Genomic DNA, 144179 nt, shown 5'->3' on the forward strand with positions numbered 1-144179 from the left:
TGAAATAAATCCTTGGAATGTGTTTTATTAGCCTTGTGTCTTTCAGCTGAAGTAATGTCCGTTATGACAAACTGAATAAAAACCAATAACAGAGATAAACAGATGTAAATAAGAGGATATGCAACTATGAAATAAGTATAGGCTATAAACAATACTGACTGGATTCAACTAAGACCACAATTGTTCATCTCATTTAGATCACAGGGATAACTGTACTATTAATATTGGAAATGAAAAGAAGTCGGCCACGCCATATTCCCACACATTGCCAGGATTCAAAATGAAATCCAATACTTGGCACCTCTTTTCCCTCAAACCCCAAAGCACTATCCTGCCATGTCAAATCACCTTCTTATTTCATCTGTAAGAAATGCACAGAGTCACAAGCTCCAAATCCATCTAAAGACATGCTATCATTTGCGGTGGAAATAAGCTAACACTAGTAAAACACATAGAACGGGCTGCTTTCCTTCTCTATTTTACCGAAGCACTCAATCAAATAGGGTGGATGCCTAAAAAAATCTGGCAACCTACGGGACTGACCCTCGACAATTCACCACTAGCTTTCCAGTTACGATAATGACAGCTCTTAATCGTTAACTCAGCAGTTTTATTAATCAGTGCTATCTTGTCATTGTTTGACTCTTTTTTTTTTTTTTTTTTTTTGCTCTACAGTCTATAGCTAATCATGCCTGGGTTCAGAGTTCAGCAGCTGCAGCATGGAAGACAGAGGACTTCTGGGTAATGCCTGGTATGCTCTTCAAGGACAGTAATAGCAAGGCCTGCTAAAATGACCTGTATTTTTTTAAATAGCTCACAGTAATGCAACACTGTGTTAATGCACTGCAAAGAAATGAGCCATGCATACACACTATATGCCCCACAAAATGTGTCAGTGGCACACGCATACCATAGCTATTCCACATAGTGTGGTAGGCTAATGTAACGGATGTATACTGTATATTCAGTGGTGACACTGTAAATCGACTGGTTAAAAAGTTAAGTCGACATTTGCGGCTAAAGCTTTATGATTTCCATTTTTCATTTACCGTACATCTGCTTTGAACAAAACCAGTAGCACAACAGGTAGTCAGCCACCAGCCACCAATTGACACCAGCTGAACCGATACACCTGCTAGCATTGACATTTTTTTTTTTTTAAACAGGGCAAACGAAAACATGCCAATAAGGGTGCAACGATTAGTCGACATTGTCGACAAAAATCGATAACAGAATTAGTCACCGACAAATGTATTTGTCGACAATTGTCGGTTACGTCGTCACCGTTTTTTTCAAGCTGTGGACGGAGCAGAACATTGTTTTTCATGAGGAGTGGCTCATCTCACCTTCTATACATCTTTGCTCAGAGCTGTATGCACGTTATGAACGTGATTAGCGGGAGATATATCGTCAAGAACATTTCCACTGGAAAGAATATGTCGCTGCTACGGCGAGCTCAGCACTGTCGACGACGCTCACACACGCAGCTCCGCCCATCTCAGTCTACCTGAAGCTGTGACGAGCGGCGACAAGCATGCTCTACTAAAGCATGCTAAGCTAACACACCGACACATAAGACTGGGCTAAGAGCTAACGCTAACCACTGCGTTAAAGGAATAGACCAACCTAAAACTACACAGCTTACTGTCATTTAACCACAAAGGGCCACTGATTTATTAATGGTCAGATAAAAGCTAACATGTCACACGTCATGAGTAATAAATGTTAGCATAAATACTAACGTCACTATTCATCCGTCCCAATTTGCGAAATGCAATATATCTAATTATATTTCACGTGTTCACAGACAAAGCTGGTGCCATTAGACTACTGTAACTATTGAGATTATTACACCTACTGTAAATTACTGAATGATTAAATCATCAAGCTTGATCTGGTTTAATTATAGGAAATCAGAGAGATCATTATCAACCATAACTTTATGTAATTCCTTAGATATAAACTAAACTAAATTCAGCAGCAATGGTTTATATTAAACAGTAAAAACACTAATGTAGTTATTTTTGCTTTTCATGTGCTTTTTATTTATTTTTTTAGAAAATAATTCCATTATTAATGAGGAAATAAATTATATATTTACAATAACACTAATGGAATATGCATATGCACACACTTTTAAATGTGTAAATGCTATTACTGAAGCAGATTCTAGTGATGATTTATTACATTTATTTTGTGTTTGTAAGGAACCTGTGTACACCAAGTTGGGAATTGTTTTATTTATTTATTATTTTTATTTGTTGTAATTTTACCCAAGCCAAATTTATAAGATTGTAGCAACATAGAGCAAATAAATGTACATTTGTCATCTGATTAGTCGACTAATCGTTTCAATAATCGATGACTGGTCGTTAGTTGCAGCCCTACATGCCAATGTCCATTTTTGTGCATTGCATTGTGGGATGTGGAGTCCCGAAGACTATTAGAAGTGTTTTTACTTTATTCTTACTGTTATTTCTCGTTTCTTCCGCAAACAAGGAAGACCGTGATTCACTTGACTCCATCTTTTTTCTAGTTTGTTCCTGGTATTCCCTGTGACAACAATCGCCGACTGCGACCAGCCAACAGGCTTTGACTTCCTGTTTTTGAGACTGTCAATCAAAGTGAATGCAGAACTGTGCACGGAAACAAGGCCGCGCGTCACAACAGCAAACAGGTAAATATGATTTTGGCTCTTCCCTGACCCATAGACCTATATCAATGCGATCCGATGCGACCTTGTTATGTTCCATGATGCGCGTGCAGAAAAGTGGAGGCGTGGCTTGTGGTAGATTGAGAGAGACAGTGGGAGGTAGTGAGGCTGTTTAGGGCGGGACATTGAGGAGTTTCTCAGAAACTCCGGATAGCAGCTTTAATGTTTCCCCTCCTTCCTTGCATCTACGCCACTAGATTTCAAACATCATTTCAGGAACTTAGCTGTACATGCTAACAGGTGTATCTTTGCATTAGCCAACACAGTAGCATGACTGTAGCCTTGAGAGTTTATAGACTCACATGAATATTTTTTCATTTAAAAGAACAGAAAATGTTCTTATCCTCCTTATACAAGCCATCAATTTATTACCAAGCAGGCATGCTGAAGCGACAGAAAGGGTGACCACTGTTGGCCAACCCCCTCTCACTGTGCCGTCTAATCCTAAGAGAGCAGTTCATGCATCCATAATGCTCAATAAAATATGAAAAGCCATCAGAGTGCTGACGGCAGGGGAGGGTGCGCACAAATAAGTGTTAGTCTTCGCCTTTCCTTCATGCTTTGCCCTACACACTGAATCTTTTATTAATGTCACTCTCCTTGCCTCCTGGCACACGTGAACGTAGGGAGGATTTCTAGCAGACTGGAGACTAAGCTTTTAATGTGGTGGAAATGGATACCATCTTGTTCACAAAGCGCAATGACATCAAAGAAAACACACATGGCCCTTTGACTGTGAAAATGAGTTTTGCCTCTGGTTCATCAACCTTCAAATGAAAGCCACTCAATGGAAAGAACTGCCTGAATGTTGCGGGAATAATGTTTGTCTCCCTAGTTTTTTCAGTCTAGTATCTTTTACAGAAGCCTCTGGTGAAATGTTTTAAAAAGGCTTAAATCATCCTTTGTTGAATTATCTTATAAATACTGCTAGCCCGATGTAAACTCAGGAGCTTTGTCCCTTGAAGGTTATCAAGACAGTCTCCCAATTAGGGCTACAACCAGTGCTTAACTTGTAAATCATCAGGTCCCGGAGCAAACGCCGAGTGTTGTTCCGGCACTAAGAGAAAAGACAAAAATGTAACGGAATACAATTTTTAAAGCGCCTTTTGCTAAGTAAATGGGCCAATAACATCAAGTGAACACATCAACCAATCAGCGATAAAGAAGCACAAACAATCGCACGTGACAGAGCATTCATCTCTCACTCTCTGAGTGACAGCTGTCAAAATCTGCCATGTTTCAGCAAGAAGGACAGAAAAATCACCCTCGTAGCGGGGGGGCATAGCTTAACTTTCCTCTCTCTTCCTCACATTCGCACTGTGTGACTAAATTCAGTTTTGTGTTTACAATGAAATTTCCAGTCATTTCAACTAAAAAAAAAAAAAGACACAGCTGTCCAAATATAATACTTCAAAATTGAATTAAACACCTAAAAGTGGAAAAAGGGGTTGGATTTTTTTTTTTGTTTTTATTTAATGAGGTGCTGGATCCAATCAAATAAGTGCCGGTCAAAATCTGGGAGGTGCCGGATCCAGCTCCGGCAAGATCCGGCCCAAATTAAGCTCTGGCTACCACCAATTGGTTCTCCAGGAGTTGGGATAAGTAGTTTGGTAGGGGTGATGACCACATTTATCACAACACAGTAAAAAGATTGTCAAGTAATAATGGATGATGAGATTTCAGTGACTGGCAGGATGAAGTCTGACGTGATCCAAAATGTTTGAAGGATTCTCAAATCGTCATCATGGGAAATCGGTTTTTCCAGTTTCTCCGGTGCTCTTTGGGATGACTAATGGAATTTCTGGTTGCCAGGCCAACACTCTACACCAAAAAGCTGACTGTGTGATTAATGAACGTGTGTGATCTTCCCGCGTCTATGACAACAACTTGGCATGCTCTCATGACATGCAACCAGATATATTCTACTATTGTTGGAATGCCAAACATTTCCCTGAACTTCCCCATGTAACATTCAGGTTGGTTTAAATCCATCAAGAACATACATCTCTTGCACACAACTCCTGCACAAGCAAACAATCCTACACTGTTTTTCAAGACATAAGGCAAAAAAAATAAACTATGCTAAAAATAAATTTTGTACCAAAGCAATTTTAAGAATGTATGACTACGGAAAAAGCGTACAAGGACCCCATACATTGCTTAAATTAACTTGTGTCGCTATTCATGACCCATAAAACCACAAACATTGCTTTGACACTTCTCCTAAATCAACACAAAATGTGGAAATGCCATCTGCATGGTACAAGATCCCTGGTTGCCCACAAACTTTTCTGTGCATGGCTTTGAACAGAGGATCCAGACGTTCTTTTATTGGCTGCAGGAGCGAGTGTTTTACTGGCTAAAATAAGAAGCAGGATGCAGCCTACAGACTACCCGGGTTTACGCTTTACCATCTGTAGCCTTCTGATCATGTACAGCCTCCGACTGAGTGAACACTTTGATCATGTATCTATTTCTGACAAAGACCAAGAAAGTGTAAAGTATCAAGATCAAGTGTCTCCTTCTTACCCTTTTCAGAGTGGCAGCAGTATGAGATAAAATGTCCCCGTGTTATGTCTCTTCAAGCGATGGACAAATAAGAAATCCTCTCCACAAAGCAAGGTTAGAAGGGATATCGAGTGCAATCAAGAACCGACCGGCCAACTCTCTCCAGCGTTCGGTTGAAGAGATTCTCTGGAGAATTCCATGCGAGACGACCCAGCTGCATTTTATCTACTTTTCTTTCTGCGAGCGTCTGAGCCGAGCTGTGGATTTCAGCTGACTGTGCCGAGAGTAGAGCTGTTGACGTTGTCCTCACTCTCTCTCCCTTTCTCTCTCTACATCACTCATCTCTCTCCCTCCTCCCTCTTTCCTCTGTGGATTGTAGCTCCAGCATCTGACAGCATCCATGTGGATGTCAGGAAACTGGATGATGGATTTCCCAGTCAATGTAAATGCAGCCGTGTACAATCTGCACATGTCATGGACACATTGAATGGGTGTGTGTGTGTGTGTGTCCAATAGATGTAAGGAAATGACCCTGTGGGTGTGCTTCCTCCTTCAATCCGCAATCCAAGCTCCACCCAATCTATTCGCTCAAATGAAAAAAGTTGTGAATAGGATTATCGCAGACACAACGCCCAAAGGAAACCTCTATTCCTGTTACGTCACGTTGTTGTTAATACGTGCACTGAAAAGCAGACACCCTGACCAATAATCATCAAGAAACTCCCTCGAGTGACCCTTTAACAGATGGTCAGGAAAAGGATTTTCCCGACATCATTATACAACATTTATTTTCTGCTGTCCAAATTCCATCCACTAGCCTAGCGAAATGTGTCATGAGGCCTGGGTGGGGTGGTTGGGTTGGGAGGGATGGGGGTCACCTTGGGGGTCATTGCAGAGGTGATTTTATGAAGTGGAGTTCAAGTATGTGCCTGATTATGGCAAGTGCAAACTTTAACATCCCAAACTCGTGATAACCAATACTCCCAGAAGTCCCGTCAGCACCTGGAGACATTTCCACTCATCAGCTCTTTGCTTGCCTTCCCCACCTACAGAGTAAAGGACGAATCAATATTGTGTCCCACACTAAAGATGGGAATGACATCCATTGATCTCCAACCTTATTATTGTCTCTTCCCCACAAATCCTTATCTGCAGGCCAGTTGTGAAGAGTGATAGTTAGTCTATTGTATTGATTCTGAACCTGAGTTCCCAGTGTGCATATGGTTAAGATAAATGGAAGTTTTGATCAGGTTTTCAGGCAGGAATGTAACTTGGATACCAGCAGAAGATTGAAGAATTTAATGAGTGGTCTGGCATTCTTGCAGTAGCCATCTTCACCATTGAAGGAGACCAAATTAACTATGTGTTTTCAAGCAAGCTTAACCTTTCCCAGTAAAACTGTGGCATTTAAAATCAAAATGGCAGCACTGATGTGCGATGGAGTGAAAAACAGGAGTTTTACAACCATTTGTCATATTTCTCTGGGGACATAAGACAGATGATACAGAGCAGCTCGTGGTAATGCCATGGTGCATTCCTGAGCGAGCCCTGGGGATGCATCCATTAACCCTGCTCTTAGATGCAGCCAGCTTATCTCCATGAGGTCCCCTTTCCCTCCTGCCCATTTCTCTAGCTACTCGGCAAAACTGAGAGGTTACTTTTCTCTCCCTGGGGGGTAACGTCTCCATATCCCCAAACAAATGAAGGAAACTCAGAGGAAGCCCTGAGGAATAAGCTGGGCTTCAGTTTTGCTAAATGCACTTCAACAACCCTCAACCCATCCATCAACAATGTGTAATTAGGGTAATGGAGTGGAATGGCACAGCTGAGATACAGGGAGTATTTAAGAAATCCAATAAAACTAAACAAATTACTTCGTTTGGCGTTTGTTTTCTCTCATCATGGACAGCACTGATTCAGTCACAAACACAGAAAATGGTTAGATGTTCATCTGTGACTCGCTTTGGAAGCGCCAAATAAAAATCGACCTCAGGCTTCAAGAGAATTTGATTTTGGCTTTTTGGGGAGGCTGGTGATTTCCAATTAGGATCTCGTGATGATGCAATGACATGCAGCAAGAGTCACTTTGTTCGTTATTGATCAATTGGACAGAAAACGTTTGGCCTCCAGCTGCAGATCACATCTTTGACATATTGACAGGTTATTTTTAACCCATACCATTGAGCCTTTTGTTCAAGAAAACTACCTAGAGATTTATGTTAAAGATTATTTTAAAATTATGCATTGAAATATTGTATAATCCAACATAGGAGAGCGCAGTCCTTAGATAAGAATTCTGAAGGTTATCGACATCTAAAAAAAGCTAGACATTCTTTTGAGGACAGCTATGTACAGATCCTGGCAAATGAGGATAGATGGTATGAGAATAGTGTAAAAGTAGCCTTTTTCTTTTAACCAGGAAGGGCCAATTTTCAACAAAAAAGGGGGTTAAAAGTAAACACTACTTCTCCAATATCTATAATTCCATCATCTCTTTGCTCCCCAGACGCCTTAACACCAATCTACCTGAGTCAATCAATAGTAAGGACCCTTTATTATACCAATGAGCCACACATTGGGTCAAATCTAGCAAAGGAACTCCACAGTATGAATCCTAGACTCCCAACAGGCCAGATACAGAACTGAAGAAGCCTCTTGGATAAAAGAAGAAAAGTCTTCAAGCAAATCTGTAATTCCAGTTGCCCCAACTAACCTGGACTGGGAACCTTCAAAGACACAATGTATTGTATAGATTATAACACATCTGAAATAACCATGTTCTTGTATTCAAACTAGCCACTCGGCAGTCATGGTTGATGTGTAGTGAGTGAATGAATAACGGTAGACACTGAGGTTGCCATTACCATATATTTATAAAATGAACCTATGGCGTTTGTCATTATTCTTAGTCATAATCTGTTTATCATAGTCACTTTAGCATTCATCATGATTGCTGTGCGAAAGTCTCCACCGAAACCTCTCTGCTCTGCGCTGCACTGCACTCCCACGCTCTTAATATATTATCGTGTGGCTGAACTAATGACTGTCACAGAGAGCGTGGAGGAGACACAAGTGGGCCAGCTAAAAAAAATACATTTCTCTAAGGTTTTGAATACAGAATTTTATTTATGAAGTTGCTTGTGCGTTGCAAAAGCTTACATCCTGAAAGGACTGAACCAAAAGCATATACTGTATTTAAATTTTGAAGAAAAGACAAAGAACTGCCCGGAGAGGAAAAAGCAAACCTCTCAAGGTGGTCGCTGTGAGATGAACCAAACACTGCTGCAAACCCAGCAAACACCAGGATCTGCCAATACATATTACCATATGTGACAGTCGCCATCACTTTCATAAAGCACACATTCTCTCCCTGATCATTCCTGAAGAAGGCCAAAATCTGAGGCTGTAGAAAAGACCAAAAAAAAGCATTTTAAACCTGCAGATATTGGCATTTGTGAGAGCCTTCTAAAGAAGAGCCGTGAGAATCCTCCCTTGAGCCAGCGGCTTCCAAAACTAACATGGCAGGCAGTCATGTTTTACGACATGTTGTCTCTCCATGTATTATTTAGGGTTTCTTCAGACCAGGCAGCTCTTATTTAAGTTTGTTTTGTCTGAGCAAAGAATTTCTTGTGACAGCACTTTGCACACAACCGTTTCTTTTAACTTTTAGACAGAAATATATTGCCATAGAGAAACAAAATACAGCAGCCACACAAAGCCTGAACTCCTGACAGCATAAATATGAGGGCACATTTTTATTCATGGTCTAATTGTATGTTAGCAATAAATTATAATCATGGGGAATGCTTCACTATTCATATTTAAGTCTGAGCATAAAGGAGGCCAATCAAAGTCATTACTCCTCTTCTTTATATTTACACCCCTGCTATCTAAATGTCTAATTTCCACATCTGGAGTTAACAATAAACTTTTAAGTTTTTCCAAAGGACTTCCTGTCATTTGTAGCGAGCGCTGTTTTTGTTTTCCAGCAGGCATTTCAATGGCCTTCTTGTATGGGTGGCAGAGCGGGCGGAGTCAAAGGTCAACCAACGGCTGGCTCTGACAGTACCTTCAGTGTCTGCCTGGACATGTGCCAGCTAAATGCTGTCAGAATGAGACAATGGTGTGGCTTTCCACTGACTGACTCATGATAGCTTCATCATGTTCACCACTGATGTAACACCTATTGAACATGAAGCACCATAAAGACTTTGCTCAATATGAGCAAATCAGAGTCATTTGTCCCGTGTCTCAAAGAACAAAAAGCACCGAACAGCTTAGATACCCTTGTAGAATATTCTTAAATAAAATGATATTATTTGTTTCCTAACAAGAACGCAAAGTTAGTATGCCATTGATTTTGGTAAGAAATGATCGACTCAAATGAAAGACAAGTCTGCCATACACTGAGGAGGACTGACCTTGTGGTCAGTAGTTTTCATAACAGTTTTCCCAAATGCATTGCAAAAAATACAATTAGTAAAATAATGTACGTAATATAGAAATATTTTAAGTGCCATAAAACATTAAAATATATATGAATTTTTTGTTCTTTTCAGTGAAATGGTCCTAATCTTGTGAGACTTTAGGTTGGTTCTTCTTCTGTTGTGCAATTCCAATTCACAATGTAAATGGTGGAGTGACACTGCGCCCAGTAGTTAATGTAAATGAAGCAGAAAGTGGCTGCCGACCTGATTTTATCATGACTTTACAACATTAAACGACGCGTCGATGCACATTTTTGTTGTCAACATTATCAATTATGTTACCAATATTTTTTAGATTATTGTGTATGCTATACACATTGTGGTTAACGTGAATCTCGATCCGGTCTATATATTTATATATGCTAATCCTGTGCTGCCACAGGACTCAATTATTGCGCTGGGTTTGTAATAAGTTAAATAAAATGTCATACAGTATGTAGTGCTAAAAGTTAGCACATCATAAACAGTAAGAACACTTGCTTTCTCTCTCCTTCAGATAACATTATTTATCCAGTGAGTTTGTTCATTTGTCAGTCATGGCTTGCAGCATGTAGTAGTTAGCATTGTCCGAGTGTCCGTGCTAGCTGCTACAGTCAAGTGGCTGCAAAGCTCCGGTGATAAGGCAAACTTTTTCTTGCACAATTTGCACACAACTAGGCTTGTGTTTTCCATCAAAAATTAAAGCAAATGAAGCTGAGCAGCGGCGTTATTTTTTCCTGTAATTAATTATTCACAATTAACGCGATAAAGTGACAGCCCTAATTGTGATATATATAAAGTGTCTATTCGTACGGTTGCCGTACGAACAACCCCCAGTGCTATTGGTACGTTTACCGAAATACACGTACATAGTGTCACAGGGTTAGGGTTAGGTCATAACTCCATATCGCAAACAGTTTTTAGGGTTAGGTTTACGGTTAAGTTTGGTCTTTGTCACATGACCTAAACTGGCCAATAACTGAGCTATCACGTGACCTAAACTAGCCAATGAGGGGCGCTGCGTATGAATAGAATGTAGGTATATTGATACGGCAACCGTACAGATAGCCACTGCCTATATACAAACTATTTCATTTGGTTTTTTACGATTGAACATATTTTCTTCTGTTTTGAGGGTCTTAGACATTCAAATCTTTAATGTTTCCATCTTGGAATGACAAATGAAACATCTTGAATCCTTGGATCCATTATGTGGTGACATTTGATGAGGTACAAAGATGGAAAAATGCATGACATCATGACTCTAAAAATGGGCTTCCTGTCAGTTTTAAACTAAATCACAACCACTCTGTGTAAAGAAAACACAGCAAACCGCAGCAGTACATTACTCCAATTGGAATTTTAGTACGATCAAATGTAATGCGGCCACACTTACTTTTGGCTTTAATAGCAAGTGGGTACAAAGAGATCATATGAAAACCATACGTATGCCATCTTGGGTTTTTTTTATAACCTTTTTAAAATCAACTACAATAATTCCAGGTGTTTGAACATTAAAAAAGAGAAGGGAAATGGCAGATGCTAAAAATCTCCAGATGCCTTCATTAAAATGTGAGGTTTATTGTACTGTATATATAGGCAACATGGGGACACCGTCCACAGAGCGCCAACTCTAGCTGCACATTATAGTTTATCACAACTTCTTATCGTTCTAATAAAAACTTTTTTTTTTATTTTTCACGATTTAAAATGACTTCATCTTTCATTGACTGCACACTGAACCTGAGGCAGAGCACTTCCAGGCCCACTATGGTCCATTCATTCAAAAGCAGTCCAGGGTGTACAGTGAAAATGAGTGGAGGATGTTGTTTAGATGTTTAGTCCAGTCCTAGGATACCCCCACTCTGCTGTAACCATCAAAAAAACATCTGCTCGACTAACGAATACCCCCCCCCGTGAGCAGGTGCGTGTCTGGATCAATGACCCCAGTGCCTTTTCTCCTGACTCTTGACCCCTTGTTAAGGTGAGGAACTCTTTGAACCCAGTGGCACCATTGGACACACAGAGTATTGTCTGAGCCAGCAGGAGCCGTTTCAGTTTAAATACAGCTACACCTATAGTTATAGCTGTAACTAGTATAGTCATTACATAATTAAGCAAGCAAGGAATTTGTTGAAATCTTTAAACTGGATATGACTGTGCTGTATTATTAAATCTGTTGTGTATATCTGCATTGGAGCCCACCCATGGGGGACAGAACTAAATACTGACAAAGTTAACTTCAATTGTTATATTGCACTTCAAAGAACTTTTTTTTTTTTTTATTCATTTTGAGTTTAAGTATTCTTTTTCAGGGTCTTCGAATTAGTTTTTTTATTTATTCTGTTCTTTTGTTGGCTACTGTGATGGTTAGGTTAAGATAAAGGCTAATTTGCACTTTGATGCTATTTATCAGGGTCTTCTAATCATTTTTTTTTCATTCATTTTATTCAAATGTAGAATATTCTCATGTTTAGGATTAAAATGTATGTAATCCATTGGTTAATACTAAATGGGTCAGTTTTTTCATACTTACACTTGCTGACTTTTGTTTTCCGTTTGAGTAATATCACTTGATCAAGCCTTTTCTAACATGTCACACTAAAAATTGAGCAGTAAAAGTACGTGTAATTTGTGCTGATATTGGATCAGATTGGCCTGAGTAATCGGGAAAATTAATGAGTCCCAGATGACATGGTAAGTATCAAAGATGAATGGAGGAACAATTAGTGGAGGCCAAACTATTGATTCTGATAGTTTAGTTGAGGCAGTTCAGTAATGAAAGGGAACATCTTCCAGAATCAACATGGCCTGGATGACCTTCAGACATGCCCAAATAAGTATTACATAGACATTATTGAAAATTGCAAAACTAATTTTCATATAGAGACACACATAGATGTTTGCCAATCCCTTCCAAGTGTCTCGATAGAATGTTTTGTTAAATCACAAGTACACACGTATTCATTTTTGTTTGTATTTTTCATACAGAAATGGAAATGTGTTCTTTGTGTAGTTAAACTTTTTATTCTTATAGCCAAAGCAAAACCTGTTTCAAGCCTTTGAGCCAACAATCCACATCACAGCAAACATCTCTCGAGAGATTTTAATCACAAAAACAGAGGAAGTGCTGGCTCTAAGAATAGCTTGCTCATCCTTTTTCTACTCTTTGGTCTGGACTGTCTGTGATGAGCAATGTAGCTCAGCTTCAATTAGTTTCTCTATTTAAGTTTGAGGTTTCACTTTCTTGGTTCCTCTAATACTTGGAACGGAAATGAACATATTCTCTGGGTTTTGTACTATAGTGCAGTGATGGATGTATGAACGTGATTGGATTCCAGAATCATAACAAACACTTCCTGTTTATCAGTCCCCTAGGTTAGAACAGCCTGTTCTGAGCCCGTCTTCATCCCAACACGTATACAGCGCTAATCAGAACTTGATGTAGTGGACAAATACTACACAACATTTCCAACGATAAAACCGCTGCACCACAGAAGACACACAACTTGGCAGACTAAACACTAACTGACCTCCCCAACAACATCCCTCACACACTTGTGCCACATGCTCTACCCAGACACTCAGTCCGTTTGTCTGTCCAGCTGGCTTTTCCATGATAGGAGAGGTCAGACATGTGGTTGCACTGATTTATTATCCCTCCGAATGACGTAACCCTCATCGTGACATCCTGTTCTGCGGCTACGACGAAGACAGTCTTTCTGCAACGTGCCGTCACATGATCGCACCGAGACTAAAAATCAATGCATTGAGACGAATGCTCCTTAGGATGCAACGTTCCAGTTCTGGGCTAAGCTGTGTCAGCCAGAGTGCTTTAAGCTGATAAGCAACACTGAGCTCCCGTCTGCAGGAAGCTATCAAACATGCACAAGTACGCAAACCAAGTGAGGGAAGATTAAAGCTGAGCTAAAGAGCCCAATCCTAATTTGTCATCCATCCCTTCTCAGTTGTGTCTCAGGGCAAATAAAGAAGATATCAAGGCAAGGGAATAATCTACTCACCCTCAACATGTGTTACTACAACCCAATGAGCTCCATTTGGGTGAATGGAATATTGGCTGGAGTTTGAAACTCAGATAAGGAAAAGACTAATTAGGAGAACAAAAGACGTTTAACCAACTGAAAGATTGGTATCACCTATTGATGAAATCCTTCTTCCTACCGGGCAAGAGTAGGACCTCTCACGTTCCGTGATCACAGAAAACGAACGGAAATCAAGGTATCAACTTCCCAAAACGGAAATAGTTATACGACACAAATACCCTTATTTATATGTTTCAGGAGAATGTCACTCATTTTTACCATTTTCTCCATAAAAAAGGTGGTTAAATGTATAGGTGAGTGGTTTGGTAAGATAAGTAGGTAAGTGTTTAAAAAACATAACAAAATTTTCCTATTTACCCAAAATCTTGCACAACGGAAGATTTGGCAAGTTTTAAACAAAAAAAAAAAAAAAAAAAAATTACAAATGTTTACAAGATTTGGGACGTTTATTATAGGAATGTCCCGGTACAACTTTTTCACTTCCGATATAATACAGATGTTGCAGCCTTACATATCGGCTGATATCGATATTGATCCGATACGATATCAGCACGAATCATACATACTTTTATTACTTATTTTGTAGTGTGGAATGTTATAAAAGGCTTGATCAAGTGATGTTACTCAAACAGAGAACAATAGTCAGCAACAGTAGGGTAATTTGTTGGAGTGTGAACCACAGTCACCGATGGACAGAAGTGCTGGGGCGGAAAATGTTATCGGAGAGTTTATATCGGTTTATAAGGTGAAATCTGATATTCGTTTTCTGGCTGATATCGGACCAATATCCGATATCAATATCGGCTCGGGACACCTCTAGTTTATTATGTCAGTGGAACAGACAGGAAAAAACTGTCTTAATCTTATTTTTTTTTAGTGTAAATACAGACAGAGGAAGTGGTTCCTCACCACGCCCATGTATTTCTGTGTTATAGGCCAAAAAGTTACCAGATGGATGACTGGTTTGTGGCAGCCAAATGTATTCAAAAGTACATTGCAAGGTTTATTTTGATTTATTCACATTTTATTCTACCACTATTATTTTAGTCCTAGCATAACTTATCATAAATCACCATACCATGCTGTGTGTGTGTTCGGGGGATCCTATAATTTTGTAGGCTGTGGGCTGTGTGTGCACGTGAGTGGGTCGACGTGTCTCTTTTCAACACTGTGTGCACAGGAGAGACAATGTAAATATAAATTATGTCACCTCATACTGTGCTGTGGAGCCTGAGAGAGATCAGAAACAGACAGGCATGTTGCTGGCGGGGTCCATTGGCCACCTATTAGCCACAGGAGAGGTAAAATGATGGTCTTAATTAAAGCCAGCTGAGCCCCGGGGCAGGCTCCTGTAGCAGCAGACACGCGTCCAGCACCATGTGCTTCGGAAATCCATCCAATTTTTAGTGATACACGCTGCCAAAAAGTAGGGAAGGTCCACAAACAAACACTTAACACCAATAACGCTTTTGAAATTTCACAAAAAAGCTTCACTTTGTAAATGTCACTACAAGCTAGTGTTCGTCAACTGTGATCAGACCACTGCAGGCGGAAGAGAAATGTCCTTTGTCCGAGTGTATTCCTCCTTTATGTGAAATGGATCCACTGACAAAGTGAGGCCACTTTCAGTTCTGAACTACGGTATGCAGTCTATTCATTGTAATGAAAGGAACTAATCTGACACGGCAGCAAAAGCATTCAACCGCCATGGGTCACTTACCCCAACACTGTACACTTCTACTGTTTTTCCTTCCACTATGTAATGAAAAGCTGTTGACTTAAACTGTTTCAAATACTGTAAATCATGTAGTGTTCATCTGTTTGAAAACTATTACAGTCATTCATTCAGGGACACAAAAAAACACAAACGTGTTCGTGAACTCGGACCAAAAATAACTGCGCGTCAGTTCACTTTGCTTGTAAAGAAATGCTTTTAAACGTCATCGTAACTTAAAAGCACCAACCTGTCATTTCTGTGTGTATGTTTCCCAGCTTCCACTCCTTTTATGGTAAACATCTTTACTATTATTGAAAATAAAAAAAACACTTTCCAAAATGTACAGCTTTGCTATTTCTCTCGTGAGGTGTTTATAGTACTTTTTAACACTTTCACATTTCAACCACAATACAATGAAGGTGGAGACCCCATACAGCATGAATTGAGGCATGGCTCATTAATCATGGCCCTAACATATTAACAGCAGCTTAGAGTTTGACCATTATTATCATTATATGAAAAGACAAAGTCATTCAGCATTAGCATTTTAAGAGTTCACAGCTGCAGAGATAGACAACTTTTAATTAGTAATTTTCTGAACCAAGGGCCCAATTATCAATAATCATGTCAGCAATTCAAATGACTAATTTTTTTATTTTGTTTTTCAGCATTATTACAAGAACAAAAAACAAGGGTTTGTGAGTCATTGTGTGTGTTTTTGTTGTCATTTTTGTGGTTTGTGTATTCGTGTAATTTTGTGTATTAGTATATTTTTGGAGTCATGTTGGGTGGTTTTGTTGTTTGAATACGTGTTTCTCTCATTTTGTGTGTTTTTGGAGTCATTTCCACTGTCAAGGAGGTTAGGTATATAATAATATATATATATATATATATATATATATACAGTATATATATATATATAATTATAATATATTGTTTAACTGTAAACAGTCTAACTAAAAAACTAATGGACAGATTTTGAAGGCCTCTCCATCAATATACTGATTCTGGACCAGTTTCATGTTTAGCCCTTTGATTACAACACCTCCAGTGTCTGGCACTGATTGTTCAACTAAGTCAAAGCGGTTCATTGATATAAGTGGGAGCGATGGCTAAATTGCGTAATCTTATATAACTAAGTGCAGCCAATGGTAATTAATTTGTAATTATGCAATCAATGTTGCCCTCAACTTGTGTTAGGAATAAAGGAAGGAGTAATTCCCCCGACATGGTTGATAATGTGCTCCCATCAATCTATTTTAGAAGTTGCATTAGTGTTATTCTAGGTTATCTCAGGTTCAAAGCACAATTACATCATTCTATTAGGTAAAACAATTGCCTTGGTTTGTTTAGGTTTGTTACTAAGGAGTCTCTGAGAAGAGTTGAGAAACACTGGTCTACGTCATGTTTCAAGGGACTGTTACAAAAGAACTAAGTAAGTGACTTTACCGTTGCTTGGTGGAAAGATGTACAGACACAGTATTAGGAAAACTTAAAGGGGACATGTCATGCTAAATCCACTTTTTTAGCCCTTAAATGCATTTTGATGTATATTTAGATTGTTTAGAAGCACAGAAAAGTTCAAATTAATCTCTTCAGGTGCTCCGTTGATATCTTTATATTCTGTTTTGGTCATATTTTTCAATCTGTTTCGATTTTTTGATTCTCTATTACGTTTTTTGAACAATAACGTCAGTGGAACTGCCAAATTAGGACATCGACTCCAGGCCCAACACTTCGAGCAATCCGCCATTTTTATTTCTCGCTTTTATTTTGTAGTCCAAGCTCAAGGATGCCAAAGTTACGAGAGGAGAAATCAAAATGTTCGGTTGTTGGATGTAGTAACCCACACGCTTCATTACAATGTCTCCCAGCATCAGAACCTTTTCAAAGTGCCTGGTTGAGTTAAATTTTTTACGGAAATGTACCCACAAAGGTCATTTTTGTGTGCGCGCAGCACTTCAAGGATGACTGCTTCTGCAACCTCCGCCAGTATAAAGAAGGATTTGCCAAAAGACTTTGTCTGATTGAGGGTTCAATTCCTTCTGTCTTTGGAGACGACGAACAGAGCACTTCGGTAAGCTGTAAATAACGCTAAAAAGTGTGATGATAAGACGTCCCTGTCATTGTTTTGTTAGCATTAGCAGTTGCACTGTCTTCATATGTTAGCGCTGTGTGCTAATTTTAGATCCTTGATGATATGGCCTGCGTGATTTAATTTAAGTCTAAAGTTTTCATTAGTCATTTCATTTTGCCGTTTTTGTCTCCGAAAAGACTGTATTAAATTGCATTTTGTGACGTTAGCTTGGCGCTAGCGTTAGCTCGGTGCTTGTGTTAGCTCACTTGTTAGGGTTCTGCAGGTTCATCATCTTCATTTTCATCTCGCTCCGCCGGGTCCGACTCTGGCTGTAACATGTAAGGCTGGATGGACAAGTCTTCTGTTGTTGACATTTTGTAAATAACCTCTGAATAAAAAGTTTATGCACCGCTACATAGTCGTATCTCTTCTATCAAACTACAAAAATGGCCGAGCAGGGTGGAGTTGAACCTGGAGAGGGGGCGGGGTATGAAGTGTCTCATTTGCATTTAAAGAGACCGCACCAAAATGAGTTGCTCTTAGAAGCACATCAGAAAAGGGGTAGAAAAGGGGTCTGGGGAGCTATATTAATGAGGAATTCAGACCCAAGCAGTGCAGTTCCGCTTTATATAGACCACAACTGTATGATTTATATCTAAAAAGGAAGGATTTAAAACCATGATATGTCCCCTTTAAGAATGCAAATAGTTGTCAAATATGGGCCAACCGTTGGTTCTTCTTAGTTTGACTTCTACCAAACTCAAAACACAGTGTATTATATACAGTAAGCAGTGAGATTTAAATCTGAATAATTGCCTCCAGCATGACCAAAGACAAAATCGAAGGCATCAAAATTCATCGGATGCGTCATGAGCTGAACGTGGACCAGATGTTTTCTTACTCATGCATAAAAAAGTGTTCAAGTAACACAAGTGCAGGTTATAAACAAAGAAAAGCTTGGCAGGTCCCTTTCAGAATGGAAACCTGTTCCTGAAAAAAGCCTTGACCTTGTAGTAGAAATCTGTGGTTAATCACATGTGCGCTGGTGGACGTACAATCAACACAGATTGTTACGATTACATGCCGTTTAAGTTAAATGCTCATGTTGGGCTTTGGATTGTTGTGCCGCTGCATCTGAAATGTGGGTCAGCTTTTTTTTCCCCCTCCTACAGCTTTTCCTCTCCCGGTACCTTAGTTTCCTCCGTTAAACAATGAGTCTGGTGTTTTTTTTTCCCGCATGACAAGAGGGCTGTAGCAAGAGCTGGCATTATTCCGACCACAAAAATGTCTATAGCTCACACAGTGGTCCAGCCTCTGGAGATCCAAGACGTGACACAAGATCGAACTCTGTGACCTTTGAAACACAGCCGAAAGCAGCCATGTCAGTAGGCAGGAGCGTTGATCATCCAGAGTGAAGGAAGTGAAATCGATTGAGCAGCAGCTTTACTCTCTAAACCTAAAAACAGCTGCCAGGTTTAGCGTCACCATTTGAAGATGAAACGCTTACTCAGCATTGACCTTGTGTTCGTTTTTTCACAAAAAAATCGCAAAAGTGACGTCAAATATAGCTTCAAAATACACACCAGTGTATGACGTGCTGTTGTTTGTCAAACACTCAAAAACCATAGAAATCTGCAACAACACTGACCAAAAGCCAAATGCATTCAGAAGATTTATGAGCGAGTCCTGTTTTAATACTTTGTCAACGTCCAAGAAACAACACACAAAAGGGCTTTTTCCTCCTATTCAGTTTGCTGTGCCAGAACAACATAGCTCCGATCAACAATTCCCGTTCCCTTTTCTCAAAGTCTTGAATGGAATGTCAGGCAAGCTGGGTGTGTATACACACACAGCAGTGGCATGTTTCCTTTAAACGCCTGTTTTGATGTCCAAATAATGTAAAAGTAAGAGTTCACGACCACTGTTAGCATGCTCCTGATGAGCAATGTTATGGAACTGATCACTGTTGAAATGGCTGGTCATGGTGAATGACAAGACTAGCACAGAGAATCAGACAATAACACACATTCAATTTCTACGGCCTATTTTTAGATGTTTTTATGATGCCAATTCATTTGAGGGTGATTAGATTAACTGTTGGCCTTGGAAATAGAAATAGTGTTTAATCTGAAAGCTGCTCAGGATGATAATTTTTATTAGATATATCCATAGCGTTGGCCTTAAAGATGAATGAATTAAAGATTTGTTCAGAAAAGGTTAAAATATTCATCTCCACTGTAAATGACCTCTTATTGACATTGTCGGAAAAGTTTTGCGCATTGCATTGTGGGATTTGGAGTCCCGTAAACGGATGCAAGTGCTTTTACTTTAATCTTATTGTGATTTCTTGGGTTTCTTTGCCAGACAAGGAGGGCAGTGATTCGCTCGACTCCATTGTTGTTCTACTTTGTTCCCAGTATTCCCCGTGACATGACCTCATTCCGCCAGACATTCAGTTTCATCCAGATTCAAATTTTTCCATGTAAGCCCCAAAATAAACATTCGCCATTGATTTACCACAACTCTCAGCCTGTGAAAACATTAGAAAAGTGTTGAGAAGTCACTTTAGAAGTGCAAAACAAATCTCTGTAAGAATGAAGTAAAAATACTTCTTTGCATCAGTCAGGACTCTATATCCCAAAATGCAATGCAAGAAACATTTCCAAGAATGAAAAGAGTGTTTACAGATCAAAACAAACTTTTGAGAGGTAAATTTAACCTGTAACGTCTTTTTTCAAGCCGATTATCTTCATGGGTTACTCAATAATTTGGGACCTTTTTACTATTATTCCTGCTAGCGGTGGGACATTTAAATCATAATTGGTTAAAGTCTAAGTTAAAAGTAATAGATCTCGTGTTTAAAAAAAAAAATCCAGATTGCAATCTCAAAATGTAACTGGCCTTGTCCCCATGGTAGGCTGACATATAGAAAGCACTGTGAATGAGGAGAAAGGGGCAACTACACTTCGTTTTTGGCTGAAATCAATAAACATTAGTAATTGTTGCATGTGCAGTTAACTGATCAAGTTTAGGGTTGCACATACATAAATTCAATTAATAATCTTGCTAAATCATATCCAATAATGAGATTGAAGTATTCCCATTGGTCTCCAGTGTGATACACAAAACCAACTGTGCATTTAAGGGATTTGTGTGGAGGAAATGGATGAAGAGACACGTGAGGGCTCCAATGTGAGTATTCATGTCTGCACCGAGGGTCCAGTCCTCCTGCTTAATACCTTTAATCCGCCCGTCCCCTGCTGCCACCATCAAATCCCAGTAGATTTGGTCAAGGCCACCATTACAGTCCAGTAGCATCACTAAGACCAACATGAACCAACCCCTACCGTCCTACCATTTCACCTCCATCTCCCCCTCTGATGATCCCAATATATCTCTTCTTGGTCTCCCCATCCAATGACACTCCAGGAAGACGTGACAGCAGGAGGGTGGAGAAGGTGGGGGTTGATTATAGATGATGGAGATAGACTGGACTTTACAAAGCCATTCTTTTGATGGATGGCAGCCTGAGGAAATGTTACAGGCTGATACCATATAAAAATAGGTAGTGAGGCTGAGCTATTGGAGAAAGAGATTGAAAATACAACAGCCTACAGTAAAATGAAGGCTGATTCCTGCATCTAGTATGTGCCTGATCCAGTTTGGCACACTGGCCTCTTGCCATTTTATGACTTGTTTCTATACAAACACTAAATTTTACACCTTTGTTTTGTACTTTTGGCCAGCGTTAAACATTAACTACATTTTACCTACTTTGATTTTAAGACCACTACAATGTTTAAGTAAAAGAAACAAGTGCATATTTAGTCTAATATTCAATGTTTTAAACATAATTATTAATCTGAAAGATTTATGTAGCGGGACATATTTAAGGTTCTAAAGCAGACATAGGCAACTTTTATCACAGCAGGAGCCTCAAAGATGTGCTTGTTAGATCGGAGAGCCACATCATCATTAAATTCATGCCAGAATTTAGAAAAATTGACAATCTGAGCATTATTACAGGAAGAACAAAAGAGTTTTGTGTGTTTTTGTGGTCATTTTGTGTCTCCCTGTAATTAGTCTTCCGTTTTGGGTATATTTGTGTGTTTCTGGAGTCATTTTGTGTATTTTTGTTGCCGTCTTGTGTTGAGAAATTCCACTTCTTTTGCATGTTATGTTTTAATGCTTTATCCACCTATACCAACAGCAGGTTCTACTTTGTGTTCTTATACCCCATCTTGTTTTACATTGCATGATGGGTTGGGACTGCTGGTTCAGTTTAGCAAATTGCCATAAATATATACTTTTTTTGTTGCTGCAATTATTAATTTTCCTTTTTTTTGGCCTTTCTTAATATTGGTTAACCAACTAAACCTGATTGCACTACATGTACATCCCCGACTGTGTATTACTACTTTCCTCTACATTGTCTATTAAATTCAGGTCATAAAAAGGTGAATGTGAAGAAACTCTGGAGTGTTTGCATACAAGCCTATTTAAAAAAACAAAAAAATAAATAAATCCACATGCAATTAACCTGAGCTTCTGTTTACCTTTTTTTTTTAATTCTTAGATTACCCTGCTACCCTGTCAAACAGGAATAAATGGGTCTGAAAATGGATGGATGGATTAATTCTTAGATTAAAATTACCTTTGCTCCTTCAGGATTTTCACACAGACACACATTTTACTGCACTTTTTATTGAGCCGACATGTCAGTAAACTTCCCAACTTCGGGATGAATGAAGAATCTATCTATTATTTAAAACAAAGTATCATCAAGTTTATGGAGGAGACAAAGCCATGTAGCATGTGTTTGGGAGGAACCAGTTTCATGTTTCTAATTAATGCGATCTCAAAAACAGGGTGAGCAAGTTTCCCTGAACACATCAGCATATACATAAACAAGGCACCTAGATACAGACGCGACCCAAAAACAATATCTCCCCAGTAACTGGGGTCATTCCACTCTCTCCCACTGGCTCCTGTTATTGTTTACCCTCACACTTCCTGAATGCTGATGGTAGATACTCCGAGTTTATACAAGCACAAGGAGGAGTTAAAAATAGCGCAATGCAACGTTGCTGCTCCTGTACAGCAGCAAATTAGAGAGCAGTGCATAGATTGGCGATGTTTGGGGTCATCTGAAGTTCACATGTAATATTTACCACAAGGGAGCGATAGAGTGCACGTCAGGAGTTTGAACGGTAGAGCTGGGACGATACCCTTTTGTCCCAATTCGATTTAAATCCCTATTCTTGGATGCGGATTAGATTTAAATTGCAATTCTGATTTTACAAGTATTGCGATCCTACAGTGACAATTATCACGATTTTTTCCGTGTCCAATCACATAAGTTGAATCCTAAACTTCTAGAAATATGTCACTGTTCCAAAAAAACATTTAGTCATTTGCTCATTTATCATTATTTGTTCAGTGATTTATTATTATTTATACTGAAATAAATAAAATAAAACCTCCATCAGAAAGGAGGTAAACAACATGTACAAAAAAAAACAAACTCATTTGTACATAACTTTTTGAAGTTAGTCAACTGGAACTTTTAATGTTCATCAAGCTCGTGCTTTGGAGTGTCTAGGTTTTTGTGTAGGAACAAGAGCTGGTCAACATGCTGGTAGTTAGGCTTAGTCACAATACATTGCAGTGTGAAGATCAGCCTAATTTTTCTGTCCGAGCCACAGTTAAAATATCTCTTTTTGCCCTCATACTAACGACAGAATAAATGTTTGTGTGGAAAAGCCTGATTTTATTAACGTCTTACGTTCAGAAATGATCAACGCACATTAGTCGTCATCATCATCATCATCAATGTTACACTTATTTACTCTGTAGTGTGATCAAAATGTGGCTTTACGTTGGACACAGTGTTAAAATAGTTGACCAACGTGGACACCATTCTGACGTCTGTCAAAGTTCCTTTTCACAAGCTGCAGCTGACGTGCACACCACGGCATACAGCTGACGCAGCAGCCACTATCCTTCCGAGGAAAGGAGTGGACAATAAGGATAAAAATATTATTAAATGTAACACATTTTGTCCCGTCTAAAAGTGGTAAATTTGAAGTTATTAGAAATGCTGATGGTCAGTATTTTTGGCGTACATGTGTAGCTTGGAGGAGCTGTGCGTGTAGCGGGGCTATGATGAACAGGGCTGGGTCCGCTTCATCTGACATAACGCACGTAGCCACCTTAACTGGCTTAATTACCTGGGTAAGTTTATTCAATATCCCATCCAGGGTCCATTGGTCTGCTGCTGAGTGTCTTATCTTTCTCTAGCTTTATGTCCGAATGGTGACGGACAAGATGAGCAGTAATGTTCGTTGTTTTACGCAATACGCTACTTGTCCGGAGCAGAGTTTAACACAGCTTTGGTCATTTCTAAATCAGTTTGCCTGGAATAAATCAAAAGTATGTCCATACTTTTGATTTAAATCTTACAGGTGCAGGTTTAATCACAGTTGTTAATTTGTTTGCTAAAGGGAAATCTCAGCTGCTGCAATTCTTCTTCGTGCTGCAAGTCTTCCTCTGTTTGCACTCACTTGTTGGTGAATTACCGCCACCCAGTGGTCGTCCACGAAAATGTTTAAAAAACAAAAATCGATACTGGAAAGCAGAATTTATTTCCGACCCTTATTAAATGGCTTCCTCTACAACTGCACACCTATGACGAGGGAAGAAATCTACAGGAGTGCCTGAGTTTTGCATTTGAATTAAAGGAGGAGCTGCAATAATGTACCATTGGCACACACCGGGACTACCCTAAAGCAGAGGTACTCAATGTGTGGTTCAGGAACTAAAGGGAGGGTGGCAGACCAGTCTTCAGTGGGTTACGAAAGCCTAACCCGGGGTTTCCACTGGATACGTCTCCGCTGCGCCACGGCGCCGATCCGGTATTTCACCGCTGTCCGCCGTCCGGTAATTCACACCGGTTGCGTTTGGAGTGCGCCGCGGCGCGCTCCGGTTGAACGACTGTGACGTCACGAGACAGATCAGTTCTCACGATATTTATATAATTGCGTGAGAACGCAGTTAAATGTATATGTTATAAACGCAACAATAAACAGACAAACAGGTCAGTGTTCCTAACGAAGGAGAACAAGAAGGTTGGACTCTGGGTTTGTCACAGACACATTTTTTAGCAACATCCAACAGAGACGAGATAAAACTGCACCAGTAAAACATAAACTAAATCAAAGTTGCTGCAGTTTACAGTGTAGTTACAGTACGAAAGGAATCAATATAGTGGATGTGAATTTGTTTTTACACATTATGACGTTTTGGTGATGTATTTACTTGAAATATAATCTGAAGTGTTTGATTTTGAAACGTAACCCGATATTTTATTGCAGAGTACGTGCTTAATTTCCTGTTTAGCTTCATATGCTCCGTGCTGATTGATGCGTCGTGCTCCGGTGTCCGCCAGAAATAGAAGTCCTGTGTATATCTGGCGCAGGGCACCGGACTACCGCATCTGGGAAGGAGCTGACACGCACCGCAGCGGACCCGGTGGAAATTAAAATGGAAACCTATCAGCTCCGGTGACGTTCCGCAGCGGAGCCGCATCCAGTGGAAATTGGGGGTAAGGATGAAAATTAATGAAAAGAAAAAAAAAACTTTTAAATAAAATTCTGTATTCACAGCATTTTTTACATACCTTTTAATGTACCTAATTAAGATCATTACGATACCCAATTAAATTAGATTTGATCATCAGTATGAAAGTAACATTTTTAATAGTTTTTTGAATTAAAAGTCACAACTTGGTTGAAGGCAAGTCTTTTAGAGTGAGAGAATTTTTTTCGCATTTGACATTCTATTGTTCTCACATATCTTAGCTTGAACTATTGTTTTGGTTTGCGTGAAGGTGTAATAATAGGAATGGTTTGTCAAACGGAACCATTGCAGCCGATACAGTGGTTCTCAAACTTTTTCTGTTACTGTTCTTTTCAAAAGTTAAATATTTCAGGGCCCCCTGTTGCAACAAAATGCGTTAAAAGGTAGCTTTAATTGAAAAAGGTAAAAATAAAAATGAAAAAAAAATGGTGAATAATCTTCTTCAAAACTTGCAAAAGTAAAGTGAAATGTGCAATCACATATTTTACAACAGTAATAATAAATGTATCATTACTAAAAAAAAAATAAATAAAAAATAAGCCAGAGCACTAATAGACCGAACGACTTTCAACAGCTCATTTGAAGTGCACCGCCAGTACCAAACCTGTGTGAGATCAGACTGCTCTTCACATGGATAAAAGCCAAAGGCCCCATTTCAACAACCCTCTCCAAAAACAGTCCTCCATTCATTCCCCAACCCTCTGAATGCTTTGGTTGTGTTGGCAACCTCTGTTTGTCACAGAGTTTTTTTTAAAAGGATGAAGGATGTGTGGCTCAGGTCCACCACTCAGCTCCGCCTGTTTAGTTACTCAATAGCAAACACAGAAAGTTTTCTGAAGCATGACCCACATCTGATCATTCATCTCCAAGCTCAAACACGTCAACCCAACAGTTAGCTCAGATGATGCATCAGAGCCTGAGATAAGTTTAGCAGAATGTGGTAAAGGGCCTTCCACAATGAAGCATTCAGCTGAAAACCTTTGAAGAGAACTCTGAAGTCATCACATGTGTCTTAACAAATCCAACAGAAGAATAATGTACAATTTTGAGGGTCAAGGTTTCAAAATGTTCCGTCTTGTCAAAGCGTTTTGCGTCCCTGGGGAAAATTTGCCTGATGATGTATAAAACTCAACATTTACCATCTATAGCCAGATACCTTCTAAATAGGGATGCACATGAATGAAAATTTGAGGCCGAAGCTGAATAAAATATAAACGCTTGGCCGAATACCAAATATCGAATGCGGTTGTTAAGTTTTTCACTATTTTTTTTAATAGTGCATAAATAGCCTAGAATACATTTTTAGACGTGTTTTTTTTTTAAAGAAAGTAAATGTTTATTGAATATATGACATTTTTTAAATATTCCAGTAGCCTTTGCTTTTCAAAAAAGCACAACAAAGTTTTTCATTTATATTAGCCCTTCAAATAAAACAAAACATGCATTCCAAAAAAAAAGCTCAAGTACATTAAAGGGGAGGTATGATGAAAAAATAACTTTATAATGGTTTTGATATTGTGATATACATCCCTTTAGCCTCATTCAGAGGGACAAAGTTGAAAAAGTTCTGTTTCCTCCCTCCCATGTTATTCCACATTTTGTAAAAAGTCAGCTTTAAACGGGCGAGTTGGATTTTGCCCACGTTGGCAGGTGACGTCACCTAGCACGCCTCCTAGAATGTGAGCTCCTCCCTCTCCAACTATCTTACAGCTAAAACAAACACTGCGGTTCAATATAGAATATATATTATACTTTATTGCCATATATGTAAATGCAAACTGCACTACTGGACACCCAAACTGCACTACTTTTTCTGCTGCCAATAATGTTGGAAGTCACTGCTTGGAGCCACGAACCCATTGTTTACACACATCAGCTGTTAGCACTCTGTGCTAATGCTACACCAGTCTATGCAGCGAGACCCGGTGTAGTGTAAGGAGGAAACGAAAGGGATGTTTACGAATTCGTGGCTCACAGCGCTAACAACGGACTTTTGTGGAGTTGGACGGTTTCCAGCTTTTACGTGGTGACGGATGACGGAGAGCGGTAAAGAAAGAGTCTGGCTGTGTTTGTGTGCGGAAAAGAGGAGTTGCTGCTGATCTGGTTCTGCAGCAACTAGCACACACTTTTCTGACTCAAAATCACTGCACGTTGTTTGATTGCGTCATTGCGTCACACGCTACTATTCGGCCTTGCTTTTAACTCACTAAACCAAAGGCCAAATGTGGCTTTTTTTGCAATATTCGGCCACCGAATATATTCGGCCGAATATTCGTTGCATCCCTACTTCCAAACTCTGAAGGAAAATCTGGATACACCAGGCAAACTATAAGTTTATCGGTGGAATTGTAAATCTGAAATGGAAAGCAATGTCTGTTCATCCCATGAATCAGTAAACATATTGATAATAGATGAAACCATGCTTTGCACAAATAACCCTTCAAATGTAATTCTTTATAGTATATACTGAGCACTGAGATGTTCTTTAACCATACAGCAATCCTTAGGCCTGATATCTATCTTTAATGTTCTTTAATGCCCTTGCCTGAATTATCTTCTAACCTAAGTGTAACATTAAGATCTACATACTGTATAGCACCTACTGTACTGTATATACCAGTTTCTTAGCCAGAAATAACATGATATGCGTCGTTGAGTACCGCAATAACTAAAGAGTAAATTGTGACCAAAAGAAAGAATTATGCTACCACTAGAGGTTGTTGAGACAAGAAGCCCCCCGAACAGTGGTATGCCTTGGTGTCTACAAGCCCCGCGGACCCCAAGGGAAAACCGGCTCCAGAGAGCGGGACACTCTCACGGACATTTCAGAGATTTTCCCACAATCAAACACAAACAGAGCAGAAAAGGGCAGTTATAAGGACACATGTCAACCAAAAGACAGAGGGAGGGAAAGGGTGAAACAAGTTATGGTTACAATAACAATACCCAAGGAAGTGTATGCTAAGCCATATCTCAAATCAAAGAGGCCCCTCAAGTCAAGTGTAATCTACAAACACTGTCCAGTAAAGCTTATTATTAGATAAGACTTGAAATTCAACAGTCTTTCGAAGGGTTTTAACCTGCACCTAACCTCAAATAGAAAAATGAAACCTTGAGGCTTGGAATGGCCCAAACTAACATAGTTCATTGGTAAATTACCTCATTAAGGTAATCTCTTGTGAGCCCCATCTACTACTACAAATACCATCTGTTACGCATTAAACAGGGAGCAAGGCCACGAGGACATCTGGACTGTAACTAAAAGGAAGAATATTTCTCAAAACATGACAACGCAGAATATAAACATGAGAAATCAATGCCTCTTTGTCACATTGGCAACAAAAGCAAAGTTAGAAATTGAGATGGGATCATTTAGCTTTAAACCAAATCAAGATAATGCAATCTTTAAACATAATCTATTTCCAAGAAGGTCAGGTTGTTTTCACAGCAATTGTAAAAAAAATTGGACCACACTAGTTCAAAGAATGGCAAACACACAAAAAGGCCTCCTATACCCCAAGTGGTGCTGTCATAATATCATCTTTGGGTAGAAAGCCAACTCCTCATCTCAGAAGAATGATAAGTAACAGAAGTGTTATCAAAGTTATGGACTCAGGCTTGCACTGGAGTCCTGATCCTTGCATGTCAATGTACTTCTTCAACTATCTTCACTGCTACAGGAAATCAGGATGAAACCATGTACTTTACAAGGAAAAATAAAATGTAATGGCTCCAACCAATCCATGACTTATTCCTCCATGTGATTGCAAGATCTGATGGTTACATCTTGAGTAAATGTGGCATGCATGCCTTCCGTCTTCAAACTTCCTTTTATAGAAATGGGCCTGTCAGTGGGATATCATGGCTAATATAAATAAGAAGCTGGAATGCAGAAGAGGAAAAAATAAACATCAACGCTGCTCCGTTATCTATACCCAGCTGTGCTGTTTAGGGGACAATCCTTGGAGATGAAGTCACGCTAACTTAGTGTTGCTGTTAAAATAAGATCTCTTGTAGCTTGGGAAGAGTGTCATGTCTTTACAAAATGCAAATAACCATGTCCCACATCTCTAACCTTTACTTTTCCACAATGTGCCAAATGTAATGACGGTAAAATGTCCCAAAGTGATAGTGACATAGCACCTGAGCAACCAAGGTAAATTTAGATTTTACCAGCTTGGAATCAAGAAGCAAATGGTGGAGAACCATCTCCTGGTGCTGCTATTCAATACAATAATTTTGGATCCTAAGTAAATATGAGATGTGTAGGTGAGGTGAGACCTGCAGCCAAAGAGAGCCCTGAGCCTGACGCACAGATGGAGGATTGATGATCGATTCCATATGTGCTCCAGATCCCAAGTGAAAGAACAGCTTTGTGCTCAGGGAGGGAGCACACGCTCAAGTCCCAAGTGGACTCCCCTCCCCTTCTTTCCCCTCCATCTACTGACCAAACCTATCAGGGCCATTTCTCGGTAGCTATGTGTAACACTAGACAAGCGCAAGGGAAAGGAGCAAGAGGTTCGGATGGTCGTCTCAACCTACCCGACTTCAGCCTATTTTGACGGGAGCTAATTACCTGTGACTACATGGAGACAGAGGAGCGAAACAGCCCCTGCTTTGAGTTAGATGTCTGGGAGGTTAAGGGGAGGGGGGCGTAAAGGGTGAGAGGGACTGATGCTAGGACCACGGAGGGAGAACTATTTGGAGGAGGAACCTGTCATACAGTGAAGAAATATTAGGATATTCTTCACCCCTATTACCCCCAGTTCTAAATCACTTCCACTCAAGAGGCTTATCTGATGAGAGCACCTGCTCCCTGTGTGTCTGTCCTTGATAGGACGAAGGATACATTATTCCACTATAAAAGCAAAATACTACATTTTTGTGGTTCTAATACTCCCTTCTATCAAAAAACAATACCTTCTAAACTCAGAAGTGAAAATAGATCAAATTGATACAAATAATGTACTGTAATTAGGTCGTAAATTGATGGTGCTACCGTTTCCGTTTACCGTGCAGAATGATGCAGAACTTTAAAGGGGCAGTACTGTGAAAAATTCACTTTATAATGGTTTTGCTACAGTGATATACATTCCTGTTTCCTCCCTCCCTTGCTATTCCACATTTTGTAAAAAGTCAGCTATAAACGGGCGAGCTGGATTTTTCTTGCGTTGTGAAGTCACAACGTGGAAACTCCTCCTACTGACAATCCTGATACCAATACCGATATTGATCTGATTTTTTTTTTAATAAAAAAATAATAATTACTTATTTTGCAGTGTGGAATGTTAGAAAAGGCTTGATCAAGTGATATTACTCAAACAAAGAACAATAGTCAGCAACAGCAGGTATGATAAAAACTGACCAATTTATTATTAACCAATTGGTTACATAAATGTTAACCTTTAACATAAAATCTACAGTTGAATAAAATAAAGAAAAAATGAATTGGGGGGGGGGGGGGAATAAAATAAAATAAATCAGAGAATCCGGAAATTTGAATCCAATATTCATTTTCAGGCTAATATCGGACCAATGTCCGATATCGATATCGGATCGAGACACCCCTAAATAAAATAGCATAATACTAAACCTTTAAAGGAGCTGTGGAACCTTGTTCTCCTCAGAGGTTTATTGTTTGCATTGCTTCAAACTTGAGCAAATCATTTGGCAGGAATGAGTTTGAGCATAGCTGATGAAAATCACAGGAAGTTGGACTACATGAACAGATTGAGGAGGAGGACCAATAACCAAGAAAAAGAATGGCTGGAGGCAGAAAAATGTGCTTCACCCGACAGCAGTTTCCGCCTTCGAGCTGTGATTAGAATCATTTGTTTGAGGTGGTAGGATAGCAACTTTATTTAAAAACATAAACAAAAGAACATATTGTAGAGCTGCTTGCAGAAGGGATGTAAAGAAAAGTAAAGCACCAATTCATGTACAGAATATCGATATCACAACACCCTTTACAGTGTAGTCACCCAAAGCTGATATGATGACTTTAAACTCTTCCAAGAGACACAAATTGACACTATATTTATAGGACTATTACCAATCTTAGTGTATGTAGTTTAAAAAAAAAGGTTTAACCATATTTAGAAATATCTTTTGAACTTCAAAACTGACCATTTTATATTGACTCTTAACTTGTAGACAAGTACATATTTATTGTATTTTTGCATGTACTCCTGCGCCAAGCTACACCTACACCTAAGAATTAAACACATGAGCTTTTAATAAAGGCTGACATGTTGGCTGCAAGGCCAATATTCTGACATTATTTTTCCATATCAAGACGTATTAAGTGCACCAGTCGATGACATGCACATTAAAATGTGCCGTGCATTGAACAACACACTGAGATATGGGAAGGCATTAGTTCCTGGAGCTGAACCAACCATATTCGTGCACCGACCTGAAAAGGATGATTGTGGGCAGAGGGAAATACTGAACCACTGTGAGCGTGAAAAATCTAATCAGGTGAGCAATAAATGGTTACCTAGAGCTATGCATCCTTTATAATTCTGTTTGAACAGATTTTCTGATGCTGTGTGTGCATCACTTCGAGCCTTCAGTTTAAGTAGAAATGACCACCTCGAAGCAATGCCTGAGAATGTGTCTTATTGTGAAAAAACAATAATTATGTTCTTATCGACAAGTTAAAAGAAAGATATTTTGCGGTTTTGTTTGAGTTCAACATGCATCATGACACATGATCGCCATGCATAATTAAAAATAAAGCGCATCACTCGACAGTATAGATTAGAGGTAATCGTGCATTTAGAAAATCAACAATTATTAAACACTTCTTTAATTAAATGTTAGAATTATTAGATTCAATTAGGATATAAGCAATAAAATGTTGCTGCAGGTAATGAGAAGCAAAATTTGCCAATTTCCATGCAGCAGGTGCAGGTCACCTAAAAAAGTATGTTTGTGCCCCAAAATTAACTTCCCTGTTTCACATTCATAGAAAAACAAGGCACGAGCAAGTTGGTGTGGAGCTCATAACCATGTGTAACCCAGCAGTGGGTGAAGAGGAAGAGGCAGGAGGGGCAGAGGGGGCAGTGCAACAGACGCAACACTTTGTCTAGTATCGGATTATGCACTCACAGCTAATTACTCCCAGACTCCTCCGCTCGGAGCCAGAAACTCTTGCATGGATACAGTAAGCCTGCATGCAGCCCGTCTCCTTACCACACAAAGAGAAAACTGGGCCCGATCAGAGCCTGGCACAAGACCTCATGCACGCACTGTGGTCAACCAACGTGCAAGAAAAGAGTCGAGATCAGAGAAGATGATGATGAACTAGTTGCTACAGGTTTTTTTTTGGAAAAACAAGCTTGGTGTTTTTAAATAGACTGCAGAAAAATATTTAGTTTTATTTTAAGGTGTTAGGTTTGTAGATGTGCAGTGATCGGTGCATGGTGTCTATGATTGGAGAAGTCACATTTATCCCTCAAGATTCCCAAATTGGGTCAAATTCCAGATGTGCAAAAATGAGGCTTTTTACAGCTTCAGTTTAACGTACCAGCGTCACAGTTTTGTAACAACCACTAAACCATGATCCCTCATTCAGATCAGTAAATAAACCGCTTGACGTAAACATAAAGTTCAGCAAAATGTAAAAATCCATGACTCTTTCCACTAAAATCAACTCATGCTTTATTTTTGTCTATTTCTGACTAAAACTAAATCCATTTCTAAAGTAATTGATTCCACCACCTGTTGGCAGAATCTGGTACTACAGAAAAGGACATTCTATTTGAACATTTATCCAAATAGCATATTGGATTACGTTACGATAGATGAATTCAACAAAGGGTAAAAACTCAAAATAAAATAAAACTTGAAACTTTTCTTTTGTGTCTAGAGCGTTTACCTTCAGACATTCTATACTTGCATTCACGCCTTCTGTACCTGCTTATCCTGTAACATAAGGCCTGAATCAGTCTCAAGTGGGCCAAACCATTAAAACACTATTATTGTAATTTGTAACCTATTCTTAACACTTCCATGTGCAAACAGTTATATATACATTTAATGTGTAGTGCATGCAATTATAGAGATTTGGAACTGAGCCATGCGTTCAATTACCAAATGCGTAATTGTCAAAATTAGGACATGCGGTCAATTTTTGACCCATCACAACATCAAAGCTAGATCATATAAATAAGAAAAAGATTGGAGAAAACAGAAATTATTCATTAAAACTAATGTTTGTGCAGCACCGTTTTGCTTTTAAGCAGATTCTTTATGTGCAAGTATCCAATTACATCGATTAATGTCAATGTAGGCACAATTTTTGTAAAAAAAAAAAAAATTGCTTAAATTAACCTGGTTTGGTTCAATTGATATCAAACTGGGTTGAATGTAGTCCCCGATAAAAAAAAAGGTTTCATTTATTCATGCAACTTTTTTTCAGGAAATGTGTGTGCTGATCGATGAAAGCGATCAGTAGATGCTTTCCTTATGAAAGAACATCAACACAATTACTAGATGCCTATGAGGAAGACTGACACTTGGCAGTCGAAACATGTCAGGAAAAAAAAGTTGTCTGAATAAATTAAACCTTAACATATTATTTCAAAAAAGAAGACAAATTTAACTTGCTGGAATTATGTTGCAATGCAATTTTCACTTTCAGCAAAATCGTCCCACGGGCTGGAACTACAGTAGATGTTCCGGTGGGCCAGATTCGGCCCACGGTCCTTGAGTTTGACTGTAGGCAGTGCAAGCTCACAACAATAGACATTCCACATTCCCCAGGATTCAACCAGACTTCTTTTTCCAGCTGGACTCCTTTGAACTTTAGTTTTATCTGGACCAAAACATAGAACAATATACAGTATTTATTGGTACATTATCCAACTTGAATTGGCTCCTCCTAAATACTGCACGCTGCACAAGGCTCGAGGCCTAATATGCTGTCACAACTGCCACCAAAACTCTACATTTGTTGCTCTGACCCCTCCACAACACGTCTCACCACATTAAAAGGCCACTGTGGCGACCTTTGTCTCATCCTTCCAAACCCTCTCCACGACCAAATGTTTTGTTACATCCTCGGCACTGTTACTACTGGATGTCAGACTGTAAAAACAAGCAGGTAGCTCGACAAAGATTACATCCTACAACTGTAACAGAGGACCTAAAACCTCTTCAGACAAATCGTCATAACAGCTGCTGTCGTCCGACTCAACGGTGTAAACAAATGTTCCTGTTTTCCATGTGAAATTATACATGTTTAAAGCCAAACTGACGGTGAAGCTTACAGCGTATTAAAAGATCAGTGGATTCCAAATCTCCTCGGAGACGTACATCTGGCTATAAAGCAGGGCTTTATGGTAAATCCATCCATCACCAACATCCATTAACACCAGCCAGTGGGAAGCTTCTATTGACTCCTGCAAAGCACACAATATACTGGAATCCAAGATATTTAAAGACTACATCCAACAGCCTTAAATACACAAATCCTGCAAGGAGGTTATTTACTTTATCAATGGGTTAGCCTGATTAAACTTCATTTCCCCCCAAATCCCTTCACCAATTGTACTTATTCCCATTTTTCTGTCTTTTGTCTAGATATTTTCAAACCATGGATGAATTACCAAGGATTCCTGGCTTTACTTTACAATTACTGACAATCATCGTCTTGATCCAGTCAGAGAAATAATGCATGACATGTAGTGAGACTTTGCAGGCAAAAGCAGTGAGGTTAAGAAGGATGAGGATCTGTTTGCGCTCAGCATAGTGCAGCTATTGTAGAGTCAACCTCTGGCCAAGAGGACCGACTGCTGCATCGCTGCCAGATGTGGGGTTAGATTAAGCAGCTCTCGGTGCCTTCCCAGCCGAGGAAACGATTAGCAGCGTGGGTGGAGGAGTGGATGCCCTCCAGAGTTCAAGAACCTAGGTTTAGACACCTTATTAAAGTCAATGCTGCTGGGTTTATGGGTAAAACGTAGTGTCTTTTGGGCAGCCCAGCTTCTGGTTATATAGCGACATAATATGATAGGTTGATGTCTGCATGGAAAAAAGTTGCAGGGGCCAAATTTAGAATGAGGTGAATGCTGCAAGCTTTAAAAACCGTTATACTACAAAGTACAGAAAATACCTTTGTTTGCACAATGCTAAATTAATTGCTTCCATTTAACCAGAGGTGAAAGAAATGGATTACAAGTTCTCACATTACTGTAATTGAGTTGCTTTTATGGGTACTCTTTTTGAGTAATATTTTTATATTAGTTATTTTACTTGTACTAAGCCTAAGTACATTTTAAAATAAGTAAAGTAATTAGTTACATTTTTACATCCAACCGTTACTTTTATTGTGATTATTTCTTTTTTTTTTTTTTTGCCATTTCATGGTCTCACATTAAACATAATCCATATCAGAGTCAGAATCAGTTTTATTTGCCAAGTACAGTTTTAAGACAGCACAAAAAATTTGATTTTGATTAACAAAGAAACCAGCAACAATAATAATAATATTAATAATAAGTATAAAGGATGAGGGATAAACAAACAATAGATAGAGGATAAATAGATACAGTATATAAATATATACAGTGCTGCAGGTAATATGTGCTTAGTCGTGGCATTTCTCATAAATGTAGCTATACTTACAGCCTGAGAATTGATTTTTTTTTTTTTTAATTATGAATTGAATTCATTGGTGTTATTTATTTTTTCTTATTGTATATTTTGACAAAAAAGTTCCAATTGTGCAAGATTTAATTTCTTCCTTTTTAAGTTTATACGTGAGATGTTTACTGTATGCATGCAAGCTACTTTTTACTTGCACTTGAGTAATTTATGTACGACTTACTTGTACTTGAGTACAGTTTCAATCAAGTAACAGTACTTACAGTACAGTAATTTCAGTTGTTTTACCAGCTCAGATTTTTCATGTATTTATTTATGGCTGTGCACGAAAGTTGAATTTATTTTTGCATTGAACAAACACTGGAATGACACAGCAGAGTTGGCGCCCTCTATGGACAGCCGCTGGTACTTCAATCTACCTGCGGAACACACCAACGTCCTCATTTTCAATAATAATAAAAAAATTTAAAAAAAAAACATCACATTATTTGGACGCTTGATAAAAAATTAAAAAAAAAATCCACCACGAATCACCCGTAAAATTATCATAAACAGAAAATAAAAACGTGAAAATGAGAGTTTTGCACTGGCTCAGACGGAGTCATGCGCAAAATGCATTGCAATTACTGCATGTGTGTCAAATGGCAAGCAACAATGTGAATTCCCTAATGGAAAAAAACCAACGATGTTTTTAATGTCATATTGACGCTTTGAAATGAATGCATCAGCATAGTGGGCATCAGGTGCTGCATCCTAATTGGTTTGTTAAACCGCAGGATGGCCGCACACCTCCGACACGATACACGTACGATAGGATTTTATTTTGAAATCCAAATGATCAACCACAGCAGCAAACACACACACGCACGCACACACACACACACACACACACACACACACACACACACACACACACACAGTTCGGGGTTCTTATCCTAAAGACCGCAGATGGAAACCTGGTTTTTACAATCCCGATGCATTCCCACTATGAACGACTAAAACTGGGAACTCACCAGTCAGATCGGTGGGGGAGAACCAGCAGCTCGCTATTAATAATAACGGTAAAGATGATGGTAATGATGATAATCCTCTGTTGATGTCAGCCACTGGAGACCAAAGCAGAAAGCGGTGGCTGGGTGAGGAGAGCCGATGGCCCGTGTGTGGGCAGCTCAGAGCCGTTCATTCAGCTGAGCTGTGGAGGCGATGAGAGTCTGACAACAGCAGCACCACGCCTCCCTCTTAAAGCTGCCGCACTGTGTCTGTAGTAGGGTCTGTACTAATGTCTGTAGGGTCTAAACTAGTGTATGCAGGGTCTAAACTAGCGTCTGTAGGGTCTAAACTAGTGTCTGTACTAGTGTCTGTAGGGTCTAAACTAGTGTCTGTAGGGTCTAAACTAGTGTTTGTAGGGTCTAAACTAGTGTCTGTACTAGTGTCTGTAGGGTCTAAACTAGTGTCTGTACTGGTGTCTGTAGGGTCTAAACTACTGTCTGTACTGGTGTCTGTAGGGTCTAAACTAGTGTCTGTAGGGTCTAAACTAGTGTTTGTAGGGTCTAAACTAGTGTCTGTACTGGTGTCTGTAGGGTCTAAACTAGTGTTTGTAGGGTCTAAACTAGTGTCTGTAGGGTCTAAACTAGTGTTTGTAGGGTCTAAACTAGTGTCTGTACTAGTGTCTGTAGGGTCTAAACTAGTGTCTGTGCTAGTGTCTGTAGGGTCTAAACTAGTGTCTGTAGGGTCTAAACTAGTGTCTGTACTAGTGTATGCAGGGTCTAAATTAGTGTCTGTACTAGTGTCTGTAGGGTCTAAACTAGTGTCTGTACTAGTGTCTGTTGGGTCTAAACTAGTGTCTGTACTAGTGTCTGTAGGGTCTAAACTAGTGTCTGTGGGGTCAAAATTAGTGTTTGTAGGGTCTAAACTACTGTATGTAGGGTCTAAACTAGTGTCTGTACTAGTGTCTGTTGGGTCTAAACTAGTGTCTATAGGGTCTAAACTAGTGTGTACTAGTGTCTGTTGGGTCTAAACTAGTGTCTGTACTAGTGTCTGTTGGGTCTAAACTAGTGTCTGTACTAGTGTCTGTTGGGTCTAAACTAGTGTCTGTACTAGTGTCTGTAGGGTCTAAACTAGTGTCTGTACTAGTGTCTGTTGGGTCTAAACTAGTGTCTGTTGGGTCTAAACTAGTGTCTGTACTAGTGTCTGTAGGGTCTAAACTAGTGTCTGTACTAGTGTCTGTTGGGTCTAAACTAGTGTCTGTACTAGTGTCTGTAGGGTCTAAACTTGTCTGTACTAGTGTCTGTAGGGTCTAAACTAGTGTCTGTACTAGTGTCTGTTGGGTCTAAACTAGTGTCTGTACTAGTGTCTGTTGGGTCTAAACTAGTGTCTGTACTAGTGTCTGTAGGGTCTAAACTAGTGTCTGTACTAGTGTACTGAATGTAGGGTCCAAACTCGTGTCTGTAGAATTTTTTTTTTAGTGCAAATCCAGAATGTAGTGGAAATGTCGAGATTAAAGTTGAAATTTAGAAAATAAAGTTGAAACATAATGTTGAGATTAAAGTCGAAAAAATGAGATTAAAGTTGAAATTGAAAAAACAAACTCAAATATAATATTGTGATAAAAGTTTAAGGTTTGCTATTAAAGTCAAATCTACGGAAGAAGACTAGGGCCAATTCACCAAAAAGCTGTCAATGGTACATTGGGAAATAAACCGGACATGAAGAAGAATGAGAAGAAGACGGCTTGGAGACTGAAAGAAGACAAGCATAGTACACTAAACTGTTGTTGTGTTCCACAGATGTATGCAGAGGCATGTGCACAGGTCTTGCAGTAAACAGTCAAGTAAATAAATAACTGGGTCACAGTTGGAGTGTGGATCGGGCCACATTTTCAGTGAAAACCTAATTTTTTTTTCTTAAAGAAATGACGCGCAAACAACACTATGTGACCAAACCCAGTCACCAGTTCTAAATATCTGTGTGAATCCGACCCGTCCGGTAATGTCGGGTCCCGTCAGGGTTCGGTCGGGTATCCATCCTCGAGTTTCAGCTGTTAACTGTTGATGCGTGCCCCCGCGGCGGGTTGGCTGATGGCTGCAGTTACCCTAACCACCGTGGTGTCACTATGGAGTCTGATTTCTAGATCCCGCCCTGTGCTCCCTTAAGGTTTGTTTGCTTTTCATTTGTTTTTTTAGTAGAAATGTCTTTTGTATTAAACAAAATCATATTTTGTATTTTGTATAGTATTTTGTGGGATGACCAGAAAGAAAAAGGCTTTTTCAAATTCATGCTATCCTATTATTTCTGTGTTCACACCGTTCTCCAAACCTAACTTTCCAACTTTCTTACCTAACCCATCAGTTAGAAATAGTTCCAAAACAAAACAACGAGTACACTAACATAATGGCATTGGTTGTATAACAAAACCCCACAAAAACACATTTTGGACTTCCAATTTTCCAAATTAAAAGAGCTAAAGGTTCCTGAACATAAAGGAATGGCCTTGCACCCCCAGCTGCTAAGCATTTAATCCTCTGAAATATGAAGAAACAGTATGACTGGCTGTGTTTTGATCTCCTCACAGCCTGTAATCCCTCATTAATTGCAAATTCTGGGCATTCCCTTTGACCTGGGCTCTAAGATGGACATCAACACCAATTGCACGTCTTGGAGAGGGAGAAACCACCCCGCTGTCATGTGTGTTAGATAAATCAGCAGCCAGGAATCGGTTTGCTCTAAAGTCAGTAAAAGGAGGCTCAGTGGATTATATGGCCTGAGCTGAACTCCACACAGATCATGTCATGTCGCATCATTCACGGCAGAGACTGACAGGCTGGTGGTGGAGACTTTGGAGCTGCTCAGGGCTGCACACGTCTGACGGATGTCTGTGAGTGAGTCGTGATCTGATTGTGCAGGATGTTCATGGTCATTTTCCATCAAGCAACAAGTTATTTGGTTGGAGAGAAGTTTGTGTCTGAATGTGCACGTGAGATGGATGGATGGATGGATGGATTCTTATCAAAGTGTCCAGTTTTCAACACAGTGAATTACTGCCTCTGCAGATGTATTATTGACAACCCTAATCTGTTTTTTATACTAATCTCTATAGATACGTATATTTCAACATTTCTTTTTAAATATGGTGTTTCTGATGGCTTCCCATGTGCAACATCATGTTTCTTAACATCGAGGAGACTTTTGTAATCCATCTATCTATCTATATGACATCTCAGTGGTTCTCAAACTTTTTTGGCTGAAGTACCCCATTTCTCTTATTTCTGAATCCAAGCACCCTTTGTCTGACTACAACAGTTTACTTAGAAAACTATATAAAAACAACTATAGAGAACAATGATGGAATGAACTAGTGATAAGACACATTTTAAAAAATCTCATGTTGTAAGTAAGTGGAAGGAAACAGTACTTAGTGCAGTATTTCCCAACCTTTTTTGATTCCAATTTGATATCAAGAATTTCAGGCAAGCCCGAAGACATTTTTTTCTAGAATTAAGCCCGGGATTAGTTTTAACTAGGGACCACTTGTGATTTGTAATAATTGCGGAGAATGTCTGTGATGTTAATCCCGTGCAAATCGGCTATGTCAGTAATTCGTAAAGTAAAAATTACATACTAAGTTTTGCTGAACTCCGAGGTCCTGTGATAATGCTAATCCAATGCGAATAGGCATCTCTGTGATTTGGACAGAAATGAGCGGGATCTGATGCGCGATTACTCATTGTTTTGTTTCCGGAACACGTTGATTTATTTTATTAATTTTAAGGTTTCTTCTCGCGTCCAGTGCCTACTTTTTTTCTTGGTGCTCGCCATGTTTTGAAAACAATGTGAGCAAATGTTGCTCAATACGCAGCGCGTTGACATCATATCCGGGAGATGTCCGCAAATTTGAGCAAAATCTCAGGCTTCAGTTATCCCGTGCGAATGCGCGCCACATAAAAACCAGACGTTGGGGGGTCATTTATTTATTACGTGGGGTGCCCAGATAATACTTATCCTGTGCAAATGGGGCTTTAGTTTTTGATAGAGTTTGAGCTCATATATATATATATATATATATATATTTTTTTTTTTTTTTTTTTTTTTTTTACAGCATTTTAGATGACCAAGATTTATAGTTCACAAAGTGAAAGTCTAGAAATACAGTTGTTTAAGAGTTTGTGTTGTTTTGATAAAAAAAACAAAACAAAAAGAATTCAAAAAATTCAAAAATCAATTTTAATTTTTTTTAAATTTCCCAACCTCAAGGTTGAAAAACATTGATTTAGTGGCTCCTGAATAGATTTATTTCTATAGTTTTTATCTTTTTCGGTCATCTCACACCTGGAGTGAGACCAAGACTGACACTTTATTTGTTAATTTTCCTCTCTCTCTCTCGCTCTCAAGTACCCCCCGTAGTGCCCTCGCGTACCCCTAGAGGTACACGTACCCCCATTTAAGAAACACTATGTTATCTGACACCCTTACAAATGATAATTCATAGCAGGGGTGCAGGGAGACATCTAAACCATGCAGGACTGGAGCTCTCCAGGACCATACTGCACCCCTGATTAAGAATCTGTCCTTAAAGTCCCAAAACTCTTTCATTCATTGACATCTGGGAGGGTTGAAAGTTTCACTAACTCGTTTTTGTGCAACACTGCACCACCATTTCAATGAAAAGGTCTAAAACATTTAATCTAATCTTTCAAATGCATGGCTCCTTCTGAAAATTGCATAAAGAGGTTGGTTTCAGGTGCATAAAACAAAGTCAGCCTGTCAAAGTCAGGATGATATTATCCAGTGGAAGCAAACGATTCAGCCCAAAGGAGCCAGGCAAGAAAAAGAGGCCTTGATTAATCTTCAATTTGGCAAAACAAGCACAGCAGTGGTTGTAAGCAGGAGGGGACGTGAGCGAGGGAAGGGATTGTGTATCATGGGGGAGTTAGAGTTCTGTCAAATAATGACACTCACTCAGTAATTTTAACCTTGTCTTTTTTCTGCCAAGCCCTTAAAGTAGATGAATCACACTTGGCGCCATAGACATGCACATAAAAAGTGCTTTAATGATGCCAGGAGTCAGAGTAGATGTATCTTCAGCATCCTATTATCTAAATCACAAATTGTGACACACATAGAAGAAATGCCACGCACTTTGGTAAACCTCGAAGTCTGGGTGACTTGGGGACATTTTTTGACGAGCAAGGCAAAGGGGCTTCTCATTAGCTGCTCAAGTGTCCATGCAAGAGAATAATCATGTGCAGCTCAACCTTTTCGAAAATACAAAACCACTCTCAAGGTCTGACGCACAGAGCCAAAAGCAACAGATTTAGTTTCAGCAGGATTTCCAGTCAGACAGGAGCCAGGTTGGTTATATGGACACACTTGATTTGACAAGGCTACAGATATAAAACGGTCCAGTCCACACTTTGAGATCTCCAGGGTGTGCGGGAGAGAAGGAACGGTGTTAACTGAATTCACACATGTGCGTTTGGTTGGTGCAACCACATTCGCACATACAGTATAGCAGCCAGAACCCACACACACACTATGAGGATGCAAGAGCTTGATCTCTAAACTCCTGTTTTGCACTCAGGTCAGTGTCTAAAGATGATTTATGAAAGTTTGAGGTACAAACTTAACTCATTAAAATGATAAAAGTCACATCATGAAGAGTCAGGGTTTAAAAGGCATGGGCTCATACTGTAGGAGGATCAAACCAAACAGTCTATTAGGGCATACACTGTTGTTTCATCAATAATTTAGAAACTTGAGTCCACGCCTGTATAGGAAATAGCATCAAATTATATTGAGAGTTTAAAAATTGTGAAGATCTTAGAGTAAAAACAGATTATTTATTAGAAGCCTAAAAATTATAACAAAATAAATAAATAACAATGATATATTGTCCTCAAAAGTGGAAAAACTGATGTTTCCAATTGTTAGCATCAGAGCAAAATTCAAAAATTTGAATATTTTCCAAACAATAAAAATGTACTTTGCAATGTTTACAATACCATTTATAGTCAAACATTTGAACTGTAGACTATAGACTGTAGAAATTTTTGATAAATTAAAAATCTGTGTTATTTGTATGGGACAAGATCTGCTCTACTAAGTTTGGTGTCAATTTAGCAAAAAATGTGGGAGGAGATAGATTGAATAAGTTTGACAGTTTTGAAATAATAGAGTGATGGACTTCATAATTTGCAATAAATGTAAGTGTACAAAGGTTTCTTTGGTATTGGGGCTACATTTTGGTGAAAGATGCAAATCTGCAGCACATATGGTTAATTATTTTGTAAATTTTCACGTTTTCAAAAGTTAGAGGCTTCCTGTAGCGCCACCTTTAGGACTATTGACCTGTTATTGAAGCTGAGGAAATACGGCATGGGACTAGATCTGGACTGGACAAGAAGAAGTCTGGATAGGACTCCAGCTGGTCCAGGTTTGGGGGCCACTAGTGGGACTTGAACGCACTGAGAGGCAGCAATGTTCACTGATGAACCACATAATGTGTCTACTGGGAACAGCTCTGACAGTGGGACATCTAAAACTGCTTTTTCATAAACCTCATTCTTTTTTCTGCTGGCTTTAAACCAGTTGAGACTCTAACTTTGACTGAATCAGGATGTCTGGAATGACAAACAGGGTTTGGTGTTTTGAAATCCTAGCAGCTGGTCTTATGGGCCTGTACTGGGGAACGTGAGCTGGGTTTAGACAGTCATGAGACAGGTAGGTTTTACACTACTGATGATGTGTTGTTGCAATAGTAATCCGGCTGTGCTTTTTTGTGAGTTTGAAAAACCACCATCAGCTCTCTGTTGCACGGACTTCTTATTTGCAGCATTTAGGTTTTAACTGATATAAAGCAGTTGACGCCTGTACAGTGTCTGTGTTCCAGCCGCTGAGCCTTCAGAGGTGTCAGAGGTGTCTTGGTGACCTCTGTCATTAGTCTACTTCCTGCAAAAGCTCTCAGTTTGGGCGGACGCCCTGCTTTAAGTGGATTTTCACATGGAGTTCTGTCATTCCTGTGGCTTGACTGCAGGGAATGTTAGTGATGAAGACATTTTTTGGTGATCTTTGTGATTTTTCTCATAGCTTTTTCTGGTCTTCTTGTTAATAATGATGATACATCACAGCTATTGGTTGTCCTCTGTCTGGTATAGTGTCCCAAGGGCTTTGCATTTGTTGTTTCCTATACAAACTCAGTCCAAAATCATTCATGTCAGTTTTTATTTTGTATATTATCCTTTTGATAGACTTGTGACCTGTCAAGAATATACTTTTCCAGAACTGGTCTAAAGTTGTAAGTTAACACTTTGTTACTGATTTGTGTTAGAAATGGCTTTGGTGTCATTTAAATCAACCTCTAGCCTTTAAACACACGTATTTTCCCTTCATATGTGGGCATCGTCATTTTGGAGATTTCAGCCAATCAGTGATTGCATATCATGTTGTCGTGATGATGTATGCACTACTCTTCGTATTCCCGATTGCATATGGAGTCAATGGGAGCCGAAAGTCCTTCAGTTGAGTACAATCCGTGATTTAATTCGTGTATCATTCGTTCATTCGTTTTTCAATATGTAACAAAAACATGAAAAATGAAAAAAACACTCATTATTTGATATTTGTTTCCAAAACCAAAATGAAAAAACGGAAAACGCCTTGTTTTTCAAATTCAAGCTCTTTTGCTTCGGTACAGAAAACGAACACCGTAATTTGTTTTCTCCATTACCGATTTGCCAAAGAACGTGACCCGGAAGTGAAGCGTTACACATTCCGCGATATCTTTTTTTTTTTTTTTTTTTTCTGCGATATCTTTAGTTTTGCAACACTTAGGAGTCTCTAAATCCTCCGAAATGTCCGTGAAGAGGTTCTGTGCCCAACATCAGCTAAAGCGAAAAGGACACGTTGGAAGCAGCGATCTTGTCATGGCGCACTGCCGTTAGCATAGCCGTTAGCGTCGGATGAGAGTACACTTTCGGGTCACATACTTTGGCTAATCAGTAATGGGGAAAACAAATAACGGTGTTCTTTTTCCGTTTTTCGTTTTCTGTTCCGAAGCAAACAAGCTTCAATTTGAAAAACAAGGTGTTTTCTGTTTTTTCATTTTGGTTTTAGAAACAAATATCAAATAATGAGTGTTTTTTTTTTCCGTTTTTCATGTTTTTTTTTTACATAATGAAAAATGAATGATACACGGATTGAGTATCCCTGTAAGGTTTTGTTTTCTAATGTTGACGTCAGAAACGTTTTTCAGTTTTAATGACCCCAACCAATAATATATGTGCTGAGTAAAAACTCAAATGTGAAGCCAACGTAAAAACAAATCAATAAAAATCGCAAAAACATTGTTTGTTACATTCCTCGTGGTTGTCTGATGACTTGTATAATAATCACTTGAGGCTCTGGGTTCGTGTTTCCCCAAAATGCTTGTCACGCTGACCTGCTGGCGGAAAAAAATGCTGTCCTTGAGCAGCACCACTTACCTCAAATTGTCCAAGTAACCAACCAATTGAGTATATGAATGAAGTGCTTAATAGAAGTGGTTGAGATTATTTTCAATACGCGAGTCTTCTGACCTTTAGGAGGGATGATAGAAAATAACAGGCATTTGCACCGCAGAGATAATGACTTCATGCACGCAAATGATGATCTCTCCTTGGATGACATCATGCCAGCTTTCAAAGGAAGTCCAATCGTAAGATTTGATAAAGATAAATATGTTTGCTTTTGAAATAACATTTGACTAAGTAGTTGGTCTACTGGTGAAGCAAGCTTGTCCCAACTTCATGAGTCATTTTTTTGTGGGGCTTAAAATCTAATAATCGGTGTTTACATTCAAACTTGAGTGTTTCAATCAGGGATGCATTCACATGATGTAATACTGACCTCTTCACAGAGGAAAGGAAATTATATATTTCCCAAAGGCAAGATTATCTCGTAAACATAGCAATATTAGCACATTACTAATTACTTATGTGTATGAGAGCAAAAAATTGCAATAATTTCCTTGTACTTTAATATCCTGATATATTATATTGTATCGTATTGTGGCCTATGAATCTTATCGCCAAATGCCAGGCAATACACAACCCTAGTTAAAACTAGTAATGTAGCCACTTGCCTCTTTTATGTATGATTTTATTAAAACATGGTTTTGTTTTTTACGGCCTGGCATGGTGTGCTTGTATATGCGTTGCTTCTATTCCCACTCCCTGTACAGTTGGTATCCTTTGTTCACAACGTTATGTTTAAATCTGCTACGACTACTCCGAAAAACACCAAGTTTTAGCAGCTGTGAAATTCTCCAGTGAACTTTAAAACTTTGTGCTCAGACCATGAAGAGCTGAACTAGGTCACCATTTTTATGACACACCCAAGTGGTCGAGCCACAAGACTTCTAACAGTACATGTTGGACTGTTTGTAGAATATTGTCTCTGTGCGACTAGCGTGAAAACAATGTTGTCCCCTTTCTGTTTCTTCTCACCTAAAATGACTGGGCTGTGGTTTGTGTAACACAACACAGAGACCCTCTCTTCCACTGAGCCGCTGGTTTTTGTCTGCTGACGACACACACACACACACACACACAAACTTAGCAATTAGCATCACCCCCTTGTATTTTTGCGTCCTCTGTGAAAGACAAGACGAAGTCACTGCTCAAGTTCTACCAAAAGGTCGGTCAGAGGTCAGTGCGCCTATTCTTGAGCCTTATTCCAACTATAGTGTATTAGTATAGTGTATTAACAGTTATCTGAAAATCCATTTAAGTTCAACGATGAACTTTCCTGTAATTCTCTTCCTGGAACCAAAAGGTGTCGATTTGGAAAGCTGCATTTTTAAACTGGGAATTATTTACGTTTTTTTCTCTTACATTCAAGACGAACATAGTTTTTCTTCTTTTGAACCTCTCACATTCCTTGTCCTTCCTCTGACCATTAAAAAGATACAGCCCGATTCCATTTCTGCCCTTGTCTGACCTGTTCCCTTTTCATCTACTGATCGGTATTGATATCATCTTGCCTCTCTCTCTTGTGTGTGTGTGTGTGTGTGTGTGTGTGTGTGTGTGTGTGTGTGCGTGTGTGTGTGTGTGTGTGTGTGTCAATGAATTTAATATCTGCTCTGTGTGAAATGTAAAAAATGAAAAGTGAATTTAACAGGAAATCCCCTCAAAACTTTACAGACACTGTAATTTCATCAAGAAAAATGGACTGTTGACAACAGAGATGACAAATGTAAGCGTCAGCCTTGTATAAAGAACCTTTGACACCAGACTGGTGTCGATTCTTAAAAAATATTATCAAATAGGTGAGTTTAGTCGCATGGTACCGAATACAGAAAAGGCCCAAAGGAGCTGTTTTACAAAAGAAATACAAATACCATCAATGATCACTATATTCAAATTCCTGCCATATAATTTAGTGAAATGGTTCTTTGAAGTGGTTTTTATGACCCAAATAATCACTGGCTGGTTTTCCTTATCACATATGGTAAAGCACTCGAAAACCTCCTTGTGGTTTCCACCATCTTTGAGAAGCTGTAATCTTTTGGCGAGCTCAGATGGACCCTTTCTGTGGGACACATCACAGGGTCAAACGGGGGTAACGATGACATAACGCAGTCTATTGTGTGGGGAATGGCATGCAACAACAGTAGCTCCACGCACGGCCCTCACTCTGGCTTCAAAAAGGCTGCCGAGTTCAGCACTTCAAGGTATTTCATTGAAAAGGCACCCTACTGATGGGAACAGGAATGTGGAAGCTAGAAACTATCCTTTTGCACAAAGTTTATCCCATTTATGGGAGCTCTCGTGTTTAAAATTCCTGAACTGCTCAGTTAGCCAGCAAGCATTTCCACAGTGCTCACAGAGCAAAAAGTTTTGTTAAAGCCTTACCTGAGCTTAATTTTAGACAGAAATAATTCAACTACTCACAGAATCCCTTATTTGACTTCACAGGATAAAGTTATCCTTTATGTATGTTTAAGCCTTTCCTCCTGGCTTGGCAATGGAGAAGTTATGATAGACTTCCTTCAAACAGAGTTTGATCTCTTCATACCGAAGCATAGAGCCAAAATAATTTATTTTAGCCACTTCATTCCGTTTCCAAGACAACGTGCAGCCAGCTGGTACAGTAAAGACAGTCAGTATGTTTACAGGCACCGTAAACAAAAATCCAATAAAACCAAATAAATGGCTTATAATAAGTAACTGCAGGTAAACATGCTGGATCAGCTGGAATTTCACTTCAATTTTATTTCTATAGCGCCGAATACAACACAGTTATCTCATGGACCTTTCATGAGTAATAAAGGCATGTTTTTTCTTCATGAAAAAACGACAATCACACATGAACAAGCAGGGATGACAATGGGAGGGGAAAAAAATTACGTTATTTTCATAACCCCGGTTCTATGAGTAATATTTTTTGAGATGTTTCACTACGGGATGCACACTCCACCTGCAGCCCTCAGAAGCATTTCTCTCAATCTGCCGATCCTGATTGGCTGGTGAAACGCGTCGGTCCGCCAGGGATACTCTCACCTCCTATAAGAGGAGGAGGCGGACGACACACATCATTCAAACACCTCTTCTCACTCATAAGCATATCTTGCGTCTTTCCTACCAGCTCAACTGTCCACAGGCGGATCTTTTTTAACCGCCGTCGACGGACGCTGATAGGATTTTGGATGCACTTGCAGCGCTTACCTTGCCTCCTCTTGGCCGGCGCTGTTTTCGGTTCGACGCCACACCAACGTCTCGAACCTCGGTTTCCAACGCTACCCCAGACGCCCCTGACGCGTTGACCCACCTCGCAGGCGCTCACACACCAGTGGACTGTCCAGCTCCGCTCGACACCACACCAAGGTCCCGAGCTTCCAGACGCCAGCTCACAGCTGTAAAAGTGAAATGACGGACATCCAAGCAGAAGTCTCCATAACAGCGTTAGACACAACAGTTACACGGCAAATCAAGCGGAAAAGGCAGACCAAGCTGGAGAAGCAACAAACACTGAGAAGGAATGGATCGTTTTTGCTTTGCGTCCTTGTGGACCTCCGTGAGAGTGGGAACGGATGGGATGAATCGTGTGTAAACCAAGAGAAGCATATTCAAGGTGAATTAGTTTCATAGTCTTGATGCGGAGTGATGATTATCAGTCCGCTCAGAGCGGCAGGCAGCTGGGATCAAAGCCGCCTCTGTGTGATCTCTGGCGGGACGAACCGACAACAGCAGCCGCTGCTCAGGACAGTAACACATGTATTCTGTGTTAGAGTCTGAAAAACACCAGAAAAACCTCCAATTACACAAGACAAAGTCCATACCCTTGTCACTAGTCTATATGGAGAAAAATGACATTCACAAAAGACACCGGTAATCGAGGTTGAGTTTCGGTTTCAAAATGGAGTGGAGAGCGGATTCTGCACACTGCAGCTTTAACTGTTGCAAATAAAAACGTTAAAGCCTCTCCAAGTTGGCTTTTAATTCCGCGTAAACACTCCAAAGTAGCCTCCTGCTTTCTTTTGAGTTTGTTCATCACATTAGTCTGAGTGCTCTGCCCCACCCTTCAGAAATGACTGGCAGCCTTCCCAAAACAGCTGGCAACGTAAGACAGACTTTGCGATAGATCAGAAAGCTGCCAGCTCCAATCAGCAACATCCCCTCTACTGTAAATCCAATCATATAGACGTCCTCCATGGAAAGCATGGACAGACACACAACCTTCCACTTATTCCAGGAATCCATCGTGTATTCGGCCGCAATTGTTCCGACAGATCACACGGCTCACCCCTGCCCGGTCTTTTTGTTGAAAAAATGTGATCAATTGCATTGAGAGAACAGATGACCAATTCCATAATTTTCGTTTTTGGATAAAAGGCAGAAAAAGTCACCTATTTGATCCACAAGACAGAAGATAAAACAAGCAGCAAGAGCAGATAGGGGAGGAGTGTGGTAGCAGAGAAGAATGCGACCACCTTCACCGAGTAGCAGAAAAGAAGTTTGAGATAAGCCGGTCCGTGGCACTGCTTCAACAGTGTGATACCCTCACTAGGAGCGACCAGGATTTCAAACATATTTGATTTACTTACGACCACACGATTGCTGATCAGGAGCTGGTCGTGAGGTGTTAATTGCATGTATACTACACAACGCACGACACAATTTAGCCGACACTCAGGCCGATCCCAAAAAATAAAATAAAAAATCGGCTCAAAATGGGCCAAAAATCGCAGTGTATGCCTGCCTTCAAATGGAAAAAGTCATTTGACTAAAATTGTATTGGCCTGTTATCAGAAGGTCTTAAGAAAGAAATTGTTATTTATAGGAGATGTTCTAATCCAGGCCATTTGCAAAGACTAACGTAAAATGTGATCATCCTACAAAGTTTTCCTACATCACGATTTGTTTATTCTTCCTAAAGATGTTCATTTACTTCATTGGTTTTTCATCTTCCAAACTGCATTTCACATTCAACTGCCCTCATTGAATGAATACGTAACATTCTCTCCATTGACAAAGGGCGCATCCAGTGTTGAGCTCATGTTTTCCAAACAAACCAGTCAAAACCATACATTTCTCTTTTGGAATATTCAGATTGCCCTTTAAGCTGCAAGAAAAGCAAACATGCTGGGAATAAATAGTTTTATGTCAACCTTTCCACAACTTGCTGCCGAACCCTTGAATCCATCTCTCAATATAGCCGTGCTTTTTTTATCCTGGACGTTCAGATACAATATTTCAAGAATGCAGGGTGAACTTTGATATCTACCAGGCTTAAGAGTGAGCAAAACCACGAGTGATCAGGCGACAATGCCACAAAGAAAGTTAAAGCCTAATTTTTGTAATAGTTTTTTAGTCTGTAGTGTTGAAAGAAAGACACTTGAAGAGGAAAGATTGAATGTGGTTGGCGGTTTGAATCTGGATTTGTCATAATCCTTGCATTGTGGCCTTTGGCAAAACGCAGGTGAGCAGCTTTCTCTTGTTTAAACATGAACCATGAATTAATTTTGTTTATTCAGTCTAGAGTCAGTACACTAGAAATCAGTTAGCAACAGCACAAAAGGAGGAACACAGCTTAAATCTGACCGAGATGAGAAGATTAGCTGCAGCTGCGTAACACAGGTGATCTGAATGTAGCTAATTAGCAGAGTGTGGCTGGAGCTACTTGAAAAGCCAGCTTCAGTTAAATTTCTCTAGTTATGGCTTGAGATAAGGGGTGTCCAAACGCGCCACCAGCTTTTCAATGGTTGTGTCCGACTCGTCCCTCCTATCTCCTTTCCTATCCACTTTTCCTTAACCCCCGGGAAGTGTTTAAGTAGCGACCATGAAAAGGAGCGTTCAAATTCTTTAAAAGTTCAGGAAAGGAAGCTCAATGCCTTCTTTATAACCTCCTTTAGCCTAGGAAACACTGATGTATCTTTTACCAGAGAAGACGAGATAATGATGACTCACAATTCCTTGCTGCAACAACATTTAAAGGGACACGCTCATCCGAGCGCTCATGGAAACTCACAAAGACTGAACAGGGACACATATCATGTAAGTTACTAATTCAACAATATGCCTTGAACAACTTTAAATTATCTAGAACCCAAATGTGATAAACAAACCCTATTATCAGATTATAACTGACATAAAACAGAGCACTCTGTTGATCAATATGTACAATTGTGTGCCTACAATGTTATGTAGGCCTATATCTTGCATAAATTTAACAATTTCATAGAATCAAACTTATTTTGGATTCATTTTGTTTCCTGAGTGGAAGGTGAGTGTGAGCAACCATTCTCAATGTGACATTCTTTTAGTTTCACTTTTGTTCGTCGTGGCCTCTTTTCCTTTGATTTAAATTCAAACCTTGCGATATTTGAGATTAATATCAGCGCAAAAGTAGGCCATTTTTGGAAATTTGTATTTTTTTTTCACCATGGCAGACGTCACTAACCTTCACGGCCTTCGGATTATTACGTCACTTAGTGGAAGTGCGTCTGATTGTCAAAACTAACGTGGTGGCCTTTCCCTAACTCCTTTAGAAAGTCTCCTAACACCTTTCCTTAACCCTGTGACGTCATCCACGGGGGTTAAGGAAAAGTGGATAGGATAGGAGGGACTATTTGGACGCATCCCCAATCTTCGTCTTCTTTCTTGGCTATTGGCATGTTGCAACCAACCTGAATTGGTGCATAGCGCCACCTACTGTACATGTTTTATTTTATTACATTCCCATTCTACATTCAATGTATATTCCATTAAAGCATATACGCTCCTGAACTAGATTGTTTTACAATAATCGGAAATTAGTGGGGTCCTGCGGCACACAGAGCAACCACAAAGAAAATCTCCTATAAGCAAACCTTTTTTTGTTTGTTATTGGAACAGTTGTATTGGAAATTGATGGTTATGTGTCAGTGTTTTGGTACATTTCATTGTCATTTTGGCACTTTTTTAACTGTTTATGATGTGTGGACAAATCATCACGTTTGTTGCAATGTTTACAGCTCAACGGAAGGGATTCAAAATGATGTTTGCATTGAGCACAGTAGCATAGATACCTGAAAACAGAGACAGACCGAAACAAAACAGATCGACTTACGTAAACAGCTGTTGTCAGATTTGCACGTTGCTGATGACAAACTTCCAACAGGATTCAAAAGAGAATCTATGAATGTCTACTTATCATAGTTGGCGCTTGAGAATTGTGAATGGTCATTGCATCATTTAGCCCCGCTAGTAAACCCTCTTTTTGGAATTTTTTCTTCTTTGATTGATCTGACACGATATCAGCGCGAATTATACATACTTTCATTACTTACTGTATTTTGTGGCGTGAAATGTTAGAAAAGACCTAAACAATAGTAGGTATGAGAAATACTGAAACATTTGTTATTAACCAATGGGTTGATTAAATTTTAACTATGAACATAGGAATATTCGGTAACACTTTAGTTTAGGGAACGCCTACTAATTATTAATTAGTTGCTTAATTAGCATTAGTAACATATTGGCTCTTAATTAGTCATCATCAAGTACTTATTAATGCCTTATTATACACTTAATGGCAGGGTTAGGGATAGGATTAGGATTAACCTAACCCCACTAACCTTAACATGAGATTGTAATTCATATACAACAACTTCCTTACTTTATACTAAAAAGTAATAATTCTGAGGTTATTCAGGGAAAACTCTTACTAGTTGTATAATAAGGCCATGCAGAATAAGGCATTAATAAGTGCTTAAAAATGACTAATTAACAGTCAGATGTTACTAATTTGCATGCTAATAAGCCACTAATTAATGGTTAATAGGTGTTCCCTAAACTAAAGTGTTACAAAATATTCTTAAAATATTAATGAAGAATTAAATAAGCTAAAATTAAAATACCTTGAAAAACAACCTTAATAAATTCATTAAAATTTATGAAAAATTGGTGATCTTAGATGTGGGCCGACAATCTGATACTCATTTTGTTTGCTAATATCGGACCAATATCCATTATTAATACTGAACCAGGACACCTGTACTTAATACACTGAAATAAATGGATAGTCTTGTGAAATAATGCCATTTGTGAGTGATTTTTTTTTTTTTTTTTTTTTTTTTTAATACCTCTGAATATTAACTGTAATGAAATAGCTTTAAAGTGTGTTCAGTATTTGCTTGTGTGTGAGAACCCGTTCCACTGTTTTCATCATCAATGTGATTTTGCCACAGTCTACCTCAGTCTCTGCATCTACCACTTGTTTTCTTGCTTCCCTTCCCCCAATGAAGCCAAATCTGTTTACCTTTCTTTTGTGATGTCTTGCCAATTTGATGCTATCTCTAGAATATCATATTTCTTTGTACCTGGAAGTGTTGAGCTAATTGAAATTCAGGTGAAAACCAACCCAGTTTTCCCTACTTGTCCAAACATCTCCTGCATTGTTCGTCTCATCGTTACAATCTACAATTGTAATGTTCACTGGCTTTACTGTTGATCACAGACCTGAATTTAAAGATTTTTCATTCCCCTATTTGGTTATGAGTGTGAGGCTACATTACAGTGTATTTGTGACTCACATCTATTGCTCAACAGTGAACAGAATTTGAAGCAACATGTGCAGCCATTCCGAAGGCACACAAAGAGCAATGGGACTCCATTATAGGCATCAATGGGTCCTGTGTTAAGCAATTATTATTAATAAATAATCCAAACTGCATTTGGGTACTTTTATTTCTTCTACCGTATACAGTTGTGTGTTCTACTGCAGGTAACCCCATTGAATCTGATGTTTTCCTCAAGTTAGTTATTTAGCAGCTGTCGTTCATATTTGTGTTTTGTACATATATAAAGGACAAAAGAAAAACAACATTTACTCCGTTCTCCTGTTTTACTTCTTCCGATAATAACGTTGATGAAAAGGGGATCACATGTTTCCATAGACACCAGTTTATATGTAACGCGAGCTGAATCTGGTCACCATGTTTTAATGCTGTGTCCTGTTTGGACATGGTAAAAGACGGCACAACGTTACCTTTCAAAGACTGCATTATGTGAGTTATATTGAGAAGAAATGGATTTGGTTTGCTGACGGAGGAATCAACGTGACTATCTTTGACGTTTACAGCTGTATAATAAAGACTGCTTAGTGTCTAAGGCAGGGGCCAAATATGGAGCAGTTTGATCTCATGTGGGCCACAGATTTTATTAGGGAAAACGAGTAATTTCAACATTATTGTGCCCTAGTTCATGCTTCTACATATACACAAAATACTAAATATGTATTTTAAAAAAAACCCAACCATATCTAAGCAATAATCAGGATCTTCACTTTGAATTTCCAAGACTTCGGGACCAATTTCTATTTAATTAAGGGAAAAGTTGTCGTCATTTGAGGAAAATTTAAGGATTTTGTAAGCATTTTGAGTTTTTTCAACAGTTTAACATTAAAAATGACTGCAATCATGTGATATAAGCACCAGGAAAACTGTGAGCACCATTTTTACTTGCTCCTACGGGTCAAACTGGATGCTCCAAAGGGCCTAATATGGCCCCCAGGCCGTGAGTTTGATCTATGTGGTCTAAGGGTTGTGGGTTGACTATGCTTCCCATGCCGCTGTAACTTTGTCTGCACGCTTCACTTCCACATGAACCTGTTCAAGTGCAGTCAATTAAATAAGCGAAGCATACATGAACTAAAGTGCCAATTTTTCCAAAATAAAATACCCAGGACACATTTGAAAAATAAAAACATTTCAATAATGATAAGAATACACATTCTTTCTTTGCAACCTTGTAATCAATGGTTGGGGACCCCTAATATACCCATTTTCCCTAATCATTCATTGATTGAATTCAATTTAATTATGTTACATTAGTGCAGTTTGGTGTTTGGGTTTACACTCCCTTAGCAAAAAGTAGTCTACTTGAAGTTCATTTTATTAAGTATGCTTGAGTATAAGTATACTATGGACCATGTACTTGTAGCGTATTAGAAAGTGTACTAATTTAATACTTCTTTGGACTAAACATTTTACATTCATAAAAGCATACTTTATAAGTTAATTTTAGGTTTACAAAAGTACACTTTCAAGTATGCAAGTATACTGATCTATATACTGTACTACTAGTGTGTATAAGTATATACTTCTTGTCCACATTTTAGGTTATTAAAGTATACTTTATAAGATCATTTTAAGTTGACAAAAGTACACTTTCAAGTATACAACAAGAAGAAGAATCAGGGGTGTCACTTTTATTTATTGTCATATAGGTTTTCACACATAGATACGTAATTTGTTCTATGCATTTTACCCATGACGCCCTGGGAGCAGTGTTCCCACAGTGTTGGCCCGGGTGAGATTCAAACCGGTGACCCTACAATTACAAGCCTACTGTCCTTAACTACTTGGCCACTACTTTTTGCTATGGGCTAAATTGTCAAAGAATAGGCTACTTAGGGGAAGAGCATTACTTCTAAACTTGTCGTAACTCATCCACTTGATCAGACCAGGCCAAAACCATTTGCAAAATATACCAACAACAAAACTAGCAGAACACACCATTCAACGCCTAACTGGTTGAGATCCTGAGCATAGCTTTTTGACTTCCTGCCAAGACAGCACTCAGATACAAAGGTATCGAATGCTGGCAAAGATGACTGAAAAAACTGGTTCTGTCTTTTGCCTGCGCCTTTTTTAAGGTTGTGCAAGTTTGGAAATGTGTTGGGTAGACACACACAGCCTAAAAAAAATTATCTGTATCAAAATAACAGCTCTTATAGGTCAATGAAGCGAGAATTTGAGGAAGTGCATGTGCCTGTGCATGGAATCTGGCACATGTCAAGATCAGCTGCGACACAAAGCACATACTATCTTTAGTCACCTAATCTCCATGTGAACCCAATTCAGATTATTTGAAATGTGACATTCTTCAACAGCATAATTTACCCACAAGATTTTGTTGGGAATTTCCTTTGCTGAGGCTCATTAAGAGAACATTTTTACGGTGCATGCAAACAGAGAAAGTCCCATTTGAGTTGTCTTTCTAGTTCTAAGGGATTCTTTTTATATCCATACAGGAGTTGTTTCGCTAGTGCAAGCTCATGCTAATGACACTTACAAGCCAAAACAGGATTTTTACAAAGAAGTTCCCTGCTCACTAACAAGCCCAGTCCAGCCTTTGGTTGGTGGTTTTATGCCATAGCAACTCATTTCATCACCCAGCATAATATTATGTTGAAAATAGACACAGCTATTTCTCTATAAGAAATAATAAAATAGAATGCTGTTATTGTCATTAAACATAAGGTACAACATATTTAAGAGACACCTCTTGTGGTGCAAGGTACAGAGAAAATAAAAAGAAAGGTATATTATGTTATTTACAAGGGGAGCCACTAAATAAACCAACGCATTTACAAATTATCTGCATTGACTGAACAACTCTTCTGTGTTCAGTGACCGTATTATATTAAACCTTAAGTTGCTTTATGTAGACTACATCCCAGAAAGCTCCCTAATCTTTGTTTGGTTGGTGAGTTCACATATATGCTATATAATCATTTATTAAATATTTTGATTCCTGCAAGAAAAAATTGTTGTTGCAAAAATACTGCACTGCAAGTTGTGTCAACCTATGACGACAAATGCAGACATTGTCATTTATTTTTTTACATTATTTTATCATACAGCTGCTGTTCTAGACAAATCATGTGCCGGGAATGAATTTAAGAATAAATCAAGGATGGGGAGCCAACATGTTAGGTCGGTTATGACGGAAAGTCGGGGTTGACATTGGCTACTGCCTAATCTGTCTGATTTTCTTTTTTTTATTTACATTTTTGTTGTGCTTTTCTCCTCATTTTCTTAAATTAATATAGTTTTATTTATATATGGACAACACAAGGATGTGTGCAGGATCTACTTCTGATGTTGTGCATCAGAGCAGCCACAGCCGGGAGTCGGCTGCACTATTTACATACGAGATGTACTTCTGGCTGCTCTATAAGGACTTTTACAGAAAGTCTAGACTAAATCTCGAGTATGATATATTGATAGAGTTTGCAAGTCAAATTTACAACACATTAGGGCTGGATGCAATGACGAAAAATGTATGTCACGGTATTTTTCAAAATTCTAACGGTTTCACGGTATTTGACACTATTTTTCTTTGGCAGTGGCTATCCGTATGGTTGCCGTATCAATATATTGGCATTCTATCCGTACACCGTAGGGATGTAACAATTAATCGTAAGGCAGTTAAAAATCAATTCATAGGTATCACGGCTCATATCGATGCTCTGAAAATTGAATCGCAGTACTTTTTTTAAACAGCAGAGGGCATTATATATTTATCCTTCTCTTGTCCAGAAGTGTAGGCAGCGGGCGGAATCTGCTACTACTCTCTTTCTGGCCGCCTTCTACTGTTAAACATGTTCATAAATGATTCCTTACCCCTTTAGCACCGAAAGAATATCTGTAATATTATGTGAATATCTGTAAAAGTGACGTTTTTCTATTAGCTCTGTCTGCTAGCACATAGCATCTCGTCTTCACTGCATGAATTTCTGCATACCAACCGACCACTGGGTTACCAGCGCCCTCTGCTGGTCCAAACAAATATCTGACGTAAATACAGTGCAATGACTGGGGGTTTTTTTTAAAGTCTAATTGCTAAGGCACAAAATATATTTTCAGTTGCACTTTTAAAAAGAAAAAAAAAAAAACTATTATGCAGTTTTGCATTGTTTACTATAGAATCAGAATTTAAATTAATAGGCTTCTTCATTTGTATTATTCCTTTATTTATTTCATTCAATATTTATTTTTAGTTAAATTGCATTGTTTTGAATAGTTTATCAAGAAATTCTTTTGACAATGAAAAATAAAAGGAAAATAATACAGTATTTTCTAGTTTTTTCCCAAAAAAAATGAAGGAATATTTTTCAGTCATCATTTGTCTACAGTCCCATTTTGTAAAATAAATCGTGAGAGAATCATATCGTGAATCGTATCGGGAGTTGAGTGAATCGTTACATCCTTAAAATGCAGCGCACCTTTTTGGCCAGTTTAGGTCAGTCATTATCCAGTTTAGGTTGCCTGACTAAGACTAAACCTAACCCTAACCCTAAAAATAGTTGCGATTGGTATACCCTAAACCTAACCCTAACCCTAAGATGCCACGTACTTGTACTTTGGTAACCATACCAATAGCACTGAGGGTTGTCTGGTTTTTTTTTTTAATGTATAATCAGGTGTTCACAACATTTTCCACTGGTTGAAAGAGGAATTACTGCAGTAGATTGACTTGGGATGGTCTATTTTACTGTCATAATAAGTGAATATTGTAGAATAATTCCACACTAGTAGTAATACAAGTTTGCAACAGCAGCCCAATGTTTCTTTGCCACGCTTGCTTAGCTTTAGCATTAGCTTGATTTCTAGCTTTAAATGCTGCATACTCAGTGTTTCTTATGGTGAATAAGGTAGCGTTTTGTTTGCAGCTCCACTACGACTTATTTCCGCAGTATAGGAATTACAAATTGCGATCATTTGCTCTCTTTTTTTGTGTATTACTGCCGACATGCTAAGCTAACTGTGCCTTCGTGTCCGTGAGTGTTGTTCCCCTATAACAGAGGCATGCACATGCTCACATGCAGCTTCAGAGATTTCAATTGTGTCTTTCTTATCCATGTACACGTATGATTTACATCACAACTAACACCAGAGCGCTACTGTTTACCTTCATATTTAGAAGTGCAACGTTGAAAAGGGTCCGGTCTGAGATCCTAACCCTAAACCTAACCCAATCCAGTAAACAAATAAAACACGCGTCCGTTCACTTTGAAAACAAAAATAAACAAAAATTAATTTTTTTTGGCAAAAATTAATTTTCCGGTAGTGCGCATATTTGCGCATGTGCATATACAGTCTCAGTACGGCGCAAATTCAGTACATGACACCGGTACGGCGGTATATTCAAAATTTGTATCATAACAAAAATACATATCGGTATTTGGTATGAACCGGTATACCGCCCAGCCCTACTACACGTTCTCTTTCAGTATCTTTTAAAGGGGCAGCGTTATAGGTGCCAGACTGGTTGGTCTGAGTACTTCCCAGACTGATCTGATCTGAACTGCTGGTATTTTCACAGACGGTCATTCCTATGATTGACAGTGAATGTTCCAGTATCAAGGGAATGTTACTATTTTTAACAAAACAAATAATACCACATAAAATAATATTACTAACACCAAATTTTGCCTTTACACCTCAAGAAGTTCACTGCCGCCCTTACACCTGTGAGTAAAATAAACATTGATGATCAGCCCCGTCGGTTATTTTTAACCACTGGGTGTGTTTCACTTCCGAATGCTAACTGCCGTATGGTTTATTTGTGTAAGAGTTAACGGTTGGTGGTAAACCTGGTACTCCTCTTGAAGGGAACACTAAAAGGGTCAGTCCGAGTGTTTGAAAAGCATCTGTTTGCATGTTGCATAACAAAAATATCCCAAACAGCTTAACATGAAGAAATACACGTCAGACGGAGTGACAGCCACGTGATGTGAAACACGTCCTGCTCTTTGGTTTCCTCATTTGATCCTCATGAATGCTCATGCCAGTGTGAGGTGACCAACATGCTAAAGGTGGAATAACAAACTGCTGTAATGTTTCATTAACATGTTGGCTTTGGGTGGAACAGATATTGGCTGATTGCTAACCAGACCATGTAGCATGTAAATTATAATATTCAAACTTGAACAGAAAGTAATCTTTTTTTTTGGATGAAAAAGTCACGATTATGAGATAGAAAGTCATAATTATGAGATACAAGCATTTGCAGCAGTCTATACTGACAGACTATTAAAATTTTTAATTACAGTTTGAATAATAATTCATTCAGAACACATATTTTGGCTGTTTATTTGGTTATTGGAATTCAGCACATGATACAAAGTGTAGAAAATAGAAGTACTTAAATAAGTCTTTATAGCTAAATGTTTGTCAAATTTACATTAAATTTACATTAAAAATCTCATTATGACTTTTTTCCTCATAATTATGACTTGCCATAAGGTTTTTTTGTGTGGCAGAAACAGGCTTCCATAAATACACAGGTAAAAAATAAATGTATTTAGTGTACTAAAAATTCAGCATACTTTTGTGTACTTGCAGCCACACTTATCAACAATATACTTCAAGTGTGTCTATGATTAGTTACAGTAACTTAAAGCATGCTATTTTGGAAAAACTAATCTTGTACTAAATATATTTAATTAAATTGTAAAAAAAAATAATAAGTTCAACTGGAATTGTATTTTTACGTGCTGAAGTGGAACATTTCAAAGTGTATTTATATGCTCTAAGTATATGACTTTTAATGTACTAATTATATGTTAAATTAGACAAATTTAAGTGTACTTTTTTGTAATACCAGTACATTAATATATTTGTGTGTATATATTTATATCCATTTATATATATATATATATATATATATATGGAGAGAGAGAGAGAGAGAAGGCAGTGGTTGTTTTTTTGCAGTGTAAAATCCACCCGCCCTCAGTATGGGGAGTGCCTGTCAATATGCCAACAGTGAGTCACTGAACCTTTAGTGACCTTTGCTGAGCACACAAACTGCCTTCATTGTTAAAATTAAACAAAATATTTAAAAAAAAAATTATAAATGGCGCAAAAAGTAAAACAACGGAGAAAACGGAAGCATTTAATCATTGTTTAGTGCTCCTGGCTTCTTGTAACACCACACAAAAAACATACGTCATTGACATAAAACGTATCTGAATCTCGATCTAGGGCGCACTCCGTACCGTACTACACAGTTGAAGTGTGCGTCAGTGTCACTAACCAATCCTTTCGGATTCTTCCAACGCATGCGGTCGCTCTATTTTATGACAGTTTGTGTATTATTTAAAAGGTTGAAACCCTGCTATTTAAAAAGAATTAGAATTTTATGTTTTGAGTCAATTCCGATTTCTTTTGGTTTTTTACTTTATTTTCTGTCTGGTTTTTGATATATATGAATTTATGAATAATCCTCAGTCAACAGCAGCTCACGAGGAGGCGCATCCAAGTGTTCTGAACCAACATACTTCTATAGGACGCCTTCCCTCTACATTTCCTTGAAGTCTTCTTTTTTGGCCTTGACCAGCTTAGTGGGATCAGCTTGCAGATGCACCTCTGAACTTCTCTTATAGGCCTCCCAGCAAACATCTGTGTTTGAGCCTGTGTGATTGTGTCGCACAAAGTTGTCCCCAGCGTATCCCACCTCGCCATTGTTCGTGTCGATGTTGGAGTATGGATTCTCTCTCATAGCTCGTGTCTTTGGATCAAAGTACAACGAGTTTGGTTTTAGATTTCTCAGATATTTGGCTGTGTCTTCTTGGAAAAGCAGGTTTGACCGGTCATGTCAATATTTTCAGCATACTTGTCTTCATCCTCGTCTTCACTGTCACGCTCTCGCTCACTTTGGTCCAGTTTTCCCGAGGCCTGCTCGTTGTGCTTTCAGCGTCCTCTTAGCCAGATCTACTTTGGCATACTTTTCAACAATATGCTGGTGTTCCTCTGGGTCGTACCCATTCCAGCGATCGCATTTTCCATCGTAGTCTAGAGAGAGTTGGATCTGGCTGTGCTCATCTGCAGCAATGGCTCTCCCTGTGAATTTGGGCCAAGCTTTTCTGGGTCCCTCAAAGCCGTCTTTCTTTAGCGTGGGCCTCTTTGAAGGGTCGACATACTATGAAACAGATGAGATGTACTGTGGGATGTGAAGGTTGATGTCTTTGCCCTCTTGGTCCACCTCTGCAGAACCAGCTTCTTCTGCTCCTCCAGCTCCTTCTTCTTCCTCCAGTTTTGAAATATTTAAACTTTTCTTATGTGTAAATACAATCAATGTTTGCTATGTTCCTTGGAGAGAAGCATAACAATCTGATGAAGCATTACAGTGATTTATGGACATTGCATGCAAACAATTTCATAATTTGTGCAATCATTCATGTAACCTCCGATTTAAACTCTACACTTGTACAATAGACTTAGGATGTATAAAAACTAAACGATAAAAACATAAAACTTACCAGATACCAGTTAGTTACCCACTCTACATTTAAAATTAAAATTATACAGCTACATCAAATAAATGACTAATAACCAATATGCAGATTTTTTAACTTGTGGATCAACTCATATTAACTACTTCTTTTTTATTTGGTGTACTTTTGAATATTTCTGGCTTTGTAATAAAGGCTTTTTCTATTTTTGCAAATAATGAGTGCCTAGACTGTATCTTTTTATGCAGTCTTTGGCTGAAATTGTACCCTTTTTTTTTTGCTCCAAAGTTTTCTGTTGTGTACAATTTTCTTTTGAAAATGGAAATTTTCCTCAATTATCTGCTTAATGGAATGTTTACACATCTGAAATGAAATATGAAAATTTATCTTTATTTGTGGCATTAAAAATACAGCAATTGGGGATTAAAACCTTAAATCTGACTTGCTGCTACCTGTAGAAACTCTATACAAATTATTTGTACGATGAGATAAACTGTGAACCACCTCTTTATCGATAACTGTTCAGTATGATCACCATTTAATCCAATAAAGAAACTGAACAGGATATGTATCCCTATTTAATAAATATTTTACCCTTGAAATCGATCTAAGAGTTGTCACAATATTATAATTTCACACTCGAACTGCATGACAAATAAATTCAAATCATAAAACTTAATGTACTCATGTTCAGGGAGTTGTGCTTGTAAAGCAGTGGCGCAGAATGTCGTAGTTATGACGCAGCGGCGCAAGTCGATGACGTAAACCGCAGCTTCGTCTCCTAACAAAAAAGAAACTCCGTTTCCAAGCAACCAGCAGCGCAGCTGATTTAGAATGATAAAATGTTGCTCACTTTAGCTTAAGAGCTAAGCAGAGTCAGGAAAAACAAGTCAAACTTTCACTGTTCACAATGGTTAAGCAGGCGATACAGATATTTGGGCGCATTAAACCCGTTAAGAAAACAGCAGCGGTGAGTAAATGCCAAAGACAGCTCTATCTTCGAATAGAGAAATGAAGGCATGTTTTCTTTGGGGCACGTGTTATTTACAGTCCAATGTTATGGTATCAACTCCACCTTTATCACCTTTATCATGTTAGAGCAGGTTCGAACACACCTCAGTTAAACACCGCTGCTCACTTGTATTGTTTTCCACTTCAGTTCATCTATTTAGTCGGTTTAAAATGCCTCGTAGGTGAAACACATCAGGATAATGATAAACAATAAATCGATTATTCCCGTTAGGTGGTGAAGCCAGCAACAGACACACCCTGAGCAATCACAGACATTAAAAATTCAATTTCAAATATTTCTCTGATTTTTTTTTTTTTTTTTTTTTTTTCATTGTCTTGTCAAAACATGTTCGGAGATACAAGTAAATACAACAGAATTGCGTCTTAAACTTTGAAAATATGCCATCAAATTAACTTGTATATTGGCTACTGCTTGTTTAAATGTATATTTTCCCGAAATCAGTGGTTCTCAAACAGGGGTACGCATACCACTAGTGGTACAGGAGCACAATGCAGGGGGTACTCAGATTTAACAAATAAAATAATCAGGCTATTTTTTTTTTTTTTTTTTTTGGACAAATTCACCACAAATTAACAGTACTATTGCTAAAGAAAATACTATATATATATATATATATGTAATTTATTGAAACATGATTATTTTATGCTGTAGAGGCCATTTTATCACACTTTTGACAATAGGAGACAATAATTAGCTACATTTTACATCAGAGCCTGCATTTATGTACTCTTAAAGTAATTGCATAAAAGTTGCATTGATTATTTAAAAATAATAAATTACACTTTAAATTCCACTCATTGCTTTGAATTTGTAAATTATTAAGCATTAGGGAACCAATGTTCAAGACACATTTGTCCCTACACGGGACAAAAAAATAAATCACACTTTTTTAAATGATAAAAATAAGTTACTTCTTTTGCAGGTTTGTTATCTATTTTACTGTTTCTGTCACAATAAAACAGATTAATGGATAGATGATGATAACAAGGTTCAGGCAATGTTCAGGACAATGCTGGACATTGTAAAAACTGGACTAAAAGAAAGATATGTCTAACAAAACATTGGACATACACTGTATTTTCCAGCCAAAAGAAAAAAGAAAAAAAAAAGATCTAGTCAAGCAATTGAAACTTGTATTTCAACTGTTATTGTAGTACCTGTAGAAAACATACCCATAATGATGCAAAATAATCCTATTATTGACCCAATTTCTTTGCTGTTACGTAACACTAATCACCGCACTCCACTGAGCTTGACTAAATAAATTAAAGTGATGTAATGTGATTAACTATACACAATAATAAACGTCTTAAGAGGAAAAAGGTTCACAATTTGAAGCAGAAAAATCTCTTTTAGCAAACAAGCATATTGAACATATGAAGCATCTACTCCCAAACTTTGTTGGGTATTTTATCTTTATTTGTGTGCCAAAAAAATGTTTTAAGAATATTAAAATATCTTTCCTAATCCGCAATAAAATGCTGTGGGTACCCCTTTCATTTAAAATCCTATTCAATCATTTAATTATCGCAGCTGATCTTTCAAACAATCAAATTACTTAAAGGATTTATATGACACTTGAGAGGAAATTTGTGGCGAAATGAAATGAGCCCGGCCTCCTCAGGGCATTTTTCGAGGATTGGCACATCTCTGTGAGGAGATATAAAAACGGTGGCGTGTGAAGTTGGGTGTGATGGTGAAAGAGAATCTAATCATTTATGTCTCGTCTTTTATTCCCTGAACTCTGAGGCACATGTAATTGCATCAGTGTCCATTGGAAACATATGCCAGAACATATGCTCAGGCTGAGGAACAGAGGGGCTGGGGGTGTGTAGGCTGACCTGCATGACCTCACTTTAAATGTCTTCTAGTGTTTGAGCCCAGTCTGTTTATCAAAATTGTGGCTAAAAACGATTTTATTTATTATTTTTTAAATTTTTATTTTTTTTTTCCACCACAGTTCTTTCAGACTTTTTCACGTTCCGTCCTTGTGGGTTACCGTAGCGCGATGTGAGCCAGCCCCCTCTTTGTTTACATTTGTTTACCCTTTGAGTAGGCTATATGTGTGCCACAGGCATGTTTAATGTTTTGTTCGCACTATGCTGAGATGCTAAGGGAATAGTTTGTTATTTTTTTTAATTGTAATGTTATATGTTATAAAATATGTAGTTATCTGATTTCTTAATCAGAAAATTTAAAGGTCCCATATCATGCTATTTTTCACCCGTCTCCATTTGTTCTAAGAACCCCAAAAACATAGTATTTGAGATTTTCCCAAACTCGCCTGTTTTCCAGAGTGTTAGCCTCTGAAAAGTCACTTTCTGAGCAACTCTACACAAACAGGCTGATTTGCAGCCTACTTTTGCATATTTATGAGTGGGCATGTCTGTAGACAGGCACACTGACTTCCTCCTCCTCGCACGGTGACGTAGGCCCGCTCTGTACCCACTCTGTAGCTGAGCTTGTGCTGCTTTATAAACACAAAAGAGAGCGTGGGGGCGGGGCTTTTGCCGGTACATACATAGACTGTAGAAAATACATGCAAAGGATGCTGACATGCTCACCTTTGTGGGCGTGTCTGTTTACATGTCAATCACGGCAGAGGCGCGGCTTCTCCAGATCAGTGCCGCGTCAAATCCGTCATCAAAGTGGGAACGTGTCATCAAATTGGAGCAAGGTGTTTGTGCTCGCCCTGCAGTAAGAAAGGAACAAATCACCCTTTAACTTACGATTGAGGGAATCACTGAAAAAAACACTTTGGGCATGTGTATGAAGCCCGTATAGCATTTTTTGATGTTTAAAGCACAGAAAAGTCGATTTAGCTTAACATGGGCCCTTTAAGCTCCTGTGAAGCTGCTGTTGCACTTTTGCTTAAACCTGGGTTAAAGCTTGAAATTGTTGAATGACCGAACCTCGTTTACTTTTTATTTTGGAATTGGTCTATGCATTTAAACTCTTGAGAACAATCACAGCAATAAAGTTGCACTTTTGACAAAATATCTGATGTCTGCAGTAATTTTTAAGTGCATTGGAAAAAAAAATTGAGAACCAGAACTTTTTTTAAGGCAAAATCGCCCAGCCCTACTTTCCAGAGATAAATATGTTCCACACAGTTGACAATGATTATTATTTTATATTCTGTCCCAGATATATTGTCTTACCTATAGAACTCTAATTTTGCATTTACAGCTTCCAAATCATAAATACATAATAACACATTTTAGATCTAACATGATGTATTTTTGATCTTTAAATTGGACATCATGCAGTGTAGCACATATCAAAATATCACTCAAACTGATATAGCAGATATAGCTCCCTGAGGCTTCTCTCTCCATTGCTTTTGGAATATTTTGATCATAAACTTGCTGTGATAATTCCTGCGATAGTAATTATTCTTCTGTAGTCTGCTACTATGACTGACAATTTTGCTGTCTCTGGCTCCCTCAGGTGTACTCTGTAAAGAACAAAGAGAAAACAGGTGGTTCACTGGATATTCGCGTGCCAAAGGACCAGGCAGAGGGATTTGTTAACAACAAGAGAGAACGCTACAAGTTCAGGTGCACTGAAACAACATCATACTAAAAATACAACAGAATAGTGTTTTAGTTACCTAAGTAAACACTATTCAGTCACAGTCTAGTCCTCGTATGTAATTTATAAACCCCCAGTCTCATTGATACTCATGTCTTAATTTTCTAGTACCTAAAAGAAGAAAAGTTAATTGGTTGTACTTTCTGGACTTGATAGTGACTTGTTTTGCTTAAAGAATCTCTTTCCTTGTATCTTCAACCAGCAAAACACTTAAATGGTGGTTAAAAACTGCATGAAAGTTTAGTTATTTTGGGATCATGTAAAAGAAGAAGTCTCATCTGTTTTTTTCAAATAACTCTCGAAAAAAATCCCATGGTTGTCAGGTCCAAATGTGTCACTTTAGGAAAAACAACAGCATGGAAAATGAAGTTTTTCTGTCTTGTTTTTTATATTTTCCTTTTTGGAACCCCCCCCCCCATAATAGGCTCTAATGGAGAAAGCCAACCTTCTAAAATTAGGCACTATGGGTTACATAAGATTCTTGCCCATAAATTATTTGTTCAGCAGGAACCTGAACCTCTGCCGCATTAGAAAACTCTTCAAAGATGGACTGTATCTCATTCCTAAGCCCCAAAAGTCACAGTTTGGGAAACTAACATCAGTGGACATGGAAGGCCTTTAAAAACATAGTCTTATAATAGCTTGTGGCCTTGTAAACATAACATTTCCACATTCACCAAACTTCCTGGGAGAATTCCTGTTGCGTCTCACACTCTTTTTTTTTTTTTTTTTTTTTTTTTTTCAGTAGTTCTGCTGTAGTGCAGTAGCAGTGACCTTAAATGAGGATTGTTGGTTTATTCCATGCTATAACATATGCCACTGTGACCAAACATTGGTATATTCAGTATTTGCCTGGCTTCAATACAGCATGGAGGATACTTGGTCAAATAAAGCCAAGTCAGGGATTTGGTCAAGCTATTGTTAGGTCAGTGTGTTGTCACCTGAATATAGCAGGTGATGATAATCATCACCTTTATATGTGGGTTGAATCCCAGGAATGACCTTGAAGAGAAACAGCTGTAGAGGGAAGCTAAAGCTTGATGAGTAAGGGTCGGAATTTGTTATAAAGATGGGCTGTTGAATTAATCTGAGGTCAAATAAAGAAGTAGGACTGCAGAAAGTCATAAGTCTAAGGAGATCTTAACATTTAAATTGTGTGCTTAACAGAGGTAATGATGCATTGTGGGGATGGTTTCATGAAGTTTTAGGGCATTACCAGTAGATTTAATTAGTTGTGAGGGTGTACTTGATATTGAGTCAGCACCAACATACGGTTTGATGGGTTTCTAAATTACATTGCAAAGAGCCCTTGAAGTTCTGAGAGTGATCATATGCCCTCACAAATCTCATTGATTCTGCCACAGATTACATGGAGAGAAGGATTTCATCCTCACTCTGTCACCATTATTAGAAGCTCAAAAAACTAAAGGTTCTGCAATGGTTGATGGTTAAACATAAGGCTGATGTTTTCTTCCTGAACACATTATCACTGTATCTTACCTTTTTCCCAGGTTTTGCAAAGTGTTTGATCAAGAGACTACACAAGAAGAGATCTTTGAAAACATCGCTCTACCAGTTGCAGACAGGTAAAATTCCAATTCACAAATCACACATGCTCCATGTATTCTGTGATGATGTTCTGACCAAGAATCCTTGGGCAGACCAATAACAAACAGCAACAGAAGGAATTCATTTGGAAATTCCTGTGATCCATAGATGGCTCTGTTGTGTTGCTGTGACGTTGTCCTCCTGGCTTAGCTTAGCTTCTTCAATCTCCCCAGGCTTTTTTAGTCACATTATGGGCTATTTGTGGAAGCCCACAAGTGGTTTGCATTATCATTGCTATTGGGAGACATAAACAACACAGTGAGAGGACTGGGTGAGTCAAACAAGGACTTGGATGCATTTGACCTTCTTCCCAATGGTTCACCAACATAAGGATTAGGTTGCCTTCCTTGGCCAACTTTTAAACAGTTCCTCTCTTTGTTGTTGCAGATGGTAAACATCAGGTTAAAATGCTGCAGTCGCTATTCTACCAGGTCTTGGCGTATTAATTTGAAGCTGGCGTCTGTTAGTCTTTGATATGAGTGTCACGCCTGGGGTCTAAAACACTAGTCATTTGTCTAGCCATAACCGATCTGTCTTTTCAATCAGACATTTACTAGTCTACTCTCACTTCATACCCACCTTGCAAGATCCTCTCTGTTCTTTGTGTGTAAGATTTTAACATGTTTCGACCTTGTAAATTCTTGTCTCGAAAGCAAAGGATGGAATCAGTTTCAGATTTTTTTGTTTTGCGACTAGCTTCAAATGATAAAGGAGAACTCTCAACATAGATAGGAGCACAGGCTAATAAATGTGACTGGAAACAACCACAAATAAACTCAAACAATTTGACAAAAACAACTAAACAAACCCTGATTTTCAAACTTTAATGGTATGGCCATTAAGTAAAACTAGTGCAGTGCCCGTAGGAAGTATACTTTGCTATAGAAAAGTGGGAGATTTAGCAAGCGCTTGTTGCAAAAACTTATATTGCACTTTTTGTTCGAGTTGATGTTTTTTTGCTCTTTAGACTGACATACTTTTTGCCTAAAGGCATAAAGGGAGAGTTAGGGGTGTGAATACAACAGTTGAAAACTAGCTGTGTAGCTAATTCCGTAGCTCTATATTAGCATAAAAGAAAAGAATTCACACACACAGACAGCTCATGTAAGGTTTGGATGAATGGCCAAAAAGGACTAAGAAAAAGCAAGGCATAAAACCCCTTCCTAGGTTATTGCTTTTGTTTTAGTGACCAGCTTATGTTATTCCAGATACCGATAGGACAAAGTTTTTTTTTTTTTAGCTTTGTGTTTCTTCTGTCCTCGGCTTATAGTTTTTACCCAGCTTTTATCTTCAAACTTTTAGACAGTTTTAGGCGTTTAGACTAACAGGCAAAAATCTCCCAGTTTCTAACATTAGGCCTTTGTTCTCTGCCAACAACACAAGGACGATGTATGGACATGTTTTCTCTCCAACAAACATCCTTCAACTTTTTTCAAATTAAAGCTCGAGGTTTTGGAAACATTTATTCAGACTTTCCCGGCCAGCAGTCGCTCTGAATTTGCCTTTTCTCTGCCCCCACGCTTAAACTCATTCACACAGAGGCCTTTCCCTTCCTACTAGCAATCACTGTCAGGTTGATGTTTTGGTTAATGTTCTTTAATTTCCAGTTGGGTCCAATTCTGATGTCGTTCATTCACACACAACTTGCTGTTTCTGCTGTAGTGTAACTGAAACCTGTGATTTTAATTTTGGTAAAGTAGTTTCAAAACAATTCAGCATCAACAGCTCCACAAGTGGAAAAGTCAATCGATGCAGCAAACGACTTTATCATGAGACTTTGAGCTCAAGCGCAACGTAGAACAATTCACTGTTCAACGTGTAGATCTTGAAGATTGGATGTGAAGCTTAAGTGAGAACAACTGTAGAAACAAGGATCTGTTGCATCTACTTTCAATCTCCAGGAAAAAGTTGAGGTGTAAACAGGAACAAGCACTGGAAAATGCCCAAGCCTCAATTGCAGGGCCCAGTCTGCATCATTAGTACTGACATAAGGCTGAACACTATGTCTGTGTCCTGTCTTTCCATTGCCAATCACAGCCGTGACTCACAGAAGGTTTGAAAGACGCCATTGGTCAGCCCAACGTCCAACCAACCAACCAACCACAATCCTTATGAGTGAACGTAGTCTTTTATACTTTCATATAACTTGACTTGTAGATTTTTTTTCTTGCCCTTTTTGTAGAGGGTGTGGAACTGTACAGAATACAGAGAAAGAAACCCACATGCTCCCAAATACTGGGAGGGCCACTGCAGGGCCATTAAAATAAGTGAGTCTCAAGCCCAATTATTATTAATAAACTAAAAATAAGACCCTTAACTTTGATCTGTGCTTGTGTGCCATGAGCTTCCCTGTCATTTTCACATATTTAGCTACTGTAGTTTATTTCCAATGCCACAAACCCATTTAAACACATATTCAATCACATGTCATCATAAGTAATCTTTATTCAAGTTTATTTTATTCAAAGAGAAATAGATGCCATTGGTTTCCATATTCCTGGGCAAATCCACAAGGACAACCGTGTGCCAAACCAGAAGTTAGAGGATGCTGCTGAGCTGACATATTTCAGGCCTTTTCTATCACTCATATTTCAGATATTTGCCACCATCGCAGCAGTGTACTCACTGTCACGCTTCTCTGTGGATTTTAAGTGTCAGATTTAATTCATTCAATTTCTTTTCTGCTTACCAGTAGACTTGACTTTGTCTCGCCTTTCTGCAAGTCTAAGTAGTGATGTCAGAGGAGACACATGATCTAAAAGACCTCAATTTGGTGACATATAAACCTAAATTAATCCAATGTGTCACATTTCTCCCTTAGCTTTTTAAAGTAGAGTAAAATATTGAACATATGTTAACCTTTTTCATATCAATGTCCCCGTTAAGCCCTTATATTAACACACAAATAAAACAGAAAAACAGATGTTTATGCAAGCAAGTATCAAACAAGTATCATGTATGTTCTTAGCATGTTTCCAAGAGATCATGAAAAAGTGGTAATAAATTGTTATTGAGAGAATTACATACATTCTTTTATTCACCTATTATTATTTTTCTTCCAATGTAGCTTGTCCTCTGTACTCTGTGTTCGAAATCGCATTCTGACATACTACTCATACTAAGTCTGACGTAAAAATTAGTATGTAGTGCGTTCACATTAGATAGTAAGGAAAGATTGAGTACGGCAGAAATACCCGGATCATGTACTATATCGGGACATTTTTGAAGCATACACGGTGGGCACCCTAGTCATATTTAACCGCCCCATGATGCATTGCGAGCAGAATGTAAAATCATCCTGGGACCGGCTTCAAGCTAAAAGGCAAACATCCCCTTTTAAAAACAAAAGCTTGTCTTCCATTCGTTTTTAACATTTTTGTAAATAGGGCTCTTGTTTTGAAGTTAACCGGAAGTTCTGTCAGTAGCACAATTCTGCATGAAAGCTTTTTCTGCAAGTTTTATGGATTAAATGACCAAATGTTCTTCAAATCCTACTTGGTCACTTTCTAGCTTATAATGCTTTCAGAACTTTCAAAGGTGGCAAATTAATGGAGATATTTAGCCTCAGTGTGCTTCAGGTTTTTGTTGTTGTAGGTTCGAAATGCATCTGGGGAACTTGGAAGTATACTTCAGTGGGAACGGTCATCATCCTTATTCTCCTAATCATACTAATTGTATATGGTAGACAGTATACACTCATTGAGTGTGTAGTGTTTTTTGTACATTAGTTTGCGATTTTGAACACAGCCTCATCCCATTTTACTAATCAGGGTACCCAAACCTTCAAGGTTTATCTAGTGCCCCCTGGTGTGAGGGAGGCTAAGGAATTGCTCATAGGTTTTATTTATACATTTGCTATATTACCTATAATTGTTACCATGGCAATGTTGCAAAAGCATAACAATTTCCACATACAGTATTCTCACTTGCATTTTCTTTGTAATTACAGTTTGTCTTGTTCTCTACCTAAACTGCAGTGATTAGCACAGACCCTGTCACTGCATGTGTCACCTAATCCGGAATAAATAGATAAATACATCACAACTATTACAGCTAATGAGAAGCAAAGAGACAGCAAGAGTTTAGGTCTTAGCCTAGAGAACCAACAATTTAATATTTCAAACATATACGGAAACTGTTTACTTTGCTTCAAACGTCATAAACACAGACCATAGGATGTGCAGGAAAGGCAGCATAAACTGGTTTAAAATTTTTTCAAATTTAGGAAGATGATCTCCTTTGGAATGATGGCCTCAGGATAATGTGTGCAAGGCTTTCTATTATGTCTAACCAGCATGTTTGTTTGCAGTGTATTGGATGGCTATAATGGCACCATATTTGCATACGGCCAGACGGACAGTGGAAAAACGTTCACCATCTCAGGGGGGCCCGAGCGCTACATTGACCGTGGAATTATTCCGCGCACTCTTTCCTACTTATTTCAACGCTTGGATCAGGTCAGCACGCATGATTCTCACTCATATCTGTTTCTCTCTGAAAGACCACTGAGTGTTATTTGTCATTATAAAAGACTAAGTATTTGTCATTCATTGAAATAATACATTTGTGACCCAAAGGAGAGCAACATGATATATTCCACGCACATCTCCTACATGGAGATCTACAATGAGACGGCATACGACCTTCTGGATTCTCGGAATGAAGAATCTCGACTGGAGGACCTACCGTAAGTGTTTGGTTCTTTTTTTTATTTAGTACTTAGTTCTTTACTAAATAAGTAGAAGTATAAAGAACCTCTTTCACAGAGCTGCATGCATCTTTACCACCACAATGGTGCCGGTGATTGAAACATTAAGATAATTGAATAGTCAAGATGAATCTGCGCATTGTAAGATAATAAGGCAGCTGCTGATTAATGCAGATGATCTGTTTGGGTTCAACAGAATCTATCTTACACAACAGAGGAGCAGATTTTGTTCCTGGCCATAGACCAGGGTTAAGGGTTAAGGGTTGGGGTTGTGCGAAAGCGCCAATAGCCTTAAAACATGGTGAAGGAGAGTTTTAAAGATGAGCCATTTTCTTGCCCTGAAAACATGTGGCTTTTATATTTGCCACTTGAGGCCACTTACTGGTGTAAGCTGACCCCGCTCCTGTAGGGTACTTCATAGTAGCACTAAGCTGATTTGGGTGACCTTGTAATGAGTTCATGTGCCTTTCTCCCTGGTTCATTATGTTGCTGTTAATCATTTACTATTCAGTCTACCTACCTTCTTCTTTTACATCAACTGTAATTTCTATCCTTTGTTTTAAGATTTGTGGCAACTTTCTTTATGATTCTAATTTATTGTGTCCTGAAACTAATCATTTTATTCTATATCTATCTACCAGTAATAGTTTAACTCAGATTTGGTGTTTAATTTTGATTCACTTCAAACCAGCAGAGTAGATTGTCTCATGCACAAAGAATGGTGCATATTTTTATTCTCATTATATTTAAGTTTTTACTTCACTTTTGGAGCATGAGGCTAAGGTTTAAGGTTTACATAGCCACAAATGACAGTGTGCTGGAAATAGAAAATGCCCGTCGTTAACCAGGCCATGGCCACACTTGCTGATTCAAGGAGAAGTCGAGGTGCTGGCAAATTCCTCCTTCTGCTTCTTTCCTTGATTTTGCAGATTACCAGTTCTGTTCTTTCGCCCTATCCATGTATCATTCCCATCATGCATTCTTCTGTCCTCCCCCTAATTGCATAAATGTCTGAACATTTCCCTAATCCATTTGCCACCTTTACTACTGTGACTGGCTGTCAAACAAAACGAGCCTGCCAAGGCACGCTTTCTAACCACAAAAAGATTAATGGTGTTTTATCAAATGACCCCAATCACTAGCACATGTTAACATAATTATGTACACGTGCTGAATATGTCAATTCAGTTAGCATACTGTCACTTCTCTGGCACTTAGAAGAAATTGATGTAGGAAGATGAAAAGAGGTGCTTGAATGCCATCTGTTAAAGCTGTTTAGGTTTCATTGTATCCGATGTGGGCAGAAGACTATTTGTTTGTCCAAACCCTCGACTATTATCAACTTCTTTAGTGGGTGGCAGCCCAAACTGATCATCACATGTGGTTTGTTTGATATAGAATTGAGCCAGTTGTCATGGCGATTACTCTTTTTTTAACATTATATTTGTATTTATAACATGAACATATTGTTTAAACATATTTGCTCTGAAAGTCTGAATGTTTTTCTCATTCCTCCTTTTCAGAAAAGTTGTAATTACCGAGGATGCGGAGCAAAATGTTCAAATAAGGAACCTTTCCTGTCATCAGGCAGCCACTGAGGAGGAAGCTTTGAATCTCTTCTTCCTGGGTGACACCAATCGTGTGATTGCTGAAGTAAGAAACCAGAAGGCAATTTTTTTAAAAGCACTAATGTTAGAACAATAACAATGTAGCTAAGTGATTATGATATCTAGTCATTTAGGCCACCCTCATTAGAAAAATGTGAAGGTAAAGTCTTCAACGTTCCACTAAACTTGAAGTTTGTTGCTACCACAATATTTTTTTAACATTGTAAAATTCCACTTGGTAAAATCACTTCAGTCATTCGGGAGAGCAGTTAGCATACACACATTTTTGAGCACTGTGCGAGAAAACCACAGTGCTTTATTAAAACCCATGATACCCTGTTGTGACGACAGGCAAAACACTTTTGAACTGAATAAAGGACAATTCCTCTTTGTATGAATAGTCTAAACCAGGTGTTGAAGGTTAAACTGGTTAGGCCGCCAATACAAATACACAAAATTAATCCAAAAAACACATAAAATGACAGAAAAATTCCCAAAATGACCTTAAAAACACACAACACAACCCCAAAATTACTGAAAAATGTACATAACATTAAAAAATAGCAAAAGTGTTCAAAAAATATACAAAATGTTAACAGAAATACACAAAATGACTCCAAAAACACACAAAATGACCTTTTTGTAGCTGCTTTTTTATGTGCAGGTTCCATGGGTCTTGTTTATTAATGTTTTCACTTAGTGTTTTATAACCATTTTATTTTAATACTGCTTTCAAGCAGTATTATAAATAAGTATGATGCACTAAATATGTTAGAGGGAGGGATAGTTTTCCTTCTTTTTTATTACTGGATTTATATAATCACTCTCAGTTCAGCTTGTGTTTAAATCCACTGATGAAATTCTGCTGTTGCTCACAGCTTTAAAAGGTCGAGAGATTCTGAATCAAAGCAATTTATGATTTCACATTATAAAGCTCTCAGAGAGTTACACAGTTCCTTAAACTCTGCAAGCTCAGTTTAAGATTTCTTGTGAGTTTGCAGCAAAAGAACCTTTAACATAGTCAGTGTATCTTTGCCAGAATCCTCCCAGAAGACTTTGCTTCAAACACATTTCAAATACAACAGTGCTTTCTTTCTTTCTTTCTTTCCTCGCTCCAAGCCATGTGGAATAAAGGATGACGCATCTATTCACGCCATACTCAGTAGACCATGATCTCACTTGCTTAGCGACTTGGCAATGCATTTTACAGTTTCATTTGACAGGAAGTAAAATAGAGCCTCTCGACCCCTAACCCTTTTGTCGACTTTATCAGAAAATGTTTCACTTTTCTCTTTGTCTCCGTATCTGTTTACCTTACGTAGATACAAAGCTTCTTTCATTTACCATCCCATTCAGCTGCCTTAGAAACTCATTAACCTATTTAATATGTGTTAAACATGTACTCCGATTTCAACTTCCCTCATGGCTTCACCATTTACGAAAGCACCCATTTGCCCATTTCTGCAGATTTGCTGCAGCCACATGTGTGGGCAGTGCGGGGTGCATGTGAGATCAACATGTGGTTAGTGTAAAACAAGAAGGTTCCAATTAAGTGAAAGTACGTAACCCCAGTGATGATGAGTGATACAGGTGGTGTAATCAATCAATGTGACAGCTCACACTCCAAGGACTTTTGTGTACGGTTCTGTTGGAGTTTAAAATCAGATTCTTATTAGACTTCAAAAATGTAGTTTAAAGATTTATAGGAAATATGAATGTGGGTTTTTCGGTGGCTGCATTTAACATGAGTTTTTGTCCTACTGTGTAGAAAGACTCAAAAGTACCAACCCTTTCAGTGGAGATCTGACCATTACAGTAAAGAATGACAGTGTTTGTTCATTATTTGTTTTGTTTGGTAATCATCAAACAGGAGCTTGGATAGCTCGGATCACTACATTATTTACTAACTTGAAGCATAACTCTCTCAGGTTAACTACTGGTGTTGTTATTCAACAGGTTATCGTTTTATCTGGTGACACCAGATAAAACATTGCTATCATTAGAAAAGGGTGATTTTTCTCACGTTTAGATTAACCATTACCAGAAGTGACATTGAAACATTGATGCTATGCCTCCAAATTCCTGGACACAGCAGAAAAATAAGACTGCTCTGGAATTACAAAGAGATTTTTCTGGATATCTGCAGGATTAGAATCAGTACAACACATTAAAGTAAGGGAGAAGGTGTAAAGGTTAAAAGTTACTATCGCAGAGTATAAAGAAACTCTTTAGGAACCAAGTATTTAACTTTGGCTTTTATTATATTGTCCGTTTTTTAGGGTGATATGCATTGGAGTTAAGGCCTAACTAACACTGATTATGGTGAACTTGTACTGCATAAAATAAGTCTGTATTCAATGTTCAGTTTTATTTTAGAAACAAAGTCATCCAGCGGCATTTTGTACAAGAGCAATGCTTTGTGTTGTGTTTTTAATCAGCCCAACACTTAGACTTAGTCTTTCTTTATTGTCATTTAAACACACACACTATCCACATATCCATCGAAAGTTTGTTACCTTTACTTACAGTAGGATGGTCACATAAATTACAAAAGTTAAAAATAAGACATTTTAAACATATAAATATATAAAATGGCAAAAACAAAACACATGAAGCATAAAACACTTTACATTTATTTGAATAACAAAAGAAAGGATAAAGAACACAGAAAAGGGGCAAAGCTTTTATAGGGAAGAATGAGAACCCATAAATTTACATACGGTACAGTAGATAAAAATGAAATGTTCCATCTTTAAATGTAAATGGATTTAAAAATGAAACTTTGTGTAATTATATTACATAAATAAACAGTGTAAATGACCCTGTTACATATGGTTGAAATTCCTTAATAGTTGCAGTGTAGTCATTGACATGTGCAGAGGAAAGAGATCATGAAGATGACAGTCATGGGTTAAAAGAGCAAATCATCTGTCATGATCTCAACAAGAAGGTGTTGGCACATTTACACCAACAGCCACTCAGGGTCAGAGCACCTTTGGAGAATGAATGACCTGGAATGTCAGTGAGGGTGGTTTCAAGCAAAGAGAAATAATCAAGTCTTGTTCATGTATTTGGTCAATGACAGTTCTATAAAAGGGAGAGAATCTCACAGTGAAACCTGCCTCCATCAAGTGCCGAATATCGTCTTTATCAGATATTTACAGTTATATGGATCACTGATCCTGATGATGGTACAGATGAAACTCTGTGAAATACTTGAAGAACCAACCCAACATAAATGAGCCAAAAGTCATAAAGATTGGTCAATTATATACCTATATACATATTTTTTTAACCAATGAGAGATTTTTTTGGTTTTTGAAACCAAAGTATATTGATCTGGATCTCCTCCAAAGTTTAATGGAATCTTCCATGGCTTAAGGTCTGTCTTTGGTTAAGATCCTGTCAAAATCCATTAAAAACTTTTGACAAATGTCGATATTGGCAGAGGGTTGTAAGATAATGAGCTAAAGGCTACCTGTAAACACCATAGCATTGTTATACTCCTAAATGTTGAACAGGTTTTTTCCACCATATTAAAATTGGCAAAAATATATCCACAATTTTTCCTTATTGCTGTTTTCTTTTCTTCTTGTCATCTTTAGACTCCTGTCAACCATGCGTCTACTCGTTCCCACTGCATTTTCACGATACATCTCTGCAGACGGGAGCCTGGGTCAGCCACCCTGCGGCGTTCCAAGCTGCACCTGGTGGACCTGGCCGGGTCGGACAGAGCGAGCAAAACTGGTCTAAGCGGACATCTTCTGACTGAAGCCAAATATATTAATGTCTCTCTCCTCTATTTGGAGCAGGTAGCCACTTTATCCACTCTTGTTATATTCAGTTATTCAAAGATTCAAGCATGGTATACTGTAACAAAAAAGGAGATCAATTTTAGTTCAGGTTATCATGATTTAACAGTAAAATGAGAAGTAAATGTTTTATGCTAAGTAGATGGGCTTATTAGCCAAATAATGAGCTGTTCTTCAAACAGACCACACATTGTAAAAGCCAAGTAACATTTAGAAATCTTTTCATTATTTAAGATTGTTTTTTTTTTTTTTGAACCACCCAAAATGATGAAGAAAATGTTTGTAAAGTAAGTATTTCCATGTATTTCTATTGCTTCTCTCTGCAGGTGATCATTGCATTGTCAGAGATGAATCGGACCCACATTCCCTACAGAAACTCCCTGCTGACGTTTTTGCTGAAGGACAGCCTCGGTGGCAACTGCATGACCACCATGATTGCCACTCTGTCTCTTGATAAAGGAAACATTGATGTAAGAATTGGATTACATTACATGTTGCATTGCCAATGGCTTCTAAAAACATGTTTGTCCCTTAAAACTGTGTGAATTGTGTGTGTTATTTTGCTTAAATGATGTTTGTAAGGACTGCCCTGTCGAGTGTCAGGAGGGTAAACATATTTGTTGGATTTACACATTTTGCTGAAGTACCACTTTTAAATGCATTCCCTCCTGACATGCCTGTGTAACTGTTTTGCCAGGAGTCCATCTCTACGTGCCGCTACGCCCAGCGCGTGGCTGTCATCAAGAACGAGGCAGTATTGAATGAAGAACTGGATCCAGTCCTGGTGAGACAGTCAGGCACTCAAGCACTTCATTAAATACCAAACTTTAACCACACAATCACGCCACAAGAAGCATGACTTAGTGGGCTGTTTTATTAGTGCCAGACCCTCCACAGAGCTTCCAGACCTTAAATTGATCAGTTGAACCAATTGCAGTAAGAATCAAGCTTCTGAATATAACAATGTGGAATAATTCATGCGTTTTGCTATGCTCTTTGGGCTTCCAACTTGAAATTACTTTTTCCATTGGTAGAAAGTATTTCTAAAGGAAACCGTTTTTCACATCCTGCTTAAATACTTAGATATTTAGACTAGTAACAAATCCTGTTTGCATTTCTGCTAGGTCTTGTTTACATGCCTTTAATTCCGGCATATTTTAGCCGAATACTTACTAGCCTGTTGAGAAAGTGTCCTTCTGGATTAGGATGTTGCTATTTACTGATTAGCTGCTATCTTATTATTTGACACCAAACAACTCTGACATGACAAGACCTTGGCTTTACACCGGAAATGTTTTGTTATGAGACTAACTGGGCAGCAAGCAGATCCTAAAGGTTCTCTGAGAAACCTGTTTTGTCTTTCAGGGATTTGTTTTTAAAGTCTGTCACACATAAAAAAGATCAGACTGTAATGTAACAGTGTGTAATATTCTGCACAGAGATAACCATCTCCTAAAGAGTGTTGTTGTAGAATAGGGTGTGTGTGGTTTGCAACAGTTTTTAGGTGGGTGCAACGTGTCAAAGATCTATCCACATGAGGCTTGGGAAAAGGAGTTCTGGGACTTGGAAACCACTAAATACTGTGAACACTCCACAAGACCTTGTGTGTATATTCTGAACCCTTTCCCAAATTAAGCTTCAGTGTTAAAAGAAACCCTAAAACGAACCATTTACTGGCCTGCTTCTTGCACGTAAACATTAACAACATTAATGAACAAATTCAATCACTAATTGACAAATTTGTGCAGCTATAAATTCACTCTCAATTCCGTTCCTGGGGGGATGTTGTCCTGCACGTTTTAGATATCAACATGCCTCAACTCATCAGGCTGTAGCAAGTGTGTCATTATCAGAACCTCAGCTGAAATGCATTTTCCCTTTCTTTAAATCCCTTCAGCCAAGCATCTAAGAAAATTTAACAAGTAATCAATTTAAAAAGGCAAACTTTTATGACCTGGATACAGCTGGTATGTTAAAATTGTTTCATGTGTTTTCAAGCACACTCGGGAGTAGATTTTGCCTTTCAAAATAAAATGTTTGGATTTTAACTTCAACTAGGACAAATATGCATCAGAATTGTGAAAAAGCTTCTCTGGGGATACAATATAGTTACCACAGCTCTTGTGCAGAATCAACTGCTACTGTATTACTATGACTGTGACTTGGCTGGCCACTTGCAAACCCTGCAGAGGTATTTTTAAGAGAGTCTGCGGCTGGGTCGGTAATTGTGACAGTGTCTGGCTGCTCCCAACTGGGTCCAACAGTAACTGCTCCGGGCACAACCAAACTCTGTGGGTAAATGTGTTGTCTCTGTTTATGGATTTCGAGTGTGTGGTTTTTATTTAGTATAATGCTCCTGTCTGTTTATCTAATTCTTTCCTTATTTTTAACAGAAAAAAATCTTAAAGGTAACAATCAAGTTTGCAGATTAAAATGAGTCCATGTATCCTTCCTTTGGTCGGATTGTAATTACAGCTTTTTGTTTGTTTGAACAATGACGATTGGTGCATTGCTCAGACCACACAGTGCCTCATTGGTGTTACACTGAAGCCTGTGGGTGTCTAACAACATCCTCTTAAAGCTTAAAGAACAGGAAACCTGCCAGACCCGACCAAACGATTAGCAGTTCTTTCGGGAACTGGGGAAAAATACGGTTTAGACATGACCTGTGATCAAATGGAAGTCACTATACACTATATGGTTTGTGCAGTTTGCTTTGGTGAAGGTCATTAAGGGTCAAAATTGATGGTTTATTGAGAAGAGGCCAATCTCAGTCTACACGTCAGAAGACCATCAACACTCATTGTATGTTTATTGTTACTTCCACACCTTACCGACGTGTTTATTTTTTGTATGTTTGTGAAAATTGAGCTTTATCTACAACAGTACTTCCTTTAAAATACCAATTGCCATGACCTTTATCTGCATCTAAAAGGGTCAAACATCTTAGTCTGAAAGTTAAACGGGTCCACATGGATCAAGTGAGTTATCCCCCGTAATCCAATTCATACACAAAGTCTTAAACAATATCTTGCTTCCAAAAGCCGCTCTGGTTAGCACATGCCTTTGAATCCAACAGAAGCCTGCTTATCTCTAACCTGAGACATGTTTGGGTGGTGAGTGTGAAAATTCTGCCTGGTGCTTTTGCTTTTCTTAAGGCCTCTGCTCTGTTATGTCACAGTGACCAGCGCTTGCTAAGACATAGCTTAGGTCATGTTGTTCCTGTCAGAATGTCACTCTGATTATTATGGAATTTTTTGCAATTTTTCTTTTTGCAAACTAATGCTTGTAAGACTAACACTGATTGGTGGTAGCTCATGGAGTAGTCACGTCTCTCAGAGCTCCACTATCCTACAGAATCTGTGACCATATTTTGTAGAGTATTTTGTAGAGTCTACCAGCCGCAGAACTTTAAGGACATATTCTGAGACAATACTTTGAAACAACCTTTGAAAACATTGAAAATACCTGATACGCATCAAACAAAGCAAGCCAAACACTATGCTCCAGAAGCATAGTATGAATCTTTATATCCGTGGGGAGAGATATCAAATAGAATTCTCAAATCAGTGAACAAGAGATTAACTCTAAAGGTACATCAAATCTCATTGGCGAAATTTCAAAAATTCATATGTTCCTTTGTAATTAGCCAATCTTTATAAAATCTGACTTAGTTATGTTGGGTTGCTTCCTCATTTACCCCATTGAGTTTCCTCCGGATCACATCCAGATTGCACATTTTTTTTGCCGTTTTTTAAAATAATGCATGTGTCGTACTGTATTGTTAATAAAGACAGACATTTCCTACGAGCCAATGAAGTGTGAATGATCATAGTACCATGATAAGGATCACTGACCCAGATAATTTAATATCTTGCAAAGAGGATAGTTGGCTCATCTCAGAGGTTTGTGCTCTCTGTCTGCTCTTGTTACAATGTTTGGTGTATTGTATTCAGGCCTCCTGTTATTTATTCTTTTCTCAGTAAATGAGCAGTTTTGTGTCTGTGGCGCTATGGTGTGGTATGATGCCATACATGTAACACAGACCATGTGTTGTTATGTTACTGTGGAGAAGGATCAACCTTAGCTACTATTTGGGAAGCTCTGCCTCCTCATCCTTAAAAAGATTTACCATAATAGCTTCATATTAGAGAGTCCAGCCTAATGCCGTATCCATATGTTTTTAAAAAGGACCTACAGTTATGATAGTAAATGTTTTTTATTGCTTAATACCTGTGGTATTTATTCCATAGTTTATTATATAAATTGTGTTGTGCATAGCTGAGTTTTCTGGGTGTAAATTAGAAATTGGACTTCTTGACGATAAGTAGTGTTCTTATTGCATGAGTATTACAGCTAAAACGCCCAAACTGGCACCAGTGTGGCATTTATTCATTGCTGGTACTGCTGCCAGTGTGGGCTGCTAGATTCTGGTGGTCAGGTTTTGAGGATACAGCTGGTAGAATTACATCAAACCATGAGTTCCCAGAAAAGAGATAATAGAGTGGCTCTTAGCAAGAACAGGCCAGCAGTAATATTTAATGTGTAAACATTTGATATGGGGAAGATTGGGAGAGAAAATCCTGTAAAGGCACGTGGCACCTTCCCAAAACCACACAACAGGTCTGTTTCTTCTCAGGAGCATCTTTAACTGGCATCGTGTGACCAAGCTAACTAGTTTCTGCTGTTCAGTCTGATAGCATGTCTGCTAGATGCATGTCTGCTTGAATGCGTAAGATAACTGAGTCCAACCTCTGACCTTGATTTTCCTTTGGCCAACCTTTTGCAACTTCGTGTCAGGGGCATGGCTGTGTAAGTCTCACACACGGCTGCTATTTTCTGTTGTGTTTGTGCTGTGAATTCCATTCAAAAGTATTCAGATACAGTGGTGATGCTTTGGGTGAAAGTTATGCTAAGAAATGAAATCTTGTGAAAGGGATCTTGTGAAAGCAAGAACTGTTGCTCCTTGTTTTTGTCATTTGCACTTTCTTTAATTGTATGTTCCATGCGGTTAATTAGTGAATTCATTTTTTATACTGGTTCTATACTTTAGGCCACCCGTTTTATGGGGAACAATATTTTGAAACATGGATATTTTTCCTTAATATGTAGTTGTTTGGTACATTTTCTTTTAGAAGGTTTTATATTTCCATCTCTGTGCCCACCAGTATATCAAGAAAAACAGTGTGTAAATGTGTGATATTACCCCAAAACATGCATATGATGGTTTATTTTGTATTATATTGTAATTTCCACTTGATTTTGTTTAAAAAAAACAAACAAATAAATCAAATAATGTTAATAACAATATTCCTATTTCCGTTTCAGGAAGTGAATTTCGTAGTTTTTATCTGTTGAAAATCGGAAGCCCTAGAATAGCTTGTCAAGTAGGGTTACATGCTAGCTCACATTTTTGCTATATAAATAGCCATGGCTGTGTTTAGGCACAAGATATTTTGTAAAGTTTAGGGGGGTTTTTTTTAGCTTGGAGTCAGCCAAAGAAGGGTAAAATGTTTACGGTCTCTTGTCCTTGTAATTATTTGAGTAGCAACACATAGTTTAGTTTTGTTTAACATATGGTGAGAACAACCCATTTTTGAAAAGTGCTTATTAAAAGCAGCTTAGTGTTCAGTGCCTTAGACAAACACATGCAGAGGAAACATATTTCTTATTCCTCTTCCAGTCCTGTTTAAATGTTATGATTGTTTTTTTATTTTAGTTTTTTTTCAGCGTACACTTATAAGGTATCTGTTGAGTTTAATCCCTTAAAGCATCAGTAAGAAAAGCTACAACATCAATGCCACTGGAACATTTCCATCTGGCTTTGTGCAGCACTGCCTTTTTAAATGTGTTTATGTTAAATTCATGTGGATGCGCACACGTTAAACACATCTGATCCTGATTTTTGTGGTTTAATTTCAGCTCATAGCACGTCTGAAAAGAGAAAACCAGTTACTTAAAGAGCAGCTGGCCATGGTGACAGAAGAGCAAAGAGATGATAAGCTGACTATGGAGGAGAGCCAAAAGTAAGTTGCCCCTTAATATCATGTCCAGTCTTACTTTTATAGCTTTTGCCTTTTGAACATCTTACATAGTGTACACATCTTAAATACATTGTATTAAGTATTATTAAAAATAGTATTGGATTTGCTGTTAGTATAGCACCTGTAATTTTGATTCCAACAAATTGAACTTTGAAGAGTTACTCAAACAAACCCCAAAACCACTTTTTTCTGCAGAAAAAAAATGCATTTGGGTATAAATGACTGTTGTTGATCCAACTCTTGACATTTTAGTCAAAGTATTTCAATTTCGTATCTTTTATCGTAAAAATGTAAAAGAAAGTTAAGAGTGACTGCTTTCTATGGGTTGAAACCCAGCTATTACAATTGAATTTTGCTATTGGCTGAGAATGGGGGTTTGTGATGCTCTAGGTGGCTTCTTACATCACTATACACTACTGGTAGCCCCGCCCCTCCTATAAAAACTAGCACCTGTAGACTCTGCAATATTTGGGGAGTAAGTTGGATCGACAGAATTGTGAACAGAGAGGTAAAGTGAGCATTGAGTGGGTAATTAGCATAGCATAGATTGTTCTCTGGAGACTTTATGGTATAGACTGGGCGTGTCTTAACTGCTCCAGGAGCCCCGCCCAAAATCAAGGCATTTTTTGAACATTCTGCCTAGACGTACAGAAGGGAAAACCTCTGGGTTTAATTACTCTTTAAACAAAGCCAAAAGAAAATTATTCTGATCAAAAATGTACAGTAGAAAACCCTGAATCCATGAAATTGGCCTGACTTTATCCCGACTATGCTGGAAAATCATTCGACTGAAATAAACCCACAATCATAATCTGGCTTTTGTAAGATGTTTGAATTTAAAGAGTGGTTGTAAAGACTGTACTTTGTTTATCTGGTAAAGTGTAAAATATTGTAGCGGTTTGTTTATGATTTTATGGATTTGGACTCATTAAGTTTTGCAAACTAGGGGTCGCAATCGGCATCTTACACAGGGCCCCCACAAGCTCTGTTCAGTACTGCTTGTAAAAGACTGTAGCCAAATGTTTGAGTCCACTCAAAAGGTTTTGTGGATTTCACCATCTTGGGCTGATACATTTTCTGTTTCCGAGCTCTATTTTCCTTTTTATGATTTCCTCTCCAACCGTGCCAATATTCTCAATCCCAACGCCTGGAAACCCACACTAGGAACCTGTACCGTGTCTGTTGGGACCACATTCACAGGGCATTCTAGGTTGTTGCTATATCCTCATGCCATGACTCAACCAATGCTGATTGATTGCACATATCTAATTTATTTAGCAGACACAGATCCAAATACTTTCTCCCTTTTGTCCACAGAGGACTTCTGTACTTTTTCAGAGAAAGCACTTTTCTTTATCTTTAATTTGATACATTTGTTTTATAATAGGTTAGCTCGCACTCTGGAACACCACTTTGGAAATAATTTCTCATTTCAGTCAGACAAATATGTTTTTCCTCACTGGCCAAATATTGTACATGGCAAAAAATACTTTTCTTACGATCAATCATAGCATCGCATTGATGTCTCGCAGAACCCAGAAACAAGACCTTCATGTTTGTTTGAGCTCCTTCGTGGTGTAAACCTGCTGTATTTCTCTTTAAACACACACACAAAATGCATTTTGAGCTGCTTATACTGGTTGTATCTGGACCAGAGCCTCCTGCTCTGCTACAGTGGTCTCTTCCAGATTTCAAAGACCGCCATGTTTGATTGTTGTCCCATAGTGATAGTTTATCAACATAGTGACACGTGCAACTGGAGCACATGTTAAAGTATATTGTTTTCTCATCTTTAAACTCATTGCGTGTTTGTGTCTTGGTGTTTACTCCTCTGTGTTTAGGTTGGAGGAGCTCGTCAAGGCTTTCCTCTATGATCCTGATCCAGATGTGGTGCTGTCATTGGGACCAGACATGAGAAAAATCCAGCACTGTTTCTCCCTGCTGAAGGTAACTTATGACTGAAGCCTCCTGCTGTAAACGGTATCATCTATAGCAGTTTTTCTCAAATGGGGGTACATGTACCCCTAAGGGTACGTTATGGCATTTTGAGTGAGAGAGTGAGAGAGATGCAAGATGACCGCAAATGATAAAAACTATAGAAATGAATCTATTCAGCCTCTAAATCAGTGTTTTTCAACCCTGTGTTGGGTTGCTTGGAGTTTAAATGGGTTTGCCTGAAATTTCAGAAAAATTACAATAGATATTTAAAATTTTTTTGATTTTTTTTTTTTTTTAAATTAAAACACACAATCTTGAAAAGATATAAAATATTTCCCTACTTTCACTTTGTGAATCTAGTTCAACTAAAATGCAGTAAAAAAAAAAAATCTGAGCTCAAAAAAAAATGTCTTTGGGGTTACCTGAAATTCTTGATATCAAAATGGGGTCACAATCCAAAAAAGGTTGGGAACCACTGCACTACACTTTCTGTTCACTTATTTACAAAACAAGACCCTTTAAAATGTGTTTTATAATTCATTCATTCCGCCATTGATGCTCTATAGTTGTTTTTAAATAGTTTTCTAGGAAAAATAAGAAAAAGGGGATACTTGAGATAAAAAAAGTTTTGAGAATCACTAATGTATAGTGTATTTGTTAGTGTGTGCTCTTACTTTTAATTTATTATTATTTGTTAAGTAAATTCCTTTTCATTCCAAACGCAATATTTGCTTTTCCAGTTCTAACACTTGTTAGTACTATGTAGAATAAATAATTATTTTCTCCTAGTCTGTATTTTGTTAGAAAGTTATGTTAACCAAAGCTGCTTTTACTTGAAGCTCTCAATTCACTCACTGCCCGTTTCAAGCTAAGACGTTTGCACTGTAGCTATTTGACCTCTAATTAGATACAACGTGCTAAGCTAAAGTTTACGTCTAAAGAGTTTGTTCTGATTCCATCTGAAGATGTTTATTTATAACATTTGCCTGATATATTTATTGAAAGCTGCACAGTTTACAGTGAACATGTTAGTCATGGGTTCATGACTCGAAAAACACACCTGTGGGATACTCAACCAAAATGACAAAGGCAGCTCAACTGAAAGACTATCACCTATAACCTTTACTAGTATTTAATGTGATTTAGAAGCTGTATATGCAGTAATTAATACTTTAAACGCACGCTTGTGGAGGTTCACATGTTCGACAAACTGTGATTCAGTGAATACCCAAGGAAGTGCTCCATTCACATAACTCCAACTGCCTGGTTTTACCAAGTTAAAGGCATCCGATGGTTCCAATCGTTTCGTAGACTTCGCTGTTTTAAGTTGACTTCCTTGTTCAGCTGTAAGGCATGTGTGGATCTGTATTAAGATGGCTAATGGTGGCAATCCTGCTCCCACCGGCATTTTTAAACTCCAATTTATCATTTCCTAGTAAGCGCATTGTCCAAATTTGTCCACCGTAATGTTACTGGTCTTGGAAATGTCTTTACATCCAAGGAACTGGATAACATGTAACTAAGCGCTAAAATATTAGATTGAAATGATATTTCACCATAGAGAAACATTTGGTCTGAACTTTGAATTGTTTTAGATGTAAATTGTCATTTAAAATGAATGGTAAATGGACTTGATTTATATAGCTCTATATTCAGCTCATTCACCCATTTACACACCAATGAGTGTGATGCAAGGTGCTAGTTGACCATTAAGAGCAAGATCGACTTAGGGTTCATTGTCTTGCTCAATGATACTTTGACACATAAACAAGTATAGCCCTGGGATCAAACCCCAACCTCTTGATCAGATGACGACCCCTCTACCACCTGAGCTACAGTCTCTTTACAAATGGTTTTGGTTGTCTTTGATTCAACATACAAACAGATGAAGAGCTGTTGGGTGTTTTGATTTGCACAGAATTGTTTAGACTATATCCATTTTATTTCGAAAATGCTGGTAATCATCTTGTTCTTTGTCACTTTTGGGATTCCTAAGATTGTTTTTGCTGACCTGGACATATTTTTAATTTGACTTAGTCTGGACTTTTCTCTAACAAGTACAGGCAGCAAATATGTTTGTACTCCCAAAGCATACAGAAGCTGAAGGGAAATCAGTCATGGAGTTTGTGTGTCCTGGACGAATAATCTTGTGAATAACTGCCGATGGTCCGTTGCTGCTGCTAATGGGTAGAGAGAAGACACTGACTCAGTGTTCCTGTGCCCTGATAGTTTGTTCAAGCTGCAGAAGCTAACTTTGATCCTCCTCGAACTGCTTTTATCCCTGTTTCGTTTGGTCATCATCCACAAACTTTATCTCCTGTACAGTTTACATTCCTCTGAGCTTTAGCCCACTTACTTTCCCCAGATTTGGAAAGAATTTATCTGGTTTGAATTCATTTTTTTTCTCTTTCTAATAATGCTCAGCTTCCTTGTCTCAGGAGGACATTGACATACCATGGTGAGGAGAGATACAGAGCGAACTATGTTTTTATTGAGTGTGCAGGCAGGAGAAACCCTAACTCACAGCCAAAAATAATGAATATCATAAACTTTTGTTTGATAAGCTTTTTGCTTCATACAGTGTTTGGATTTCAAGTAATTACATTACTGTCCACCCATCAGTGACTACATTCTTTATGAAATGTGAAAGATAAATGATGTCTGCTATCTTCTCAATTGGATCATATCTTTGAGAAAAAGATGTTTTGTGAGCAAAAGATGAATAAAACTGACACTTTTGTTCTGTGTCAGACACATTCCTTTTCTAGAGCTAAGGTTGATTGATATGATCTGATCTTTATCTAAATAAATAAAGTAGGATTTGTTTATTATGAAAAATATAGGCTTAGACTTGTGCAATGCTTTACTTGTAAAATTTGAAGTGTTTTCCGTGATAAAGAGACTACACCATGTATATATACTACATATGAAATGCAAACATTAACAACATATTATCGAATATCCAACAATAACATGACAAATGCATAAATACTGTACCTCATGTGCAGGGTTATTCTTAACTAAATACTGACATAATAATAAAGGTTGATGTTATGTTGACTGAATGAAGCATTCTTTTTAAATTCTTTGTTTATTTTTAATGGAATCGATGTTTTTCGTTTAAAAATGAAAAAAAAAAACAATCAAATTTAACCTAAATCACAAAGACGGGTATAGTGTTGGGTTCAAATACCCAACTTTTAAATCAGAGACACCCCGCATCATGGATCACGGTCACCCCAATGTGTTTTGTTAAGTAATATACATTTATTAATCAATTTTTCTATGGATTTATTCTTTTTTTTGCCCGTATGCAAACTCTAAGGTACCCATAATCTATAATATCACACTGACCCTTCCTCCTTAACATTGTATTCGACTTGTCTGCAGATTATAAAAGCACTGCCGCTCCTTTTAAATGTTGAAAATACAATTTTCTCCCTTTTTTATTTCAACACTGTAAGTATCTGTGGCCTGCATGAGAGAAATAGTGTGTTCTTGTGGCTTTATTGCGGTTTTACCTCATCTTGATAAAATCCTCTTGGTTTTAAAAAATGTCACTGTGAACGCAATGGGCAGCTTGAAACACTAATGTTGTATATGTTTCGTATTCCTAGTTTCCTTAATCAAATTTCATTGCTCTCTGTACTTTTGTTCCCAAGCTGCATAGGGTAAAAACCTCAGTGCTTTAACAGGATTCCCACCTGTCTGTGAACCTGGGCCATTCGTGATAGTTGTAATGCCGGCAGGAAAAAACACAGAGCTTGATTAATGTTTTATGGAATTTAGAAGAGCACATGTTTCCATGAATGATACCACAATGTATTTTCCAGTTTGACTGCAAATATGACATTAAATGTTTGTTTATACAAATTGGAGACATGGGACAACAGGCTGCTTTCTTCTGCAAAACCTATATGAGCACCAAAGCTACAAATCGAAGTCATCCAATCCACAGGCTTATGCTTTTTTTTTTTCTTTTGGAAAGTAATTTAGAAGTCACGGGATATTCAAATATTTTAAATTACACAACTGTTTCAGTTAAGGACTCACTTTGATTGAGTAGGCAACTGATTTATGTCAACAAATTTTGCCCAAACAGATATTTATATGAAAAATCCCATCATTAAACTGTCTTTATTCATGTTGCCTTGTTTGATCAGATGATGATCCTGAATGAACAAGGTGGAAAAAACAGATGCCAAGATGGGAAACAGCCAGTGGCAGCCTCAGTGAGGGAAGATAAAGTTCAACACACACAGCACATTGAAGCGGACCTGGACAAATTAAAGGAGATGCTTAAACAACGAGATGATGAGATCAGTATCCTTTGACGCTGTGGTTTGGTCCAAATTTGGAAAGAGTTCATGAGGTTGAAACGTGTGATGTCAGTGTGTTACAATTTATACAGAACCTATTTGCATGATGCTAAGCTACACACATGGGTCACCCTTTTTGCACCATTGTATGATATACATAAATGATTACTTTGGATGGCTTTTTAAAAAAAATTGAATAAGGGACTAGTATGTTTACTAATATCAGTAAAATTAATGTGGTTTTTAAATTTAAAAAAAAAAATCTATCCAGTCCACACTGCAAGGGCTCAGTTTGAAATGAATCACACTCGTGCACTCTGTGCCCATTAGCAAAACCCTTAACCCCTCCAAAGGCCACTAAGAACTACTCTATGGCTGCTCACTGCTCCGCGAAGATAGTTTAAATGTACATAAGATCATTTGTTTTCGTTACATCAGCTTTTTCCATTTAGGATAATTACTGGCTATTAGACTTCTTCAAATCGAGCGAAAGGAAACGTTTTGCTGAAATCACACGAGATTACGTTGCCCGAGATTTTGCGCAGTATTTCATGTCAGTCCATTTGCTAAACTTGCGAGACATTCAGTGACACGTTCTACAGGGGAAAGGATCGATCAAATGTGTGATGTTTTTCCAGAACATGTAGGTGAGGGTTTAGTCCATGGCAGTTAACCTTTCAGGATGAGAAATTTGTATCGTAAGATTTTGTCTAAGTTTTTTTTCAAATTCTGTCACTTTGCTGTGCATTCAACCACTCATTTATGTAGACGGGTAAATAACATTTTAATGTGTGACATTGTCTTAAAACATGCATGTGAGGGTATATTCAGTGCTATTTATGTTTTAGGAGGTGATTCCGTATTTTCCGTTCGTTTTCTATATTTAGGGAATATCGGAGGCCCAATATTTGTCAAATTGTCTTTCTGCTCATTACAGTAAGAAGAAAATGATTTATCTTTCTAAGCAACACATGTAAATCACCAACTGATAGCCCATCGAAAATATTTATGTTATATTCCAATAATCATTGCTCATCAACAAAATTGCAGGTAAAATAAGCGTTGTTATCACATTTAGCTCTTTCCTGAGACAGGTTGATTACAAGGTATTTTGAAAGAGCGGCAAGGAATCTCATCCCACATCAAAAATGGTTTGCACATAAACAAGGCATTCCATTAAAGGGAATATGCTTCAATGGTAATTTATATCAATAATTGGCGTTATTAATTACAGCTACTGAAAATATTTTTACAATTGTAGGAAATGTGTCTGTTATTTCAGCTTGATTACAGCCCCTCCATCTGTTTAGTAAGAATTAAATGTAAGTGGTCCTTTCATCACTAGGAACACAAAAACACATGGAATCATGTTTTTGTGTGTTTATTCACATAGATCTATATCTAATGACTGCAGTTCATCATATTTGCATGCACTTTTCTGTGATAATTCTTCCCTTATACCCGCCCAGCTGTGGGTTGCCATTGGATCCCGAAGCATTGGCTGGAAAATTACAATGTCTGCTTGTTTTTTTAAGCTAGGAAAACCTCAAATATCTAAAAAAAAAAAACTGAATATTGACATGAAGATATTTCAACATAATGGTTTTTGGAATGATTGCTCTCTTCATTTTTAATATCCCCTCTTAAAATGTCATTATCTGGTTTTCACATGAAGCACAAGCAGTTGCCAAGATTGTTCCGGTGTGTTTGAAAAGAATATATTCAAGCCAGTTCTGCTTCCTTTTGACTGACCAGATTTCTTGGTCATGCAGGATTTTATGTTTTAAGTGAGTGTCAGATTTTCAGTCCGTTGCATAAAACACTATCTGACATCTGTCCGATCGTTTTGGGGTTACATCTATCCCCGTCAGAGTTCAAATAACTAAGCAGATTTAAATTAGTGTCCATTGTCTAATTAATTTGGCTGTACAATTCATCTTCTACGAGCTGATTGCTTGGGCTTATCCCAGCCTACTGACAGCTAAAGGCAGTGTACTCTGTGAGCAGGTCGTTTTAAAGATTCTGATTAACTTAAGATGAATGTTTTTAGACTTTTGGAAGAAAGAGGAATACACGTAGAAATGTGCATGCAGGACAGACATGTATCCACACATTTAGGACACAGTCACATAAGTCCTTACAAGCAGTTTCATTCTTTGGTTTCTGGTGGGACGGTGCTTAGTTGAGGTTGGAGGCAGAACAGTGATTACATGATTACATCAACTAGGAACAGGCCTGGTAACCACAAAAATGGGAAAAGACATGGAACAACATTAAATTATGAGGTCAGACTACAGGGCAAGGGCAGAATGTCAGACAAACAACCATTTACTGTAGACCCCTGCTGTAATAGATAATGTAAGCAGCCCAAACAGATCAGAAGGCATAGTGGTCACAGGGTAACACAACTAACCTCCTTACTCAGCTTTGCTAATGCCGCCAATATGTCCAGTTCAGAAATTACCCAGTAAATATTCATGCATAGTTGTTGAACTTTCAAAAACGTAGCAATCTAGTCTCATGCTCTCAAATTTTGTCAAGCTTTGAAACAGTGTTAAGCATCTCTATGCTTTTCACTGGTAGTTACCCAGGAACATTATGGTTTATTATCTTCTTAGAAGTTCAATCCATCTTGAAATAATGTTTGTTATAGTAATGACTCATTGAAAAATTGTGATTTTATAATCATCTCATATTTGTGGATATTTTGTAATGTGTATTGGAATTTACCAGAATCTAAGGCGTTTTGTTTGTTCCATACAGAACTTTTGATGGACATCAATAGTGGCTTTGTTGAACATAAGCTATTGGAACTATTAGAGATAGTTCAAAGCTATATAAATAAACTTGACTTGCCTACACCACCTTACACCCAGAGTCAGGCGTTATGACGCTAAAAGTACGGAAGCTGGGAAGGATGTTTTATTCAATAGTTTACAGTAAATTGCTATTTGCAAACAAAATATTGCTTTTATCACTGTGTGACTGAATGACCAAGGTTATCATTAGTTTCAGAGACTATAAGACTGAAGTCATATTATCAAGACTGAGTAGCTTATGTTTGGTGAGATGTATTATTATGAGTATATTCAATGAATAATTGTCTGTGAAGTATCCACCAAGTTAAGGATCTCAGTAAAGTGTGAGCCACGGAGTAATTGTGGGTGTTAGCTTGGTTTGCAAGAATTCTTGTTATAGCACTTTCGGTATTTCTTTGGCCATCTCTGGTGCTTGTCTATGAAAAATAATGGAAAATGACAAGAAAGATGATATGGGGTGCACATTATTTGAGCCTGACCACAAACTTTGAAAAGCATGGCATGTGAAGCTACCCACAGATTTCACGTGAAACCCCCAGAGAAATATATTTGAAGTCTAAGACAGAAAGCAGCATGAATGAAGATATCAGATGCCAAAGAGCGCAATGATGGAAAAACCTTGTGAACAGAAGTCTGGGGTAATGACTTCTGTAAGACAAAGTCAAGTAGTCACTAAAGCTGCCACTAGTTTCTGTAAAACCTTGACCTGATTGGTCATTTGAACTCACATCAGGTTAAGTTTGACCACTTTTGTAAGTAAGAAAAGTGTGTCCTATAGTTTTCCAACATCCCATTTCTATCAGCAAAATCTTCTTAATAATTACACTCCTGGACATTCTTCCTCTTTAGATTCTTGAATTATCTGACGACTATGACAATTACTGTCTACCCACAATGAGATATCTGCTAATCTCATTCTGAAGAAACTGCTTTAGGAACTGACTAATGTCTTTTGTGACTAAAATATTTGTTGGTTCAACCACCAGGCACTCATTTCTTTACTATATAGTGTAAAACAAGTATTTCAGGCACCCCATAATGAAATTTGATGAGGTAAGATATTTTTCATATACACATGATAAAAGAGACTTGCCTGAAGGCTTTTACTTTTTACAGGCGTTGCTGAGTGATTTTTTTTTTGAAGATAACATACACAGAATAGAGATTTTAGTATTGGGAGAGAACAGTTAGCGGTTGTTCGTGACCAACTGTTTTCTTCCTGAAGACATTCTCCAGCCTCTTTCGTTTCTAACTTATTATTATGTTATTCCTGGTGGCCTTTAATTCACTTAGATCCATTCATACTGTATTTATGTCTTCATCAGCAGGAGAAGATGATTTAATAAATCCACTTTGGCTTCCCTTCGTCTCCGCGGATTCATCTTGGAGCGTGTCATGTTTCATGGTTTCTAAAGCTTTGACATCAATCTGTCATTCTGTAAACCACTTTGTTTTATTCATCGGTTTTTGTTTTTTCTTTTCTGCATTTTGCTCATCATTTGACACTATAACTGAGGTCAAAGTTTAATGATTGAAGCATTTTTAGCATTTTTGAACTAACAGTCAAAGAGCTGTATTTCTGAGCTGGTCTTTATAAAACCTTTATAAAATTTGACTCAGCTACGTCAGGTTGTTTACTTAATTACCCTTTTGAGTTTCATCGGGATAGGGTTCGTATTGCACATTTCATCATGTTTTTTTTTTTTTTTTGGAATAATGAGGGTGCCCATGCATTAGGACCTACTGTATCGTCATTAATGGGAATAGGAATTTCTTACAAGCCTTTAAAGTTTGAATGATCTTAGTACCATGATCAGGATTACTGATCCACATAACCGTGAATATCTGGCAAATAGGATATTTGTTTTTACTGTGTTATAATAGAAGTCTGTTGTACATTTTTATCAAGAGAAAAATGTTATTCTTCATACAGGAATTTCTCTGTAGTCCTTAACTTTGTGCAAAGGTGTTCTTGTGAGGATGTTGAAGAACGAGAAAAATAGGGCCCAGGGTGCTTCAGCACAACTTGTCACCAGCGATCTGAATCCTTCTTCTGATAGTGCATCAAATGTGTCAACAACCTCACCTTCAAGAGAAGAAAGCACAGACATCATGGCAGGAGACCACACAGGGCGCAGTGTGCATCACATGAAAATGGGTAAATGGATGTTCTTTTTTTCACAAAATGTCATTTTTACTTATTGAATTTTAAGATTAATGTTTAAGTCTCGGCTGGTTTGCTGTGAACAAGTTATGCATGTTTATACAAATCAGTTCCAGCTGGAAAGTGTAGCCATTGTAGTTCAGATGTTTTCAAATCTATTGGAGAGCTTGAATATTTATTGCCATACAAGACCAGGACTCCTTTAGGTTTATTTAGCAGGACTATAGACCTTTTCTTAAAAAAACGAAAAACAAAACATTTACGGCTACTTTTTATTCCTATGACAATGAATGTATTGTCAAGTTCTGGGAATGTAAAAGGCCTTACTTAAAAGAATCATAGTTTTTAAAGTGGTTAAGTACAGTTGTTGGTGGAAAATGTGTTCTCACACAATGTGGCTATTGTGGTGAAGAAATTAAAAGAAACATATTTCTATGGAGCAGTACATTACCAAATCCTTTCTTTATACCAATGTTGGGTTTTATGGAGTCTTTTGTTCATTGTTTAAAAATCGAGGTGAAGTGTGATTTATATTTTTTAAATTTTTCATTCCCTCATTCCTCTTTCATTTCTATAAAACGGTTCCAGATTTAAACCCTCACGAGATCCTAAATTACTTTTTCTAAATGAGCCTAGTGTATGTTTACTTCAGCACATACATTTCAATGGCTTCTGGCACTGCACCATCTCATATCACTCTTTATTTATGAACTTCATTCAGGCATGTAAAGTGTTGTGTAAAGCTAATAAAAATTTTCCCAGATGCGGCCTCTATTAAAGTGCGACGAGCCGCCCTTCTGAATACAAGAAGCATTGATTTTGTCAGAAAGTCTTTAGAGAGCTTCAGAGACCAGATGATCTCTCTTATTTGGAATGTGGGCATTTTCTTATGGTTATGTAGACTTTCAGATTGCGGGCGCCTGTAAACCATAACAAATTTTTTATTTCTGGATCTTGAAGATGCCCCAAAACTCCTCCCATATTTGAGCGTACACTCAAGTGGTTTTAAAATTGTGTCTTGTCAGCATAGCAACATTAGATGATGCACCGTTTTAACCTGTAATTTAAAAGCTGATGAGTTTAAAATCTGTAATGCTTACTGGAACATGAAGAAGGCACCAAGGGCCAAGAATCTTGAAATGTAAACACAGGAGACAGTGTTCAGGCAAACCAGGATGCCAAATGTGGATTGTCAACAATGTTGGTTTGGGGCAGCATCTCTGTCAGAAAAGCATGCTTTGCTAAAAGCCTCATCTATTTATGTCCTTAATGTGTCTTCCAATTCTGTGTATATCACAGAAATAAACTTACTGAAGGACATTTACTGATTCAATTTGAAAATTGTACTCAATAATAAACCAGAATCTCTATGATGTATGTATACGAGCTTGAAGCTTGTTTTTATAGAAGATAATAACAAGTGCAGGGTCTTTATGTTTTGATCTCAGTAAAGAGGTATAAATAGGACAGTTTTGTCACGAAAGGACATTTCAAACCAAATGTTTGGTAAGAATATTGACTTTTGTTGCAGACGCATGAACAGTCTTTGTTAGAGATAGGCGATAAGATAATATCGGCCCACTGATATTTTTGGTCAATATTCACAGATATTGAAAACCGTTAAGTGCTGTTGTTTGAGACAAATTAAGACACGTTTATGGTACTATTTCCATTACTAACGTTGAATAAGAAATCTTATTTTGCACTAATGATGATGATTATTTGTGGAATACATCCAGTAGGGCATCACATTACAAATAGCCATAATGTGCTTTTTCAATAGAGATATTGGTTATGTGACTTAAAATTAGATGTGGGGCGAGGGGGCTATGTATTTAACGGTATCGGTTAAATTGTGCTGGACAATATCAGCATATCGGCAAAAAAAGCTATTATTGAACATCTCTAGTCTTGGTTATGAACTGTATTGCAGTAATGTATCGGTCACTCATATTCAAAGCACATAGGGCCTGATTTACCAAGATCCCAACAACCAGTTTCTCACGTCAGTTCTATGACCATTTATTATAGCCGTTTTTTAGTTCTTCTTTCAGACATTAAATTTAAGAGGAGTAGTAGGGTGTCCCAGGCATGTGAGAAACCCTACTACAGAAAAAGTAGTCTGCTGTCGCAGCGCACGCGGCTGGGCGGTCGGATCCGTTGGGCCCGCCGCGACATGCCGGTTGGTGTGGGCGTGGCGGACCCGATGGATCCGACAGCTAAGCTGGGCGTGCCACACGTGCCGGATGTTAAGATTAGACAGCGTGTGACGTGTCAGACGGCTGTCGACACTGTAAAGCAAAAAAAAGTAAACAGCAACATCTACTTAAATTTAATGTCTGAAAAATGAACCAAAAACTGCTATAGTAATAAGAAGACATGATGAACGTATTTGAGCTATGATCAATTATTGATTGCAATTTACTGAATCAATTTCCTATTTCCTAATTTTTGCATCATTTTGGAACCAAAAATTTTCCTTTTGGTAATACTTCCTTTTCTCTCAATGAATTTTGTCACATGATGTATTTAGTCTGGGAATACATGGTCATTCACACTAAATCCCTTTAAAGTTATGCGTACACTGTGCAATTTTTTGCGTCTATTTTTGGGATCAGGCCGTGTAACGGCTAAATCATGTGTCATGCATCGTGTAGTATACATAGGGTAACGAGAAGCGATTAACATCTCACGACCAGCTGTCCTCCCCAAAAGTTAGTTTAAAACCTGCTTTTTTCTCTCACCTCTCTTCCTGTTGTTTTTCAATTTTTCATGTAAATACAGGGCGCCTCCCATGCCCATGGCGACCCACAGTTTCTCCCGTTCTTGTCCTTCATTGTTATACAGTATGTGATTGTCTTTCCAGGTTTCTTTGGATAGGATGATACTGAAATGTTTGTACAGCACTTTGTGGTTCTTTACCTGTGATAAGCGCTATAAATTAGATTTACTTACTTACACTGCGCATGCGCGAACACCGTAGAACCGCTGTAAAATTGACGGACCGTATTGCCCACATCTGTCCAGCCAGTTCCTGGTCCATCGCATCACCGCATTTTGTTTTTTAAAGCTCTATTTGCTGAGATTTGTGAGTGTCTATCCGGGTTCTTCTTCTTCTTCTTCTGTGATGATTCAGATTTCTTCTTCTAATTTTTACGTTGCATTTACGAAAGCAAGACCCCGACTTGCCGTGTATGGACTTACAGTGTGAGCAGTCAGGTTGCATCAGAGTGTCGGTCCGTAAAGTCTGAGAACATGCATCGTGAGCTGTGAACATTCGGACTTAGCAATTAAGTTCCACAATTTGAGCTGGAGCTGAGTACAATGATTTTAAAAAAATCGCAGTGTATGCCCACCTTAAGACATCCCACTGGAAATATCCCACTGTTTTAATTAATATAAATGATAAACTATCAGATTCAGGGTTTATATGAACTACAGTTTCGTTTTGGTTGTAAAAGTCCCTTCAATCTATTTGTAGTGGGATTTTACATTTCTGATTTCAAGGGTGCTCAAATCATTCATTATCAAGATGACACAGCGTTTTTTAGATTTAGTGCACATCTGCAAACTTTAACAATGTATTGTAGAAATGATGCTTCACTCTTTAAAATTCCAGACTACATAGTCCCTTGCTGCCACATACAGTACATGTATTCAGTGGAATGGTTCATCCACTTTTGCTACACTTTAGGAGACTCCAACACACTGAGCTAAACCGTAAACTTCAGGGAGCTGTTAATCAGCAAGAAACCTTGATGCTTTTCAGGGAGATTATGGACTGATGGAAGCAGCAGGGAATAGCATCAGGAAAGATATTTTCCAAAACGCTTGGTTTTTTTTTTCTTTGTCTAATTTTTGCAATACCAGATTTTATCCCCATACCTATAATTTTCTAAAGTGTTACAAATTGGAATAATTTTATCTTGGATATTTTTTCCTTCAGTGAAACAGAAGGTACAATAATAAAGGAAAACACTCTATAGTACACCTCTGCTTATATCGTGTGTTTCACATCTGGAGCGCCTATTTTCCATGACCCACTTGGAGACTCATAAATAAACTATATGTACATCAGCTCATCATTCCTTACTCCATTGTAATTCAAAACAAATGCACTACATTTATCTTTTCTCGTGCCTTACGGGTCACTGAGTGTTTATGTGTTTTAATTTAGGTTTAATCTGAGGATTGTTGCTTTTTTTGCCACAAACCTCAGTGGCTGCATTGAGGGTAATAGCTGTCTCTAGAAGATGTACTGTAAATATGATTATGATGAACTTTCCATGGATGTCATAATTGGTGCTGCTTGAGGGATGTTTAAAACAAAAGTCTTTTCATTGTGCATCCTTCTGCACTGAGGTTTTAGCCTTGCCAGTGCTGAATGAAACATGCAGAAAGTGTTTTCTGATGATCGCTATCTCTGCGAAGGCACTCAGCAATGATTAAACCAAATCCACATGGAGGCAGATTTCTCTCTCCTCTGCAGTCCCTTTGCCCTTTTTCTACCCTTTTACTTTTAGATATTTACATCATAGTACAAGGAGAGTAATGGATACACAATGTGTTCCAATCACAGGGCAAGTAATTGTTTGACGAAACGAGAATCAAGAATTACAAAATGTTTCAATGGAAATCTATGTTTCATATGTATTTGTAATGATTGTAGTAGGCCTTAGTCATATCTCAGAAAAAATCCCAACCAAACACACACAAACCCTCAAGAAATTGATCAAGTATTGTTTGCATGTTCCACTTTGACATAACTATTGTCCTCAATGTCTTAATCCGCAAACTCTCCAATACTTCCCTGGCATTGGTTGGAGTCAACTCTGACCCTCGCCTACATAAAGGACTGTAGACAGAGGAGGATATGAGTTAAAACAGTGCTTTTCAACCTTTTTTGAGCCATGGTACATGTTTTCATTGAAAAAAAATCCTAAAGCACACCACCAACCAAAAAAAAATAAAAATGTCATTCTTATAACAAAGAAAGTTTATGCACTTTCATATTTCTTCATATAAAAAGTGGAATTAACAATCTGCAGTCATTTTTATACCTGTTTTTAATAGGAATCAAATTAACAACAAAAACATTTTTGAGAAAATTTGGTGAAATAGAATAATTTAAAAAAAAATTATTTTCTTAGGTCAAAAGCCAAGACGGACGCCTGACCATACCTCATTTTGAGATTACCACCCATAAGGGCAGTGGGTTTTTGACTTGTCAACGGATGTCTGAATGCAAATTCTAGCTGCATTAGGTTTGTCACTCTGTTTAGTGTTGTCAAAAAAAATGTAATCTTAAGATCCAGAAAACAATTATAAATAGTCCTGATCAATGGAGTCATCATTTTTAGGACAATCTTATTACTCATAATGAAAGCCATGAGAATTCACCGTAACTATTTGGCTATTGAATTCATCCGACGTGTGGGTGGTCTTTCTTTGTCAGGAAAAAAGTTTTACCATCTTTTATAAACATCTGACAAAATTGGTGTAACTTCCCAGCTGGAGATGGATTTCAAAAAATGTGTAGTAACAGCAAAAAAGATTGGCACAATACCATCATCCATCTGTAAAATCTCTGCTGGTTTGCCAGTGCTTAAAGGATGGAAAAGAAAAAAAAGTTGGCTTGAGGCATCTGTAGAGCTTATTAATGTTAATACAGCACATTATGATGTCATATAATTTTAAGATATTCATGGAATGTTGGTTTTACTGTGAAATGGAGAATGTTTTTCTCAAAAAACATTGATGTTGTTGAGGTTGGCTCTTAAATTTTATGTCTGCTGGATTCAATCAGAACTTTCCAAAAATAAAGAAATAAAATCCCTCACTGTCCCATAATTAATCTCCCATGAGTTACTGTCCAGGGTATGTGTTTGGCTAGAACATAAGGATACTAAAGAACCAGTGCTTTGACTGTACATGAATTTAGTAGATACTTCTTAATGGAAGTGGTAGAATTTCCAAAGCACTGAAAGATGTTGCGAAATGAAGTCGCTATGCATTTCTCTAGAGAAGCCTGGTGTGTTGACAATAGTTGTGAAAATCTAAGGAGTGCTAAAATGGTTCATTGATTACATGACGGCAAAAACATCTCATCACATATCATAGTTTTTTAAACTGTTTTGTTAGCCATGCAGCCTCATACCTACATACGTATTTTTGCAGGTTATAAGAAATGTCTTTTCTTGCTTTCAGTTCAACCGTTAACTATTGGAAAGAAAGAGGCCTTTGAAATTTTCAAAAGAGACCACGGAGACCTTCGATCAATTGAAGAGAACAAGATTCTACTTAAAGAAAGGTTTGCAGAGCCTAATATTTTACACATTGTTGTGGTTTTTAAGTGTGTTTTATGACTTGCATCAGTGATATCAGCATCTGTCTGCAAAGCTTTATAATTTTTAAGAAAAACAGTTTGATTGTCAAGCTGAGGGGTCATCTACCTTTTTGGCAAGCTTGTTGATGGATCATTGTATGTTGAGACAGAGACAATTGAACCACACTGTTGATTGCAATTGGAGTAATGAACAGTAAGGGTTTTTACTAAAACATCCCAAAGTTGTTGTCATCATTGGGATTTTTTGTGTATTATTTCAACAGGTCGACAGTAGCTAGAACGCTTGGGCAACAAATGCAGGAAAGTGGAATCAGAATTGGTAAGTATTACCCTCAAAATTTGCTGTTTTACAATTTATCCCAAAAAACTTCTGAGAATCACTTACACGGAACATATCAAACCCACACCTTCAAAGAAGTCAAAGACGATGTTGAAGCTACATAGATTTCTCCGTATGTCAGGTACATGTGGGTGAATTAAGTGCGGATCATTTAGATCTAGGCTAGTTTAAGGACTTCATTGGTAGGGACTTAAGAAACGTAATTCCTTGCCCAGATCAATTTTGGAAGAATTCCTTGAAGAGGATCTGATGTTGTCAAATATTGTTCGATTTTGTGGTGCATGGAGCTGCATTCCTTCTGCATGAGAGACAGTGTTTTCAGTGGAATGTATTTGCGTCTTTTGGCTGGAAATTGGTACCAAGTTATTTATCTCAGTGTGGTTCCTTGCCATCTTGGAGGCTCTTCTTGGAAATTTTACTCCACCTTTGTCTCTTAGTTGAAATTAAACATGGAAACATTTAGGATAATGTAGACAAAACCTGTGTGCTGCTTAGCCTAATGAACAACCTCAGTGTGGGCTACATGGAAGGTTGAAGCCTGAGGAAACATTATTGTCTGAACTTTTGTATGCTTTATGCTGCTGTTCTTGGATTCAGCAGAAGACTCCCTTCTCACTGGAGGAGCAGGCGTTCTGAAGCCTTTTAGGTTCAAAAAGTGCAGGAATCAATGATGAACATCTTATTCAGCACTAAAGGTGTGGGCAGCTGGAAAAGAGTAGCATCTCTTGATTGCTTTGCCAGATGTTAGGGTATTTATGCAGAACAATCCGCTTCATTGTCCCACTTTTGTCCTACGTCCACCTTAGCTGAAGCCCAGCACAGTAAGGTTGCAGGTTTGTGAAATAAATTCAAAAGAAAGTGCATTTGAGCATAAAATTTTCCTCATTTCAGGATTTACAATTGATTTTTAGGGCTCTGAGCAGTGTCGATGTAAACAGTTTGTCATTAGTGGAGAAGTTAGTTGTTAATTTTTTGGTGGGCAAGGCTTACCTGGAGGTAAACATTGAAAAATCCTATTTTACTGTCAATCTAAAACTTAATAACTAAATCCCAGGTTTTGGCTGACGTGCCACTAAGGGGAAATTCAGAAAATGCCTTGATTATGGGCAAGGTTCCTGGAGCAATTAAGACACGCCCAGTATTGACTATAAAATCTCCAAATAATAGTTTTTTATTTCTATTCATAATCCTCTCAATCCGACCTACTCTCCACAGATTGCAGAGTCCACAGTGTTAGTTTTTATAGTAGCAGCGGAGCCAACAGTAGTGATTTGTGATGTAACACCGGATTTCCACTGAATACGTAACTACTCCGTAGCGTCTCCGCTGCGTAACTGCTGCGTAAACCGCTGTCCGCCAATCCCCACCGCCTCTGTCTGTGATGCATAATTGTTTCGGCAAGGACTATACTGGCTGAGTTTTATGAGTATGAAGAAGTCGGACCAGTTTACAGTTAGACACTTGATTGTTTCTTATACATTGTGAAATGAGTGGACATTTCTTTTCATTTGGTAATTTTGTTGATATCCTTCCCAACATTTTCCGTCTCCCGAAATATATTGACTCTCACAGATTTCAATCCTCTCTCAGACACCCAGAAGCCAGACACTTAAATATCCAGTTTACTTTGGTATTTATGCGGCATATCACATTCAACCTCCAAGCCACAAATATCACCAAATATTTAATAAGGCTTGTAGTTGAAAAGTGGTGCTTTGAGACCAAAGCATGTCTCCGTTACAACATGATAGGAAAAGGCGTTGTTTGGACTGAGTTGTGGTGTTGTCAATCATAGCATCGAAGAGGGACAGAGGCACTGAAATGTGATTTTTTTTAAAACGTGCAGCACTTATGACATCAATATAAAGTCCTTTTTGGGTGGGAGTTTTTTTTATAGGTAATACTTTATTGTTGTACAACAGTTGTAATATAAATGTATATAATTTTTTTTTGCATTAAGCTGACTGTGCAGTGCATATGTCAAGCAGACCTACAACTATCTAGTGTAGTCAAAGCAGTCAGGTTTCAAAGCCATTGAGACTTCCATCAAATGATGCAGATCTGCCTAAAATGCTTTGGTTTCCAGCCAGTGTGTCACAGCCATAGCCTAACCACTAAAGCGTAGATGCACTCCCAGTCACAGCGACTTGTCCGGTTTTCTTTACTTTTGTTGCAAGTGTCCAGTATTTATGATGCAGATATACCATGAGTAGCTGGCAAAGCTACAATTTTTGACTCATTCTAAGTTAGATATTCTTGTTTTAGATAGCTCGTTCTTTTTAGCAGTGCTCCAGCTGCCTTTCTGACCATCAAAGCCACTGAATACCTTGGGTCCTTCATCAAACCCTATTTACCTTCTCAGCTTCTCTGTGGCTTTGGAAAAACAATCGTGTTACAGGAACAATAGTGCATTCATGCATCACTCGTCTTGTTTCACATCATCAATTCAGATGCCTAGTAAAAAAAAAAAAAAAGGCCTAAAGTGGTTGGTTTTCAATAGCGTTTGTGAAGTCAGTAACAACTATCTTATAAGAACAAACATCCTATTAAGGTGCTTGTAATAAGCCTTAATAAGAAGTAATTAAAAAAGCTTTATAAGTTAATTTGTAAATGCTATTAAAGCACTGATTACATGTTCATAATCCTCTTAATAAGGATTTCATTAATGGGATGTTTATTGGCATTAATAACACTTGGACAATGGGTAGTAATGCCTTATACAGTCTATTGATTCTTTTCTATAATACACTCATTGATAGTAAACAATGCTGCTGTGCAGCTACTGGAACAATGCTTATGAGAATTATTAAAAGCATTATTATGCACATATTTACACCTAATGCTATGGGGAAAGTATCTCATAAAGATCAGAGTTTAAATTATGAAGATACGATGAATGTGGAAATACAGTAATACTGCCATTCAATGGCTCCAACGATCTCCATTTGGAAAATGTAGCCCCAAATATTTCCATATCTTTCTTCATTCTAGGAAAAATGGCCTCAAAGTAGTTTCAAAAATATGTTTTCATGCACCGTAACGCCTCATCACATCTCCAACATCCAGCTGAGCAATTAATTGTTTTAATTGCAGGACGACAGGAAGTGAAAGCATAGGGAGAGACATCAATTACTTGCCCATATGTTAGCGCAGGAACCCTGCCACTTGAGAGGCGATGACCCAGAAGTTATCCTCAAGTGGTTTCCTGACTCTCAGGAGTCACTACAGTTCATTCTTAGGGTTGTGAAAGCTTGTAACTCAGCAGGATGTCCTGCCTGCACATATTTTCCAATGACAACTTCATCAGTGCAAGAGAAAAATCTCTGGGAAGAAGTTGGAGCCACTGTTGACTCTCATTTGAACCAATCACATATTTCAAAAATGCCTTTTAAAGTCAAGCTCAAATCAATCAAAAGTCTAAAACACTTCATCCATGTCACCACTGTGGGTACTTTGGTGGGGTCACACAATATAATTTCTCTGGCTTTGTTTGAGCCTTGTTTTGAGCTTTTTCATTCTTTAGGGCTTTAGTATTAATTTCCTTGTTAACGTGTTAATGTTGGATGGAAAATGCCTTTTTACGAAGGCAATACAAATTTAATCATGATCTTTTTCTACAATTTGTCTTTTCTTTCTTTCAGGTAAATTAAAGAAAGAGTTAGAGGTCCGGAAGAGACAGCTGGCCGCTTTGAGTAAGTTTAAATCAGCATCTGTCAGTTATGGAGTTGCATTATTTCCAACTTGATTTACCCACAATAATAGGAAAAGTGCAGTGATCGATCAAGTGTTAAAACTCCTCACCCTCACCCATTTGTGTGTAAATTCTAAGATTTGGATGAAAGCTTAATATTCTCATTGCTAAGTCAAGTCTTTGACCTCTCAATTGTTTATTTACCATCTTTTTGTGCCCATAAATGCTGTACACTTGTTGTGGGGATCGGTGGCCACTTCAAAGCTTCTGCCATAATCCTCACTGTGGGATCAGTGACCTCAAAGACTCCTTCATTTTTACTGTTCTGATCACCAACGCTTTGAGGAAGAAATCTGGTTGTAAAGTGCACAAATATTTCCAGCTCACTGAAACCTTTGTTGGTATCCTAAAACCCACATTAGACAATTGTGTGCATCACTCGGCCTCAGTTATCCATGTAAACAATTTCAGTGTTTGTTTTTTAAAGAGGAAGACGCCCAACAGTAGAAGTCTGAGTGTCCAGGCTACGTTTGGAAAAGATAAAGAGGGGATTTTATATTTTGTTTTTGACATCAAAGTAACACAGAGTTAGCATCACCCGACAATACTTAAAATACAGTCTTTATTTTCCTAGCCTCTGCACTGTTTCCGCTCAAATGTTCCATTTCGTCTTCAAATTGCAATATTTTTTCCTGGGTTTATTTTTAAGTAACACAAACCTGACATTGTGAAGTTTTTGGATCATGATTTTCTGTGTGACTATGACTCTGCGTATCCTTACCCCAGGTGTAATAAAAAACCAGGAAGAGGATGATGACGGCTACGACTCAGTTGAAGAAGAACTGCGCAAATCCCTGAAGGCAGAAAAAAAGGCGTGAGTTAGAGGGCTATTTAATAGATTACAGAACCAAATGTTTGTAGAGTTTCTCCCAAGTCTTTGCTTGGATTGATTAGACACGTGAGACACCGACAAAAGATTTATCTGGTGCCACTAATGTCTCCCTTAAGATACAACAACGTTGTCGGCAATCTCAGAGAGCTGAAGGTGGAGATCCAGCATTTGCAGCTGTTGCAGGAGAGAGCAAAGGCCAAGTTCCTTGAGGAATTCAACAAGTGGTGGAAGCAGGAGGTTTCCAAATCACAGGTGAGTGAGCAAATCTTTCTTCTCCATCTGTGTGTGACATCAACACAAGATGTAGGAGCAGTGCAGCAAGTCAGTGATGTGTTTCTGTTATTATACCGGACTCTGCGTCCTCCTCTCTGTATTTATGGCTGCTTTCCTCTCTGCGTCCTCTGAATACTGGCCTCTGTGGGTATTTTAGCACGTATGTGTCTTCTCTAGGACTGGGAGGATTTTACAGCACCAGTAGGACCCGTGCAGCCTCTGTTTAGCATCATGTTGAATGAGCCCATGAGGGATGTTGCTTAGTTGTGAAATGGAATTCTATTTAAAGCCATTTGTACAGGAAGGGAGCTTAGTGAGCAGTGAGGGGTGCAATAGCATCAATATCCATTCATGGGCTTGGTATTTATTTAAATGGGAACGAACTGTTAAATACAGTCAGAAACAAACGAGTCCATTTTTGTCCATTTGGGTTTGATCCTGTGAAAGAAGACACATACCGTACCATGGTTTGGGAGTGAGTTTCTGATGCAGAGAAAGTTTCACAGACAGGCCCTCGATGTGCAGTTTTTGGTTCTCAGGGCAGGAAGCAGTTGTTAGTTGTTTCCCATGCCAATGCAAATTCAGCAGCTTTGCTCACTGCACACGTGTAACCACTTTAGATTCCCTGTAAAACATATGATGCTGCCAAAAGGCCAGGAATAACCGTGGCACTCGATTTGGTCTCAGTGTGTCCAGATGTCTGTATATTACTGTTATCAACATGCTTATTGCTTATAAAATTTGATAATTTCTTACCAAGTTTGAAGAAGAGTCTGAGTTTGAGACAACAGCCATGAGCCAGAGTCAACATCAGACGTCACTGGAGGAAACCTTGCACCCATCTTCACCTGGCACTCCAGGATTTGGGTAAGATGTTTCTAAGGAGTATAAAATATACCTCAGAGATATTTACTCAGACCCTTAATAGCTAATAAAAAAAAACACTGATCTGCTACAGCGCATGGACACAAACAATTTACTGCTCTCATAATGATGAGGCTATTATTTACCTCTCTTCTCTCTAAAAGTGTCTTTATTGTTAACATATTGTGTTTATTTATAATATTTAGACTGTACTAAAGACACCCTAATGTGTCTTTTTATTTTTTTTGTGAAACAAGCAGTAGTATTGTATGAAAGCCCATTCACACCAGTAAAAACAAAAAACATAATGGTGAATCGTTGGCAATGCATTAAAAGCTAAATGAGATAAACATCATTTCAATAATATTTCTGCTTTAAACAGAGCTGTGAAAGACTCCCCTGCAGTCAACCAACATCCAGATGTAAACAGTTCCATCCCCTCACTGTCAAAAATCAGGTAAGTCAACTATTTGCTTCTTATTTTTATTACATTTCTGCAACGTATCAATGGAGGGAGAATGTGTCCGCTTTTTTGTTACCAATTGCCTGCAATTTTAGAGACTTTAGCCCCAGGAACGTACCCCCTCCTCCACTACCTGCGCCAGCTTGGCCTAGCACACCAGCAACAGAAATGCTCATTCTTGGCTGTGAAAAGTAAAATATTGTTTAAAATAAGGCTCATAAGAACAGATTGTTAATAGTGTCAGAGGTTAAACTTATTGACAGAGCTGGCTCATGGCTAGAAAGTGTAAAGCTCAAAATATGCATGATTGAATATATTCTTATTCTTAATCAGTTATCTGTTGTATACATTTTTCTGGCAATTATTGAATTTGTTAAATGTGTAGTTATAGCTACACATTTAAAAGGTGCATATCGCCACCTACTGTACTAGAGTGTGTCAGTCATGGTGCCATGCAGGGTTGAGGTCAATTACATTTTTTAGTCACAATCATGTTTTCAATTACCCCACGTTCAATTGGAATTAAATTACAATTACAGTGACCAGCATTTTTCCCAATTATTTTCATCCTCAGAAAGTCAGTTACAAAATTACGTTCACAATTACTAAAGTTCAATTACAATTCATCAGAATTACTGAACCTGAGTTAAACAACCTAATAAAAGTTAACCTTCCTCTTGTGTTAGCTTTCTGTTAGCATCTCTTATGATCACGAGTTCTAAATACACTAAAAACAAATATCTATCATCTCACTTCTTTCCTATCTATTGGTTACCTTGTTAGACTTCCTAATCAATGAAAATATAGGTTTTAATATTTTTGGTGTGGGCATCTGAAATTTTTTTGTGTCAGTGTACTCCTAGATTTCCATTTTTTTTAAATGGAACACTGTGGGAAAGCTTGATATGAAACATTTGTTAACTACATATGTGTAGAACTGTACATAGGACTGTAACATGATTCCCCAGTTTAATGTCAATTATCGGAACTCAATTACAATTTAACAGATTTATAAAATTACAATTAAAATTACACCATAATTGTAATTGATTATCAATTATGCGATTACAATTATAATTGATCTCAACCCTGGTGCCATGTACTTTAGGTTACAAAAAAAAGATAGCTACTTTTCCTTCATAGCTACTTTATAAATGTCCATCTGCCACTAACGTGCTGCCACCTAGTGGCCAAAGCAATGCATCACTGAAAGATCACTACGCAAGCACTGGTTAAGCTTGAATAAACAATAGCAACTGTATTTTAATTGTTTGATCTGAAATTAATCCCAGTTCCCAGTTGTCATGTTCTTCACATAAAGAGCCTTTACCCTGATATCATTTCACTGAGGTCACCCCCCTGTGCAACATCAAACACTCACAAAGTTCCCTTTTTTAATTTCCTGACTATGAAACCCTGCCTCAGGGCATTAACACAGCAGTGTGGCCCACATGTTATCAGCAGCTCCTAAATCCATACATCCCGTCTGGACCCTGTGGATTTTATTACCGTGCAGTGTTTTCTCTCCACTTCTGAACACGGTCATAAATTTTAATACTGAAGTTACTGTATGCCTAGAAAATCTTACAAATGAAATATTTGAGGTGGTTTGCTGCACAAACTGTACTTTTACAGCCACGTAAAGCTTTGACTGATCTGTGCATTCAGGCTTTTGTTCCCTTGGTTCACTGAGTTTGATGTTACCTGTTAAAAAAAACAGCTGTAATATGTGAATGTAGAGGGAAAGGGGGGCAGTTTTCTATCGACATGACTGTTTGTTTTTGCTGTGATTGTGTGCATTTCAGGCCTTTCAGCTCGTTCCAGTCCTTCTCTATTCCTCTAACGGGGAATCAGCAGGCGGATTCTGACATCATAGCGTTCTTCAAAGCCAGGCAGGAAGTACTCAACAGAGCAGGTACAACAAAGACTGTGAAATCCAGTGGGATGCTTCATACCTTATCAATTTATGTATTTAGTGCCAGGGTTGGGGTCAATTACATTTTGAACTAACTATGTTGATTTACAAATCAATTGTGATTACTATAACCGTCATTTCTTCCAATTACAAATCAATTATAATCAATATTTTCCCTCTGAAATTCAATTACAATTATGCTATTTTTTACAACTTTTATTTATATTGTGTTGTGATGATTGTATGCAGGTTTTTTTTATGTGCGTACGATGTCTTTTTAGCATCTTTACATTTATATTTTAAGGCAGTAGTTCCCAAACAAGGGTATATTGCAGGGGGCATTGGGAAAGATTTAACAATTAATGTAAAAATAATCGGAAAATATTCCTAGTTCTTTTTTAGGCTATTAACAAATTCACTACAAACTAACAATTAAACTGTTGCTTAATAAAATACTATATTTTCTTTTAATTTTTTGAAACAGAATTATTTTATGCCGTAGAGGCCATTTGATCACGTCTGACAATAGGGGACAATAATGAGCTATTTGCTTACCATTAAAGTAATCACATAAAAGTTGCATGGTATTTTAAAATGAAAAATAAAAATTACATTTGTTGTTTTGAATTTGTAGATTAAGTCTTAGGGACCCAATGTTTGAGACACAGTTAGGGGTTTAGGAGACCCCACTGTTCCACAAATGAAAAAGCATATGAATTTATGGAGAGGGTACTGATGACATGGAGCGGGGGTACACATGATTTGACCAAAATGCAAAGTGGGTACACGGCAAAGGTGGTGCGGCAAATGCGGCGCAAGGGGTGGAGCTATTATATATAACATAACACAAGGGGCGGAGCTAATTGTTGTAACCTAACAAAAGGTGCGGAGCTATTAATTGTAATATTACACAAGGGGCGGAGCTAATTGTTGTAACGTAATAAAAGGGGCGGAGCTAATTGGTGTAATGTGCCAAAGGGGGCGGTGCTAACTACTATGACATAACACAATGGGTGGAGCTAATTGCTGTAACGTGCCCATATTAATGTCTCATTAGCCCCTGTAAGAAAAAATTAGATTAGGGACACAGATTAATATTTAGTCAGGATTCAAATCAAAGATTGTATTAGTGTCCTGAGAAGACTAAATAAATACACATGTATTAATAATCTTATAAAGAAAGGTTTACATTAGAGGCAATTTTACCTTCTACTTTTTACTTTTTAGAAACCTCATTCTGCATCATTGCCTGTTTGTGTTCTGTTGCTTTATAGTAATTTATTAAATTATAAACCTGATTAATAATTATTCTTTCTTATGTTTTCAGGTGTACTTCGGCAGTAAAACCCAACCTTTTCACTATTCAGCAAAGAAGAAGAAGAAAAGGAAGAAGAAGCACACTTTGCAGTTTCCTCTATGAGTGCCTGTTTACTGACCCACTGGAGGTGATGTCAGGGGTGCTTGAAGCGTAGCGTAAACCACAACCTACGCTGGCCATTTAAACTGAATAAATGTTGTCTCAAGATATGAGAGGATGGAGCAGACGGTTGGATAGCACTCAGCTCCTGTGCGTGTTTGGATTTAACGGCAGACACAAGCCTAATGTTGTCCTTGTTTGCCTTTTTTATTTTAAAATCAAAGTCCACCTGAGTATGTTTGTTTAAAGAAGAAGAACAGAAATTTAAAGAAATAAATAATACAGCTGAGATAATTCTGCACTTACACCAGGGAATATGCAAAAAAGCTTATTTTGGGTATTTAAACATTTATTTCTCCTCAAATAATGGCAACAAATATGAATGAGTGAAACTTAAAAGTCATAATTACCATGTGTGTGCCTCTCACGGACATAATATTTATGTACTTTAAAGCCTTGTGAATGTTTGTTTTGTCACCTGCCAAGGGACAACAGATGCAAATTAGCATTTTTTTTTTACAATTGTTCATCAATGTGCACTGTAACTTTCAAATAAAAAAATATAAACCATACAGAATAGTTAAGGTTTCAGTTCCCTGATACATAGGCATCTGATGGTTTGCACGGGTGTGATGCTGTGATCTTTGATTAGCTGTGGTCATGTGACTTGCCACATTTTAAAACCATATGAAAGGAAATGCTTATGAAAACAAATAACAGAAACCAAAAATCAAAAAACTCAAAAATTACTGTCTCCTGGACTGTTACTGTACAATCCCACCAAATTACGGTGATTTATGATACATTTAACATTGAATAAATTCAGTAATTTTCAAAAAATAAACAACTGGTATCTTATACCTTGCAAGTCAAAACTATACCTTGACTGAACTGCACAGGTAAGTGAGTAGTTTTCCTCAAATTTATGATTATTTTTGCTTCACCAATTTCAGGCCAGTCCATCATTTTCCTCAGTATGTCCCTTTAATAAATACTTATCTTTCGCTGAGCTCTTTTTTGACAGTGACTGACAGCTGATTTTACTGTGGAGCTGAAGCGGAACTTTTCCCAGGAAATGTGCTTAATTGAGGATTATCTGGCCATCAAACCAACCTATCAAATGTATACCCACACCTCTTAATGCTGAGCTCTAATGGGCGTTCCTGAAACAATCAGTGATCAAGGAAATATAATGTTCAAATATTGCTACTTGAGCTGTTTTCTCTTTCTTTAATGTATTACGTTTTTCCTGATAGAAGTAAAATGAATAGATTTTTTTTTTTTTTTTTTTTTTTAAGCAGCAAGAAATAATCATGTAAATGTGATGCTTACATGCTGGTACAGACAGTGAATCTCTTTTTGAAGAATGGGAATGTTTCTATTAGTAGCGTGTGTACAAATGTGCAACACATTTAGCAAAAGAGAGTCAACCTGTCCACCAGTTTGCATTGCTTTGCATTGGTTTGTTTGACAGATGACACGCAGCTTTCCACTTTGCATCCACACTCCTTAGGTTGCTTTGGAGAAAGAGCTCTCTTTACTCAATATGAGTTTTGATCTCCTGTATCAGTGGGGGAATATCAATAAAATAAATACAGTTCCAGAGACAATCCCACTGCTTAAATTCTGAATTGATGCAAATAATACATTGCCAGAGGTTGGCCATTGCTAGCATTATTTTAAATGGGGTTTTGTAGAGCGCTAGCTAGATGCTATGGTGCTAAAGCTAGCTTCTAATGCAACAGGACTATAAATGTGTCTTTAAAGTGTTGAAGACAACTAGAAAACACTGCTGCTAAGCACACTAGCGTTTAAAGGTGTTTTGTAAACGAACTACTCACAGAAAACCCACTAAAGCATGCTGAGCGTGAAACAACACGTAGTTGGCAATTTAGATGCAAACCCTTTAGTACACTCTTTTTTCCAGTCAAAAACATGTATGTATGGTTCATTAGCGTCTGTTCAATTGGCCGTGGGAATGTGTCCGTGTGTGTGTGAGTGCCTGATTGCCTGTTTTTGTGTGTTCGCGTTCAACAAGCGACTTGTACCTTTTCTTAAAACATTGAGAATGGCTGTTATGATAAAAACTTCATGTTTTGTTATCTCTGACATTATCGTATATGATCTTACTGTTGATATGGAGGATAATGACCACTGAAGGTATTGGAAGAAGAGAAATATGCAGAATGGTTAAATTGTGATGTTTATTCAATGGGGTCAAAGCGTCTTTTAAACTGCAGCCATTGTTGTGTGGAACCAGTCTGAAAAGTTGTCACGTGGAGGAAGGTCACGACTTACAATGTGTGGTCAACTAGCATTGCAATTGGGCAAAGAATACATTTAAGTCTTCAGACAATGTGTGTATTGGTCTTTAAGCTCCCTGTTCTAAAAAGGTCATCTACACACCACTCCCATCATGTCATCTCTTTCCTCTCCAGTCAACCATAAACAAGCTTCGCTCTTGACTGAAGAAAATATCCTTTTTTTGCTTTTGACTAAAGGAGTCCAAATGTAAATGTTGTACTATAATAATGACTCCAAACATTTTAATAAAGCTTTCTCACAGTGACGGTCTTGAGCATCTAAACCCAGACTAGTAAAACATTAGCTTTTGTTCTGCTGACAAAATGCTGCCGCTGCTTCCGTATTAGTGGAAACAGTTTTAAAGTGTGTGCTTGTCCAGATGTCACGCTAATGGAAGAGTGGAGGTTGATGGTTACCCAAGCAACCCGTGAATCAACATCTACAGTCCGCTGACCAATTGGGAAGGCAATATTTCCCATGTAAACGGAGGTGCATGTGGCGAGATGTCAAACATTTGGTTTGGAGCTCTCTAGAAGCTGTGTTATTCTCTTTAGTGGGAAGCATGCCACATTCTGCAGTGACAGAACTCTATATCAAACCTGACCATCACATCAAGTTCTGGTCTATTCTGAGAAGAGCAATCAGCTCTTCTGAGCTTAGAGTCTGATTCTTTGGTCCTGTGGGAGGTTAATGGCAAGGTTCCAGTTGGTCCGTGTCAAAATGAGCTTGACTGCATTGTTGGCTCTGACCCACTTCACGTACCTGCTGATCGGAGCCATAGTTTTTCAGGTCCTGGAGAGGGAGGCTGAGAACAACAACCGAAACCATTTCCAACTGGAGAAACTGAACTTTTTGGCCAATTATACCTGTCTTGATGGAGTGGCCTTGGAGAAGTTTGTACAGGTTTACCTTCACTCTTTTTCTGTCACATTGACAAGAAATGTATATTTGGGGCCGATCTGCTTTTTGCTGATCCATGACCTCATCTCGTGTGTTTCTGTGTGTTCAGGTTATTTTAGATGCTTGGGAAAATGGAGTTAATCCTTCTGGCAACTCAACAAACCCAACTAACTGGGATTTTAGCAGCTCTTTCTTTTTTGCTGGCACAGTAGTTACAACCATAGGTGAGCACCCATTTCTTAACCCTTTTATGTTTTTTAACCTAGCTGTTTGAAACAAATATCTCAATTTCAGTTGTTTTCTTTTTTACAGGATATGGCAACCTTTCTCCGAGCACTGTGTGCGGACAAGTGTTTTGTGTGTTTTATGCGCTGTGTGGAATTCCCTTAAATCTAGCTTTTCTGAAACAACTGGGAAAGTGTCTTACTGTTCATCTTGGCCGACTCGAGAGAGGAATGGTGTCAGTCTTTCCTCACAAGGTAATGATGGAGGTCCAAGCTCCACAGGATGGATGTGTCAGTTATATTTGCGTGTTGACGATACCTGTTAATAAGTCTCTGGTGTTGATTTTACCCTTCAGAAAACCGTTGAGGTTCTGGCTGTGAGTTTCTTCTTCATCACTGGCAGTCTGCTGTTTTTGATCATCCCCCCTCTTCTGTTCAGTTATGTGGAAGGTTGGACATTTGGCGAGGGTTTCTATTTCACCTTCATTACCCTCAGCACCATTGGTTTTGGAGACTATGTAGTGGGTGAGTAATGAGAGAAAACATCCACTGTACTGTGCACAAGCAAGAGTCCAGGAAAGATCGGAAGTTGTGCAATTTGTAGCTAAATGTGGGAATATGTATGTAACATTGTGTCGCTCTGGGAACAAAACTTGTATCTATGCTAATGACTACATTAAGGTATGGGCATACATTTAAACATATTCACAGATAAAGGTTTGTAATTATATCTTTCCTGTGATTTTTCTACAAATACAATTGTCAGCTTTCAGAATCAGAAGAGGAAACCCTCTAGAACCTGCTTCATTAGATAAACTAAAATATACAATTAAATGTTGCTCACTTGTATTAAATCTGCTTAAATGTGTCTCTGCTCTGTTTGCAGTGGGTTGTGATCAAGCAAAACAGTCGTGCTTTTGGGGTAATTTAGGGGGATTTTGATGTTTTGTGTTGTTGTTGAAGTATTGTGAAGTAACTGTATTTTTGTTGTCATATTGTCGTTTTATGTTTTTATTTTTGTTTTGTGTGCTGTTGTCATTTTGTTGTTTTTTTTTTTTTTTTTTTCATTTTTTGTCATTGTTTTGTGTGCTGGTCATCTTTCATTTTGTGTGTTTTTATTATTTTGTGTTTTGTTAGTCATTTTGTGTAATTTTGTTGGTATTTTGTATAGTTTTGTCTTCAGTTTTCTGTTTGTAGATTGTTGTTGAAGCCATTTATTTGGTTTTTATTGTTAGCATTTTTGTTGTCATTTTGTATGTTTTAGGTATTGATTTTTGTGCGTTTTTGTAGCCGTTTGTGTATTGTTAATATCTTGGTGACTTTTACTACTTTTTTTCTTCATTTTTTACGATTATTATTATTAGCGCAGTGCCCATAGGAACTATGTATTGCTATAGAAAAGTGGGAGGTTAAGTAGCTTTTTCATGGATGGCCAAATGTGTTTGAAGGTGGAACATCACGGACATTTGAATTTGTTGTGAAATGTGTAGAGTGATAACTATTGTGTTTTTATATATTTGAATGAATAAATTGGTAAAAAGCAACACACCAGCATGAAGTTATGCCTGGAGAAACACTTGGAGACACTTACGTTTATATGGGAGCTTTTATTCCTCTTTAATTCAGAATAAATGTTAAATCCTTTTTGAACTCACTTTGTAAACACTTAATTTAATTCTGAATTGAACATATACACACGCGCGCACGGTTCAAAGCCAGCAAAGGCTCATCAGACCTCCACAGTGATGGTGTCATCAGTCCCAGCTCTCCAGAGATTGGCTTGCAACGTGATTAGCGCGTTAGCTCCGCTCCCGGTGGATAATTTTATGAAATAATTTATTAACAGTACCATTGCAGTCCAAACGGATCCGACGTTGCACACCTTGGAACCAAGCTGCAGCCATGTTGAAAGTCTCAGGTCAATCTGAGCCTGATCCGCAGAGATATCTGAGGAACACACACACACAGACAGAGATTCCTTGCTTTATAGATAAATAGACAATGTTTTATTGTGAACGTGTGCTTGATTTGAAATTTAACAGATCCTTCTTTTCACGGTATGACATGGTAACATTGTCTTCTGTTTTGGTCACAACTTTTTTTAAGGCCGTTTTTGTGGTACTGAAGACAAACCTGTTGAGAACCAACCCTGAAATCACTGAGCACAGCGACCTTTTGTCGTTTCAGGAACCGACCCTGGAAAGGAGTATATATCTCTGTATCGCAGTCTTGCAGGCATTTGGATTATCTTTGCCCTGGGTTGGCTCGCTCTCATCTTCAACGTGGGATCCAGGATAATGGAGCGCGTGGTTGTTCTCACTCACCCGGGCTTTGAGAAACAGAAGGAGGAGGAAGAGGAGGATGTGTCCTCTAGTAAACTAGAAGACACGTCAAAAATATGACAGCTTGAGGATTGTGTATGGGATCCTTTAAAAGCAGTTTACAATACTTTCTGTCAAATTTAGAAACACAAGTGGATGTAGCAGATGTTTGAATTGTTTTTGTTTTTTTAATGTGTCACATTCGTGCAGAATGCAAGGTGATCCAGTTGCTTTGTTGTGTGACCTTTCTAAAGATAGTAAAAACATTCTTGCTGTCATGTCATATTTCTTTGTATTTATTGTCACGTGTCTGTATTACTTCAGGTCACTTAATCCACTTGCAATTATCGGTGGAATATTTAAATCTACAGGACTTTTTCATCTTTAGAATGACAGATTTTAGGACATCAATTGTTTACTGTATTGAGTATACTAGTAAGTTTTGTTTTGACCTGTGCGTAACGTACACACTGCTTTTTCAAGCTTTACTGACAACTACACTCCCAACGTGAATGTGATAGTATCTGATGGATAAATATGTGCTCTTTAATCTTCAGCTTTGCTTTCAGGTCCGTTCATCCATCTATTTTCAGGGTTGCAGGCGTCTGCCGGCACCTACATACCTCTGGCTTGCTTTCAGGTCATTCTGTGTAAATGAATAATTGAATATGAATTACCGGTTGTAAAGGCTTTACTTCTCAAACCGCTGTTTTCATTAGACATTAAGGGCAGAGCTTTTTGTTTGGATGCTAGAAGAGGAAGTTTTGCTCTAAATAAAGACAGTCAAGTGATGGGAAATTGTTTATGCAGGCATCTCTGATATGCACACTTGCATCAATATGTTTCAGTAAAATGATGAAATAATAATAATAAATGCCTCACCTGCTTTTGTGTTTTGAACACTGAGTTGTTAAACCAAGAGGTTCATTTTCCATCTACATTTTACCTCTTTAATCGTCTCTCATTTGGTTTATTATGTGTTCTTCATTTCCATTAAGAGGCCATTTATTGTGATCTGAGTATGACCTTCCCCACAGTCCAACCAGTGCTGCTGTCGTCTTGTCTTATGTGGCTCCTCCAGATTTGCATGCAATTGGAGTGATCCAAACACTGACCCAGGTGGAGGTTCATTTGCCTGTAAGAAGAGACTCAAAAGCCACGCAGGTCAACCTTTCTCACCTCAACTTGTACTGCTGCATGCCTTGAGAATTTGGACTTTTATTCTCCCCCTAACTCGGCCCAAACCAGGGCACGACGATGGGAATAAAGGAAGTGCTCAATCTGGGAAGGGTTCCCTCCATCCTCATGCTCGGCACGGTCTATGTGATCTACGTGCTGCTTGGAGGGCTGGTTTTCTGGAAGGTGGAAGGCGATCTTGGAAAGAAGGATATCAGTAAGTTGCTGATGAGTAAACAGAAGCTGCTGGAGACGTATCCCTGTCTGAACATACAGGGCCTGGAGGAAGTGGCTCAGGTGAGGCACACAAATGAGACTGAACATGAAATGATAGTGAGTGAAGCATTTCATATAAATGTACTTTTGTAACTATCTTCAATCACAAATTGACTATTCAAGAGATCAAAGGGTAGGGGTGATATGAGAAGCCCAGTGAGATCAAAGGGTAGGGGTGATATGAGAAGCCCCGAGAGATCAAAGGGTAGGGGTGATATGAGAAGCCCCGAGAGATCAAAGGGTAGGGGTGATATGAGAAGCCCCGAGAGATCAAAGGGTAGGGGTGATATGAGAAGCCCCGAGAGATCAAAGGGTAGGGGTGAGATCAGAAGCCCCGAGAGATCAAAGGGTAGGGGTGATATGAGAAGCCCCGAGAGATCAAAGGATAGGGGTGATATGAGAAGCCCCGAGAGATCAATGGATTGGGGCGAGATCAGAAGCCCCGAGAGATCAAAGGATAGGGGTGATATGAGAAGCCCCGAGAGATCAAAGGGTAGGGTTGATATGAGAAGCCCAGAGAGATCAAAGGGTAGGGGTGATATGAGAAGCCCTGATCCGCACCAGTAACCAAGTACAACAACCTCTCAGTGTAATATTCAAAAGGTTGATTGCATCGGTTGTGCGTTGTTAAAAAAAACAGTTGCTTATTTTATCAAAAATAATTTCTCCTTAAGGAGCTCTATATATTAAAATAACAAATGTCTGCTATTCCCGTCAATTTGACAAATACAAGAAGACCTAGATAATGTTTCCATCTACAAATCCTTATGGTCAGTAAATACCACTCCCAGATCTCAAGAGTACACAAAGGAAAATCTTTAAAAAAAACAAAAAACATCTGTGACGAAGACACGACTTCTCCGATGCAAATTTTGGCTTTAGAAGGCTTTTATCACTCAGTAATGGGAGTTGTCATAAAACCCGAAAAAGCAGGTGTTGATATTCAAAGCGCATTTTGACCTCGCCTACGTTAAATTACAATTTAGTTGTTCAGTGTAAAAATTGTTTTATTTTTGTATTGTAACTGGCATTACGAAGTCTATCCACCCTCAAAGAGGAGACTTCTGATTGGCTCCTTTAACATTGAGCCCCACCTCTTCAAACTAACATGTTCCATCACTCAAGATTTGGCACTGATTGAATGAAATGAAGTCTGATTCAATTTAGTTTGTTTATATATATATATATATATATATATATATATATGAACTGATACAGAATGACAAAACTGTTGACAAAAAATAAGAATACACTAAATGGAAATGTTCAAGACTAAATCTCATCTCAACTCATTTTGTATTTGGAGGTTATCTATGTGTAAAGTTAGACACGAGGCTTGTTTTTTTTATCCATCAGCAGGTTGATGATGCTTGTAAACAGATGGAGAAATATGTACCATTTAAACCTGTACGGCCTGGTACTGTGCAGGAGTTAAAAGTAGTTGGAATACAAAAAGCATCCTCAGTGTGTAGCTAATAGAGTATGGATGGCTACAATCTCAAGGCAAGGCAAATTTATTTGTATAGCGCATTTCATACACAAGGCAACTCAATGTGCTTTACATGATCAAAAAGTGCAACAGACAACAGCATAAAATCAATAAGAACATTAAAGTCGGCAACAAAACATGTAAAATTATCAAACACATTACATCAACAACAACGTGACCAAATATCTCCCCCTCAATCATACGCAGTAGAGAAAAAAAGTGCCTTTAACTTTGATTTACAAATGTTCACATTGGATGTTAACTTCAACTCTGCTGGCAGTTTGTTCTACTTCTTTGCAGCATAACAACTAAATGCATTATCACTAGGGATGTAACGATTAATCGTAAGGCAGTTAAAAATTGATTCATAGGTATCACAATTCAAATTGATACTGTGAAAATTGAATCGCAGTACTTTTTTTAACCAGCAGAGGTCTTGGGGGTGGGCGGAATCTGCTAATACTTTTTTTCTGGCCGCCTTCTACTTTTAAACATGTTCATAAATGATTCCTTACCCCTTTAGCACCAAAAAATATCTGTAATATTACGTGAATATCTGTAAAAGTCACGTTTTTCTATTAGCTCTGTCTGCTAGCATAGCATCTCTTCTTCACTGCAAGATATCTGCATGCCAACCGACCACTAGGTTACCAGTGCCCTCTACTGGTCCAAACAAATATCTGACCTAAATACAGTGAAATGAATGTTTTTTTTTTTTTAAGTCCAATTGTTAAGGCACAAAATACATTTTCAGTTGTACTTTTAAAAAGAACTATTATGCAGGTTTGCATTGTTTACTATAGAACCAGAATTTAAATTAATAGGCTTCTTCTTTATTTGTATTATTCCTTTATTTATTTCATTCAAGATTTATTTTTAGTTAAATTGCATTGTTTTGAATAGTTTATCAAGGGATTCTTTTGACAATGAAAAATAAAAGGAAAACTGTATACTTTTTAATTGTTTTTTTTCCCCAAAAAAATAATGGAATATTTTTCAGTCATCATTTTTCTACAGTCCCATTTTGTAGTAAAAAAAAATCATGAGAGAATCGTATCGGGAGTTTAGTGAATCGTTACATCCCTAATTATCACCATGTTTACTGTGAACTCAGGGCTCCACTATCTGACCTGTGTCCATAGACCTGAGAGACCTGCTGGGTTTATACATGACTAACATCTCACTGATGTATTCTGGACCAAACCCATTCACAGATTTATACACCAGCAGCAGAACTTTAAAGTCTATTCTGAGGCTGACTGGGGGCCAGTGTAAAGACTTTAAAACTGGAGTAATGTGCTCTAACCTCTTTGTTCTGGTTAAGACCCGAGCTGCAGCGTTCTGAACCAGCTGTAGCTGTTTGATGCTCTTTTGGGGGATTCCTGTCAGAAGACCATTACAATAGTCCAGTCTGCTGGAGATAAAAGCATGGACCAGTTTCTGCTGATCATTAAACCTTTCACTCTGGAGATGTTCTTTAGGTGGTAGAAGGCTGTTTTTGTGATAGATTTGATCTGACTGCTGAATGTAAGATCAGAGTCAATTACAACACCAAGGTTTTTGACTTGGTCTTTAGCTTTTAAAGATCGACACTCAAGATACTTGCTGACAGAAGTCCTCTTTTCCTTGTTACCAAAGACAATCACCTCCATCTTGTCATGATTTAGTTGAAGGAAGTTTTTACTCATCCTGAAGTTTACTTTTTCCAAGCAATCACACAACACCTCAATGGGACCATAGTCATCTGGGTTCAGTGATAGATATAGTTGTGTGTCATCTGCATAGCTCTGATAATCAACCTTACTTCTGTAAAATCTCAGACGTGATTTTGTTTTCAGCAATTTTTGGTTCAAAGTTTGAATAACTCAACCAATCTTAGATAAAACCCAAGTGTAGATATTGTGGGTTTTTTTGAATGTTGTGATTTAAACATATTAGTTTTTTTTTTTTAAATATAATTTATGATTCATATTGCAGGTTATTCAAGATGTGTCAAAGGTGGGCCTCAGCTTGAGAGGCAATTACACAACGGATGGCTTCTGGAAATTCACCAGCTCAGCTGTTTTTGCTGCAACTGTGGTGACAACTATAGGTTTGATGTCTTATTTACACTGTTTATCATACAACCATATTATACATTCAAGTCATGACCCAAGACAAAAGAAGAAGCCATTGGAGGTAATGGTGATAAAATGACCAAAACTTCAGAAATACCAAACAGATTTTTCAGTAGACTACAACAATCTAAGTTGCCAATCATTTTTTTCATGATGTCAATGTACTTCATAGACGACTTGCAGTTGGCAAATGAAAGTACTTCTGGTTTTTCAACAAGATTCCCCTACAAAAAAATCCTTCAAACAGGTTGGGAAGTTCTTCAAACCTACACTAGATATTGGAGGAGACAAGGGTCCCCACCATTACTGCCATCATTAAACAAACTGATTCAACACCTGCTTAAGAATGCCTTACACCAAGGCCGAGATTAAGGACATCATTTCCAGAAGGTCAAAAGAAGGGAAACATTAAAATCTAAAACAGACCTTAATCCGCCTGGTTTTTGGGAAACACTGTTCTTGGGGATTCTGCATTGTACAATAGCAGGTGTTGTGCAGTGTGATGCAGGCTTAAATTACTTACCCAGGTCAGCAGCATCACATCGGTCTTTCTAGAAGGTCTAGTTTGGACCATAATGGAAGTTAAAACTTGCAAGAGTACAACATTTTGAAGTTCTACGCTGTTAGATCTTGACTGTTTCTAGCATGTAGTATTGATAGTTATAAAATGGTGTTTGCCTCTTGATTCAGAATTGAGTGCTTTGAGTTGCCCTGCATCGATGGATTGGCTCCCTTTCCCTGTGACCTGAAGATAGATAGATTAATATATGGATGGACGGATTGATGGTATTTTTTGTTACTACACCTCTCACATTAGCTGCATCAGCTAAAAGATAATAGTCACCTGACGCCACTTTGTAGACCTCCGTTTGTCATAATTTTGTTACCGTCATTTTGAGATAATTTATCATCATTTCACTGCTCTACAGGATACGGGAATATGAGTCCAGCTACAATGCCTGGCCAGATCTTCTGTGTTTTCTTTGCCCTGATTGGCATCCCGCTTAACCTGTTGGTTCTCAACCGAGTCGGCAAGTACATGCTCGCAATAGAGAGGAACTTCTCCGATTTCATCAAGGAGAAGACTGGGCGAAAAGTAAGAGCGTCATTTGGTCAAATCCGGTGTTCGGACTGGCTCTGACAGTTGTGACTAACCTTAACTCTGTTGTTTTTCGTCTCAATGCAGAGGTGTACTCGCTTTTTCATCCACTTGGTGTCCTGCCTGTGTGGCACAGTCCTCTTCTTTATTGTCCCAATGATTGTGTTCCAACAACAGGAGGGATGGACGTTCTCCGAGGCCATTTACTACTGCTTTATCACCCTCAGCACCATCGGCTTTGGAGATTTTGTTGCAGGTACAGTAGAGCAGAACAACAGTACGTCTAAGAAGTGGGACTGAGCGATAAATTATCGGCTGATTATTGCTTACCCTTTGGACCTGATCAGCATGTGTCACTATGTGCTAAGCTAACCAACTTGTGTCAGAATTGTTGGTTAGAAATTGGCTCACAGTCCATTTTAAAGTTGTTGAAGACGAAAAATATTTGTTAGATAAAGTCATAGTGTAGGCCTCATAGAGCAATAAATCTAAAATCATTTGCTCAAAAAAATATGTCAAAAGTTGGAATTGCCCCTCAAAAGTTTGTATTGATCCCCACCGTAAAAACACTATTTTTTGACATTTTTGGAAATGTTTCGCGCATTGCATTGTGGGATGTGGACGCATTGAAGTATTTTTACTTCATTCATGATTTCTATCGTTTGCCTCACGAACTCTGCCATAGTTACTTCCCAACACATTTCTAGATTTTTCAGGGACTGAAAGTTGTGGCAAAAATAATGGCAAATGTTTGTTTTGGGGTTTACATGGAAAGATTGAAGTCCGGCCAAAAATGAACATCTCGTGGAGTGAGAAGATATCACGGAGGATACTGAGAACAAACTAGAAGAAAAATGAAGTCAAACGAGTCACTGTCCTCCATGGCTAGTGAAGAAACATAAGAAATCATGAAAGAATGAAGTGAAAACGCTTCAATGCATCCATCTATATCCCACAATGCAATGCACGCAACTTTTCTGAATAATAAGTGCTTACGGTGAAGATCAAAACAAACTTTTCAGTGACAATTTCAACGTTTTACATCTTTTTTTCAAGCAAATAACCTTTGATATATTGATCTAGGCCTACCCTATATCTTAATCTGAAAATTATGGCTTAAGTTATACATCAAAGTTTATCTTGTCTTGACAGTTAAAGAGCTGCATGACATTTTGGATTATTTGGTTTTAGTTTGTAAATTAAGTAATTTTCCTTTGACCGGAAAGGATCCGTTCTTTATCGGCCTGTGAACAAAATATTTTTGGAGTCATTTTTAAGGGTGAAACTTCTTATTAAATTAAGTATTTTGTTTAGTTTGACATTGATCATTGGCCAGTTTCAAGAGAAAATTTTACTTACATGTTAAGGCACGTAAAAACACAAAAGTCATGATTCAAAAAGCATAAACAACATTTTATGAAGCAAAGCTGTACACAAAAATGTCTTACTTGTGTATAAAGTCACATTTTTTTTGTGTGTTTTCTTCCACAGAAGTTTAAACTTCTCATTACTTTCTTGATGGTCTTTTTCTGTGCTTTTCAGACAATAATCCAGACAAAACATACCCAACCTGGTACAGCATCCTCATGGCCTGCTGGATATTCTTCGGCCTGGCCTGGCTCGCTCTGCTCATCAACCTTTCCATCGACATCCTGGAGCGGCTCAACAATCACTTCAGAAGTGGATTGTGCTGCAAGCCGCAAGATGAAGACTCAGGAAGTGCAGAGGGTAGCCAGGGCACACAGGTGGAGGACGAAAACGAGATCAAGGAAGCTCCCATGAGTCAGTAGTGTTGAAGTTTATGTAACAAAGGGATATCAAGGGTTAACTATTGCTACTTAGGCTCTGAGTTTATTCACAGTACGCTTACCCCCAATATCCACTGGATTCTTAACTGCTGTGGTAACAGCTGATACGTTGCCATTCTCGTCAATGTGTCACAGCTGCGTAACTACACCGTCAGTCCGGAGCTCTCTGCAACAGATCCGCAGACCATCTATTCTTGCTGGACACCGGAGCAACGACGCAAAAAATTCAGCAAAGATAAGCTCGTGAAGGACAGGAAATAGTGCACTGACACAAAATATAATATCCAGTTTATTTTCAAAATAAAATACTCCGTGTACAAGCCAGATCGCATTTCCATCCATTTTCCGTTCTGCTTGCTCCTTTTCAGGGTCGGGGGTCGATTTCCTTCTGCTCCTCCCGAAGGACACAATGAACTATTTGCAGTGACGTGCCGTGAGCACTAGAGTTGGGTAGGCAGGGCATTGCAAATCGAGACCACCAATGTTGACACAAATGACAATTTCATATGTTTCAGCTGGCAAGTGTTAACCTAACAAAATCAAGATCGTTAAACACCATTAAAGAAGCTTAAACAGTTATTAAGATAAGATAAGATATATCTCATGACACGGCAGCGCATTTGTTGTAACAGAGAAAATGTCAACAACAACTACTCAGAACAGCCTCAGTGAGGCGCATCCACAAAGCCAATCCTTCCTTTTCAGAATCAGAATCAGAAATGTTTAATGGCCAAGTACAGTTTTTAGGACAGTACAAGGAATTTGTCTTGGTACCATTCACTGTGGAAAGTACCAACAATGTTCTGACCTTACCTTTTCTGAAGGTCTGGTAACTCAGGTGTTGGTCTCCCATCTTTTAAAAGCTGTCGTTTTTTCCTCAAAAGAAAGTTTCTTTATCGTCTCGATCGCTGTCATCCTGTCTGTAGTGTTATCCCAACCACTAGCTAGAGAACGTAGCAGCGGCCACGCGATATCAATTCACTAATGCACTATGAACGTACGTATAGCATTTAGCATAGCATCGTTATGTCCAAAGACAGTGTAGAGAGCTGCTTTTTTACATAAATTGTTTTCATCTTGGGGAACTGACTGCGCATGCGCGAACACATAAAAACACGCTATGGGAACAGAGGCAGAGCAGCAATGTGCCTTTGGGAGAGGGTGTGGCCTCCTCCTGCCTTTCAGCGGAGTGAGACTGTGCAGCGTCTCTGTCGTACCAGGAAATAGCGATGTTTAGTCATTTGGTCTATGAAAAGCACAAAAATGCTGACACTTTCAAACTTATAGATACTGTAGGCTATTGGAAATTGAAAAATAAATTATAATTACATTATGATTAAAACAAATAATCAAAATATCAATTCACCCTTGGGTAGGCACTGCACGTCACTGACTGTTTATATGGCTTTGTGGTTCTCTTTGTATTGACTGCAACTCGCTATATTGCGCAATTTCATGTGAATCTCCTGAGTAGTCCTTGCCGCAACAGTTACGGGTAACACTGGAAGTTTTATACATAAGGCTGACATTACGCTGTCATTAGCATGAATAAGGTGTCATGAAGGCTGTCATTAAGTGTCGTTCATTAAACTATGACACCATTGGAGCTATGTTGGCATTTTATGGGTTAGGTAGGGTTAGGGGTTAGAGTTAGGTAGGGTTAGGGGTAAGGATTATGTAGGGATAGGGTTAGGAGTTAGGGTTAGGGTAACAAACAACATTATGCTAATGACAGGTGTCATGTCATAATAATGACAGCGTAATGTCAGCCTTATGTATAAAACTTATAAAAAGTACGGTGTAACGCATCACAGACGGAGGCGGTGGGGATTGACGGACAGCGGATCACGCAGCGGAGACGTTACGGAACAGTTACGCATCCAGTGGAAAACCGGTGTAACACTTCAGCATGAGCATCATCTTTCTTTAAACCTGAAAACACTGACCGACCTTGTGGATAATCTCGACTACAGCATTCCGCACTGTTGGTCTTTGAACTCACAGCTTTTTGCTCCCCCTACTGGTCACAAATGAAATGACAATATCAATGACAAGAGTCACAGGCCACAGGTACAATTTCAACTGGTTCTTGTCTGACACCCAAATCAGTGAAAAACACGCAAACATTGTCATTGCTCATACGTTTATAATTGTATAGATCCTTACACAGATATGTGAATTATTGCATTAATATCTGAGTTGACGAGGCTGCAATGAGATAATATTCTTAAAATATTGAAAATAAGCCAGAATAATTGGAGTTTTTACCTTTTTATGCTGTTGCTTTTTGTTTGTTTTTACAATAATTCTTCACGAAAGTAATTTTGCCCTTCGAAAATGTACATTTTATATGTACAGTCAACATTTATACTCATTTACTATATTTTCAAATTGTTTCTTGTTGTCATACAAAGGGTTTGGGGTTTACTGAAGCCTGGATATTAGCTGTTGAATAAACTACACAAGCAAGTGCTGCGTAAAAAAAAATGCATCATTAAGTTTTCCCTTCCACAAAATGTTATAGCCACACCTCCCTTTAATGGAGACAAAAGAAATTGACTGATTTCATTGTTTTCAGCTACAGTAAAACTTTCCTGTGCAAATCTGATGAGATGAAATGTGCTTTTTCAGCATTTTTAAAGGATACCTGTTTTGAAGCTCTATCAAAATATTGTGTTTATAGAGGTTGAAGTCATGTGACATTCTTCATAATTCCCTATGAAGTTGCCAGCATTTGAAGATATTTTAACACAGTCCACATCATCTTACCTTCTCCACGGGCCGGTAGTGATTAAACCGCGATGGACCCAATCTGCCAGCGGGTTATCCATTCCATACTTCATTTGCGACTTTTGCTCCTCTGAATAAGTAGAAGAAAGAAAGTGGAAGCTAAAGCAAAAAGTACTCGAGTATCGTCTGTACGACGTCACATTAGGCCAAAAATAGCTCCTCCATTGGTTGTATTTTAAGGAAAATAATTGTTCAAAATGTACTTTTTTGTGTGTTTCTCTATCAATATACTGTATATGTGCATGTTTGGTGTTTTGGAAATACATAAAACACACTTGAGTAGTACATGACTAGTATAGATACCCTTTAAAAATGCCATATTCCTCAATGCAGAGGTAATTTAGCTTTTTTTATTGAAGTGGACGGTAGTATTTAGCTTCATGCTAAGTTTATTATTGCCTTATAATCTTACAAAAGCATCTTATTATTCACTGCTCTAGGTATATTTTTACAGTAATGTATATAGCTACAAACAGGTAGTGATATATTGACTGAAATGGCATTCACTCTTTTGAATGTCATTTCAGTTGAGAATCATCAATGGAATTTCTACAATTATTTACACCACTAGATGGAGCTACTTACCAATAAAGGCTGTACATACTGTACTTTCTATTATACAAACAGCTGAATCAAATACTGATGGATGATTTTAACATGTTTGCCAACGTGTCTTGTGTAACTTCTGTTCCTCCAAAATAAATGTATAAAAGTAGAAACTTATATATGAGTCCAGAATTATTACTTTTTTGTTGAGTCGCTTGAAGGATAAACTGAACTCTGGATTTAGTGAGAAAGAATGGGTAAAAACTCAATAAATCACACTTTTCGGACAAAAGTGCAGAAACACGTGCTTCAAAAATTAAAATAGATTGAAGTCATGCAGTGTAAGTGACATGACAGTGAACGGTGGCACATACCCATTTTACCACGCTCCACTGAGGACTAAGTATGCAGGATCAAACTGGCGCCTCTAACTTGAATTTTTTTTTACAGTGTGTTGAGTCTGTTGACCTCATCAGTGGGACTTTAATCGTTGTTGTTTTATTTATCAGAAATGTAGGTACAGAAACAAAATCAGGGCCATGAAATCAACAAAAAACAAAACAAAAACAACTGTATCCTTGAGGTTAAGTTGATGTAAAATGATTCCAAATAAATGTAGCAAACTAGATCTGCATGAAAGGGTTTCAAACAGGCTTACTTAACCACATTTCCCCATAAGGCGTTGTATAGCTTTGCATTTGCCCCATGAGTACATATATTGTCTTAGGTTAACACTAACTACACTGCAAGTGTAACAGTATTCTCTGTAGTGCAATATTTTGGTGTTTCATTTTTTGCATAAAATGAAATAGTGTTATTTTTGCATAACTGTGACCATAATCACTAGGCATGTAACGATTCACTCAACTCCCGATATGATTCGATTCACGGTACTGGGTTCACGATACAATTCTCTCACGATTTATTTTACAAAATGGGACTGTAGACAAATGATGACTGAAAAATATTCCTTTTCAAATACGGTAATACGGTACTCTTTTCCTTTTATTTTTCATTGTCAAAAGAATCCCTTGATAAACTATTCAAAACAATGCAATTTCACCAAAAATAAATCTTGAATGAAATAAATAAAGGAATAATACAAATGAAGAAGCCTATTAATTTAAATTCTGGTTCTATAATAAACAATGCAAAACTGCATAATAGTTCTTTTTCTTTTTAAAAGTGCAACGGAAAATATATTTTGTGCCTTAACAATTGTACTGTAAAAAAAAAAAAAAACAGTCATTTTACTGTATTTAGGTCAGATATTTGTTTGGACCAGCAGAGGGCGCTGGTAACCCAGTGGTCGGTTGGCATGCAGATATCTTGCAGTGAAGAAGAGAAGCTATGCTAGCAGACAGAGCTAATAGAAAAACGTAACTTTTACAGATATTCAAGTAATATTACAGATATTCTTTCAGTGCTAAAGGGGTAATGAATCATCTATGAACATGTTTAAGAGTAGAAGGCAGCCAGAATGAAAGTATTAGCAGACTCCGCCCGCCGCCTACACTTGTGGATAGCGCCCTCTGCTGGTTAAAAAAGTACTGCGATTCAATTTTCAGAAAATCGATATCAACCGTGATACCTATGAATCGATTTTTAACTGCTTTACGATTAATCGTTACATCTCTAAGAATCAGAGCAAAAAAAAAAAAAAAAAACCACCAGGGTGAGGAAAAACAAACTGTGCTTAGGGATGACAAATATTTTCAATTTTCAGGAACTAAAAGCTTTTCAAAATAAAGCAGAAGACGCAGCAGGAGTTTAAATATTAAGACTGAAACACCTCAGATATATGTCACTTTTATTCCTCTTTGGCAAAGTTTTCACAACAGCTGTTGCTCTCCGTCCCCTGCTGAGTCCATTTATTTGTGTGCTCAGCTAATGACGCGGTTGATGCATTTCAGACCTCGTGAGGGAAAGTCAACAAGCGAGTGGGACGATCAGAAACAAAATCCGCTTGCAAACAGAGAGGCTGAGCAGAGGTCGGGGGTGAAGGTGAAGGAGGATGTCGCACAGATGCAGATGTTGGTGAGCAGGAGGTCGGCGTCAAATGAGGACAAACTGTACACAAAGGCCTTTCATTGGCCCCGAACTCTGACGTCAGGTCCAATGAGTGTGATGGAGAGGGACACGCTGAAAGCAAACAGTCGATTCAACAAAACACTGGGTTTTTTTGGCTCAATTATGTTCTTTCTCTAACAATCTTTTGCTCAGAATTCTGAGAAAAACCAACTGTAGAGCATAATAATGGAATGAATAAGTGATATACAAAAAGAGAATCTTGGAATTAACCAGTATTTAGTGACTCAGAATAGGTTTATTTCTTCTGTTTTTATTATTTACAGTCATCTCCCTCCTGTCAGTTCATGTTATAATCTAAATCATTTCTATCATCATTGTGTGTGTGTGGTGTTTTTTTTTATGTGTGTTTTTGGTGTCATTTTGTGTGTTTTTAGTTGTTGTTTTTTGTGTGCTGTTGATTTTTTTTTAATCATTCTTTCTCAGTGTGTTTTTTTGTGTGTCATTTGGTTGTTTCTTATGTCATATTGTATGTTTCTCTGTTCTTTTTGTGTATTTTGTAGTGATCTTGTGTGTTTTTCTTTGTTGTCATTTTGTGTGCTGCTGGTAAGGATGAGTATTTTTCTCTCTTGGCGCGTGTGTTTTTGGTGTCATTTTGTGTACTTTTGTTGTTGTTTGTCTGTTCTTTTTATTATTCAGTGTATTTTTTCTCTCTTTTTGTGTATTTTTGCTGTCGTTCTGTGAGTTGCTGGTAATATTCAGTGTGATTGGCATTTTTCACTAAAAATAAACATTATAAAACCCCATATTTTTCATGCTTTCATTTGTAAATTTTCCACTCTCTCTCTCTCTCTCTCTCGTACACCCTGTCGTGCCATCGCACACCCTCTTCTAAGAAACACTGCAATAGAAGAAGGACGATTGATTTGATGGTTGGACACATCACAGTTGGCACTCCTTCCTCTGATTAGCTCAGTTCTCTGAGCTGTATTTACAGCTTTTATCAGCCCCTGCTCTTTGTTTATCACATTATTCTTTTATTGCAGCAACATTTCAAGATGTAGCTCCACTTTTCATCCACGCTTATCTCATTCCAGCTTTTTCTCTGTTACCACTGCTGGTCGATGTTTGACGAATGCGGAAATTTGGTAAAGAAAGTATTCAGGCTAATTCTGGGTGTTCAGGGTGCACTCACACTCGGGTATCCATGCCATGCATGAACATGTCACGTTCAAATGGGCATGTTTTAGATGTTTCCCTCTTCCAACACACCTGATTCAAATGATTAGGATCATTATCAGGCTTCTGCAGAGCTGGATGAGGAGTTGATCATTTGAATCGGGTGTGTTGGAAGAGGGAAACATCTAAAACATGCTGGATAGTGTTTTAGATGGCAATAAATCTTGACATTTGAAAGGGAGCGAGGTTTCACATTAGTTCAGGGGTCTGCAACCTGTGGCTCTGGAGCCTCATGTGGCTCTTTGTCTCTTTTGCAATGGCTCCCTATAGCTTTAAAACAAATATTAGAATAATGCATTGTTATGTTTTACTGAGGGTATTGATGATTAATGAGTAATGACATTAACTTAAAATAAAATTCCAATAAAACAATTGGATAATCTAAAAATAAATCACATTGTGCATCAACTTTCCTTGCACCAGTGGCTAACCTTAAGTTTTAAATCCCTGGTAAGGTAACTAAACTAACAAAAAATAGAGACTTTATTTGTGTGGGAAAGATTTATTTAATTGCCAACATGCCGGTTTAATACGCACGCTTGATATGTTGCAAGAAATTAGCAATTAGCATTTGACATCACATGATCATGTGTTATCAAATTGAAGTTATTTTTTTGTAGCCCTTCAAAACCATTAATTCATGAAATTATTCTATACTATTTTAACTGTATAGAATTTTATAAACTATATTGTCCTCATTGAGAAGGTATTTTTTCAGCTCCGGTTGGACGTTAATCCAGGCGAGATGAGGCAAAAAAAACTTTGAGAGTAAAGGTTGCAGACCCCTGCCTTAGTTGAACCAACTGGACTTCAACTTTTCTCCTCTCACCCAAGAGGCTACTTCAGTAATAAACTGTCTAGTTTGAAGTCCAGGCTTTAGACGGTGGAGTTGATTAGCATTATCTAACCTAATGTAAGGCTCATTGGCACTGGAAAGGGTTTCTGGTATCAGTCGACTCAGATTGAGTCGTCCAATTCTCTCAACTCAACAAGCAAAATCCACCAAACCTGGCATGTCTGAGAACTTGACCAGACTATTCAGGTATTTATTTTGTAGAAACTAGAATCAGATTTACAAGTTCAACGCCATTTAAAAGCCTTTTTTACAAAGCAGGACGTCGCCGCCTGGGAAAATCTCGGCCGACTTTGTTGAAAGCAGTAACTTGTGATCATCGATTATAACGACTTATTTGTTGGCTTCAGTAAAACAGCGGGTTTTTTATCAAAACCTGACGTAATACGAGCAAAAAAAAACAAAAAAACCGATAAGCGAAGTATAAAAACCTGTTTGTGAGGGAACAAACGATTATTATTATATACAAAGTAGGTCAGGGCATCTCTAAACTGGATCACGTAAGGTGATTTCCAGTCAATCGGGGACAGAATCTTCCAACAGCCATTAAAGGGATAAACAGTCAATGGTAAAATGATGGTAACGGCTTTTAGTGCATGTTGGGATCTATTCACATAGAATCCAACAGTGGAGCTTTTGTAAATCGAAATGCTAAAGATGTCATAGCAGCGATTGTGAATCAAGGAGACAACATGAACATCACAAGTTTTTGTCTCAGGATTTACATTTTCTTTTATAGAAATAGAAGAAAACATACATTTTTTTCAACATCTTGGAAATTGATTGAAATGAAAATAGATTTTTATATTGAGGTAAATTTCTTCCCCCAATCCTATAAATGCATCTCCCTCCAAACCAAACGTCGTCAAGGTAAATTCTAAGAGTGAGTTTAGATTTGATAAGATGTGCATTATTGGTTTCACAATTTATTATATTTTAAAACATATAAGAGAGAGAAAGAGAAAGACCCACCCCAGCAATACAACATCACAAATCGGACCCTTGACGAGACATCTCGTCACACTTTAATATCATAAGATCTCATCTTAGGAGAAAACTTTCCACCTCTAGTTTGTTCGGTACTTGCATTGGCAGATTGGAAATATTCTCATGATTCAATAATAATAATAATACAATTTATTTCTAATGCACTTTACATTTGATGCCAAATCTCAAAGTGCTACAGGATTAAAAATAAATAAATAAATAAAACACAACATATATTAAAAGACAGGACTAAAAGAGGCATTAACTGTTAAAATAAGTTATTGTAAAAAGGTGATATTTAAGTTTTTTCTTCAAAAAATTCTGGCAATTTTAAGGCACTAGCAAAATATGTACAGTACATGTATCTATTCAAAATCCCCTTTTACTGTTATATTGCTAGATGGTGCATATATGATTGTTGTGGACCTGGAAATGATCAGTTGTAACTGATAACGCTGCTAAAGATTTACTTTTTAACTACTGTAAATACAGCCTTGGCAAGCAGTTGTGAATCAAAGACCAGATGTAAAATCTATAAACACTTTTTTTTTTTAATGTTTGCTGTTAAATTTAGTTTTACTGCTGCTTTGTCTTTCAAATAGGTCACTAGACTTGTGTTGTGCCAGCTTTCCTGTGGCATTACTTCCTGTGTGCTCCCTCGGTTCCGAACATTGTGCATGTTTCATAACGCGGAACGTAAACAGTTGTTTACAATGGAATATAAAAAAACAGAACTGTAAAGTATGATTAAGGCCTTAATGCCATCATTACTGCATGTTGTCATCTCTTATTCTATTATTGGACCTTTTCAAGGTCTCGCGCACTTTCTTTATGGTATTGATTACAATGTTTTTGCAGTCTTGACATCATGATCATTTTGATCATTTAAAATCAGGTGTTCAAACCTGTATTTTTCGGATGTTTTTGAAGCACAAAAGTGTTTTTTATTAACAAAAAAAAAAAAGAATGTTCTGCAACATGTGATTCATCAAAAGGGGTCAGTGTAATCAATTAATTCCTTATCGATAGAAATGTATATATTTAACACTTTAAATTAGTAGCAAAACAGATTAGGCAACAGTCAGTAAATCAAACTTTTCGTACTCGGCGACTGATACAGGATTTTCCTGTGTGAGCAGATTACATAAAAGACTGATTAATTTTAGTGGGTGTACGTGCTTGTGCGTGTGAAACAAACTATTTTTCTGCATACAAGCAGCTCCCTAAGAAAAGACTAACCCATGGCTGAACTTTGTCTCGACAAACAAGCTTTTGTTGATGAATGCACAAAGTTGCGTTGACAAACCTTCATACTTAAAATATTGTATGCAGAGTTTACACGATGTGTTTATTTGTTTCGTAATGCAAAAACCAGATCATCTGCACACTTTCCCTTACTAAAAATATTTCCATAGTTACCACTTCAATGTGTAAACCCTGCAGGAATCCTCATATTTTGTCAGAGAATGGCAGTTATCTGGATCAGTGAGCCTGACCATAGTACCATGAACATTCACACTCAAATTATACCCCCAACAATAATGACATAGGAGGTGAAAATGTGTGAGCGACCCCATTTTTTTGGAAAATTGCAATGAAATGCATAATCTAGATCTGATTAAATTCAGCAGAGTAATTGAGGAACCAACTCATAATTCATAAAGATTGGTCAATTACGAACCAAGATATGAAATTTTGCCAATGATGAGATACTGATTTGTCCATTTTTGAAAATAATCCAGAATCAGTATATAAATCCAGATCCGCTCCAGAGTTTAATGGAATCTTCTGAAGCATAAATTCGGTCTTTGTTTAGATATTTGTCAAAATCCATTAAGTACTTTTGACATAATTCTGCTAACAGACAAACTAATACATAAACATTGGGGAAAATATATATACTCTTTGACCAAGAAAATAAACAGAAGGAGAAAATCAATACAAAAGAGCTTGCAGGTCTGCAGCACCCTTGTGCATGATGCTACTACCACCATGCTTCAGAGTGGGTAAGGTGAGTTTCTGGTGATGTTTTGAAGTAATAACCATTCTGGGGCATTCATATGCAATTTAAGTTGCTATTTTGTTTGCGATCATTTATATTCAACAGAAACATGTTCACCATAAAAAAAATATTTCAAGGGGGAAAAAAAGAACACAGTAGCACCATAAAGGTGTTAATTCTCACAGTGAACTATTGAACCTTATCTCTATAACAGACCTACATACTGTATGTTGTTCTTCACTCTGACACGACCTTCTATTTAACTCACTTAGATAAGAATTCTTCTACTGTTACTGTTCTTTCTATCTGAACTTCAGACACCGGCGGCGTGTTGCTGACAAACACAACAGAGCATAATTTGCCGATTACGGAACATAAACCACGATCATAACTGGAGACCTACAGGGCAACAGTCACGGATTTCAACATTTTTCTCCGACTGAAACAGTGGTTTGTTTACACAATCCCTGATAACCCAAAGAACTACAAATGCTGTGTGTCAATGCTGCAGAACCTTGAGGCGCAAAGAAAAATATGATTTTTTTTTGTTTTTGGTCTGTTTTGTCTAAGTTTGCCTCGACATAATCAAATGTCTCATAACAAGAGAGAACATTTTTACTACATCGCTGAAATCTGCAAATACATGCAGTCACAGCCTCATTTATAGGCCATTAAACTTTATTTCACCCTCCACGATCAAATAAACCTAAAATAAAACTGGCCTTTTCCATCTAACACAGTGAAAACTTAACAAACTGCATCCTGCTGGACGACGTTGAGTTGTGCTGATGATCCCTGAGTTACGACAACTTAAAGCAGTTCTATAAGAAATATATAAATCTGTTGCTTTTGCAACAAACTTTTAATTAAGTTGGAATAGAAATAGAGTCCCAGGACCTGTCACACACTAACGGATGAATGATTTTGGTTTGTTTCTATTGATTTAATGTCCTGTTCAACTTCCCACCAATCGCAACAGCAAAGCACAGTGGGTGTACCAGTGTTTACAGTCTAGACAGCGAAACTCATTCAGTCCATGTGCAATAAAACTGCTCAATGTGCACAAGAAATAGGTTGCTGACTATGCACCTGTTATCTCTATTATACACAAATCTTGATTTTATCTGATTTTAGTTATTTTATTTGTCCGTAAATTCTATTTTTCACCCTGTTCCTGACTGTAAATCCAGTTTCTTTAATGGGAATGACGATATACCTTAACGTAAATCCGACTTTGTGTTTGGGTGGAGCTTTGAAAAAGCCGGTAAAATAATCTTAAGGTGACCCTAAACAATCATTAGAGCGTGTTTTGTTGGCTGAGTGCAAAACACATGGTGGAGCAATGACTGACGTCATACAGGAAAATATGACTGCATTGGCAAAATCAAAACCGCAGTAGAAGCACAAATGCATTACAATTACACTTAATTCAATTCGCAACTGGATTACATAATCAAAAAAAGTTAACTTTATGACTTTATAGCCCTTTAAGGTGTCATAAGGTTAGCTGGTGCGTATAAAAGTAAGACTCCTTGCTCTGTTTTCTGTTCTCCACACTTTTCCTCTATGTGTAAAAAAAACAAAAAAAAAAAATTTCAGGTCAGCACATTGAAAAAGTGTGAAAAGAAAAGATTCCCTGTTTCACGGTGAGCTCTCATGCATCACATATGTGCATCTGTTACAGAGTAAAGGAAAATGATTTGTAAAGAAACTCAGTTATAGTTTTGATGGGCGTGCATGTAGTGAGTTCTATATAAAGATTGTGTGTAATATCAGAGGTTCAGTCAATTAAAGTTGAAGGAAACTATGTATTATTTATTTTTTAATCAGATAAAGTCATAGTTTTGGCCTCATATCAATAAATAGAAGATTATTTGCTAGAGAAAACACATGTAAAAGGTTGAAATTGCCTATTGACAGTTTGTTTTCATCTCCACTGTGAACACTTTTCGTGACAAGTTTCCTGCATTGCATTGTGGGATGTGGAGTCCCATAAATGGATGCATAGAAGTGTTTTTACCCTGATTTCTTGTGTTTCCTCACCAAACAAAGAAAGACAGTGATTCCCTTCACACTATTTTTGTTCTAGTTTGTTCCCAGTATTCCCTGTGATTTCACTTTACCCTGTGACACATTCAATATCAATATAATTAACATCCGACAGTGTTTGGCCACTACTTCCAGTCCGTTAAAGCACCAGAAATGTCACTTTGGCAGAGTTTTTGAAGGAAACATAAAAAAAATCGCAGTAAGAATGATGGAAAAACATGTATTTGTGTCAGTTTACAGGACTCTACATCCCATAATGCAATGCATGAAACTTTTCCAACAATGTCAAGAAACAACGTGTTAACAGTGGAGATCAAAACAAACTTTAGAACGGCAATTTCAACCTTTTTGCCTCTTTGGTAACACTAAAAATAACTATCCATTAAAAGTAGTTAATATATCATTAATAAAATGATAGTTAATTAGTTGAAAATTGCTTGTTGAATATTTGCCAACAGTTTGTTAAGTATTTATAACTGTGCCTTTTACTGTAGATAGCCAATCGATAACTTACAAGCTGTTAACAGTTTATAAATTACATGTTTAATGTATGTTTATGATTTATAACTATACCTTATAAATTAGTAATAGATAATTAATAAGCTATTATTAAACTACTTACGAATGACTTGTTTAAAACTTAATATACGTTATTAGAATGTTGTTCTAAAGTTGCAGCTATTCCTCATTTACTGTAAATATTCAACAGGCAATTTATAACTCATTAACAAACAGTTTATTAATGATCTGTTTACTTTAAAACAAAGTGTTACCACATCTTTTTTTAAGCAAATTATTTTCTATTTTTGTTATATGGGCCTTGATTTGAAAGTTGACTGATAGAAAACTAGCATTGTATCCACTTTTAACATCCTTGAAATGCATGAAAAATATACCTTAGAAATTACATGTCGAGATATTTTGTCAAAAAATTCAAACTGATTGACTAAAAATGTGTAAATTGAAACTTAAGTCGTAATTCATCTTAAATCGTCCTGTTAAAGTCAACTCTGAACCACGAGTTGATATATTTTGCAAGCTCGCTCCGGATCATCCGTTCACTGGAAGCTCTGATCGGGAACGGCTCATCTGGTGAACGCACAGATGCGCCACAAGCTAAGAAATTTTACTCCCAGCCAATGAGAGGCCTCCGCTCATCCTACTGTGCTTCCTCTCCAGCCTATTCTCTTTCCTAAAGCAGCAGCAAGCCTGAACATGAGAGACGAGCAGCGACATAAACAACCGTTGGCCTACAGCCAGCAGCCTGTTTCAGCTTTCTCTCCTCTGTCCTAGACGATAAGTAATCCCATCCTTTCACCAGATAAATTACCATTAGGGAACTTGAAATGACTTGTCTCCATTTATTAGTCGAAAGTAGGTCAGCCTTGACATTGGTATGTAGCACATATTCAATTTTGTGGCATGACACAACGTTACAGTTGCTCACCCATCTTTGGCTGACTTTGCACATTCTGATGGTTTTGAATAATGTGCAAAAAACTGTGTGAATGAACTTTTAGAGGGTTGGGGTTTTTCACGCTTTCGAGAAATTTGAAAAGAAGGACGTGAAAAACCCAACATTTGACTTCCTGTTTTTGAGACTGTCAATCAAACTGAATGCGGAACTGTGCACGGAAACAAGGCCGCGTGTCACAACAGCAAACAGGTAAATATGATTTTGGCTCTTACCTGACCCATAGACCTACATATATCAATGCGACCCAATGCGGCCTTGTTATGTTCCATGATGCAGAAAAGTAGAGGCGTGGCTTCTGGTAGATTGGCAGAGGCAGTGGAGGAAGTGAGGCTGTTCTCAGAAACTCCGGATTGCAGCTTTAAGATTGGAATCAGTACGACTTTCACTTTCTCATCAGCTGGTCAAGGTTTGATCAGGTTGTGGCAGTAAATGTCTTGATTGGATTCAAGAAACGATGCTTCTCGGATCTAGACGAGCTAGCTTTATTGGCTTCAGTCGCGACAAAAGTCACAACAACCTTGGTTTTCTTCACGTGGAGCAAAAAGGACATCATGATCTTTGCACGAGAACAAAATCCGAGCAGAACTCATGCAAGGGTAACATGTTCAAGACAAGGACCTCGGGTTTGAAACAACAGCAGTGGATCCAACGTTCATTTCGTCATAGCTTTTGTTGACTACAGTTAATGGCTTAGGGTGACAATAACTAGACTAAAACGAATTGAAAAAAAACAACATGTGAAAAAAAACTATATCAAAATACATTGACAGCTTTGTTGACTAATAAAAACTCAACTATAATGTTCACATGGGAAAAAATCCAATCAGAACTAAATGTCTTTCTTGGGAAGTATCCAATCAAAACTACTTTTGTTGCTTGGAAGGCGGGACGAGCCTTAAAACCATCCCACATCAGGTTGATAAATGGTCATTAAAGCTTTAAAAAATTAATAAACCCTTATGCTTTATAATGTCATTCAGTTGACTAAAACTAGACTATGATCTAAATAGTCCATATGACTACATTTTTACTAAAACTAACTAAATCAAAATTGGCTGTCAAAATTACAATGTTTGGAACCCAAAACCTTCCTTAATAACATGCTGTAACCCCTTGAAAAATGTGAAAATTCTTAAATTTGAGATGAATGAAATATGATGAAGTTGCGCCTTAATTATAACATATTACAATGCAGGGCAACATTTAGAAGATAAGTTTATTTTAAATCGACTTTTCTTTGTGTAATGATGCTGGAGAGGCATTATTTTTTTTTTTATAGGCAACCAAATGTATTCAAAAAAATAAATAAACTAAAAAAGGATATGAAAGATGTTTAGAAATGTTCCCTTCATGGTCATTATTAATATTAAAGTAATTAATAAGGTATTAAATCAAGTTTTGCAGTGGAATATTTGACCCCCTTGACCCCTGAGATCATCTGCAGTACATCATAAAAAAAACAATAAAAACAAAAAAAAGTAAAGTAAAGAATGTTTGACATGTGAACACTGTGCACGTAAACACAATTACAATCGTGAGTTGATTTTCACACTTATGTAACAGTTCTATCTTTAAATATTCTACTAAAACAAATAAAGGAAACACTTACATAACACAATGTATGTTATGTTACAACCATTAGTTGATTTATACACTTGTGTAATAGTTCTATCTTCAAATATATTGCTAGAAAAAAAAAGAAAGAAGCGGAAACACTCGCTGTGAACAACACAATGTAACTCCAAGTCAATGACGCTTCTGGGAAATCAAGCGGCCCAGTTAGGAAGCAACACTGGTTGGGAATCAGATTTACCAGTTGTTGTGCAAATGGGACAGACAACAGGTGTCAATGAGAGGAAATTAAGAAAGAGGAGTATCTAAAGCATGTCCAGGCTTTGGAGGGAGTAGAGGCCACACACATACACACACACACACAGTCCACTGAGCCTTTGCTGTATTTTAGTCTGGGATTTTTCAGCTTGTAATGTGATTTTTGACTTTTATTAGGGACCAGCTTCCTATGCGTGACAAATAACCAAATTTTACACAAAGGTCCAGTCCCATGCCAGATCGCCCTTAGCTGAAAAAAAAAAAAAATAGGCCAATCGTCCAAAAGGTGGCACCGCAGCAGCCGTCTAAAGATCAAAGATTTGAAAATTCACAACAACAAAAAACCCACGTGTGCTTCAGATTTGTAACGTTCACCAAAATGTAGCTCCAATACTGAAGAAACGTTTGTACTTTTTGTGCATATTAAACCTCCTTCCCGCAGTTTTAAGTGTATTCGATACTAAACTTGCTACAGCACATCTTCAGACTGACCTACACAAATGATCCATACAGATATTTGATTTATTGTAAATGGAGCCTAAGTTGCATCAAAATGTTTGACTGTAAACGATATTATAAACATCCATCCATCTATTTTCAGACCCGCTTGTTCCTGTTTTCAGGGCCGTGGGGGGTATTGAAAACATATACTTGTAAATTCTTGCTCAATACATTTTCAATGTTCATTAAAAAAAAAAAAATAATAAATTACAAAAGGTTTTGGAATCATGGTAAATAATATTTGGAAAATATCAGGAATTTTATCTCAAAAACTGACGATTTTGAAATTTACGGCGACAATGCAAAAATGTCATTTTTAAACACCAGTTTTTCACTTATGGAGCCAATAAATCATTGTTAAAAACAAATTACCAACATCTCCATGATGTTTAGATACAATATGAGTAGACATTTTTTTGTTTTTTTTCCCAGACTTTAAGTCTCCTGAGGAAGGCGAGAGACATCGTCGAGAAAAAAGGTAAATTACAACATCTACTCCTCCACTTAATGTCTGGAAAAAAGAACCAAAAAACGTCTATAGTAGAAAGAAGACATGATGAACGTTTTTGAGCTATAATATGAGTATTTTCATTTTTTTTGTCTGAATTTTTGACAGCCGTTTGAAATCTGCGTTTGCACGCTAACAGCTGCTCAAATTGCCTGGCCCTGACCATTGCTGCGCAGCAGCTATAATTTTGAGTATTATTCTGAATCCAGGCTTTCATTGAATAATGATTTGTATTTTCATTGATTATTATTGTGTCATTTTGCTCTCAAAGCATCCCGCTATGTAATAACATATATTTTCAACTAGAATATTTCATTCATTGAGATCTAGGCTATGTTGTTGAAGTATTCCTTTAATCTTGTCACCATACCAACCTGTCATTGCCCGATATCATTAGATCTTGGAAGCTAAACAGGTCTAGGCCTGGTTAGTAGTTGGATGGGAGACCACTGTGTCACAGTGGGTGACAGTCACTCCAGTGGCATCTGTCATTATGTCCTTGGGCAAGGCACTTCACCCACATTGCCTCGTATGAATGTAGTGTGTGAGTGAGTGTTGGTGGTGGTTGGAGGGGCAGATGGTGCACTATCGCTTCTGTCAGTCTGCCTCAGGGCAGCTGTGGCTACAATAGTAGCTTACCACCACTAAGTGTGGCGTGAATGAATAATGCCTTAATTCCGTAAAGCGACTTTGAATGTCTATAATAAAGCGTTATATAAAATACAATGCATTATTATTACTATATTTTTCAGCAGTGTCTTCTGTCTTCTGTCCTCAACTGGAACATCTGTTCTAATTTTCATCTTCAAAGCATGACAGAGTCAAGTGTGAAGCGTTAACGCTGGTTGCCTAACAGTCAACTCTTTATGTTGGTTTTCTTTAGGTTCATTATATTTCTATTTATTTATTTATTAACAAACATATAATCACACCATTTCAATGCTCCCATTGAAGACATGAAAGCCTGGAAAGAAACAGAAGACGTCATCAGAAGGTCCTGTTTGGTCATAGCCAATTTCTATTCAGCCTTGATGACCAGGAAGTCCCAACTCTTAATCATGAGCATCAATTTATATCAGATGTACAATAGTAATGGCTTTAAGGCAAGACATCGAGTCGAGGAATGTCTCAGCACTTAATTAACCCTGTCTGCCCAGTAGCGCCATCTTATGTGTTTACGACTTTAGCAATCATTACCCAGCACTTACTGAGGTAGATTAGTTGAGGCGAGTGGTCTGAAAGTTCACTTGGAGACGTTTCATTTCTCATTCAAGATGTTTCCTCATTTCTGAAGGAGCCTCAGGAAACCAGTAGTCCAGAAATAATGTGTTGGAAAGTGCTGGAAAATCAGAACACAGACAGGTCATCATCGAGAATACTTTGCTAAATGTGATGAAACATCTACTCGTGTGAATAGCAGCCCAGGAATAACAATGAATGATACATACGGTTGTTAAATTCAAGACTTTTAAACACTGGGTA

The 144179-nt window shown here is 37.9% G+C and overlaps 4 protein-coding genes across 9 annotated transcripts in view; 3 read left to right on the top strand and 1 right to left on the bottom strand.

Annotated features, from left to right (window-relative positions):
- Positions 1-36986, bottom strand: part of daam2 (dishevelled associated activator of morphogenesis 2) — a 127562-nt gene extending 90576 nt beyond the window's left edge. For 3 of the 4 annotated variants that reach the window (XM_028437373.1, XM_028437374.1, XM_028437370.1), the window contains exon 1: positions 36805-36986. The gene's annotated coding sequence lies outside the window, so the exon portion shown is untranslated. Of the gene's footprint in view, positions 1-5242; positions 5517-36804 lie in introns of those variants that run through there. The other variant, XM_028437372.1, reaches the window with a different exon arrangement.
- A 2544-nt stretch (positions 36987-39530) lies between these two features.
- kif6 (kinesin family member 6) lies at positions 39531-112406 on the top strand. Of its 3 annotated transcripts, none has more exons than XM_028437379.1 (22): positions 39531-39665; positions 66810-66919; positions 68465-68539; positions 72871-73018; positions 73139-73248; positions 74793-74922; positions 78482-78688; positions 79015-79158; positions 79386-79472; positions 84611-84714; positions 86574-86679; positions 90834-90993; positions 95775-95966; positions 102180-102282; positions 102582-102637; positions 106300-106350; positions 107136-107223; positions 107358-107493; positions 108275-108381; positions 108761-108835; positions 110647-110756; positions 112084-112406. In XM_028437379.1, exons 1-22 carry the CDS (start codon positions 39660-39662, stop codon positions 112098-112100), a joined length of 2322 nt encoding a protein of 773 aa, XP_028293180.1. In that variant the 5' UTR covers positions 39531-39659; the 3' UTR covers positions 112101-112406. The 3 variants fall into 3 exon arrangements, with proteins under 3 accessions (XP_028293180.1, XP_028293181.1, XP_028293179.1); XM_028437378.1 differs by lacking the exon at positions 39531-39665 and adding an exon at positions 63111-63296; XM_028437380.1 differs by lacking the exons at positions 39531-39665; positions 66810-66919 and adding an exon at positions 50553-50743.
- Positions 112407-113506: 1100 nt separating this feature from the next.
- Positions 113507-118709, top strand: LOC114456401 (potassium channel subfamily K member 16-like). Its single transcript, XM_028438128.1, has 5 exons — positions 113507-115380; positions 115487-115601; positions 115690-115856; positions 115958-116126; positions 117789-118709. The coding sequence occupies exons 1-5, from the start codon at positions 115168-115170 to the stop codon at positions 118001-118003; spliced, it is 879 nt and encodes a 292-aa protein (XP_028293929.1). The 5' UTR covers positions 113507-115167; the 3' UTR covers positions 118004-118709.
- A 367-nt stretch (positions 118710-119076) lies between these two features.
- Positions 119077-126282, top strand: LOC114456400 (potassium channel subfamily K member 17-like). Its single transcript, XM_028438127.1, has 5 exons — positions 119077-119395; positions 122841-122955; positions 123910-124076; positions 124167-124335; positions 125622-126282. Exons 1-5 carry the CDS (start codon positions 119180-119182, stop codon positions 125867-125869), a joined length of 915 nt encoding a protein of 304 aa, XP_028293928.1. The 5' UTR covers positions 119077-119179; the 3' UTR covers positions 125870-126282.
- The last annotated feature ends 17897 nt before the right edge of the window (positions 126283-144179 follow it).

Source organism: Gouania willdenowi, chromosome 22 (genome assembly GCF_900634775.1).
Source record: "Gouania willdenowi chromosome 22, fGouWil2.1, whole genome shotgun sequence".
NCBI classification, from domain to species: Eukaryota; Metazoa; Chordata; class Actinopteri; order Blenniiformes; family Gobiesocidae; genus Gouania; species Gouania willdenowi.

What these genes read in the sequence shown, in the direction of transcription:
- kif6 (XM_028437378.1), top strand. Translation starts at nt 63,237, where the DNA reads ATGGTTAAGCAGGCGATACAGATATTTGGGCGCATTAAACCCGTTAAG. An exon ending in TATTTCAACGCTTGGATCAG is followed by an intron (nt 73,019 to 73,138) that starts GTCAGCACGCAT and finishes TGTGACCCAAAG; the next exon opens with GAGAGCAACATGATATATTC. An exon ending in ACTATGGAGGAGAGCCAAAA is followed by an intron (nt 84,715 to 86,573) that starts GTAAGTTGCCCC and finishes CTCTGTGTTTAG; the next exon opens with GTTGGAGGAGCTCGTCAAGG.
- LOC114456401 (XM_028438128.1), top strand. Translation starts at nt 115,168, where the DNA reads ATGGCAAGGTTCCAGTTGGTCCGTGTCAAAATGAGCTTGACTGCATTG. An exon ending in CCTTGGAGAAGTTTGTACAG is followed by an intron (nt 115,381 to 115,486) that starts GTTTACCTTCAC and finishes CTGTGTGTTCAG; the next exon opens with GTTATTTTAGATGCTTGGGA. An exon ending in CACAGTAGTTACAACCATAG is followed by an intron (nt 115,602 to 115,689) that starts GTGAGCACCCAT and finishes TCTTTTTTACAG; the next exon opens with GATATGGCAACCTTTCTCCG.
- LOC114456400 (XM_028438127.1), top strand. Translation starts at nt 119,180, where the DNA reads ATGGGAATAAAGGAAGTGCTCAATCTGGGAAGGGTTCCCTCCATCCTC. An exon ending in GCCTGGAGGAAGTGGCTCAG is followed by an intron (nt 119,396 to 122,840) that starts GTGAGGCACACA and finishes TTCATATTGCAG; the next exon opens with GTTATTCAAGATGTGTCAAA. An exon ending in AGGAGAAGACTGGGCGAAAA is followed by an intron (nt 124,077 to 124,166) that starts GTAAGAGCGTCA and finishes GTCTCAATGCAG; the next exon opens with AGGTGTACTCGCTTTTTCAT.